General features: G+C 46.0%; 10 protein-coding genes across 20 annotated transcripts; 9 read left to right on the forward strand and 1 right to left on the reverse strand.

The window, feature by feature from the left end:
• On the forward strand, positions 877-5,597 carry LOC110430510. Of its 2 annotated transcripts, none has more exons than XM_021448238.1 (9): positions 877-1,825; positions 2,162-2,217; positions 2,305-2,387; positions 2,577-2,655; positions 3,273-3,383; positions 3,836-3,945; positions 4,061-4,144; positions 4,829-4,885; positions 4,994-5,597. In XM_021448238.1, the coding sequence occupies exons 1-9, from the start codon at positions 964-966 to the stop codon at positions 4,995-4,997; spliced, it is 1,446 nt and encodes a 481-aa protein (XP_021303913.1). In that variant the 5' UTR covers positions 877-963; the 3' UTR covers positions 4,998-5,597. The 2 variants fall into 2 exon arrangements, with proteins under 2 accessions (XP_021303913.1, XP_021303912.1); XM_021448237.1 differs by having other exon boundaries at positions 880-1,825; positions 4,848-4,885.
• Positions 36,723-43,363, reverse strand: LOC8067300 (transcription factor-like protein DPB). The gene is made up of 9 exons (XM_021447506.1): positions 43,200-43,363; positions 42,269-42,345; positions 41,989-42,032; positions 41,088-41,165; positions 40,855-41,006; positions 40,706-40,769; positions 39,628-39,726; positions 37,850-37,920; positions 36,723-37,035 (listed from the first exon to the last, which is right to left on the reverse strand). The coding sequence occupies exons 1-9, from the start codon at positions 43,361-43,363 to the stop codon at positions 36,888-36,890; spliced, it is 897 nt and encodes a 298-aa protein (XP_021303181.1). The 3' UTR covers positions 36,723-36,887.
• Positions 55,607-59,928, forward strand: LOC110430350. Of its 2 annotated transcripts, none has more exons than XM_021447949.1 (15): positions 55,607-56,025; positions 56,717-56,859; positions 56,956-57,064; positions 57,147-57,290; positions 57,477-57,581; positions 57,944-58,027; positions 58,167-58,282; positions 58,380-58,481; positions 58,565-58,678; positions 58,769-58,825; positions 58,953-59,019; positions 59,098-59,151; positions 59,240-59,314; positions 59,395-59,430; positions 59,562-59,928. In XM_021447949.1, the coding sequence occupies exons 2-15, from the start codon at positions 56,831-56,833 to the stop codon at positions 59,673-59,675; spliced, it is 1,206 nt and encodes a 401-aa protein (XP_021303624.1). In that variant the 5' UTR covers positions 55,607-56,025; positions 56,717-56,830; the 3' UTR covers positions 59,676-59,928. The 2 variants fall into 2 exon arrangements, with proteins under 2 accessions (XP_021303624.1, XP_021303625.1); XM_021447950.1 differs by having other exon boundaries at positions 57,210-57,290.
• LOC8067301 (probable serine/threonine-protein kinase WNK2) lies at positions 61,380-67,360 on the forward strand. Its single transcript, XM_002439079.2, has 9 exons — positions 61,380-61,741; positions 61,846-61,883; positions 63,263-63,490; positions 63,742-63,965; positions 64,037-64,194; positions 65,301-65,481; positions 65,598-65,675; positions 65,777-65,923; positions 66,018-67,360. The coding sequence occupies exons 1-9, from the start codon at positions 61,667-61,669 to the stop codon at positions 66,827-66,829; spliced, it is 1,941 nt and encodes a 646-aa protein (XP_002439124.1). The 5' UTR covers positions 61,380-61,666; the 3' UTR covers positions 66,830-67,360.
• Positions 68,996-69,952, forward strand: LOC8068655. Its single transcript, XM_002439080.2, has one exon. The coding sequence runs from the start codon at positions 68,996-68,998 to the stop codon at positions 69,950-69,952; it is 957 nt and encodes a 318-aa protein (XP_002439125.1).
• Positions 76,094-85,324, forward strand: LOC110430238 (uncharacterized mitochondrial protein AtMg00810-like). 9 transcript variants are annotated; one of them, XR_002447564.1, is made up of 3 exons: positions 76,094-76,942; positions 83,224-83,282; positions 83,806-85,294. XR_002447564.1 is itself a non-coding variant. In XM_021447523.1 (3 exons), exon 1 carries the CDS (start codon positions 81,873-81,875, stop codon positions 82,905-82,907), a length of 1,035 nt encoding a protein of 344 aa, XP_021303198.1. In that variant the 5' UTR covers positions 81,841-81,872; the 3' UTR covers positions 82,908-83,282; positions 84,550-84,600; positions 84,825-85,292. The 9 variants fall into 9 exon arrangements, 5 of the variants coding, with proteins under 5 accessions (XP_021303198.1, XP_021303196.1, XP_021303199.1 ...); XR_002447563.1 differs by having other exon boundaries at positions 76,095-76,666; positions 76,790-76,942; positions 83,224-85,294; XM_021447523.1 differs by lacking the exon at positions 76,094-76,942 and having other exon boundaries at positions 81,841-83,282; positions 84,550-84,600; positions 84,825-85,292.
• Positions 85,938-87,612, forward strand: LOC8068656 (RNA polymerase II transcription factor B subunit 5). The gene is made up of 3 exons (XM_002439081.2): positions 85,938-86,192; positions 86,932-86,995; positions 87,107-87,612. Exons 2-3 carry the CDS (start codon positions 86,961-86,963, stop codon positions 87,282-87,284), a joined length of 213 nt encoding a protein of 70 aa, XP_002439126.1. The 5' UTR covers positions 85,938-86,192; positions 86,932-86,960; the 3' UTR covers positions 87,285-87,612.
• On the forward strand, positions 88,523-90,217 carry LOC110430229. Its single transcript, XM_021447507.1, is given in 4 exon segments — positions 88,523-89,361; positions 89,363-89,390; positions 89,392-89,595; positions 90,008-90,217. Coding segments are annotated over 4 exon segments (804 nt in total). The 5' UTR covers positions 88,523-88,999.
• Positions 97,741-99,315, forward strand: LOC8068658 (cysteine protease XCP1). Its single transcript, XM_002439083.2, has 2 exons — positions 97,741-98,711; positions 98,801-99,315. The coding sequence occupies exons 1-2, from the start codon at positions 97,812-97,814 to the stop codon at positions 99,014-99,016; spliced, it is 1,116 nt and encodes a 371-aa protein (XP_002439128.1). The 5' UTR covers positions 97,741-97,811; the 3' UTR covers positions 99,017-99,315.
• Positions 113,989-116,799, forward strand: LOC8068659 (cytochrome b5). The gene is made up of 3 exons (XM_002439084.2): positions 113,989-114,399; positions 116,130-116,196; positions 116,300-116,799. The coding sequence occupies exons 1-3, from the start codon at positions 114,004-114,006 to the stop codon at positions 116,554-116,556; spliced, it is 720 nt and encodes a 239-aa protein (XP_002439129.2). The 5' UTR covers positions 113,989-114,003; the 3' UTR covers positions 116,557-116,799.

Here is a 118,646-nt window from a genome sequence, read left to right on the forward strand (position 1 = left end):
TTCCCTGCATTAGGGTAGATCTGGCTGGCGAGCTCGAGCACGTCACTAACCCTCCCCTACCCCGACCAACAGCGCCCTCTCTAGATTCTGCAGAGACTCCCATGACCCATGGCGGGCATGGTGGCAACATGGGCGCACACTATCCAACACCGCACCGATCCACCTCGCCCATCACCGAAGGGGAAGTAGAGGACGCATGCGGTGGCGCATGTGCCCCTATCCACCTCGCATTGTCAGCAGGAAGGGGAGAAGGGGAGGCCTGCGCCACCGTAGTTCCCCACAAGGTAGGTCATAGCCACACGATGATGCTGTGTTTCAAGTGTTTCTGGACGTTTTTCGGGCATATTGCAATAGCATGTTTCAAGTGTTTTAGAGGTTTCATCTAAATGTTGCAAGAGTAATAATGATATGGTAATTTAAGTATGAATGTGTTACATAAAAAGCAAAAATCGAACGTGACACTCGAAACATCAATATTTCAAACTTAATTTTGTGCATGGCTAGAACTAAGGGGGCTGTTCGTTTGTCTAAAAAACTATAACTAAATATAGTATTCGTTGATTTATTATGAAAAAAAATGGCTGACATAAAAAATATGACTTATAAGACAAGCGATACCTAAGATGTGCAATTATATATTCTAACTGTATCATCTAACACACCTAAATTGCACTTAATAGCATCCCACACCTAAATTGCGCTTAATAGCATCCAGGTTATTGACTCGTGAAGCACAACATATGAAATATAAATCTTGAAAAAACTACGGGCATGTACAACCCACAGGCCATCTGCTCCAAAGTGAATATGAAAAGCCTGAAATTGTCTAACTGCAAAGTTAGGAATATACATATGCTCTCCATCTGCACCGTCCGCTGCAGATCCAACGGCTGCGCTGCCTCATGACTCGGGCCTCCCTTCCCCAAACCGATAGCGAGCGGCCCGCGCACCGGAGGGACACGAATGCCTCCTCGAGCGGGAGCCATGGCGGCGGCGGCGAGGGCGGCGCTGCTGCCCTCGTCGTCCTCCTCCCCCTCGCCGCTGCTCCGCCTCCCGCGCCGCTTCCTGTCGCTCACCGCGACTCCCTACCCTCTCTACTACGACCTCATCGTGCACCGCCCCGCGGACCCCAATCCCCCCAAATCCTCCGCCTCCGACTCCGACCGCCAGCCGCAGCCACCCCTCGACGAGCAGCCTCTGGACCGCGCCAAGCGCCGGTACCTCCGCAAGCGCCGCAGCCGCCTCCTCCCTGACCCTGACGCCACCACCACCACCAAGCCTTCCTCCTCCTCGTCGGAGTTCGTCGAGCTCCGGCCGGAGGTCGTGGACTTCCCGCGCCTGCACGCGCGCGAGGAGGCGCTCTACTTCCACGACACCTTCGCCATGCCGTGGGAGAAGGACAAGCACTACCGTATGCTCTACCGCCTCGAGAAGAAGTACTTCCCCCACCAGTCGCTCGACAACGCATTCGTCTCTGCTGATGCTGCCCCGGCCTCCGACGCCGACAGGAGCCTCGTCTTCTTCGACGACGAGAAGAAGGAAGATGAGGGAGGGGAGCGGGTGGTCAGCAAGAAGGGCGGCGACAGCGATGACAAAGGGGAGGTGCTGGAGAGGAAGGTGGAGGATTTCTTCAGGTCTCTGAAGAAGGGCCCCGGCCAAGCCGACACCAAGGCCAAGAGACCGGGAGCGGAGCTGCGGCAGGTCAAGCGCGAGGTGCCGAGGGAGGAGGAGCGGCCGCAGCCGTACCTCGTCACCAGGACCAAGGAGCTGCCGCCTAGGTGGGACGGCCCGGCCGGGACCGTCGTGCTCGTCGACAAGCCCAAAGGTGATGCCTTTCCCGGTTTTCCCTCTCCTTTGGTGCATTGCAGGTTCTGGGATTGTCACCAAAATGTGTCATCGGCAGTACTAGGTTCCCGTCTGAGTGAGATTAAGACAGCAGTAGTATTTTATCTGATGCACCACTGGAAAATTCCTCTTGTGAAATGTGAGTGATTGGCACAACATTTACATGGCAATCAGTCAGTGTGGCACTACTGCAGCTTTGCCTCAAGACAGGGTTCTGTATTGTGTTTCCTATCAGGGCAGATAGTAATTAGTTAATTTGCTCTGTTGCCTTCCGTCCTGAACTATTTGTCTGAACTCGTCTTTCTTCTAATCTCAGGATGGACTTCTTTTACTGTTTGTGGCAAGTTGCGGCGCTTGGTTAAAGTACAAAAGGTGATATCAGGGCTTTTTCACTGTATCTTAATGTAGCATTAGCCCTTAGCATTAAGTATATGTTTTGCAATATTTGTGTGGTCTCAGGTTGGACATGCTGGAACTCTGGACCCCATGGCAACTGGATTGTTGATTGTTTGTGTAGGAAAAGCAACCAAAATAGTTGATAGGTAAAATCGTCTTAACTTTCAGGGAAAGCTTATTCTTGTGGTTGCTGGGACAATTGTCCTCTGGTTTACGCTTATCTTCAAATTGTTGTCCTCTGAAAGAATTGTTTTACATACTATCGCTACTTATCATCCCTCCATCTCTAGCACTTGCTGTACATTCTTTTTCTGAATGATCTCATGCTTCTGAAGCTACCAAGGAATGGTTAAAGGCTATAGCGGTGTTTTCCGACTTGGAGAAGCCACATCAACCTGGGATGCAGATTCACCAGTATGTATCCTAGCATCTCTACAATGTTTCTGCTGAACATTCTTTTATTCAGGGGTTGCAAATGGTTCTACATTATTGAAGGCATTTGGGGAAGCATCACCAAATAACAACCTATTAAGTTCACAGTTATGCTTCTTTTCAATGTTGCTGGGAAATCTTATTCAAAGATTCTGTCTTGAGAAGAGGTTCATCACCTTATCAGTATATATTGTCTAGATATCATTTAGTTGGTGACTGTGTTAACTCTATTTTCACAGTTAGGTATGCTCCTGTACAATGTTGCTGAGAAATCGTATTGAAAGATTCTATCCTGAAAAGAGGTTGATCACCTTATTAGCATATATAGTCTACATATAGTTTAGTAGGTGACTGTAAATTCTGCAAGCATTTGTTGATCCTATCTTTACAAATGTCAGAAATTACAAACTCTATTTTCAGATCTCAATAGTTGATTGTGTGCAATCTTAACCTTTTCTTGAAAAAATAATTGACGCACTTGTGTTTTCCCAAATCCGATCCTGTATAGTTATTTTTATATTAACTTTCATTTAAATTATCTGTATTTTTATACAATTCTGCTTAGATGACAATAATGCCTTCCATCCTTCTATGATCAGATTATCCAGAGGGAACCATGGGAACACATTAAAGATGAAGCTATTAGAAAGGCAGCGTCATCATTTAAGGGTGAGATATGGCAAGTCCCTCCAATGTTTTCTGCCATTAAGGTATACTATTCTTGTACCTAAAGCTATTTTTCTACATTTTTTATTTGAAAGAATGTTGCTAGAGTTGTTAGTGGGAGGTGCTGAGTATCTGCTATGCATGTATGACAATCTGCTCAGCAGTTTTACACTTTTGGATGATAAGCTACTAACCACTTGAAGTGTTCACCTATGAAGAGCAAAAAGGGAAATAGAAAGATAATGTGCATTTAGGTTACTTTTGTCATACTATCTCAAGACTTGTTTGTGTCTTGCTCTTTCTGTAAATCATGACATAAGGATATAGTTGGATTTGGTGATGATACAGTTTGACATTACTAATCTTCCATCTGCTGTCACACTGCCTATTACTCAAAGTTAATCAACCATGAACCACAAGTTCACAAGTTGTGTTATTTCCAAAAGATGTATGACAAATTTCACAAGCTGACAATGTTAATCAACCATGAAATCAGGTTGGTGGCGAAAAGATGTATGACAAAGCAAGGAGGGGTGAAACAGTAGAGCTTTCACCAAGACGTATATCAATATACCAATTTGATATTGAGCGCAGTTTGGAAGACAGGTATTCTTGCATTCCTCTTTTCCTATGAATTCATAGTGGGATAATAATATTTGGTCAGTGTTCGTAGACCTGTACTCCTCTTGATGATTGTTTTTTTTTGGGTTGCATTCTACAGACAGAATTTGATATTTCGAGTTACTTGCTCGAAAGGAACATATATTCGGTCCCTATGTGCAGACTTGGGCAAAGCACTTGGAAGGTTTGCACAATTATTCTTCTGTTAGTCTTATTTTCTGGTTTCTTTCTATGTGTGCAGTCTGCATAAACGATAAAATGACATCAGCATGTATAATGTGCTCTAAGTGATATAGTGTCAGGATTACATTTAGATTTCCTTTTCAGGTTTCTATAAATGTTTCAGTTGTTAGGATTGTGCAATATCCTTTCAATTACTGACATCATTTTATGGGCAAGTAACTTTTGGTGTCCATTGGAGTTCTAATTTCATTGAACACCATAAGCCTAAAAGTCTGCATAGAGCCTGACCTATGCTTATGCACCCTGCTTATACACTCTGTCAAAGATTTAACCGAGTGTACCATCTTGGCCAATTTGCATACATACTAAAAGTACTCACTTGTAACTTACCCTTACTAACAGGCCCAAGTTTGATATTTCATATTTCACAAGTATTATCATGTCTTTGGGTTGGAAGTTTCTTTTTTCTTAAAAAAGACTCATTTTACTAAAGTTGGCTAGTTTCATGTATTTGTTGCACTGAATACTTGATCCTCCTCTTTTTCTGGATGTAGTTTTAGATATTTCTCTTGTAGTTTAATTGTGGAATAACCACATGCTCGTTTTAACCCCATTTTCATTTCAGTTACTGTTCTTATCCATCGACATCTCTTTTATAGTAATATATTTCAGTGACCAAATTCAGTCTATACATTTTTCTGCAGCTGTGCTCATTTAACTGCCTTACGGAGAGACTCAATAGGTAATTTTCTGTGCTGTGCGTCTTGGCAACTGTCTACATGGTCCAGCTGGTAGTTCTAGTCAAGTGAAAATGTGTTGCTTGTGAAGGCTTCTAAGGCTTACTTTGCAGGTGAATACTCGGTCAATGATGCTTGGAACTTCGATGAACTTGAGCAACAAATCACCAAGGGATATATATGAATCATTTAATTAAATCTGCCTTCTGGACTTTGGGGGATGCGAGCTAGGTTACATGCGGCTTGCAAGTTGCAACCAGTGGCCTTGTGCCCATGTCATTTGTCACCAATTATATAGAAAATTAAGTCAACAGTAGAGTGGTACCTTGAGTAGACATCCAGAAATGGGCATTCATGCATATCAGTCCCAAAGCTGTCAATGCGTGTTGGTATGCAAATCCAATTCAGTTCATAACTTCATCCTCAATTTTGCAGAGGAACACGAAGCTTGTCTTATTGTCATGATCTTGACAATGATGAAGTGTTGTTGTGCTCTTTCAGTTGTGTGCTTACAGAAGTGGGTTGCTCAGGGCGTTAGTCGTTTGGCTTATCATGCATGGTTAAGTCATGGCAGAGAGTGCTGTTAGCTGATTTATTGTGAAAGAAAAACATTGTTGAATGGCTGACAGATTCAGCTGATAAGGTCAAGCGAATATGGTGTGCCTATAAGATTTTCTTGTCTTTTTTTCCTTATAAATTAGTTTTTTTTTCACCCTACATATAGTGAATTACATGAAGTACCTGCCTTTTCAGCTGTTGTGCACTCACACTGTCTCAAAAATAATGCAATTTTAGATTCAGAATGAGTTTATTAGTAGTAGTTGTATATCCTCCATTGTGCAGGCTGTCGGTCATCTCGTACCCCAACCCAACTGCACGTAGTCACGTACACTACACATAGAACGCACGGTCAGTGACTCCACTCGTGTCAAATTTTTTTACACCTCGTCTAGGTACATCTAGGTACAGCCGTAGCATCTGTTCATAAACAGACACACACCAACATCACACTCATGCTCCAAGTACACAAACAGATTTTACAACTACACGTAGATTCGAAGATCACGTCCTTAAGGAGATCATCGAAACCATGAGGTTCCGTAGACGACGGCATGTCATTATCCCTTTGTGACTCCATGCGAGGCTTCACCTCATAAATTAGGGAAAAAAAACCCCGGTAGAAATCATGATTTGAGGAGAGCTTGAACTCATGATCGGCCACTCCACCACCTGGAGCCTTACCGCTGGAGCTACCACTCAATCCCGTAGAACGCGTCCGACAAAGTATTATTGGACGCAGCCAGCGTCCGACACGCACACTACTCGAAACTCTCACTCGCTAAAAGGTCCTTGTCGACGTCTAGACTCGTGGTCTAGACACAAACGAGTATAAGTTTGTGTGACTACCCAAACCTGGATGGTGATGCAAGTGAGACAGAGGTTTTATACTGGTTCGGGCTTGGAATGCCCTACGTCCAGTGAGATCGGGGGTCTGTATAGCCTTGCACCCAAAGGCGCTTGTGGTAGGGGGTACAAGCAGGTTGCGAGAGAGGGCTAAGTCCCAGGTCTCGACTTTGTGGTGGACAGAGTGCTGGTTGCCGCTTTGTGAAAGAGTATGGTTGCTGCGTGTGTGAACCTTATGAACCCGAACTTAGTTGTGAGCCCTGGCTCCCCTTTTATAGCCTCAAGGGGAGACAGGTATTTACATGAGTAGATTTCCTCTGTTGAATGGTGAAGCCACAGTCCCGTCCCTATTGAAGCTGGTCCATCTCGTCCTTGAGGGATGGGTGACAGCATGGCTGCTCCTGTAGAGGGTTACCGAGCCCTGTAGGAGCCATGGGGGTCGGATCGGTGACACTGCCGATCGTCCTGTTAATAGTGGGAGAAGACAGCAAACAGTGACACTAGTTAACCTTCCCCATCCCTTTTTTACTGTGAGGCAGTACACCACAGTGAAAGGGGTAAGGTTGCATAGTGAAAGAGGTAAGGCTACAATGACCAGGGTGGTTGGAACAGTCGTCACCCTGCCTTGCTACGGTATGGGAGTCATCGCGCCTGTCACGTCGTGGGTACGGGCGCCGTGTGGTGGAAGTCTTGCTGACCTGGTGGAGCGGGGTCCGGCACCCGAGCCCAGAAGGATCGGGCGAGACGGAACTTGCGTCCGAGGCCCTGAGGGGTCGGGCGAGTCGGAACTTGCGTTCGAGGCCCTGGGGGGTCGGGCGAGTCGGAACTTGCGTCCGAGGCCCTGAGGGGTCGGGCGAGTTGGAACTTGCGTCCGAGGCCCTGAGGGTCAGATGAGCTGGGGCTCGTGCCCTGGTGATTATGGTTAACATGCTCTGTTTTTTGCGTTTTTTATTGCTCTGATTTGGATATCCCTTTTTATGGTACCCAACAGTAGCCCCCGAGCCTTTGAAGGGGTGAGGTCACCTCTTCAGAGGTTCTTTCCCAAGGGACTATTGTTGACTGAGAGCTTTTTTACTTTTCTCCGGAGGGTGCGCGCGAGCGCACCCGCCGGGTGTAGTCCCCGAGCCTTTTGGAGGAATGGTGTTATTCCTTCAAAGGCTTTTGCCCCTGGCAGCTATAGTCTGGAGTATTTTGAGGGATAGGTTGCGTGTCCTTTACACGTAGCGCCTATTCCCATGGTGCGAGGAAGCCCCCGAGCTCTTTTCCCGCAAGGGTCGATCAGGTTCTTTCTCGTCTTGTGGTTACGTTCCTCATTCTTCCTTTCGCTCGGAGGAGGGGTGGGTCGTGTCGTACTACCCTCGATGGGCGAGTAACGACGCTTCCCGGGAGCTGCAAGCGGGTAGATCCAAGTGGATGTCCGAGTCCCATTCGATAGGGGTCGGCTAGTGGCCCTATGGGCACATCTCAAAAAATACCCGAGGGTAGTCACGGTGGATGTCGGAACCGTTCGCTAGGTTCTGAGGGCTCGGTGCCTCCCTCGATGGGATCCCACTCGCGTGACACCCGCATGGGTCTCGGATATGACTTGTAAAGATGTGCCGACTCCCAATGGGGCTCGGACCTTGGCCTCTATTGTGCTCATCTTCAGTCATCCCTCGCTCAGTTATCCTGAGGCGACTGTTCGAACCTGTCTTGCAGGTCAGTCTCGCAACCTCTGGAACGTAGGTGGCCATGGCCTGGGGATTTTTTGGCCTCGAAAGGCTTTTTTCAGACTTGTCTATAGTGTTGGGGTCGGGCGAGACGGAATCTGCGCCCGACGTGAACCGTCTTGCGATTTTTGCTCGGGGTTAGCTGGGGGTCGGGTGAGACATGGACTGCGCCCGACGGAGACCGCTCTGCGACCTTGGTCAGCGGGGGGTCGAGCGCCGCTTGCCCTGAAAGGAACCGCCCTGACAGGACTTTTCAAGGCGCTCCTTTTGAGGCGTGGCGCGTGGGGACTCGAAACGACCGTGCCGTTTCGCCCTGGCTGGATGGGACGTTTCGCCTGCGGAATAAATGCGCGCGTGCGGCGGGCGCGGGAATCGGAGGGAGTTGGCGCTTCGAGTTTTTCACCTGGTGGGGAGTGGGCGACGGTTGCTCTCCTTCCCGCTTGGCCTTCTGTGCAGGCGGCGTGGTCGTGGCGCGCTCCTTCTATAAAAGCAGCCGCAGAGGACTTGGTTTCTTTCCTCTCGCTCCTGCGCCAAAAAGCTCTTGCCTCCTGCCTTTTCTTCTGCCGCCATCTTCTCCACTTCTGCCGCGTAGACGTCCTTCTCCACCCACAGCCATGGCCGGCGTTGAGGCGTGGCCTCCCTGCAATGTGACCAAGTCCGCGCTGGAGGCGCGTGTGAAGGCCGGGATTCTCCGTCCTCTCAAGGATGTCGAGTTCCCGGAGTGGATCGTTCCTTCGGCGAACGACAGGGAGCCAAACCCGCCAGCGGGCTATGTGGTTTGCTTCCTGTCGTTCTTAGACCGGGGGTTCGGGATTCCGGCCGGTCGTCTGATCAGGGCGATCCTCCACTACTACGAGGTGGAGCTGCACAACCTGAACCCCAATTCGGTGATGCAGGCCGCCGTCTTCGCCACGGTCTGTGAGGGGTTCCTGGGGGTTCCTGTTCATTGGAACCTCTGGCTGCACCTTTTCAAGGCGGAGATGTCGGCCCGTTACGTGGGGAAGGAGAAGTTCCCCCTGCGAGTCGGCGGCTGCACGCTGCAGCTCCGTCAGCAACGGGCCGGGCTGTACATCTGGAGCTCGATGCCCTCGTCAAACCGGGGGTGGCAGAATGGGTGGTTCTACCTCCGGAATGACGGCGGCCTGCTGCCGCCGTACACCAGGAAGATGGTGACGGAGGCCCCCCAGAAGCGGGCGTGGGGTGCTCCGTCAGAGGAGCAGAAGAAGCTCGCCCCGCTTCTTGCGGGGCTTCAGAAGCTGCGGGATGCCTGAGTCACTGCGGCCACGGTGGCAATAGCGTTCCACAAGCGGAGGCTGCTTCCGCTGGCGCAGCGTCGGGTGTTCATGTTCGAGATGACTCGGGACGTCCCCTGGGCTGGGACGAGGATGTTAGCTGAGCCGGTATCGGCGTCGGACATCACCGCCCGGGTCGAGAAGACCACGCACTCGGAGTTGAAGAACTCCCAGGTGGTGTCGATGCGCCCTGAAAAGGGCTACATTTCCCTGGTAAGAAAGTGTCTTTTGTTTCGATTTCTTGTACCTGTTTTTTCTTTTGCCTGACTCCCCTTTTAACTGTTTGCTTCTCAGGGGATGGGGCTCGTTAGGGATTCCCTACCCCCAGTCCCTGAGGACAAGGAGATCCGAGCCAAGAATAGGGCCCGGAACGAGGAACAGAAAAAAGCTAAGGAGGACAAGAAGGCCAAGGCGGCGCGAAGGGCGGAAAGGCGGGAGATCTCCTCCAAGAACCGCCGTGAAGCCGAGAAGACGGGGGTCGCCCCGCCTCCTTCTCCTGAGACTTCGGTCTCAGAGATAGAGGGCGGAGGAGATAACGCCGACTGGCTCGACGAGCTGGCGGAGGAGGATGATGTGATCCCTCCTGCCGGTGGGGGGATCGAGGTCCCGGAGGGGTCAAAGGCCCGTGGTGGGTCGGAGGCCCCCGAGTGGACCCAGGCGCTGGGGGGCGGGCAGGCCGTCCCCCACATCATCGTGGATGACGAGGACAGCGCGCCTCGAGAGGATTCAGCCCCCGTGGGTCCCCAGGAGGGGGAGAAGGCGTCGGGGGGGCGAACCCGAGGCGCCCCCTCAACCGGTTGTGCCAGAGGGTCTGGCCGAGCCCTCCCCAGCACCGGGGATGGGAACCGGCGCCTCGGTGGAGGCGACGCAGGCTGAGACCACCGTCGCGGCCCCTGCGCCGTCGGTAGGCGAGACGGGGGCCCGACCAACGGCCCCTGGCGCTTTGGGAGGCCCCCAAGGAGCTACGGGATCCCAGAAGAAGTCTGCTCCCCGAGCGAGGTACGCATAGGATTTCTGATCCCTCTGCTGTTTTTTTGTTTTTCTCTTTCTTCTGATTTGGTATTGCTCCTTCAGCCGTAAGCAAAAGGCGGCATCGGTGGCGCTGCCCCCCCTAAAGGCCGTAAAGAGGGGTGCACAGTCGACTCTCGGGTCGACTAGGCCCATGTCGCCACCCCCCCTGAGCTGCGAGGCGGAGGGGGGCCGTCGGGAAGGAGAGGGGCAGAAGGCGGGGGCGCCGAGGCCCCAAAGGCCGGAGGAGACGACCCTTGCCCCCGGGGCTACGCCTCCTCAGGAGGACGCCGATTTGGGAGGCGCAGCTCGATCTGCGCAGGTCGAGGAAGGGCGAGCCATCGTTGCGTCCAGCGCGACGCCCGAGGTCCCCACGGCAAGAGGGGAGGGCGATACCCGATGGGGCAAGAGCCCTGTATTCTGGCCCAACCTCGACGACGCAGAGGGAGGGACCAGATTCGTTCTGGATGAACCGTCGGAGGATTACCTCTGGCAGGGTCTGGACGCGTGTGGGCGTGCCAGCGTCGAGGCCATCAACCGAGCTTCTCAGCTCGTGAGCCGAGACATGTATAACTTAGCCCAGGTAAGGCTTCTTCTCGTGTTGTGAGGTATTCTTGCTCTGTTTTGCAGTACTAACTCCCTACGTGACTTCTGATTCTGCAGGCGCTCAAGGCCACCTCCCTGGAGAAGTCAGTTTTTCTCCGCCGAGAAAGGGATGCCTGGGCGACCTATGAGAACGAGAGGGCTGCTAGGGAGGCGGCTGAGGGGGAGCTCGTGAAGGAGTGCGAGATCTCTGCCGAGCTTCGGCAGAAGTGCTCGGCACTGGCAGCCGAGGCTCAGGAGACCTGGGACAAGGTAGCTCCCTTGGAGGAGAGGGTTGGGGTCCGTACCCAGGAATCCGAGGTGCAGAAGGCGGCGGCTGAGAGGTATAAGGGCGAGGCCGCTCGGCTTGAGGCTTTGCTCGCCGAAAAAGACCTTGCCCTGAACCAGACTCAGGCCGACCTTGCTGCCGCTCAGAGTCAGGTGGCCCGCTGGCACCGGAGCTCGGCGGAGCATGAGAAGCGAGCTGAGGGTAAGACTTGCGCCTTTTACCTTGGCCCCCTTTGTACTTCGAGTTAGTCTTCCTAACTTTTTGTTTCTTCTGTTTTTCAACAGAGTTAGAGATGAAGGTGGTCGAGGCGACCTCTACTGCCGAGGCCCTGCAGAAGTCCCTTGACGCCGAGGCTTCGGACCGCTCGGCTCTTGAAGCCGTGGTCACCTCGGCGTGTAAGGGGCTCGGGGTGTCTGCGTCGGGATCGTCACTGCGGAGTCGGGTCGAAGCCCTTTACTCCCAGGTCGGGGAAAGGATGAGGGAGGCGCTCCACGCCGGGGTGAAGAAAGCCCTGGCGGTGGTGAGCTCTCACTACGCCGGCATTGACTTGTCGGCGGTCTGTGAGGGCTACGTTCTCCCCGATGATGAGACGGAGGCCCAGGAGGAGGTGCAGAGGCTTGAAGACGCCGCGGCTGCCCCCGGAGATGCCTTGGCCGCCTTCTTCGACGACGAGGTGGAGCTTCCCTCCCTCGGGGTTCAAGGACCTGGGCAGACAGGGCAGCAGGACCCTTAGTTTTCTTTTTTCTTGGTGTGGGTATTAAGGCCAGTGGGCCTTGTATTATACATACAATGTTAATGTTGAATATGGATATTTGTATAACTGCTCTTTTTAGGCTTTTTTCCTAAAGTGTCTTATTTTCTTTTTCCTTATGCCGATCCGACCTCGGCAGCGCGAGGTCGAGTGAGCTACTTAGAGTTTTGCGCTAGCCAGAGTCCCTGAGCCTAAGTTCTTTTCCTTTTTCCTTAGTAGCTTCTAGAAGTCCGAATCCGTCCCCCGAATCTAAGGTGAGTAGAGGCGGTCTTTGCTCGTGAGCGCAGATCTTTCCTCGGGCTCATGCCTTAAGATTTAGGGGATGAGTTTTCGGTTTATTAAGTCTTTTTAGGAGAGAGGAGGAAGACCTTGGGTCGGGGTTCTTTTAACTTGCGCGAAAAAAGGAAAAAGATTTGGAGTCGACACAGGGGGTTCCCCCCATGTAGCCCCCGAGGGAGGCTCTGACTCTGCTGGGTAGGTCCGAGGCTCTCTGATAAGAAAAAGGGCCTCATAACTTAAACTTTCATTTATTCCTCCAAGGTGATGAACAAACAAAGAAATTTTTACAAAGTTCTAAGGGTAAAAGCGACGTAGCTGTTCTATGTTCCACGCGTTTTTAAAGACCTCCCCTGCTTCATTGGCGAGCTTGTAGGTGCCGGGTCGGAGGACTTCGGCGATGACGAAGGGTCCTTCCCAGGGGGCTGTGAACTTGTGACGACCCTTGTTGCTCTGTCTGAGCCTTAGCACCAAGTCACCGACTTGAAAGGCTCGGCCTCGGATTCGCCGCGCATGGTATCGGCGGAGGGCCTGCTGGTACTTGGCGGAGTGTAGGAGGGCTACGTCCCTGGCTTCATCCAGCTGGTCCAGCGCATCTTCTTAGAACATTTCGCCGCTATTTTCGTCGTAGGCTTGTACCCTTGCGGACCCGTACTCCAAGTCAGTGGGGAGGACGGCTTCCGACCCATAGACCATGAAGAACGGGGTGAAGCCTGTGGCTCGGCTTCGGGAGGTTCTCAGACTCCAGACCACGGCCGGTAGCTCTTTGAGCCACCTTTTTCCAAACTTGTTCAGACAGTTGAAGATCTTGGGCTTCAGACCCTGGAGGATCATGCCATTGGTACGATCCACTTGACCGTTGGTCTTGGGGTGAGCCACTGCTGCCCAGTCCACACGTATGTGTGCCGTTATCGGTGATTATGGAGTTCGGCACTCCAAATCGATGGATGATATCTGTGAAGAACAACACCGCTTGTTCGGCCTTGATCCTTGTGATGGGTCGGACTTCGATCCACTTTGAGAACTTGTCGATTGCGACAAGCAAGTGGGTGAAGCCCCCGGGCGCTTTCTGCAGAGGCCCGACTAGGTCGAGGCCCCAGACTGCAAAAGGCCAGGTGATGGGGATCGTCTGCAGAGCCTGGGCAAGGAGATGAATTTGCCAAGCGTAAAACTGGCACCCGTCACAAGTTCGCACGATCTCCGTGGCGTCGGCCACGGCGGTGGGCCAGTAGAAGCCTTGTCGGAAGGCATTTCCTACCAGCGTCCTAGGCGCGGCGTGGTGGCCGCAAGCCCTCGAGTGTATGTCCTGCAGGAGCTTGATTCCCTCCTATCGTGGGATGCAACGCATAAGGATGCCCGAGGGGCTGCGCTTATACATCTCTCCGTCAAGGAGGGCAAAGGTCTTGGCGCGACGAGCCACACGCCTTGCCACAGCCTGGTCTGGGGGCCAAGTGCCATCGACGAGGCGTTGGAGCAAGGGGTAGCGCCAATCGGGCGAGTCGTCAGACGCAGGTGGCTCTGGCTCGATGTCCATGGCCTCCAGTTCTTGATCTGTGGAGTCCTTGGAGTCGGGGCCTGGTTCGCTTGCGGGTTTTTCCGACCCCCCGTCGTCCTTGTAGTCGACGGAAGACTTGTAGAGGTCGCTGACGAAAACGTCCGGGGGGACCGTGGCCCGCTCGGATGCCATCTTGGCGAGTGCGTCGGCGGCCTCATTATATTTTCTTAACACGTGGTTAAGTTGGAGGCCGTCGAACTTTTCCTCCAGGTGTCGGACCGCTTTGCAGTACGCGTCCATCTTGGGATCGTGGCAGCTAGACTCTTTCATGACTTGGTCGATGATGAGTCTAGAATCGCCTCGGACATCGAGCCGTTTGATCCCAAGCTCGATCGTGATGTGGAGACCATTGACAAGGGCCTCGTACTCTGCTGCGTTATTTGAGGCGGGGAAATGGAGTCGGATTGCGTATCGCATCCTTACCCCGAGGGGTGAGATGAAGACGAGGCCCGCGCCGGCCCCGGTTTTCATCAGAGACCCGTCGAAGTACATGGTCCAGCATTCGTGCTGGATTTGCGGTAGGGGGAGCTGAGTCCCGGTCCACTCTGCCACAAAATCCGCCAGGACTTGGGACTTTATGGCTTTCTGAGGCTCATAGGTGATCCCATCACCCATGAGCTTTATAGCCCATTTAGCAATTCTACCATTCACCTCTCGATTCTGAATCACTTCTCCTAGAGGGAAAGATGAGACCACCGAGACTGGATGAGACTCAAAGTAATGGCGGAGCTTGCGTCGGGCCAAAACTACAGCGTAGAGTAGTTTTTGGATCTGGGGATATCGCGTCTTTGTGTCGGATAGTACTTCACTGATGAAGTACACCGGTCTTTGGACCGGAACGGCGTGCCCTTCTTCCTTCCTCTCGACCACGATAGCTGCGCTGGCCACCAGATTAGTGGCTGCGACGTAGAGAAGGAGTGGTTCCCCCTCGGCGGGGGGCACCAGAATGGGAGGTTTGGTGAGCAGAGCCTTGAGCTTGTCAAGGGCTTCCTGGGCCTCGGGGGTCCAGGAAAAATGCTCGGATTTCCTAAGTAACCTATACAGAGGTAGCCCTTTTTCCCCGAGACGAGAGATGAAACGGCTTAGGGAGGCTAGACATCCCATGACCCTCTGTACTCCCTTTAGGTTACGGATCGGGCCCAAGTTCGCGATGGCCGAGACCTTTTCTGGATTGGCCTCGATCCCTCGCTCAGACACAATAAACCCGAGGAGCATGCCTCGGGGGACCCCAAAAGTGCATTTTTCGGGGTTGAGTCTGATCCCCTTTGCCCTAAGGCATTGGAACGTTTCTTCCAGGTCGGCAACCAGGCCGCTTGCTTTCCTGGACTTGACGACAATGTCGTCTACGTAAGCCTCTACTGTTTTGCCTGTAAGGTTCCCAAAAACCTAGAGCATACATCGTTGATATGTAGCCCCCGCGTTCTTGAGGCCAAAAGGCATGGTTACGTAGCAATACATTCCAAAAGGGGTGATGAAAGAAGTCGCGAGCTGGTCGGACTCTTTCATCTTGATTTGGTGGTAACCGAAATAAGCATCAAGTAAAGATAAAATTTCACATTCCGCAGTGGAGTCAACTATCTGATCGATATGAGGTAATGGAAAGGGGTTCTTTGGACATGCTTTATTTAAACTAGTATAGTCTACACACATCCTCCACTTCCCATTTTTCTTTTTAACTAGCACGGGGTTGGCTAACCACTCGGGATGGAATACCTCCTTGATGAATCCGGCCGCCAGCAACTTGTGGATCTCCTCCCCGATGGCCCGACGCTTCTCCTCGTCGAATCGGCGCAGGCGTTGCTTCACGAGTTTGGAGCCGGCTCGGATGTCCAAGGAGTGCTCGGCGACTTCCCTCGGTATTCCAGGCATGTCCGAGGGACTCCACGCAAATATATCGGTGTTTGCGCGGAGAAAGTCGACGAGCACCACTTCCTATTTGGGGTCGAGGCTGGTGCTAATCCTCAACGCCCTGCCTTTAGAGGTCCTGGGGTCGAGAAAGACTAGCTTGGTCTCCTCCGCCGGCTCGAAGCTCCCGGCGTGACGCTTGGGGTCGGGGACATCCTCGTCACAGTCGCCGAGGCCGGTGAGGATGGCCAGAGACTCAGCCAGAGCTTTGGCCTGCTCAATGCACTCGACGTCGCACTGGTAGGCGTGCTGACTGGTCGTGCTGACGGTGATGATGCCCTTTGGCCCTGGCATCTTGAGCTTGAGGTAGGTATAGTTGGGGACGGCCATGAACTTGGCGTAGCATGGTCGTCCCAGGATCGCGTGGTAGGTCCCTGGGAACCCGACCACGTCGAAGGTGAGGACCTCCCGTCTAAAGTTGTCGGGGGTCCCGAAGCAGACGGGCAGATCGATCTGTCCGAGGGGGTGGGCACGATGTCCCGGCACCACTCTGTGGAATGGTGATGTGTCGTTCCTCAGCCGGGACTTGCTGATCCCCATGAGGGCCAGAGTCTCGATGTAAAGGATGTTGAGGCCGCTGCCTCCGTCCATCAGCACCTTGGTGAGACGGGTCTCGGCGATGATGGGGTCGACGATCAGAGGATAGCTCCCGGGATTGGGGATCCGATCCGGGTGATCCTGTCTGTCGAACGTAATCGCGCTCTCGGACCACTTAAGGTACGAGGGCGTGGCCGAGCTGACCGCGCAAACTTCTCGGAGTTCGTGCTTCCTCTGACTCACAGTGAGGCGAGCCGCACGTCCCCCAAAGATCAGGAGGCAGTTCTTGATCTTGGGGAAACCTTCCCCCTGGGGGTCGTCGTCCTTGGGGGGCTCTTCGGCGCTCTCCTTGGTGATGATGTCGGTATAGTACCGATGGAGTACGGTGCACTCCTCAAGGGTGTGCTTCGTTGGTCCCCTGTGATAGGGGCACGGCTTCTTCAACATCTCGTCGAAGAGACCGGGGTCAGCAGGAGCCCACTTGGGGTTCTTGCGATCAGCTGCGGCGACTAAGTTGTTGTCTGACTGTCCCTGCTTCCCCTTGCGACCCTTCTTCTTCTTCTTGGGGTCGCGTGAGCCCGAGGCTTCGGTGGCCTCGGCCTTCTGTTTCCCCTTGGCTGCGCCGTCGGAGAATATGGCGCCAACTGCCTCTTCGCCTGAGGCAAAGTTGGTGGCAATGTCGAGCAGCTGGCTAGTACTTGTGGGGGTCTTGCATCCGAGCTCGTGTACGAGCTCCTTGCAAGTGGTGCCGGAAAAGAAGGCTCCGATGACGTCGGAGTCCGTGATGTTGGGGAGCTCGGTGCACTGTTTGGAGAATCGCCTGATGAAGTCTCGGAGGGACTCATCTAGCTTCTGTCGGCAGCTCCTGAGGTCCCAGGCGTTCCCAAGGCGCACGTATGTCCCCTGGAAGTTCCCAACGAAGATCCTGACCAGGTCAGCCTAGTCGTGGATCATGCGCTCAGGGAGGTGCTCGAGCCATGCCCTGGCCGTATCGGCCAGATGTAGCGGGAGGTTACGGATGATGAGCAGGTCGTCGTCCACTCCACCTAGCTGGCATGCTAGGCGGTAATCCGCCAGCCAGAGCTCAGGGTTGGTTTCCCCTGAGTACTTGGTGAGGTTGGCGGGCTGTCGGAATCGCGCCGGGAACTTGGCCCTGCGTATGGCCTCGCTGAAGATGCGGGGACCCAGGGGCTCTGGAGACGTGCTACGGTCATGATCGGGGTCGTACCTTCCACCTCGGCGCGGTCGGTAGCGTCGAGACTCGGCGTCGTCCCTGTCACGCCGCCTGGCCTCGAGGGTGGCCCGAACGTCTGCGTCAGCCCCTACGCGTTCGTGGACTGATGGGGCCCTGTTGCCCCCTTGCGGATTAGGGGGCGGCGGACCTTGCACCGTTGGTGCCTTGTTAGGAGGGGGTCGGTCCTCTTGGCGTCTCGTGCCGTGGGATTGTGACGCAGAACTTTCCGCGTTCTGTACCACCGCCTGCTCCAGGAGGCCACGTAGCCCCTGGCGCACTCTCCTTCCCTCAGGGGTCGACGGCTCGGGCATCACCCTGAGGAGGAGTGCAATGGCCATCACGTTCTGGCTGGCCGTGCTGAAGACTGGGGCGTCACCCCCTTGGTCCTCGACAATACGGCGGTTGACGTCACGGGCTCGGCGTCTAGCCTCACCCCCGTTTCCGCGGCCGGATGGGTCTCGGACCAGGGCCTCGCGGAGTTGGCGGAGGCGTGCGCGTTCTTCTTCGAGCCTGGCCTCCAGCTCATTGAGCTGCTCGAGGTCAGGGCGGTGTCCTCCTGCGGGGGCCGATGCTACCCCACGGGCTCCAGGATCGGTCCCGGGAGTAGGGTTGGGAGGTGGGGTCGCATTCTCCTGCCTAGAGGGTCCTGCGCCCCCCTGGGCGTTATGCGGCGTCCCTCCTACTTCCAGGTTGAAACATTCTCGCGACGGGTCATAGCTCCCGTCGTTAGAGTCGGAGTAGCCGAGACAGTAGTTGCTGGCCTCCAAGAAGTGCATGAAGGTCCCCGGGTCGCCACACCCGGAAAAGTCAGCGCCGGCCCACTCGTCGTCGCTTGAGGTAGGTTCCTCCGGATATGACGAAACGGGTGGTGTGGAGATAAGATGCAAGGTAGATCTCAGGTGGTGCCCTAGAAGATCCGTGTACGCACTTAATGAAATGCTCACGGAAGAGGCGTAGGTGGCGGCCGCGTTTCTGAGCCCGAAAGGGAACTCGGGAGGTGCCGCTGTCTCTCCTCCATCCACAGGTGGAGGAGGACAGGATGTTGAGGCCCCTTTGTCCCCCTTGCGGGGGACGGGCGCGGGCCGTGTCTTCCCCTTCGACCGGGGCGGGACGGGAGGCCACGATGATCCTTTGTTGGTCCTGGGAGCGGAGCTTGATGCCCTGCGAGCCCTTCCTCTAGCGCCTGTCGGGCCGGAGGAACGGGCGACCTGGTGAGGAATATGCGGGGGGAGGGCCGTACGGACCCTGGCCTCAGTGGTAGGGTCAGAGACCCTGGATCTCTTACGCCCCCTCCGGGTGCCCCCCGCACTGCGTCCCGAACGACTCCCATGCACTGACTGTGGTGGGATCGGCTCGGGGCGAGGCTCGACATCACCGCGTGGCGGGAGTAGGACCATGTCGTAGCCGGAACCGAGGGACATGAAATCCAAACTCCCGAACATCATGATGGTGCCGCGGCGGAGTGGGTGAAATCCGTCTGCCATCCAAGCCTTCCCAGTAGGGACAGGTGAATGTCACGCAGAAGGCCCCTACCTGGCACGCCAACTGTCGACGTGTAGACTCGTGGTCTAGACACAAACGAGTATAAGTTTGCATGACTACCCAAACCTGGATGGTGATGCAAGTGAGACACAGAGGGTTTATACTGGTTCGGGCTTGGAATGCCCTACGTCCAGTGAGATCGGGGGTCTGTATAGCCTTGCACCCAAAGGCACTTGTGGTAGGGGGGTACAAGCAGGTTGCGAGAGAGGGCTAAGTCCCAGGTCTCGACTTTGTGGTGGACAGAGTGCTGGTTGCCGCTTTGTGAAAGAGTGTGGTTGCTGCGTGTGTGAACCTTATGAACCCGAACTTAGTTGTGAGCCCTGGCTCCCCTTTTATAGCCTCAAGGGGAGACAGGTATTTACATGAGTAGATTTCCTCTGTTGAATGGTGAAGCCACAGTCCCGTCCCTATTGAAGCTGGTCCATCTCGTCCTTGAGGGATGGGTGACAGCATGGCTGCTCCTGTAGAGGGTTACCGAGCCCTGTAGGAGCCATGGGGGTCGGATCGGTGACACTGCCGATCGTCCTGTTAATAGTGGGAGAAGACAGCAAACAGTGACACTAGTTAACCTTCCCCATCCCTTTTTTACTGTGAGGCAGTACACCACAGTGAAAGGGGTAAGGTTGCATAGTGAAAGAGGTAAGGCTACAGTGACCAGGGTGGTTGGAACAGTCATCACCCTGCCCTGCTGCGGTATGGGAGTCATCGCGCCTGTCACGTCGTGGGTACGGGCGCCGTGTGGTGGAAGTCTTGCTGACCTGGTGGAGCGGGGTCCGGCACCCGAGCCCAGAAGGATCGGGCGAGACGGAACTTTCGTCCGAGGCCCTGAGGGGTCGGGCGAGTCGGAACTTGCGTCCGAGGCCCTGGGGGGTCGGGCGAGTCGGAACTTGCGTCCGAGGCCCTGAGGGGTCGGGCGAGTCGGAACTTGCGTCCGAGGCCCTGAGGGTCAGATGAGCTGGGGCTCGTGCCCTGGTGATTATGGTTAACATGCTTGTTGGGTATTTTAAACGCAAACAGAAAAATCCGCAAGCGCACGGATACCGATGTAGCCTTCACCCGGGAGTATTCCAGAGTATCGATTTTCCACAGAGAACGTGAGTGTACTAATTAAGATCCAAGATCGCCCAAGGATAACTATATAAGTATTTTTGGTGGGAAGAGAGGAAGTTTCCTGAGAGTTCTCTAGTTGATCTAAGAATCAAGAATTACTTCAAGATTATCTATATCGGGACATCAGAGCACTAACCACAGAAAGAGATGAGAAGGGGGCTAGGAAGGTCTGACTACGGTCCTACAAACACCGATCCGAACGTGGTGGAATACGTCGACCGTTAGGACTGTCACTACCCTAAGGCTACCACAACAATCCGCAGGATTGGGTGCAATTCCAGGTAATTGCAAGACTAAACACCACGTCTAATCTATTAATTACTACTCTAATGTTTCAAAGATTAGAGCACTTGATGCAAGCGGGAATCCAATAAATAACTTGAATGTAAATAAAAGTAATTAGAGAACTCAGGAGTTATGAATTGAAGAACCTGGAGAACGATGAAGAACGAACCAGTTGCTGCAAAAGTACAATGTTGAGGAAGATCCGACAGCCCCGGCTCCTCCTCCGCTCTCCTCTTCTCTCTTCCTATTTTCTAGATTACAACTAGAACTAACTAGAACTAGAACTAGAGAAACTAGAACTAGAACTAGATGAACTAGAACTAGATCTAGATGAACTAGAGGTACAACTAGAAGAACTAGAGGGATCCTCTCTACTTGGATGAAGAATTGAAACCCTAACTTTGATTCTGTAGAAGAGGTATGATCTCCAGAGGCCAGGGGGCCTTGCTTATATAGTCTTTTCAGATGAATCTAGGCCGTCGGATCAAACCAACATTAATCGCACGGTTTTCCTTGATCCTTTAGGTCGGTGGAGCACGATCCGCGAAATGGGTCCGAATTGGACACTGTAGCTGGGCGGGCGCCCAGGAGAGTTGGGCGGGCGCCCTGCCTCCGAGCCCGATTGCCTTCCCGTTTGTTCCCGTGGCTTCTGGAGTCTTCTAGATTATAGAAAATTGCGCGACACGTTAATATCTCTATGTAAAACCGACGTGTGGGCCTTTCTTCCGTATTTCCTGATAACCCCCTGCAGAAATAGACAAACACCAAAACTCGTGGAATTCTGTCAGATAAAACCCTAAGTCTAGGTGTTGGTTGCATTTGGATCCTTTTCCATGATTAATTGATAGTTAAATATGAGCATTAAGGATTGTCAACAAGCTCCCCCAAGCTTAACCTTTGCTCGTCCCTGAGCAAAGATGAACTCAAGAGTTTCTGCAGTTGTTTCATGCCTTAAAGATACAAATGCGTTCAAACAAGATATCATCTCTGGGTTAGAGTAAACTGTTAAGACTTAAAACTTACTCATATTACCTTTCACCATGGGGTTTGTAACCGTCACTTGTGTCTTGAGCAGTTAAAAGATAGAACGGTCTAATCAAGCGCCATGTCTCATGTTCTTGATCAACTATAGCTCTGGAGTTTTTGCAGATTTTCAAATAAAACTCAGAGATTCCTTGTATGACTCTCTCTAGTCTCTCTTTTGTGGTATTTCTGGATCCTTACCAAGGCAGTAAAGGTGTATGCCTTCTCTCAAAGTATGTGGTATTTTTGGTATGAGGCATAGTGACACTGCCTTCTCTCTCACCCTACTCTAATAAGGTTTTGATATCTGGAGCTCATAGGTGGGAGACAGCTAATACATACTTACAAGACATTTATTGCATAGTCAAACCATGGATCCAGAAGAACAAGTCAATAAGTCAAATCAAGATGTGCATGTGTGGCAAATGAATAGTGTATGGTGATGATGGTGATAATGGCGAACATAATGGTGAAAGTCTAATTCTACTTGTGCTCTTTTGAGAGGATACATACCTTTCTTGCCCTTTTGAAATTTTTTGAGGAGAATGTGATGCTCTATATTTTCTTTTTCTTTCTTTTTTTTTCTTTTCTCTCAGGTGGGTATCTTGTACCTCTAATTCTACTGTCGGACACTTGTCCATTTTTACCTCTCGTCTCACTTTTTCTTTTCTTTCGAGGTTCCGGGCACTTGCCCCTTTTTATTTTCTCGTATCTCTCTTTTTTTAGAGCACTCATCTCTTGAAATAATATAGCAAGTGGTAGTAACCAAGATAACTTGAGCATTTATTTCACAGGGGAAAAACAAAAATGTTTTTGGCTATTCTCTCCCGGATTAGGAGTAGAATATTTTTGGGTGATTCTGGAGATGGAAATGGGTGGATATATGTGGATGCGTACATCCGGAGTAGAAGCAGCATGTGTGAGTGAACGTGCAAGTGAATCTTGATTTAACCACATGACAAGCTCCTAAGGGTCTACACAGCTTGACTACACTCAATGCTCATAAGTAGTAAATTTGTGGTTCATAGTCTAGCAAGCATGTATATATGGCTGTGGTAGGAATTTAAACTCTCATCATACAGGAACTCATCATGCAACATTTTAAAGATTTTCAAAGATAAAATTCTCCAGAATTCTAGCATATCTAGGAACAGATAAACAGCAGCTCAACCTTCCCATATCGTATCCGTTAACGACTTAGACTTTAGATCAAGTACTCTTCCCACAAGTTCAGGTTTAGAGCAAATCATAATTAATACCAGTCATGCCTAAACTTGAGAGAGATTTCAATTTTGAGAACTAGTCATGTCAAAGCAACTATTCATCATTTCTATGTGAGAGCTTATCATGAGGGTTCATAGCAAGCTTTATTTATTTATTTATTTATGATACTAAGCAAAGATATATATATATATATATATATATATATATATATATATATATATATATATATATAGAACTATTACTCTGTAGCTGGCTACAAAATAACTTATTTTGTAGCCACTTTGAGTTACGATAATTATTATATTAATTTATAAGATTATAGTAACTCCTTACTAAGTGGTTTATTATAACATTAGTGGTTTATTATAACATTACGGTAAATATCCTCATGTGTTATAGTAATCCAACTATCGTAAATATGTATACATATTATCGTAAATTAGTATATAAAATTATCGTAAATGGAGGTGGCTACAGAATAACATATTTTGTAGCTAGCTACAGAGTATACTCTCCCTATATATATATATATATATATATATATATATATATATATATATATAAGCACAAAATCTTTATTTGGGTTTTTATGATTATGCATCTTTTTATTAATTGAGTAAAGTATAAACGTGAGTAGAATACTTAGCTGGATAAATGGGGGTGCTCTCCCCCAAGCTGGATCTTGACGTAATTTCTTCTGATGTAGCTAGCAAGTGGTGGAGGTGTATTTGAATGTCGGCAGCAATCTGACAGCGAGTAGGATGTCCTCCGTCTGCTAGTCTTCTTTGATCCTTGAATTCTGTGGAGCTCAAATAGACAACAAAGCTTTGTGGAACTGGTTAAGTGTTAGCAAAAGTATCTAGCCTTTATCATGTTGAGCCTCCTCAATAAATGTTACTTTCTTTAGTAGGATCATAAATCTATTTTTATAATTTTATCAATTTTTTTTAGAGTAGAAGAATATTTATTTCATTTTTATGCCACCACAGTGAATGTACTTATGGGTTTTATGCCATGAGCATACTCACATGGGGCTTACTATTTTTAACATTTTTATTTTCTTTTCAAGATAGCATGAACCTGATTAACTAAGCAAACTATTTTAAATAATTGAAAGGGAAAGGATAAGTACCAAGTTTACCTCTTGGCAAGACGTTTGGTGTTTTTACGTCCTCCGGACGGGACTCTCCGTTTTCTCAATCGTCCTAGGATTCGCTGGATGGCGTAGTCGGTGGTTCCGGCGGCGCCTCCTCTTCGTGTATAACAATCTTCTCTCTACACCTGACTCGGTGCTAAGGTCTCCTTAGGACAGTTCTATTCAAGTTGTATGTCTTCAGACATTACCACTTCTCCTTCGTAGTCTGCCCATCCGTCCTTTATGATTTTCCTCCTCTGGTTACGGTTGCGTCGTCTTCTTCTTGTCCTGACCTGCTTAGAGTCTTCAACTATATAGTTAGTGTCAGTAAAATAGCGGCGTACCTTCTCAGAGGGGAAATGGATGTGGACTTCTCCAGTTCCAATGTAGATGATTGCTTTAACGGTGCTAAGGAACGGTCTCCTAAGGATGATGGAGGATCATACTCGTCTTCTCCCATGTCAATAACCTTAAAATCATCTGGAGCTGAATGTATGTTGATTGTAGGGACATGGTTCCATGCAGGAGCTGATATTGACTGCGGCCATTATGTTGACGTTAGATCCGGTGTCGTAGAGTGTCTTCTGAAAAGAATATCCGTTGATTGTGCACTCGATGCTTGGAACACCAGGGTCGTCCTTCTTGATCAAGAAAGGTGACTTGACTTGACGATCTCGACTTCCTAGAGCTGCAGTGACCATCTTAGCTGACTCGGTACACATTTGCTTGTTCTTGTTCCTCCTGTTAGTCCTCTTTCTTGGTTCATGTCTGGATTGCTCTGAGATTTGTGTAATCTTGTTCTCGAAGGAAAACGTCTCCTTCCTCCCCTTGATGTAGAAACTGATCTTGGCAGCACTAGCATGGATGACAGCTCCCGAGGTGTTCTGGAATGGCCTCCCTAGGATGATGGGTGCCCTCTCATCAGTACCAGTCTCTATCACCACGAAGTCTGCTGGGGCGTACAAGGTACCAACTCGGATGTAGAGGTTCTTCAATATTCCCCTGGGCATAATGTTGACGCTGGAGCCAAAGTCGCAGAGTGCTTTTGGGAAGTCCACCATGCCGATAGAGATCGGGATGACGGGGCGTCCTGGATTGCCTCTCTTGACTAAGTAGTTAGGCCTCTGTTGATTCCAACATTGATTTTGTTGAGGACGGTTGTAGTAGTAGTTGTTGTTATTGTTGATGTAGTTCACGTCCTCAAGCATCTCAGGGTAGTGTTTGCCTGAGTGTCCAGTATCTCCAGTGTGTTTGTGCTCGTAGATCTAGATTCTTCACTTGGTGGAGTCTGGGAGTTGTAAAACTCCTTCATATTTTGCTCGAAGTGTACCTGCTCATAGAGACAAGGCAGAGATCAAGTGCATGGGCCCTGTTGGTGGAAAACACCAACAGAACCAAAAGTGTATTTGCTCTTCTCTATCCTTAAGCATAGTGAGCAAGACACAGTTGATGGATAATAAGATCATGAGTGTAGCATTTAAAACATTTGTCAGATCAGATCACTCAACCTAATGGAAAGATAATCTATCTATACTTATGTTTATATATATATATATATATATATATATATATATATATATATATATATATATATATATATATATATATCTTCCAAAGATTGAGTGTGCAACATTTTAGTTCATATGATTAGGAGTGTGGGATCACAAAGGTGGAAGGACTAAACATGTTGAATCGATTGGGTTGGTTAATCTAGAGTTGCAAATCATACATGTTTGTCTCTTTTATTCATGTGAAAGCCAGAAATAAGGAGAAGCTTATAGAAGTGATAGTCAAGTACCTTAAGATGTTACCTTACTTGAAGAGTGATGGTACAATATCACCTTGTGGAAGCTTTCCTTTCTTAGCGGTTGTGCATCGTGTTTGTGACACCCTCCATGGATCATCTCTTATGAGCTATGCCTTCCTTGTGTAAATTGTTAAACTTCATGTGCCTCTCTCTTTGTCATCAATGTGAGTTTATCTCAGGACTTCCCAAGTTGATGTTTAAAGTTTTTTTTCTGCAGGGGTTAGTCTGACAAAATATACCAATGTCTACACAAGCAGTTTTTAGTTCAATAACCAAACTAGACTCCATGTCTAATTAGATTAAGGAAGGTTGTTTAACCTAAGCACCATGCTTAATTTAAAAACCAATAGAAGTATGTACAGTACTTCCAAACTAACACTTACTAGGATAAACAAAGGTAGCGTGATGGCTTTTATAGAGATCTAATCAAGTGGAGATGAAGTAGTGTGATTACTATTTAACAAATTGAGCATGTCTCAAAGGTAGGGACGACCAACATAGCAACATGGCAAATGATGTTTTTATATAAAGTACTCCCCCAAGCTTGAATTTTGCAAAATTCAAGTTTGGATGAATTTAATTCAATGTTGTATGATGATTGGTTGTACATACCTTGTGCTTGTCATTCATCCGATCTTCTTGCTCCAATCCTAGAAAGGTTAGTGACAAGAATACCCGAAGGAATTTTTTTTACAATTATCCTTATATGCTCAATACACAAGGTAATGTTGCAAATAGTTAAAAGCTCATGTTACAATCTGATCAGTGCTTGTTTTAGGACACTAAGCTTGTCCTTGGGAAACCATCAATTTATGCCAGTGAAGTGGTTTCCCCTCCAACGCTGACCTATATCAAGATCAACTCAACGAGATCTACAATATTTCTTATAGACATATGCATCGACAACCACCCTTTTAATGTTTTTATAAATAGAAAGGAAGTGGGGGTTGGAGATCTCGAATGTGGTGATGTTGGAGAGACCAATGGATTGTGAAGATGTTGCATATGAGCATGGAGTAAATGAAGTGGCTACGAAATAAATTCCATGCTCATTAATGCTTAGAGTGAAATCCATGTGGTGTGGTGAAAATGGTAAGGTGAGTGTGGTATAAAAGGAAAAGAAAAAGGATACACGGACGACTTGGTTCGAAACTAGCACAGCTACCGTTCCCCGGCAACGGCGCCAGAAAGCTTGTTGGGTATTTTAAACGCAAACAGAAAAATCTGCAAGCGCACGGATACCGATGTAGCCTTCACCCGGGAGTATTCCAGAGTATCGATTTTCCACAGAGAATGTGAGTGTACTAATTAAGATCCAAGATCGCCCAAGGATAACTATATAAGTATTTTTGGTGGGAAGAGAGGAAGTTTCTGAGAGTTCTCTAGTTGATCTAAGAATCAAGAATTACTTCAAGATTATCTATATCGGGACATCAGAGCACTAACCACAGAAAGAGATGAGAAGGGGGCTAGGAAGGTCTGACTACGGTCCTACAAACACCGATCCGAACGTGGTGGAATACGTCGACCGTTAGGGCTGTCACTATCCTAAGGCTACCACAACAATCCACAGGATTGGGTGCAATTCCAGGTAATTGCAAGACTAAACACCACGTCTAATCTATTAATTACTACTCTAATGTTTCAAAGATTAGAGCACTTGATGCAAGCGGAAATCCAATAAATAACTTGAATGTAAATAAAAGTAATTAGAGAACTCAGGAGTTATGAATTGAAGAACCTGGAGAACGATGAAGAACGAACCAGTTGCTGCAAAAGTACAATGTTGAGGAAGATCCGACAGCCCCGGCTCCTCCTCCGCTCTCCTCTTCTCTCTCCCTATTTTCTAGATTACAACTAGAACTAACTAGAACTAGAACTAGAGGAACTAGAACTAGAACTAGATGAACTAGAACTAGATCTAGATGAACTAGAGGTAGAACTAGAAGAACTAGAGGGATCCTCTCTACTTGGATAAAGAATTGAAACCCTAACTTTGATTCTGTAGAAGAGGTATGATCTCCAGGGGCCAGGGGGCCTTGCTTATATAGTCTTTTCAGATGAATCTGGGCCGTCGGATCAAACCGACATTAATCGCACGGTTTTCCTTGATCCTTTAGGTCGGTGGAGCACGATCCGCAAAACGGGTCCGAATTAGACACTGTAGCTGGGCGGGCGCCCAGGAGAGTTGGGCGGGCGCCCTGCCTCCGAGCCCGATTGCCTTCCCGTTTGTTCCCGTGGCTTCTGGAGTCTTCTAGATTATAGAAAATTGCGCGACACGTTAATATCTCTATGTAAAACCCGACGTGTGGGCCTTTCTTCCGTATTTCCTGATAACCCCCTGCAGAAATAGACAAACAACAAAACTCGTGGAATTCTGTCAGATAAAACCCTAAGTCTAGGTGTTGGTTGTATTTGGATCCTTTTCCATGATTAATTGATAGTTAAATATGAGCATTAAGGACCGTCAACAATGCTCTGTTTTTTGCGTTTTTTATTGCTCTGATTTGGATATCCCTTTTTACGGTACCCAACAGTCCTAATATGGCTAGAAGCGGGGGAGAGAGGGTGGAGTAGCTTATTTAAAAATCTACAAGGCACTAGAGCAAAGGATTAATATAACAAAAGGCGTAAAACAATTTTGCTCTAGCTCTACAAAGGTTGCAAGCTACCTATCCAACAATTCTAGTTGCTATGATCTCTAGGCACAAGCAATGGCTATGTCACTACTCTCTACAACTAGCTACAACTAGCTACAAACTACTAGTTACAACTAGTTTGCAAGAAAGTAAAGAGGTGAGTGATAGTTATACCGACGTGTAGAGGATGAACCAATTATAATATGATTGTCAATAAAATCACCGGGAGAATACCAATCACAATTGACACAAGATTTTTCTTCCGAGGTTCATGTGCTTGCCGGCACGCTAGTCCCCGTTGTGTCGACCAACACTTGGTGGTTCGACGACTAACAGGTGTTTCACAAACCTAACCCAACAAATGGGCACCGCAAGAACCTATCCGCAAGTGAGATAACACTTTATTGAAGAAGTGAGAGGCCGGATACGTTTGATGCAGGAGTGCAGCATCTCCCAATTGAAGAGAGATGGTAACAGTGTGGCGAATGCGTTAGCTTTATATGCTAGAAAATGTAAACACTCTGCGGCTTGGTTGGGTCAAGCTCCTGCGTGTGCCTTGAACTCAATCAAGGCTGATTGTAATTCCTCTATTTCTAGTTATTAAAGCTCTCTCTTCACTCACAAAAAAAAGTAGAGTTCATGAGCCTGTGATACCGTGCTCTCCGTGATTGTGTTTGATTTCAAAAACTTTGCTTTATTAAGATAATGTCACTTTAAAGTTGATATTTATATTTTACAATATTATTATCTTATCATGCGATCCACGTATTTTAAATATAAATTGTTAGATATCCCGTAGCAACGCATGGGTATACTACCTAGTAGAGATGCAAGCGGATTTGTCCTACCCAAGTGATGAATGACCGGCATATAGGGAACTTTGTAATTAGTCAATCACATCGTATACAATTACACTTTGTCCTATTCTAGTCTATGTACAAATGCACAGAATCATTTATCTAATAAAAATGTTCAATGCCCGCAAAAAAAAAAGAAACGTTCAATATGATCTGGTTTTGTCGTCTAGAGAGATCTATATATAGCTGTGGATGATTGTTGTATGGAGTATTATATTTTAACTGGTCAAGTCATTTGATGGAAAAGAATTATTATTTTGCTGCATCAATTGTAAATAATGCTGAAAGCTAGCGTCTTGTCCAATTTTTGCACATGTCACCTTATTAGTTTATATTATATAATCTCAACAAATGAATATTAATTGTTGATATATTAATTAATCAAGTTAATTACACCAACTATTTTGCCTTTCCACAACAGAGAAAACAAGCACAATTGATGGTGATGATGGTTCCGTTGCCCCCCTGCTTCCCCTTGGTGATGTGGACGATCCTCCTCCTCTTGTGGGCAACGACAGGTAATTTCCCGGAGATAGCTGATGATGCTTGGAACGAGTTGGGCTCCTCGTCGTTGATATCGTGCGGCGGCAAGGCAAGGATCCTCCTCTTGTGGACCGCAGGTTTAGCTGAGGCTTGGAACGAGGAGTTGGATTCCTCCCCGTTCTTGTGCTTCATCTTGTGTGGCGGTTTCGCCTTGTTCATGTCATTTATGTCATCTAGGGGTGACCTCACCGTATGGCTCGATAAACTCGAAAGGGTGGATCACATATGTTCTCGGCTCCTTTCTTGTGACAATATTTTTGCCAGCTGTGTGGTTTTAGTTCAATTGACAGGATACATTACATAGCCAATATTAATTATATTATATACGTACTGTTCTTTTATCAAAAAAAAAGAAAGAAAAAGAGAACAAGCTAGTATTTACCTCCTATATCACAGAAGTGATATTCGAAGTCTGCACATTGTTTGACAGGCGGTGTTTGTACATCAAGCATGCTCCAATCATCACCCACGTTGATATTGTTGCTTGCTTCAGTCCACAAGCTGGTACGTGAATCTGCCAAACCAGAAATACACAAGAGGCTCGATCAACATCGTCTTTAATTTTCATGGCTACATATTTAATTAGGGCAGAATGAGTATATGCAATGGCGCGGTGCAAACCAGGTAACAAATCATCTTTGTGCAGACCATATATAGTATGTAGTCCTGGCTTTGCCATTCCTTTACCGATCAATGGGCTGTCGAGGGTCCTTTGCCGAGAGCAACTCTCGGCGAAAGCTTTGCTGATGATAGACCCTTCATTGCCGACGGTATACCGTCCTCAGCAAAGAGGCTAGATCCAGTAGTGTAGGTAACAATACATTCCTATAAAAAAAAGCTATAATTAAATGGATTTTCTAAGTAGCATACCTTATCCCTATGCACGATAGTATGTTTTCACCTCAATCCATAAAAAAACCAACATATATTGTCGTCTATACGCATTTTTTGACCCAAAACAATATCATGTATTTTGCTAAGGAAATCTGAATTTTACTCGAGCATGTATGCTAAAATTACATGACAAAATACCACTTCCGGAACCATGAATTTGAAAAACATTTTTGAGGCCAATCAAGTTAAGAAAAAAAAGAGAAATAGTTATAGAATGAATTATACAAAAATCTTATTTTTTTCATTTGATACGATACAATTGCATTACAATTGTACGTCTTTACTATGATTTTTGAAAGTCGTTCAATCATGAAAAGACATTGTACATTTTGTTTATTCGAAACATACAAGGTATTCTTTTATAATACAAATTAAAAGTGCATTGAAATCCAATAAGATACATGTTGATATAAACAATCAGGACGCGACCTTACATCTTAATAGTAGATCCAATAATTATGTAGATTTATCGTTGTCTATCACATTAGTAGGTATAATATAATAATTCCAGCTACAAGATATTTTGCCTAATATATACTTTGTCTACTTTCAAAAATAAAAAAAACTTATATATATATATATAGTTATTCTATTAACTTCTAGAGGTAATATATAGTTAACAGTTATTTGAAAGTACCATAGCAAGCCCCTACTTAAAAGCTTCCTTTATGAGAAAGAGAGAGAAGAAGACTTTATTAATTACCTACTATATCACAGAACTGATATTCCAAGTCCCACAAGCTGCTACTTGGATCTGTCAAACCAGAAATACACAAGAGGCTCGATCGATCAGCATCGTCTTGAATTTGCATGGCTACATATTATGAGTAGTGATGCAATGTGGCGTGGTGCAAACCAGGTAATTAATAAGAAACCATCTTTCTGCAGACCACAGTAGTAGTCCTGGCTTTGCCATTCCCATATCGCTGCTGCACTACTGTAAGAAATTCCACAATCAACGAGCTCAATTAGGAAGTGCATGATTGATGATATATTACTTTTTCAGGATATATATATATATATATATATATATATATATATATATATATATATATATATATATATATATAGCGACGACGAGACGACAGGCCGGTGCCGGACCTGGACTAGTCTGGACTGGAGGGCCGGCCGGGGCAACGTACAGGTCACTCACACACACTCGATCACAGGTGAGGACTGCTCTGGACTGGTGGTGGTGGTTCGTTCGTTGAAGCAGCTTGCGCGCAGCGCAACGATCGAGGATCCAGCGGACGTACACAACACACGGTGGTTTTGGGCCGTAGACTGAGGCCTTGTTTAGTTCGCAAAATTTTTCAAGATTCCCCGTCACATCGAATTTTGCGGCACATGCATAGAGCATTAAATATATATAAAAACAAAAACTATTTGCACAGTTCATCTGTAAACCGCGAGATGAATCTTTTGAGCCTAGTTACTCTATAATTGGACAATGTTTGTCAAATAAAAACGAAAGTGCTACAGTGCCGTTTTTCATAACTTTTTGCGAACTGAACAAGGCCTGAGTCGTGTGTAGTTGTATTAACTGTCCGGATCGAGCGCGCGGCCGGACTGTGCGGATGACGGCGCTCGGGGCGGAAGGCACGCAGGGGGCCTCCTCGTGTCCGCCCAATGGGACGGAAATCTCCGTCCGCCACTTTTCCGCCTAAATTTTTGGTATTGTCTTATTTTAGTCTCATTACATATTATATATTTTCTACATGCACACAGGAGATGTTGATCCCCAAACGTAACACACGGCCTACCTCACTCTGGTGGTCAGCCACATCACACGCCATGCAACTAACTTTTAACATATTGTTAAAGAAAGTCATAACTACTAAATAATATATCTAAATTATTTTTTGATTGCATCATTATATTTCTTATAATAAATCCTTCAAAACAATATCTCACATGGATATATTTACATATATTTTTTATTAATAAATATTTATCTCATTAAGATAATATATCAGAGAATAACAGTAAATACATTATAGAACATCGCATATATATATATATATATATATATATATATATTAAGTGAACAGTTAGGATCATCAAATTTTTAGGGACCAGTAGTGGACGGTGCGGCTAGGTCGAGGCGGTCGACGTGTAGGGACGCATCATGGCCATGGATCTCCTTTGTGCCATAGCTTATGAATGTGGGAACTCCGTGCTGATTCATAGCTCTGAGATTGTTGACGGTCCTTAAGTACTAAATTTAATCATCAAATAAATAAAGAAAATGATCCAAATGCAACCAACACCCAAACTTAGGGTTTTATCTTACAGAATTCCACGAGTTTTGGTGTTTGTCTATTTCTGCATCGGATTATCAGGAAATATGGAGGAAAAGCCCACACGTCGGGTTTACATAGAGATATTAACGTGTGCGGCAATTTTCTATCATCTAGAAGACTCCAGAAGCCACGGGAACAAACGGGAGGCCGAGCGGGCCCGGGAGCAGGGCGCCCGCCCTCCCCCTAGGGCGCCCGCCCTGCCCTGGCGGCCAATCAGCGCCCGCCTCGCGGATTATGCTCCACCGACCTAAAGGATTAAGGAAAACCGTGCGATTAAGGTCGGTTTGATTCGACAGCCCACGTTCATTTGAAAGGGCTATATAAGCAGGCCCCCTGGCCCCTGGAGGAGGCATTCTCATTCTCAAACCCTAATTTATTCATTCATCCAAGGAGAAGAGTCTCTGTTCAAGCCCTAGATCCACCACATCAACTAGATCTCTAGTTTAGCATAGCTACATAGGATTAGAACTAGAAGGAGTTAATCTTGGATTGGTTTCCGGATCTGTCAAGAGGATTCTTGGTAATTCCTCTACTGTTCTTCATTTGCTCATCATTGTTCTTCAATATTATGAATATGACTTTGTTCTATTTCAATATATTGATTATGACTTTGCTCTACTTGTTTATATTTGCAATTATATCGTTCTTAGTTTATCATGGTTATATACTTGGCTTAGTTAGATTAGAATTATATACATGTTTAGGATCGTATAGCGTTTATCCATCGGGGTCCATGGTAAATGATAAGTATTGTGTAGGCGTGGTGCCTATACCGTATTTATCTGGGATTGTACCCTATATGCCGAATCGCGGGGTAGTTCGCGGTGGTGACAGCTCCGTTGACTCTTATATAGTCCCCCTCCCGTGTATACGGCAGGCAGAGCAATATTATTACAGAGGAGTGATTGCTATGTTTCTCATCTTCCTTGATGATATCACCATGCATGGGCGTAATCCTGTCTTGCAATGATTGCCAAGTATAATTGCACTAATTATGATATGCTAGACTTTATAGTTAAGAATAACTTAGGAAATATTCTTGTAGTTCATCCTAAGTCCATGCTAATGACTTGCTAGAATATCTGTTGAGGTACTTATCATTATCATTTGTGGCTAGTTATGCTGATCAGATTAGTTATCTTTGTCACCATTTATACTTTATCTATATTTTATGTGACATTTATCCATATATTGATGAGATAGATGAATGCTCTCTATTACACATGCGATGATACTCAGTTCCATATTTCATTCCATAATCAACATTGGTGTTAGTAATCCCTTCCCAGTGGTAAAAATATAAATAACGATACCTGGAATACTTCCTGGTTAAAATGCTACATCGGTATTAATCTGTGCGCTTGCAGATCCCATTCATTATTTATTCAGAAGAGCAATTGCATATTTTGATACCGCGTCTCTCATGTCATGTTGGGGATGACAATTTGGCTTAAGTGGCATGAGGGATAGGTTCGGCATTTTTGGCGCCGTTATCAGAAATAGAACTAAGTCTACTTTTGGTAATGACGTTAAGAATGCCCAATAGAGATCCAGTAGTTGAGCCGTTGCTTGTGTTGCGGCCCATGGGCAGAGCTTCGCAGTGGGCTGGTCGGTGCCACACTCGTGGTCCCTACCATGGAAGTGGTCTCCCCTTCGCTAGAGCCCCTCACCTCCATTGGTGCTCTTGGAGTGGTCCGTGATGCCACTGTGTTTGCCTGGTGTGCTCGACTGAGTAGCGAGAGTATCACGCCCGGTGCGTGGGGAGGTGTCGCTGTGCTGCACCTCTACTTGGTCCTTCAGTGCCTAGTGCTCGTCCATGGGCTAATGTGCAACGAAAGTGTCATGCGAGGTGCATAGTGAGGTGCTCCACTTCTGCACAAGCTCCCGCTCCCACAAAATCTCACCCATGTTGCCTGTGTTGGATATCTCTAGCTCCCCCTTCATTCTTTCAACCCTTGAGTCTGCATGGCTATAGACATATGGCTGGCATTACAAATTCGACTCCTGCCATGACCTTGTGAGTGCCGACTTTCGGCACCTCTGCTCTGTTGATAGTCTCTTGTTGGTGGTGTCATCAAATCTTATGTTGCGTGATCCACATCTTTGGTCGTTCCCTTCAAGGATTCCTCCTCTTGTTCTAGCGATGGATTACGGAACATGGATCTTGGATGTGCTACAAAAGGTGTTGCCCTTCGCTAAAATGGAGGTCGTCGTCTCAAGCGTGCCCTAGTTCTGAGTGTTACCCACCACCTTTAGTTCTCTTTTCATTGTGCTCCATCATAAAGAATGGCTCTGGATTGGTGTAGCTAGAAGGGGTGGTGTGGCTGCACAATAATCGCGATATGTTCGTGAGTATGTTCTTGGGCAGTGGTGTTCTTCAATGATTGGTGGCTGTCTTATGGGTGGTGCCATGGTGTGCCTGTAGCCTGTGTTGTGCTACTCTAGTTCCCCTACATTCCTTCATCTCCTATGCCTCACTAGCAATGGACATGGCTGACATTGCAAGTTCATCTCCTATCATGGCCTGGCGAGTGTTTGCCTTTGGCGCCCCTGCTCTATTGGCGGTCTCTGTTGGTGGTGTCATCAAATGTTATGTCGGGCGATCGACCTTTTTCATTGTCCCCCTTCAAGGATTTCCCTTGTTTTGGCGCTAGACTATGGTACATGGAGCCTCGCTCTTCGGTGATTGGTGGTTGTCTTATGGATGGTGCCATGACATGTTTGTGGCTTATGCTAAGTTGTTGTACTAACTCTTTTTTTGCATGCTCTATCTGCTCTTTTTTCCACACCTCCTCTACTATAATGTGTACACCTTCTGGTATGCCGAAAGTATGTTGTATTTGTTCAAGCTTTCAGCTCGTTCGATTTAATGAAAGTAGGTGGGGACCCCCCTCCCACCCCACCCTCGAACTAATCGAAAAAATACTAAATTTGCATATGTCTTTGAACATTCAAGAAACTATGCAGGTGTTTAGAACGAGCACCGACAATGAATGAAGCTGCAATGCTAGCCACGCATCATCAAGACCTATTAATAAGCCAATCATCAAAGATTTAAGAAGAGCAGGCAATTGTAAATACAGAATTGATGACCTAGGTGAAGCCATTCTTTGGTGCACATGAAGCTAAAATAATGGCCGCACATGAAGCTAAAATAGAGCAAGCATGAGCAAGACAGTGAGAGAGATGCGAGCACATGATTCTTCCATGCCTTGGGTGGGCATTATTTCTCCCCGTTGTTTAAAGTGGATCGAGCTGCAGTACACACGGCGATACTAATACATGGACTGCCAAATTCATCACATTTGCACCGGACTAGGGAGCTGTCCCCGGCATGGGCTGTGTTCCACGGGAGGGCAGGTTTAAGGTTCATTCCACGCCAGTGTGCCTGAGTAGCAGCCAAATGCATAACACTGTGAAAATATCCTGACATACGCTTCACCGGCCTCCGTCTGTGACTCATCAAGTCACAATTCACAAACTTAGGATCCCTGCCCTGCCTCGCGACTTGCAAGATGTGTAAAGTAGGAGAGGCGGAGCTGAATGTATGCCGTGAGCGGAGAAGACAAGACGGAGGGCTGTGGAGTCATATTCCTGGCCATTATCAGTCTGAAGAGCTAGAATAGGCAGCTGGAATTGTGTATGAACATAGGCAATAAACGCTCGAGTGGTGGGAAGAACATCAGATTTTTATCTCAAGGGGAATGTCCATAGATAGTGAGTGTAATAATCAGAACACAACATAATATTTACAGCCTGAGTAACTGAGTACATGTGATGTCCAGACGTCTGAGCGAACTAACTGAAAGGGGACAAAATTTGAGACGCAGAATTGCCGAATGGCAACTGGACATGCTTTCCACCGACAAGAAGAACAGTTAGGATCATCAAATTTGTAACATTGAAAAGAAAATAATTGTAAAACTTGAGAAAGAGCTGGATGTCCTGGATGCCCACCTACCAGGCATAATTTACAAGCATTTTCTACAGTTAAAACTAGCTGGAGAACAATAAAGTAAATAGCTCATTTGACACCACCTATTAATTGTTCATGCTTGACATGACCCTTTTAGTATCCCAGGAATAGGGGGCGAGTTTGTACCCTAACTCCTCTTGTCCCTGTTCGGTGTACTTGTTGAGCACTCACCTCCATTCACAACAGGAGCTTGGGTACAATCAGCTTTTCTAATTTTGCCAGATAATCCCATTGCTTTCAGTACATCAGAATCATCATGCAACTCAAATGGTGTGCTGCATTTTTGAGAAATACACAAGTCAGCAAGGGTTTAGCACTAAGGAGCTCTTCTGACTAAACGCCTTCAGAATGGGCATAAGACCTTGAAGGAAAAAAATGAAAACATCTATTTCAAAAATGAGGCAATGTTCACAAGTTCATGTGAGAGTAAAAAGGCTAGTTATTATATGTCCTCAAGTGAATAATAATTCAATGAACTAGCTAGCATTCCATCTGCTCGTAGAGTAGGATATTAAGATCACAGAAGGGAGAAAAGTCATCAGAGCAACCCCCCCCCCCCCCCCAACCACCTGATTAGAAATAGACAGGCTGTACTGACTTAACACTTTCAGAATGTACATAAGACCTTGAAGGCAAAGAAAAAAATGAAAACATCTATTGCAGAAATGAGAAAATGCTCATCAGTTCATGTGAGTAAAAGGGCTAGTTAGATGTTCTCAAATGAATAATAATTCAACAAACTTTGCTTGTAGATTAGGATATTAAGATCACAAAAGAGAGAAAAGTCATCAAAGCTGCCCCCCCCCCCCCCCCCGATTAGAAATAGACACGCTGTACTTTCAAAAAAAATCAGCCAACCTAGCATTGACAAATCAACCATTAAAGAGAGTTTCATGTACTAATTGTAGAAGAATCATGGAATAAAATTGTTGAATCATCCAAAAGATGTTATAATCTAACATATTCTTATGAATGGACATATTTTCATGAGGAGTCCAAAATCAGGAGATACGTGTGTTAATAAACATTGTTAATCTGGCTCACAAGATATATAATGCAAAGGGGAACAAAATGTAATTCTTGTCATACCTATTGAAGTCAAAATGCAGGAGCTGCATATCTTCTGACATCTCCACTTCTACAGTTGCATGAGGACGTGTCTGGTTACACAACAATTAGAGGTAACTATCATTTAGCACATCACGGCCAAAAAAATTTTATAGAAGTTACATAATGAAGTTGAGAAGGGAAAATGCAGAATATAAGTGATGAACAGAGGTAATGGTACCAAAGAACAAGAATATACTAGGAATGCTTCTAGATGGCCTTAATGCTAACATTTCATACATTATGGTTCACCAAAAATAGACCAATTCAAAAGTCATAACAAAAGACGTGTTCCTGGTTGTTAAGAAACTAGGTCTCAGTAGCGAGACAGGTACTGTGTGCTGTGAGACATGATGTATCAATACTGTCCCAACCAACACATTGTAGATCATGCCGAGTATTGAGTTGACCTCATAGTCCATGTGCCTCGAGGACATGAGCCTCGAGGGAGTACTTCCCGAGAGGAGAGCAAAAGTTCCACCTAGAGTAGTGGCCAAAGGTGAGGTCAAGGATGAGAGGCACCAGGGTGCGGACGATCTGTACAGTGACCGTTTGGGCATTGACATAGAGGTTGGCCAAGGCAGCGGTCTCATGGAGGAGTGGATCATGAAGAAGAGGGGGTCATGTCCATGGACTCCAGTCAAACTCACCACGATCATCATTGGCCTAGATGGTGGTGTGATCCCTGGCTACACGCTCCAAAGTGACATGCCCATGGACATGGTCAATGGCGTCCTAGTGATCCTTGGCAGTGGTGGCGGCTTCATGCTCAGTAGCCTCTAGTGGCAGTGATGTGCTAGGCGCATGCAACTTCCTCAGCTTTGGTGGCTGTCACACACAAGCTATCAGCAACTGCAGCAACCTTGGCGCACTCAGCATCAGTGGTGGCGCCAAGGGAAGCAAAGGTGGGAGGTGGCAGCTCAATAGGCGTGATAGCTGGAGGGTGGAGTTAGGGCTTGAGCAGAAGCAGAAGGTCGAAGATCGACCAGCCTAATACCATGTAAGAATATAGCATGAATTGATGGATTGATTGCAGAGGATAAAAGGTTATACATATATATCGGCAAGGATGGCCTAGGTTTGGCTTATAGAAATGGAACCAATCTATAGTAATCCGCCTATAATGACTGAATTAATAACTGCCCTAATAACCTAATTATGTGTGGATGCATGGCCTATAGTGACATCAACTGAGCAGCCCATTGGGCCAGCTACTATGTGTAGAGCCACATAAAGATACCCTCAATTTCAAAAAAAATGTCGTGGTACCCACCACCGACTAAACAAAAGATGAACAAGCTAGTTCAGTGTTTTCAAGAACTTGCTCGATTCCAACTACTGAGGTGCAACTCCTCTTATCAAAATCTATGTCCCAAACTCAATAATAGCAACCTTTATGGAAATTAGTCATATATTCAACCCTTGTTATTTTATGAAATTTAAGACTTCAAAGTTAAATAGCAGTTAGCCTAAAAAAATTCTTGATCAATAGCATGTGACCAAATGATGAGGCATTTCTATCAAAATAAAAGAAAGTGGACGCTAAAAGGTCTTCACAGTTAAATAAAGCATTGGATGGTGGAACATTTCTATTCAAATGATCAAATCCACAATCAAATCCATTTGCTTCCAATGATATCTCGCTTGCTATGATATCGCAATGGCTCAAAATGTTGTCTTTTGAAAGTGGCGTTGAAACATAATGATACAATGAAGTATCTCTAGATCCATGTTTGAAGAAGATGAAGCATTATTTTTACCTGAACTAGTAAAAATGGCAAGTCCAGTTGACCAGAAGGTGCATCTCCTGACCCATGTAGCTGCTTATTTTGTCGAACCAAGTTTTGGAGACATGCATACTTAAAAAAAAACTTGTAAGATTCACAAAGCATGAGGTAACATAACAAATAAATGAGTTTCAAAACATTTCAAATTCAACATTGAAAAATGAAAGAACAAATATAATTACTAACTAACTCTGCAATGGAGAAATACACTTAACAATGCGTGGCTCATCTACTAAAAATGGCTTCATACTAATGTTTTGGAAGATGACTTACAATGATTAATTCTGATCGCGAGACGCTTGTAGCCCAAAAGTCTACTGAACAGCTAACTAGATAAAAAAAAGATCATTCAGCCATACAGGACCCTCCAAAATATATGTTCATTCCGTCCCTAAATAAGTGTACATCTCATATTTTGAGACAATTATTTTAAGTTTCAATATCTGTGTATCCAAATAGGTTTACTACAAAAATATCTAGCGTGGTTAATCTAATGATGCTTAATTAGTATCCATGGATATTAGTTTTTTAGTATATTTGATCAAACTTGGGATTGGTTGACTCCTCGAAATGTGAGACGTGCACTTATATTTTGGAACAGAGGGAGTATTTCTGAAATCCATGTAGCAACTGAATAACTTTTGCTTTAATTATACAATCCAACATAAACTCAATTGTATCCCTGCCTTTTGCTCTAACAATGTAAGAAATGAGCAGAGAAGGCTAGACATTCTGTATGCACCTGGTTGTTGTGGCGCATAATTAAGCATGCAGAAGCGCTTCCAAATTTAAGATCTAGAAGAATTAAATTTTTGTAATGCAATTCTCGAGATAGTCTCATGGACAAATATAGTACAATTATTTTTTAGTTCAATAGAAAAAATCTACGATGCTAGGTATTTCATGTTTAAAAGTGTATGAATCAAAAGTACTGCATAATAGATCACTAGTCATAGTTTTATATAAGATTCGGGGACACAGAGATTATTCATATTATCATTTGGCTTATATCATGAGGATATTAAGATAGAAGGGAAGAGTCAATTCTTACTTGTTCTTGTAAATCCTGCAGATATGCATTTTTCTTATTAATCCGAGCTTTCAGTCCATGACCTCTGTCTGCAACATATGCATAAACTTAATGCAATGAGCAGAAAGGGTCAAACTTTCAGCAAATCTACATTATTAGAGATAAGAAGCAGAACCTTCAATTCTTCCATATCATTCATACTTGTCCTGGGCAAGCCTCTCCACTGTATTTCCTTTTTATCTTTAGATATAATTTCCGTAGCTATTAGGACATTCAGCGCATCATAAACTCTTCTTCGAATATTTTTCTCATCATGTTGTTGCTGCATGCTTAATATAATCAGAATGGGCATTTAACTACTTGATAAATCACTAACCAAGAGTCATATAGTGTTTTTTTTTACCGGGCAGGGATTATCAGGATCTGGAGAGTCAATATTAATATTGAGATTTGAAAAGTCAGCAACCAATTCATCTGCCACCTGAAAAATGCAGTCAATATGCATAAATTTTCTGATGCTACTATAGATCGATAGAAGGAGATGCAGGAGAACAGGAATGCATTGGTTTCATTTAACTAAATAATGATGTCAAGGAGGAACCAAAGCAGAATCTCTATTCCACACTGTTAAACCAAGATATATTCCTGGTATAGATCGATATCCAATATTGCGAAGTTGTGACAACCCCACAAAAGTCTCTTCCCAGAATATTGTTCATTAGTTAAGAGTTATTCATTTTCTGAAAAATAAGAAACTATAAACAATAGTTTGATGCTGTTTGTGTTTTTCATGCACCAGAAAGGCACTGATATTGACAAGAGGTGGCAAATCCAGTAGCAGTTTACTTAGGCTTAGGCATACCAACATATGATGTACTCCTTCACTGGAAATCGTAATTCCTTTTGGCCTTTTTGATACATAAATTTTACTATACACCTAGACATAGCATATATCTAGGTGCAGAGCAAAACTATGCACTAAGAAAAGCTAGAGTGATCTAGAATTTGGAATGGAGGGAGTAAATATATAACAGTATATTTGCCACCGCCTCTTATCAATATCAGCGGTCTTCTGGAGATACCAGGAATTCTGCTGAAAATCCACACATGTGAAAAGTATTATGGGGTGAATGGTTAAACACATGTGGTTTACATGTAAACTTTGGATATCTTTGTGCTACTCCTATAGCCATACCTTAATGTTCACTGGCTGCTTATACTAATTTCTGCTTTACAAAAAGGGATGTTATACAATGTAACTGTACCAAATAAGGTATAGCTAACATAGAAATGAGAGTGGATACCTCATTGCAGGTTGTTCTTCCTTTGCTTTCGACTATCTCACGGACTGAAAAAGAATAAATAAAAATTTCATGGAACTTGTAACACTAGCATGCAATGAACTCCAGCTCAATAAATTGGCCTCAAGCATAGTACAACACAGTACAGCACATGTATGATACAAACAAATCAAAGAAACATTTTTAAAAAAATGTGGCAGGCGCAGTTGTAAAAAAAAGAGAGATTTTTTATGTCAATCTCATTTCACTTATGTATAAGTGGTAAAGGAATTCTATAAACCACCTCTCATGCTCAATTGGCGCAATCCACGGCCATTTTTGTCAGGACCAACTGCCTGTGCCCCTCTCTTTTTCTTGTTGCTGCATCATAAAGAGAGAACCAGTCGTCTTTTAGAAACGTGTTACGTAAATGGCTAGATAAATAAGTGAAAATAAGATATAATAGCAAATATGAAACAGTAGCAAGCTGAAGTTACAACATGGTAAAGCAAAAACAAAATGTAAGTTATTTAAACATTACTAGTTCTAGAATCTAGATCAATCAATAAGCTAGAATATGCAACCTCGTTATAAATATACACCTAAAGAAATCGACAAGGGATACCAAATTAATTAAAGGTGGCAAAAAAAACAGTTAAGATGCCACAAGAGCTATAAAAAGGACAGATTCCAGAGTTTCCATTTCACGATAGAATGAACAAATATATACAAAACCAAATACAGTTAAGATGCCACAAGCACTAGCTACAATTCCCAATATTAATAACAATGAATCGAGAAACAAACCTATCTATGAATTAATTTATCAAGGATGCAATTACACTAACAACAATGTTGTGTGGCTTGTTTTAACATGCTTGTGTAGAGGAGCCACGACAATTTAGTCAGGTTCAAAAGGATCGATCCTCTAAACACAATAGCTAGCCACCACTTCCACCAATTCGGCAATTCCCACAACCCTGAAATCTGAACAAGCTAAAGACCAGACATAAGGCAAATCTAGAGCAGGAACAAGTCCAGATCGGCAATGGTTATACCATCTACACGATAAAAACCCCTTCGCTCAAATCAAACCAGCAAAAACACCACTACTCACGCGGCACATCACACAGCAGTTCCTCTCAGCAAGTAGGTAATTAAGGAGGGAAAGCCAATAAAACCCCAAATCAAGCAACGATGGAATCAAGCCGGCCGACGACGAGGGGGTCACGTACCTCGCGGCTGCTGGTTGCGACGATGGCGTGTCGTCGCCCTGGATGTCAAGTCCGTTGAGGCAGCGGGCGACGGTTCTCTCGTTGCCTGGCGTGGAGGGCGCGGTGCAGCCCCTGTCGGAGGGGGAGCCGCCGCCACCACCACGGGTGGGCGCGGAGAACATCATGGCGAGCTAGGACTAGGATGATCGACCGGACTTGGGGGCGGAGGCCGGAACCGGAAGAGGGGAGAAGGAGAAACCCTAGCACGACGCGACGACAAGTGCGACGGAATTGTATTGATCTGCTGTGTTGTTTGTGTCATGTAGTACGTAGATTACAGCAGTGGATGGGCTGCGGCCACACTGCACGGACAGGAGTGATAGATGCGCGGAGAGATGGAGCGATCGATCGAGGCGCCTGGGAGCTAGTATAGCTAGCGTGTGCCTGGCCTCATGGCCGGTCTTCAGTCTTGTGAGTTGGCTTCAGGTGCGGACGTATGACCGTCGATCGGCAGGCCCTTGGTAAAAATTAATGTCGGCGAGTTGTTGCGTACGCACTGGGAACAAACATGTAGACAAGGGAAACTTGTTGGGCATGGCGTTTGGCTTCGCTATGAGAGATATTACGTGCATGTGGTTAATCTAATCTAATCTGTGTTACTTGGCGAAGAGAGGCCAATTGCCTCTTTGATTTCCCTCTATTATATATATATAACGGCAATCTGCTGCCCATCTCGCCGATCGAAAAGTCACCACATGTGTGCTCCTGCCTGGCTCTGCAGCCTCCAGATGCCGATTCTCTTAAGCTGCGACTATGTCATCCAGTTCAGCCAGCAGTCCCTGTTTTCTGGTGAGCGACCAATTTAGATGTATGCATATAAGTGGTAAAACATGGCAAGGTCCCAAGAGCAATCGGCTCCTTCAATCTACAACTGTGCTGAGTCTACCAACAAGACATCATAACCCTCATCGCGCGAGGACACTAACGTTGTCAAGTTACTCGTGACAAAAAAAAAATCAAGATGCGCGAGACAGGAAAACCCCACTTGTCACAACACGTGAGATGGGAAACCCTCGCTCATCAGTCACAAAAAAGAGGCGCAAGATGGGAAACCCCGCTCATTGCAATGTGCAAGATGGGAACCCCCTACTCATTGCGATGATGAAAACCAAGACGCGCGAGACAGGTAAAATCCCACTCATCGCATACTCGCAATGTGGAAGATGGGAAAACCCCGCTCGTCGTGATGCGCGAAAGGGAACCCCCTGCTCATTGTGATGATGAAAATCAAGACGCGCGAGACAGGTAAAATCCCACTCATCGCAAACTCGCAATGTGGAAGATGGGAAAACCCCGCTCATCGTGATGATGAAGAACATCAAGATGCACGAGATGGAAAGCCCCGCACGACGTAACACGTGAGACGAGAAACCCTCGCTTGTCATGATGATGAAAAATCAAGACGCATGAGATGGGAAAACCACGCTCTCACAGTGCGTGAGACGGGAAACCCCCGCTTGTTGCGATAACAATAATGAATGAGTCAGGATTGCCCTGTTCGTTGCTATGAAAAATATCGACACTTGGAGGCTGTCGATTCAATCTCATGAGCAGGCGTTGTCTAGTACCGACTAGGCTAGACGAAACTACGGCCAAGTGCCGATGACGCAATGTCACTACTCCATCGACACGTCCCAATTAATAGGATCTGACACATTGCTCTTGGACATCGACGAGGCAAAAGCAATTCACACAAGTCCGTGTTAATGAAGACAGGCATATATGACTAGGCACCGAAGATATAAAAGTCATCCCCTTTGTCAACATAAATTTCGTTTACTCGAAACATGGCGATGGTGATGTCGCATATAGCCGATGATGATCAAATATTTGACGATCATAAAGCGCAGCATAATCGGAGCTTTTCCGCAAGCTCGCCTTGCATATGTAATTAATCTGACGTGCCCAACAAGCCTTAGAAATTGGTGAACTACATGGTTTTCTACAAGTCAGACTCCTTAAACATGACACTAAAGACGGAAGACATTGTTCATTGATCATGTATTTTGTATATTCAAGAAAGAATTAATGAAATATATGGTTCTAAAATGTGTGCATGGGACCATGGGTCTCTCTTGCAATATAATTATTTTATTTATGTCTTCATGTGGTTTTCAATCAAACACGCTAGGGCTTTGTTTTTTTTTTTTTTTGAACCAGGCTCAGTTGGTGGCATCAATGAAAACGAATAAGGCGCCGATATTCTAGTAATTTCGAAATGATAGTAGTCGATCGGAAAATATATTAAGAACCATCGGAATCCATGAGAACGATATCCTGAAAACGATAAACACGCCAAATCGTCGAACATGAAAAGATCTATATAACTCGACCTATCTCACATGACAATGATAAATAAAGCCATAATTGACAAGATCACAAGTTGAAACGATACAATTCACACCATCTTAGGTCTCAAACGGTAGCAAACCACGCAACAGTACGATAATTCTAAAACCACAATATAAATGATCATGTTCCAAGTTGACTCGACATAGCATAGTGATCAAAACACGAATTATTAGAGTTTCTCTTGGAGGTTGTAGCCTGTAGGCTTCCTAAAGATGAATGTCAGGCATGTCATTAATTAAAGACCTTTGAATCGATAATTATCAACAGTATACCAGTTAAATACAGGAATCTTCGAAAACGGTTGGAAGAAGGCAAAATCATTTTCGCTTTCATTTTTGATTATTTTTATCGTTATCATTTTTGTTTTTTCGGTTACCGTTATCATTTTTGTTTAAGCCTAAAAATCAGAAAAAACTCAAAAACAATTTCCAAAAGTCGAAGATTATCATTTTCGTTTTTATCCCTATGGATGTATGCCTACGCCTGTGTCACCATGCGGTGTCTCAGAGGTCCTGGTGCAGCCGATGGCGAGACAGTCTGATTCTACTACCTCGACCAAGCTCTTCAATGTACCCCGAAGATGCTGTCGAGGATGTCCATAATGGTTCAGCTACACCGTCTCCTTACATGATCAACTACTACCACTACCATTACTTGTCATTCGACACCGATAAGACGAACGACACAGGCGAGTAAAGTTGATGTTCCAGCTATGCTACACCGGCCCATGGACTGATCAGATCATAGAGATCACGCCAATGCCACCACCAACACCACACGCATGGACACATGAAGCAAAGACTGAAGATGATGACCACAAAAGCTTAATCGAAGGTACTTTGTGAGCCTGACTCGTATAGGTAATTAAATGGGAGTTTTTCGAGGCCCCATGAACTATAAAGACCATATCACAAGTGAGGCTAGGGAGCGTGCATTCATATCAGTGACCTCTATTTGTATTTTGATTAAATATGAGTAAAGTGTGTTCTCTTTTGTCTTTTGTTTGTGTACTTTAGTACAGTGGCACACCCGTGTTTTATTATGCGCAAGAGATCCTCCTTGAGTGTTTTTTTTCTGTCCAAACAGTGTAATTTAAATTCTGAATTCTTATATCCGTAATTGATTTCCTAATGCTGTCGTCCTTGCAGGAGTTTCTTAGCGACAAGGGCATGCATGGAATTGAGTGCCATCCACAACGCCACCATGATTTCCTGATCTTGCTTAGAACATATATAAATAAAAAGGTACTGTAGTCCAGCAAAATCTCATGATTGTTTTCAGTACATAGTCTATGGTTCTAAGACATTGTTTGATATATTGAAATATACTTCCAGGTCTGCCTGTCCATAATATCCTACTAAATATTCATGCTTTTTTGTCATACGCATTGCAATCTTGAAATAGTTATTGAGTGTAACCACACTAGAATGCTCTCTTGCAACCAGTTTCAGCACTGAAGTAATAAATATTTCAAGAATACAGCTATATTTCTTCTATTCTGAACTTGTAAAATATTACAATGATGTGAGTGTATCTGCTGATTTGAGTGCATCTACACGAAAGCAGGTACCCTGTAAGTTAAGAAACCAAACATGTATTCTCATTTGCTCCGTGAGTAACTAATTAATAAGATAGCTACCCCATATATGGATAAAAAATAACATCATGGTTTTTATCTCAACTCTATTTTACTCTTGTCATCATTTCACCTGTATTTGTTTTATGGAGCAAAGCCTACCTTCTATAAAATTCTGTAGTTGCACTTTATTGTACTATGCTCAAGTTAAAGTAAATTTATTATATTGTGCTCAAGTTTTTACTTTAACATTAATTATGATTTTATAATTATTATGGTTGAAGAGACATATGGTTATAGTTGATGAAGGATTTACTTCATATATGTGATGATGAATATTATTTATAATCTTGTTATGTTCATTTGCAACAATAATTTAATATATAAATATTGAATGAGATAACAACAAAAATCTCCTCGTCGCAATAAACCAAAATGCATCAATTGTTGTTTGTCGCGATATTGCCATGTAGGTTGTGCCATGTAGCAAGACTTAGTCACCACAACCAATGTTCCATTGCAATAGCACTTGTTGCAACAAAACAATTTACGTGGAAACAAAAGTTATTGCAGTGAAGTATTGTGTGTGGCAACTGTAGATATAGCCACAAAATGATTTTCGTTGCATGAGATCTTATTGCAATGGAACATAGGTACGTGGCAATTAGTTCTATTATTGCAATATTTGCATTTTCTTGCAACAAAATGTTTCATAGCAATATTATCTACTGCAACAACATAATAGTGTTGCAGTATTTGCATTTTATTGCAACAAAATGTTTCATAGCAATATTAGCTACTGCAATAACATGTGTCATGGCAATAATTATTGATGCAACAATGATATTGGTTGCAATATCTGTTATTGCGACCATATCATGTGTGGCATTTGAGGATGCATTGCATCCGACGACGGCTATAGGTTCCTCGTCGCTTGACATCCGCATCTTGCCACTCACCCTCACAGTCATTGACTCATAGTCATAGGTCATAGCCTGTAGAGTCTACGCTAGAATGAAGGTAAAATTGGCGGTTGGACATTATAAAAACGTGGCTTTTGCTCAAAGCCACTAATAAAAGATGTCTTTGCTAGAAACCATTGTCTGGGCTAGGCTGCCCTCGGCCCCGTTCTGGCTCTCGGTACATGGAGATGGCGGTGGCGGTAGCAGAGGCTCCACCACCAGCCCCACCGCCATGTGCCAAGAAGATCAAGTAGTAGACGCAGAGAAGAACATGCTTGCAGTAGTTGTCGCTGGCCATTGGAGAGTTGAGAGCGTATGTTCCACTTCACATCGACTTAATTGGTTCCTTCCATTCCAGATGGCTACGTCGAGGTGGCTAATTTCATCAGTGTCTTGTGTTGTCGTCGGTCAAGAAGGAGAAATGGTAATATTATATATATGTATATGCCGGTAGTTTGTGCCACCCCCGGCCGGCAATTCTTTTGATTTGATGGAGGAGTTGCGATTGCGACCAATTCGAGTGGATTTCTTCCACAAATCTTGACCAGCCATGAGTGGTTTCATCAGCGAAAGCGATGAAGATTCTGAATTTTAGATCGATGAAGCTATATATAGCTGCTACAGAAAAAAAAATGTCTCCTTCTTTTACTTTCTCTTCATCTTTCGGCTGCACCTAATGATTGTCCATTTCTATCCTACCTACCAGCAACATTCAGCTGATCTTTCATGCTGCCCTCCCTCTGAAAATAACACGTCGTCTCGTTGACTAGCCTAACTGTCAGCATTATGAGAGTTTTTTTCGAGTTTGTTTTTTTTCAAATTACAAATGGATGGCAGCCTAGCTTCCTATACAATGAGTAACTATATCCTACTCGTACTTCTGTTTTACATTGGCCAATTGTATCATTGCAATGGCAAATGACAGCCTAGCTTCCTATACAATGAACATTTAGGGCGTGTTTGCTTGTCCTGGTAATCAACCCCATGCGTCTGATTTCAGATGCCTGGGCCCGGGGTCACGATCGATGTTTGACGCATCTCCTGCCAAAGCAAACAGGTCCCTAATAACAATGTGTACCCTCGGCAAGTATAGTTGCCCATTGCAGAAATTAGTCGATATTGATTTCTTGGTTGCCCTCTCTATGGAGGTAAAAATGGACGCTTGCTTGCATGGTTTTCCTATGGAGGAATGAGGAGAACTATTGAACAAAAGGAAGCTGCGCTGGAAGTGAAGAAATCTAAACTCGTGGGAAAATAAAGAATGTTGCAGTCTATGATTGGATTGGATTGGATTGGATTGGATTGGATTGGATTGGATTGGAGTGGAGTGGAGTGGAGTGGAGGGCACATCAGTAGCTGCATATCATCTTTTAATCTACAACACGATTGTTTTTTTTAAAGAAACTGTAGGGGTTTGCACCCCTCCTGCCCTCCAGCGTTTATTGAAATAGCGAAAAAAACAGTTACAACCAAAACTAAGGAAACAAAAGCAAAAAGGAAGTGAGCAGAGGACGCTCCTGAAGATGTTGAAAATAATAGGTTGATCTGGTTTCCTAGAAAAAATGATCAGTATATATGTCTAGTCTATCCCTTGGTAGTGTTTTAGTTAACTTGAATTAATATCCCATACATAACTGTGTTCCTTTGATGTGATTTCAGTACCTTTTTTTAATTATTAGTACTCATTTCATTTCAAACTATAAGTATTATATTTCTGTCTTTTTTAGTACATAACTTTTACAGTATATCTAGATACATAACAAAATTCATATATGTCACGCAAAGCAAAAGAACGATTTACAAGTCACAATAGAGGGAGTAATAATATATCTTTCCTCTCTAATAAGTTCCTATATATGTTGACAATGACCCAGGCATAACCGGTTCAAAGTGAGGAAGAAAAAAAACTGCAATATGTGATACAATAATTCTGTACATAGGCTGGGTTGGCTCTTCGTGCTAGTTTCTGGTCGCACACGGATCGGGCCCTGCACAATTGGGCCCTAGGGGCTTTGGGGTGTGGTCTCTCTGAGACGTAGTAGGCTAGCTTGTTTTCTAGTTAAGCTAAAAACCCCTCTAATGCTACATATAGCTTTCCAACACAAAAATTATTATGTGACCAGTCGCACACAACGTGGACGGTGTGTACTCTGCGTCCCAAGAGCCCTTACTTGCCACTGGCGTCGGAGACGTGGGAGCTCACCCGCATTAGGGTTTGGGGATCCAATCTCTGATGGCTTTAGAAGAGAGTTTAGGAGCAGCAATCGTGACATAGCGGTGGTTTCAGGCAAGACGACGGTGGGGCGGGGCAGCGAGGGTGGTGGGCGACGGTGGTTGGGAGCGGTTGGCGGGGGGCATCACGACGGAGTCGTCGACAAGCTGCCCTGCTAAAGATTGCAGCCTCAATGTTCGGCTCGTAGTTGCACATGGTAGCTTACCTATCGCATTCCCTGAAACTAGGTTAGGGCATTCAACCTCTGAGCGACCTAGCACCCCACAAGCGAAGCAGCAGAAGGGTAGTTTTTCATATTATGCTTCAAAACCATTTTCGATCTTCCTCTCTGCTCATGCGAAGAAGGACCGCCTTACACAAGGATTTGTTAATTTCAATAGCTACCTAGGCACGTTGGAATGCTCCTCTTGCTTTCCATCTATATCCACGTCAATCTTCACTACCAGGCCAATCAAACTCATCGCCTGGTTGTCCCTCTATTGGTTCATCTAGTCGAGCGGTAAGTTGAAGATCCGCACCTAGATTTCCAGACATTCGCCAATTTCCCTTCTAAAGTCTTTCATCATATGGCTTCAGGATATAACTACATATCGACCCAACATCCAAGGAGTGCCTGCCAGCACCCTCTCCATGTCCAATTTGCTCCCAAACTCAGCCACGAACAAGTTATCTCCTTTCTCCAAGATAGCCCAGATCTTCAAGCCGTAGGGTTTGCCCCAGGCCAGCTTAATGGCCGCTTCACATGGGCAACCAGCAAGGAGAGAACCTTCCCTACTACTGCCAATTTATTGAGAGCTCCACGTCTCCTTCATCATCACTAAATTCCGTCAAGGCCCCTTCATCCTCAGTAAGGTTAAGCCACTGCATGAGGTCTAACAAATTTGGCTAGGGTAATCAACCTTCATCGAAGCTTTGGCGTCCCCCTTTTGTTCACCTCCCATTGCCACCATAGATGTGATCTAGTAGGGAGAAAACACATGTGATCCGCACTGCAATAAGCATAGACAAACAAACACGATCCCAAAACTAACCTAAGTGGCGCTTGGACCCTAGTGGGGAAATAGGGTTTCAAAACAATCTATGGTCGCAGGCACCAGAAGGGACTAACCTACGATTTGCGGTGGCTACCATCGAATGGGTGTTAGTGCGTAGGGCATGGATGCTATGACCGGAGTGGTTGTCAGCACAGCAAGCCTAGGATTCACGCGGTGTGGTAACCTAGAACGGTGGTGGGATCACAATCGCCTTTGGAATCGCCTTTGGGGCGCTCCAGGAATTATGGATGGGCTGCATGGCGCAGACCTTGCTTGTTTGATCGGGTTCCACGATGAATCTTGATTTGGAGCTATAGCTCCTTTTACATTAAAATCGATTCAATAATTTATGATTTTATTTTGACTACAGTAGTTTATATAAATATAATGATGGATTTAAAAAAAAAGTTTTTTTATGACGTTGCAACATGAGAACGTTTGCTAGTTTATATATAAATAATAAAATAGATGGTTTTGCGGAGCAATGGGTTTGCTTAATTAAGACTTTGCATGCGCCCTGTGTGGGATTTCGTTGAGCGTTGACTGAAGTCGTCTAGTACATACTATTTTTCCCGTTGTCCTTATCATACAATAAATAGCTCTGGCTTTTTCAAGCGTCCGTGTGTAAAAAAAAATGCAGAAACAACCCTGTTGACGCCGAATCGATTTTTGCTTCTGAGAAGAAACAGTCAAGAGAAAGGATATACCTTTTGCCATTGCAACTTGCAAGCACTGCGCCATGCTTGCTCAGTTCCTTTTATGAATAATAATAATAATAATAATAATAATAATAATAATAATAATAATAATAATAATAATAATAATAATAATAATAATAATAATAATAATAATAATAATAATAATAATAATAATAATAATAATAATAAATAATCCACGGATCATTTCTCCGCGGCTCCACTCGTACGCGATGGAGACGTCATAGAGTTTGTGTCGCCGCAGCGTTAGCTTTGCTTCAAATTGTGAAAACAAGTAGGTTGTGTTTTTTCTGAGTGGAATAAAAACAAGTAGGTGGGCTGGCTAAATGGCTAAACATTTAGCCCAAATAATAGTTCGCTAAGCCCAATATGGGCCTGTTGGGCCATTACTATCTAGGAGTGAAGAAAAAGAAATGGGAAGAAGAAGAAAGGAAATAGGGTGTTTGGCTGACAAGTGGGACCCAAAGGTACAGTATCTAACGGATCTGTTATCTCATATGTCCATGTCCCTACACCAAAACGGGTCGGTGATCTCATCTGTCCCTTTTCCTTTTGCGATTAGATAGACACTCATAGCGTAGCTACAGTCACCCTCTATAAACATGCAAACAAATCTTACCCTATTTTCGAGAACTGGCTCGTCAAATCTTTGAGATTGATGAAGTCACCGTATGCATCTAGCTATCGACAGCAACATTGGCTACCACTGAAAGCACAACGTCATTAAAATCCTTTAAAATTTGCTTGCATGAAGAACCAAACCTAGGATTTGAATTTGAAGTGCTAACGAGGCTCTTATAACCAATAATCTATAATAGCCAAACAAAAAATGGGTCCACTCATTCTAGAAGCCAGAAACAAGACCATCTCATTCCACCTTACCTCTCACACAAACGCTACTAAAGAATTTTTTTCGTTTAATTAAGGGCTATGCCGTTGAGATATATAGTTTTGAATATTATCGTTCAGAATTAATTATATTGATTTGTAGCCATTTCAAAATCTGTGAAAGCTGCGTTTAAGTTTGATCTGAACAATACGAGTAGAGTGACATTGTTCATAGACAAGTAGCATGTTCTTGATGTTTCATCATTGTCTTTGTAATTCCTGAGTCCACAAAAAATATAACTATAGGATTCATACCGGTCAAAGTAGCTTAACTTTAGCCAAGCTTTTAGTAAATAGTATTAGTCTTTATGTCTCAAATAAATTTATTATGAAAATATATTCTATAACTAATCTAATAGTCTTAATTTTGTATCATGAATGTTAGTATTTTTTCATATAATAACTTTAGTCAAAATTTAAATTATTTGACTTTATGAAAAATAAGAATTGTATTGTTTTGTGAACGACGGAGTGAGTACTTGGCTATGACTTTCTTTAATTTTTCTCCCTTTTCTTTTAGCCTAATGCTAGGTGGCAATAATTGTCTCACTCCTAAATGCATAAACATACTTTTTTTTGCGAATAATACGTGATTGAATTGAAATAGTGTAAATATGCCTAATATTCTTTAGTGATAGTGATAGTGATAATGATACAAACTATGCCTAATATTAAATTAAAGAGAATAATATTTCTACTATGATAGTTTTTTTATTTTTCCACCCTTATCACTTGGCCCTACCTTGACTGAGTCCACTACATATGTCTCTCGACCGAACCTGCTCTAGTATGATGTGACGTGTTTTTAATGGGAGAGAATTCCTTGGTTCTCCAAACCGTGTGGCAAGGCTTATACCAAAAGAAAAATCTTCACCAAAAGAACTCTGGTCAAGATCCCAAATTTCCACCATGTCCGTAGAAATCCAATCTGCGATCCAATTGGTGCCAAGTTATCCTAGCTGCCAAACCTTTGGCCTCCTGCGGTTCTATCATATGGGATCCAACTTTCTGAAGTAAAATAAGAGCAATAGATCGATCCTAGTCCCTACAGATGTTGGACTGTTGGCCCCTATTTTTGTTGGTGCTGGAGCTCCCATTCACGACGGATGTGTACATCTTTGTCGAGAATAAAGATATAGCCGCCTGGATATGATGGATTCCCTCTAGCCCGCACCCTAATGGCCTAACCTCCATGTGCACTATTGGCCCCGTGACATCACCTTCGTGCCCATCGGTGCCTAGCCTTGCTTCCGTGTGCCCTGGCACCAGCGACCACATGCCCAAACCATGCCACTTATTACAAGCGCCCTGTGGTAGCTATGGCACTTTGCTTGTGGCATTCCACGCTCATGAAGATGACTTAAGAGGGAGTAGTAGAAATAAGAGACTCATGAAGAGCGAGCATAAAAAAGGGAGATCACGGGGAAAGAGAGGCAGGGAGCTCATGGAGAGGGAGAGAAGGAGACCAATGAGCTAGTAGAGAGAAGGGAACAACTTGGGCTAGGCGTGTGCATGAGAAGGATGTGTGAGATGAAGCCTGCTCCTAAATGAGGTGTGAGACCTAGAGAGATAAAGGCAATCAAACAAAATAATACTGAGGTTCATAATTTCTTTTAGTGGTCGTTGCCTAAACAATGCATTAAGTGAATAATAATATTATATTAATGCTTTGATTTTAGTTAATACCAACCTATAAAACTCTGCATCATCGATCCACGATTAATCTTGATTACGAACTATATAGCCCCTTTATATTAAAATCAATTCAACAATTTATGATTATATTTTTACCGAAGTGGTTTATATAATACTAAATTTGTAAAAAGTTTTGTTTTACAGCATTGGAATATATTTGCTAGTTTTTATGTATAAATAGAATAGATGGCTTATTCCTCGTCAACGTGGACTTTTTCTTTTTGAGAGCAATGGGTTGGCCTAAGACTTTGCATGCGCCCTGAATGGGATTTCGTTGAGCGTTGACTGAAGTCGTCGAGTACATACACTATTTCATGTTTTGTCCTTATTATACAATAAATAGCTCTGGCTTTTTCAAGCATCCGTGTGGAAAAAAAAGCACAAACAACTTGTTGACGTCCAATCGATTTTTTCTGTCACTAACTTTGGTTTTTGAGAAGAAACATTCAAAAGAAAAGGATACCTTTGTCATTCCAACTTTGCAAGCACGGCAGCTTGACAGCTCCCCTGCAATGGAATTTAATAATAATAATAATAATAATAATAATAATAATAATAATAATAATAATAATAATTGAAAAAGGAGTGTTTGTTTAGATTATACGTATAATAAAATAAATTGAAAAAAAACGTTTGTTTAGGTTTATCAGTCGAATCTACCAACCATTCAACAGTATTTTTCTTTCAAAAAAAAATAAATCAGCCACCACAAATATTTTTTTTAAGGAGAAGCAACACAAACACAAGGATCATCAGGCTCTTTTCTTCCCTTGCCCAAGTGAGTCCAGTCCAGGCGCTGTGTAAGGATCCGACGGCGGAACGGAAGGCCGGCATCGGCATCGGCATCGGACGGCCGCCCCAGCCCAGGTGGTTGGTTGGTTAGTTGGTTGGGTGGCGTCCCTCTTCCATTCCACCTCTTCTCCTCCCCTCTCTCTCGCTGTCGTCTCCAACTTTCCCTTGGCTTGGCTTGGGTGGTGCCGCCCCTCCTGGCTTGGCCTGGCCACCTCCAGCTTGATCGATCTCACCCATCCCTTCCAAGTTTGCAACTGACATTGCCGCGCCGCGCACGACTTCCGCCCTCCCCACCCTCCGCCCGCCTCACGCATATATACGCGCGCGCCTGCCTCCCCTGCCTGCCCACGCGCTCCGCTCCTCGCGCCCCCTCTCCACCTACGCCGCCGCCGCCGTACCCGCGGGCAGGGGCACGGCTGGTGGCTCATCGCCCGCCCCCGCGCGCTTCCCCTCCGTCCGAATCCCAACATTCATTCAAGCGCCGGCGCCGGCGCCCCGGGATTCAGCTCCGTCCGCCGGCCCGCGCGGACGGAGGCCAGGTTCGCTTCCCTCTTCCGATTTCGTCCGATTCGCCGTACTAGATACTCCACTTGTAGTATAATATAAGAATAATAATCGTGCCGCCGGCCCAAGTCCAAACAAGACAAGATCTTTTCTTGCCGAGTATTTTTTTTTAATCTACTACTTCGCATACAAGGGAAAAAATATATAATTTGTTTTTTAAGCGCCGGTTAGGTGATTTGGCTGGTCACGGAATTGGGATTTCAGATGCAGGCGTCGCTACTCGCTACGGCCGCCAAAAAGGATTCTTGGATTTGGGAAATTGGGATATGAGATACATGTGGAGCTTTCGGTGCTATTTGCTATTTTCCTTCCTGTAAACGGAGCTAGTTAATTCCTCAGCTGCTCCTACCTGTGCCTACTCTGTACTGTAATCCTGGGGAGGAAATTAATTACCTTACCTATTGTCTGCATTTTCCCGCAAGGGAAACTGAAATTGGCCTGCACCAGTTCATTCTGCGCGCACAAAATCTTGTAACACACTCCAACTATTCTGGTTACTTGGGCAAACCGAGGAGAAAGTGCATACTTGGGCATTGCTCATACTTTTAGATGCAGTCCAACTATTCTGGTTACTTGTTAGTAGCTTGCTATGCTATGCAAATGCACGCAACATATTTGGATTGGAGTCTTCTGACTATGGATTCCTACTGTCTGTGTCTCCTGCAGGCTTCCTTTTTGTTTCCGTATTAAAGCTGTTGCCACTATGATCTCCCCATATGATGCGTAGCATTTGTCGCTTGCAACTGTATCGCTCCTCTAGCTGCACCCTTGTTCTAGAGCATGGCGAAGCTCGCAGCTCTTGGTCGCAGGTTTGTGTACCTACATGCTTGTCTCCACTCGAGCCATTGACTTCTGGATGGCTAACGTTGCCTGCTAATACATTCTGCCCTTGTTGATGCTCGCAGTGTGCTTAGATTCCCAAATGGAAGCATGAGGCTTGTTATGGTAACAGTTATTGGAGCAGTCCTTGGCTTTTTCATTGGAATTTCATTCCCTTCGGTCAGCATAACAAAGGTATTAACGATAATAATGTCCACCATAACTGCAACACCTCAACTAATTGAGGAATTACTTATGTCTGTTTCGACTACGCCAGCTTCACTTTCCAGCTAGCTTTGTTTCATACATTGAAGACAAAAACTCTGGACTCACAACCCAGGCTATACTCAATCATGCTTGGACTTCTGCCAGAAATGCAAGGGGAAATAGTACCGAACCAACTTCAAACAGTACCTTAAAGGTTAGTTGTATTATTCTGTTACATGACTTAGCTTAGTTGTGGAGTACTTTGGCTATTTGAATGATATATCCATTTAATGTGATCTTCTCCTTGAATACCACATACTTATAAATAATGAATAAACCATTTGCTATTTCCTGATATATTTTAGTTTGTCTGATGAGTTTTATCTTTGATGATCTGTAGATTTATGTCCCAACGAACCCCAAGGGTGCAGAGGGGCTAGCACCAGGTATCGTTGTATCAGAGTCTGACTTCCATTTGCGCAGGTTATGGGGAGACCCAAGTGAGGTATATTATCTTGTGCACCATCATCTCATCAATCTTCGCCAAGTGCATTTGATATATTTATAGCTGGACATGTTGAGAACTATAATGGAAACCTAATTTCTAACTCTTTGATACTTCTCTTGACATATGCTTTAAGCATATGCTCCCTTCTCATGCTTGTTCTTTCTTTGTTTTCTTCACATTTCGGAATTTTGTGTCTTGTGCTTCTTTTTGACATATGCTACAAGCATATACTGAGCTGAAGTTCTCTATGTCTTGGTTGGATTCACAAATAGTTGAAACTGAAAAATCAAAGTTTTTCACTGTTTCTGCATTTTGTTGCTTGCAATGTTCTATGCTGATATTTGATCTTGAATATACAGGACCTGCCTTTCAAACCAAAGTACCTTGTTACCTTTACTGTTGGAGTTGCGCAGAAAGAAAATATAAACAGAGCTGTGAAGAAGGTATTTTTGACAACAGCATCAATGGGCTGAAAAATGGAAATAATGCCTTCCCCTAGTTTTGATGATAATGAACTTTCAGATCCATTTATGGCACTTTGTTTAACTCAGCTTCCTGATTGTTTTCTTGTGGGTGCTGCAGTTTTCTGACAATTTTGCTATTCTGTTATTCCACTATGATGGTCGGGTGAGTGAGTGGGATGAATTCGAGTGGTCCCAGCGAGCTATCCATATTAGTGTCAGGAAACAAACTAAATGGTGAGTTTCATTTGTGCTCTAGTGTACTGCTCATAGTTCAATTGCTTAATTTGAAATGATTTTGTGCTAAAAGTTTTGTTTGTGCACACAACTCTAGGTGGTATGCCAAAAGATTCCTGCATCCTGATATTGTGGCAGCTTATGAGTACATATTCATCTGGGATGAAGACCTTGGGGTTGACCATTTTAATGCAGAGGAGTATGCTTTCATTGTCCCCGCTTCCTTTCAGTGCTATTCAACATTGACTCTCTTACATATTATTAATGATGATGTGTTTACAGGTACATCAAACTTGTTAAGAAGCATAATTTGGCTATCTCTCAACCTGGATTAGAGCCTGATCGGGGTTTAACATGGCAGATGACCAAAAGAAGAGGCGACAGTGAGGTTCACAAGTAAGTGTAATTCTTATCTGAAAAAGAATACTTTTTTTTTATTTTTCTGCTGAGCTCTTGTGTTCTAATTTTGCATCATTTTTGTTATAGGGACACAGAGGAGAGGCCAGGATGGTGCTCTGACCCTCATCTTCCACCTTGTGCTGCGTATGTGGTTATTCCCCTCTTGCTGTGTTTCTTCTCCTCCCAGAAAACTTACCAGTTCGCGTAATATTATCATCAGTCTCCCATGATTTACATATAGATTTAACTTATCTATGTTTTATTATTACAGTTTTGTTGAAATAATGGCTCCAGTCTTCTCAAGAGATGCATGGAGATGTGTGTGGCATATGATTCAGGTTTGTCTGTCATACCCCCCGTTGTGTCTACATCCGATCCTTCCTTTACATAATTGTTCAATATTGCTTTGGTTGCAGAATGACTTGGTTCATGGTTGGGGCTTGGATTTTGCTCTCAGGAAATGCGTGGAGGTATGTATTTTTTGAGATAGTTTTATACTATTCTAGTGAACTGCTATTTCTGAATGTGTGCACTGAATGCTGGTAACGTTGCTCACAGCCTGCTCATGAAAAGATTGGAGTTGTTGATTCACAGTGGATCGTTCACCAAGTGGTTCCTTCTCTGGGGAACCAGGTAAGGAGAAATATTTTTCTTTCTTCAAGGTTTTTGACCAATTTTCCTACCATCATAATTGGTATATAAAAACCTTGCAGGGGCAGTCAGAAAACGGAAGAGCGCCATGGGAAGGGGTATGTTTATTGCCTGAAAACTTGCCGTAGAGTGGTTTTCAGGAAGGAAGTTGCTTATGCTTCTGAGCAGTTGTCATCTTGTTGTCTATGGGAGCTTATGACTAACAGTTGATTTATGATCTGTCATTTAGGTGAGAGCGCGGTGCAGAAAGGAGTGGGGCATGTTCCAGACGAGGATGGCGGAGGCAGAGAAGGCGTATTACAAGATGATGGGCATCACCCCTCCAAACTCCACGCTTGCCTAGCCGCCTCTTTTCTTGGTTTTCCATCCCCGCCCCCTGCTGACCTTTTGCGGTGGTGGGTGAGCTGATGATACTGTAGCACTATACTTGATTATAGGGAGTTAGAGACGGTGGGTGCGTGTAGCTGCTTATGATGAGTGAGAGGTCCTTCTGTAAGTAAATGCGACGTGAAACTGTGATGAAAAAACATGTACACGAGGATGTTACCTGATGATCTATCTATACATCTATAATGTTGCCTCGTTTGGTGTTTTAAGACTGTCTCCAACAAATGACCCATAAGGCCCTCCACAATATGGAATGGTGCTTTAAGACTGTCTCCAACAAATGACCCATAGGCCTCACATTTAGTATTTGGCATCGCTATGCAAATCCTACAATGTGCAAACATCAGTAGAAGTACAGCAGGCCATGCGTAACAGTCAAATCAAGAGTCCTTAAGCTCATCTAACATGGGTTGTGGTAATTGGGATCAACAGTAAAAAAAATACTTCTTTTAAGAGATGGCACCACTGCAAGTACTTGCGCGGCTCCACATTTTGTTAGCATTGGCATCGGTGGTCGCAGTGTGTGGAGTGATTCCATGATAATCTCTCTTTTCTTTTAGCACCACTTAAGCAATACATTGTAGAGGGCCTAAGGGCGCCTAAACGCAGTACTGTATCAGTCTTCAACACTCCTAGAGATTATGAAAAAAAAAAGTTTTTTTTTGAGTTTTGTTGTTGGAGAAGACTAAAAATAGGTATTGAAATATTTGCCTGTAGCACCACCTAGAACATGAAATGTCGGAGATAGTCTAACCTACTCATGTGCTGGAATTAATTCGCTGGCATTATATGTAGCGGACAGTTCATATTACTGAATAGTATTGTCAGGGCCTTTCTGACTTCTTATTGGGCCTAGCCCGGGGCAGGGATAGGCGCAGCCCAAGTAGTCCCCTCATATATCTATGGCCCAATCTTAGCAATTCGTATAGCAGGCCGAAGCGGCGAGGATACGTGCAGAGGCCCAGCACATACTGTAGCGAGGAACCAGAGCCTAAAGGGGTCCTAAGATTCCCAAATGCAGACATGGCGACAAGGAGACAAAGCTACTCTTGAGATGAAGGCCTGGAAGCAAGGTTGGCTGCCACCGCCGCCACAATGGCAACAACGATGAGGCAAGTCGAGGAGATATGTTGATGTGTGTTGTCAGCTTGTGTTTGCACCACCAAGGAGTCTGACTCTAATCAGCAACAACGTACAGGAGGAGGTGTTGCAGGGAGGTGGATGCCTTGCGGAGGGAGGTGATGTGCCTACTCCGTTCAATACCTTCAGCACTAGCGGCGGGCTGAGCGCCGCCGATGTGCACGCCCCACCACCTATTTCTTTTTCTTCCCAAGTTCCTGTATTCTAAACTACAAGTTATGTTTTTTTAGTTACATAGTTTTTGTTACATATCTAGATATATATTTTTCTCTAGATACATCTCTCTCTCTTACTTCCTAAGTTTCAAGTACAGGTCATTTTAATTTTTTTATATAGATTTTTTATATCTATAATAAATATATAGTACGCTGTAATTTGGAACGGACAGAACAAACTTGGAATTTGGAATGAGGGATGAGCTTTTTTACCTTCCCCGTTTCCCAACGATGGAATGCATGGGACGTGGCAGAACAACTGACAGACCATTGAGAGGAGCGGAGCCGGTGTGGCTGTGAGGCTCTGACCTTCGTCTCCTTCACACGACGACGATCGCAGTCGACTGGGGTGGCACTGGTACTGGTGCCGTGCCGTGCCGTGGTGGTGGGTCGAGGACTCGAGGTGGAGTCGTCGCCTCGTCGGGTCTCACAGTCTCAACTCTCTCAGGTCTCAAGACTCATCAGGAGAGGTTGCTTTCCGGGCGGAAAGGGAGGCGAGCGCGAGCCCCCTGTGATCCCAATTAAGCGCCCACCCGCGACGGCCCCAAAACGGCAAACCTCCCCACCCCGCCCGCCGCCTTGCCCGCCCGCGATGCCACCCACGCCGCCGGAGACGGACACGGAGCCGGAGTTCGCCGAGGTCGACCCCACCGGCCGCTACGGGCGGGTAATGCCTCCCTTCCCGACCATCCTCCCCGCCTCCGCTCGATTCGGGCCTCTGATCCCTCGACCCTCCCCGCTCCCGTGCTCACGCATTCCGCACTCTTGCAGTACACGGAGGTTCTTGGCAAGGGCGCCTTCAAGACGGTGTATCCTTTCATTCCCCCCACCCCCGGGGGGCGTTTCACGCCTGGGTCCGATTCGGGGCCGTTTGACTTGGCGCGATCGATTAAAGATCCCGTTTTTACGCGGTCCATGCCACGGGAGGGGGATCGTTCCTTAGGTTCTCGCCGATTTGGATCGGTTCCATGGTTTCTGATGCGCTCATTGCCCAAAAGTTCCAGCCCCATGATGCCACTCTCTCTTTATGAATATATGATAGGATGCCTCACATATTATTGCCTTTTTGTTGGGAATTCTAATCTCCTTTCATTTAAAATATACGTGACTGCATTGCTCTGCTGTGACTGCTTGATGCATTGTCTACATTTCAGTTCCCAATTCCATTTTGTACCTGCTGTCCTAGGCTCATCAAGTTGACATTTCGGTATGTCGATTCCAGCCGGGGTCATTTGACTTGGTGCTCGAATGAAGACCCCCATGTTTACCCATGGGGGGATCTTTTCTTAGGCTGTCGGTGCTTTGCCCAGTGGTTGCATCGCGTCATTTGTATTGGTTCGATGCCTTCTGATGCGCTTATCGCCCAAATTTCCTGCCCTGATGCCTCAGAGCTCTTGGGACCTAGGATACACTGTCTGAGTGTCCGGAGCGTCTGGCATATATTGATGTTTTGTGCAAATTCTGTCATTCTTTCATTTAAATACACTACCGCATTGCTGTGCTGTGATTGCTCAATGCATTGCCCTCTTTTCAGTTTCCAAGCCGTTTCATTTGTACCTGATGTCCTAGGGTCATTAAGTTTGACATTTCGGCATATTGATTCCAGCCTGTGGATTGAGACGTGCATGTCTAACATGATTATTTAGCTTCCTTTTTCTGGTGTGGAAAGTGATAAGTGCCATCTTCTTTTGGATAACTATCATTTATGTCATAATTTAGTATGTTCATAAGCATAAACGTGTCGTTTTCCCCTTCTCTGTGTACAGTACATTTATCTTCAGTATGTAAGTTTTTGTGGTAGCCATTCAAATTGCTTGGATACTTGAAATAACTCTGCCTGTGCCAAATTAGTCTTATGCATGTCGATGCATTTGTCACCTGGAGCACTAGTTTCTAGCTGCTGGTAATTGCATGGTTTTCCATCCATTGTAAAAAGATCAATTCTAGAAATTGTTTATTTCTGGTAAGATCAAGGTCATGTGTGTATGCATTTCATTTGAGAGATTCTTAGTCAATCTTGATAAAAAGGCAAATCCAACATTTTCTTTAGATGCCTAGACTTTTGTGTTATGTCCACAACTGTTTTTAGTCCATGGAACGGTGATCATCTATATTTGCTAATTAACAATTATATATCTGCTCCAATTCTATTCGCTTGGGATCCTTGATTTAGATTCTATTGGCATAGATACAAGGCTTTTGATCAACTTGAAGGGCTAGAAGTTGCTTGGAACCAGATCAAAGTGGGAGATTTACTTCGGAACAATGATGATTTGGAGAGGCTGAGATCAGAAGTGCGGTTGCTTAAAACCCTCAAGCATAAAAACATAATAAAGTTCTACAATTCATGGCTTGACAGAAGAAACAACAATATAAATTTCATCACAGAGGTCTTCACATCAGGGACGTTGCGCCAGTAAGTGCCTCTGATTATAATTGTTTTTCTTCAGATATTTCGTGCAAGCTGAATTAAGTAACTGAAACCATTCGGGTTAATGTTGTTGTTATCACCCAGTCATAATGCTAAGAGGACACAGCATTGATATGAACCTTTTTTTTTTGAGGTCAATATGAACAAAATTTACAAGCTACGTACATTTTAGATCTTTGAAAATACATGACCTTTCTCTTCTGAACCTTGAACCGACCTCTTCCGTTTTTGTTTAGGTACCGGATTAAGCACAAGAAGGTAGACATTAGAGCTTTGAAGAAATGGTCAAGGCAAATCTTGAGTGGTCTTGTCTACTTGCACAGCCACGATCCACCAGTAATCCATAGAGACTTAAAATGTGACAATATATTTGTGAATGGAAACCAGGGTGAGGTAAAGATTGGAGACCTTGGTTTAGCAACTATCCTGGATAATGCACGTTCAGCTCATAGCATCATTGGTAAGCAATTCAATTGATTATTGTCACATTAGAAATTTATAATTTCTCGTGTAACCTCTGCTTCTTCTTAGGTACACCGGAATTCATGGCACCGGAGCTCTATGACGAGGAATATAATGAGCTTGTAGACATCTATGCTTTTGGGATGTGTTTACTGGAGCTTGTTACATTTGAGTACCCATATTGTGAATGTTCGAATGCAGCACAGATATACAAAAAAGTATCTGATGTTAGTTTTCTTATCCTTCCAATTACTTTTAGCTATTTCTTTCAGAATGAAAATGACATATGAATCTTGGCTAAACATGAAGCCAGAGTTATGCATTTTAGTTAGGGCGATCTTTGAACATTATTTTCCAACATAATCTGTGACTTTTTATCTTTAGGGTTAGTTAAGAGCCATATGTTTTAAACAAGTAGTCACCTTTTTCTACTGAAATCTGTGAGACTACTGATCCTGCCAATGGTTTCGACAGAAATAATTTAAAGTATAGGATCCGAATAAAAATTTTAAAAAGCGTGCATGCTATCTGACTCTTCTAATGTAGTTCTAGTTGAGTCAACACATCTATATGAAGATCAGTTTTAATGTTCTTCACATGGAAAGATCTTTGTAGGCTTCAGTGGAAGGTATCTTTTTATGGTTATAAACGAGCAAACAGGGTTATTCATCAGTGAGTATTGTACTGGAAGCATGTCTGTGCCTAGAAATTACATAAGTAACCGCTTGCATGATTTATTTGAAGTGTCATAATGTATTGATGGATAAGGCCTAAGCCGTAGGCTGTCATATCCCTATGGTTGTCTTGTCTTATACTATATGCCTGTGCTTTAGTATTTTTGTTCATAGAAATTACATAAGTAACCACTGTCATTTGCACCAACATGATGGATCGAGGGGTAGTGGGCTAGTGGCTAGCTACAGCAACAGCAAGTGCGACATAGCTCTGTGGTTGTCTTTTATTCTACTAGTATGTTGCATTATTTGCTCAACCTGGTATCAAACTGTCTATACTCTATAGTGTCATACTGGTGGATTTATCATTCTAAAAGAGTTCATGACTTCTCTTTAATGCAAATCACATACTAGCCTGTTCATTGGTATTTTGAGGAATATATTTTCTTTGCCAGCCTTCTTTTTCTTGATTGAATTGAACACACCTGCAGAGGATGCACATACTAGATTTGCAACACAGTCACTCCAAAAATGGATTTTATATTATTCATGCTCTGCGTGTCCTAGGAAATGTATTCTTCCTTGAATCGATGTTCATAGTACATTGAAGTGACATTTTTTCAGTTTCATAATCTCTTTATTTGTGGTATATATGACAGGGTGAAAAGCCAGGTTCACTGGCTAAGATTGATGATCCTGAAGTGAAGTTATTTATAGAGAAATGCATTGCTAAAGCCACTGAAAGACTTTCAGCAAAAGAACTCTTAATGGATCCTTTTCTCCTAGATGTTAGTGATGAAAAAATATTCTATCCACTGCATCCAAATATTAATACATCAGGTACGTGACTTGGAGATATCTCATGTTACAGATGCAGGTTGCAGTAAACTTTTTCGTTCCCACATAACTTTTTTTTTTGAGAGGCACATAACTGTACTTTAGAATAAACATGGCAGATACTGGTAGTCCAAAACCAAGCTCTAGTTTCAGATATGACAGAGTAGCATCATCTGTGGGCCGCCATGATCGCTCAGGTATAGTCATGAAAAGGTGTAATGAATGTGGCACCAATTTAATGATTCACCGGGACGAGGCTTCTCTCCTTTTGATATGTCAACCTTATTGTGAAATGCAGGTAGCATGTCAGATTCACATCCTTCTGATAACTATGTACATGATACCATGGATCCACATGCTGCAATTGGTCGAAGTATCACAGTCGAGAGTCAACGGAAGGATTTGAATACAATATTTTTGAAGCTGCGGATTGCTGATTCAACAGGTTTTTATGATCAAATATTCAAATCTCATTGAATTACCATTGTATTGTTAATCTGACACTTATCCTGTATTCATTTTTTTATCCCAATGCACAGGTCATGCCCAGAACATCCACTTCCCCTTTGATATTGAAGCGGACACTTCAATCAGTGTTGCAACTGAGATGGTTGTGCAGCTCGATCTCACAGATCAAGATGTAACGGCAATTGCAGAAATGATAGATGCTGAAATACGTTCACATATTCCTGATTGGGCAGCAGAGGAATCAATTGACAATCAAGGGGATGAAGCTGCTCATTCTGAGACCCATAGTTCAGAAGGTGACGAGGGAACTTCGGAATTGCGTGATGATGTTGATGCCTCACATAATGGTTTTGTTCAAGAACAGCTTCCTTCTGGACGAAAGTACTGGTCGGATTCACCCAGGAGAGACGGTGAAATATCTCAATTGGTGGTGGAACCTGAAATTGGTCATAGTATTGCCAATGGAATACCAAAGAGGAACAAAATAGATGGCACTGTGAGCTGTGCAAGAGATAAGGAAGATCAGTCCTTCGGCCCTTCCATCCATCCTGTTCGAGGCATGTTTGGACGAATATCGTCATCTGTGGACTTGTCAAACTCATCTGTGGTCGACAGCATGTCTAGGGAAGCTTCTGTTGGTAGCAGCCCTCGCTCTTTAGATGATGAGCGGGAGCACAATTCTGATTGCCATCTGGTAGCAGATGTCACTGAGAGGTTAATAAACCTGTTGGCTCAGCAGCAAGAGGAGCTTAGTGCGCTGCAAAGGAAGCACAAGGCAGACATAGAGGACATGTTGAAAACTGTACCTGCACAGGCTCGGGAAGAGACCTTAACTCGATGCCGCTTGAAGATGGAACAGAAAAACAGAGCCAACAAACCTTAGCTAAACTGTTTCCTGTGCATCTTCTCTGTGTGTTGTTAGATTTATACATACTCACACCAAGGAGTTGTTTACAGCCCTTGTTGTGCAAAAGGGGATCTCTGTTGTGCAAAAGTTAGTCTGAAGCCTTTTTCATTGTTCTTTTTGATATAATGGAGAAGCTGGAAGTGCTTGTCTGGAGGTCTTTGAATTCACTGACCAAGCACTATAGTAATCAAATAGTGTGGAGGTTTTTGACGGCAAGATGAAGTTTCTGCTCACCAAATGAAATCTGCAGATACTACTATGCCGCTGTGTGCCTGAATACATAAGGAGTGCCTCCCTTTCTTTTTCTTTTTCTTTTTCTTTTTCTTTTTTCCTTTTGTACTTTGACTTGCCAAGGATATACATGAGTGTTTGAGCTGTTCCAAACTTGCAATGACAAGTGCAATTATTTTCTGGATCACATGGTTCCACATAGTTCTTAGAGCTGTACCATATGTGCGCACATACTTGATATATATTATTAAAAATACAGAGGGAAAGATAGATGTATATATTTGTTAATTGCAAGTGTGCCGTGGAGGCTGCTGAAGCTGTGGAGGAAGTCTCCATGCACTCCCAGTGATGAGGTAGCAGATCTGGATTCTGGGAGTGGGCAGTGGATGATAAACAAGCATTTGTGCAACACATGCATGCTCCAGATCTCCCACATGCATATGCCTGGCTGGCTGTCCCAGTTTTAATTATGCCTTTGTGCACTTCTTTTCAGTGGTGCATCTGAATCTGTGTACTTGAAACCTGAGGCTCTGCAACCCAGCTGGTTGGGTTAGGAATCGTGCACATAGAAATTGGATCTGTGTTACTACAGTGGCAGGGCCACCCTCCAATGCTCTGTCACCACATCCTGGGATCAATCCCCTCCATATATGGAGGAAGGAGAGGATGTGGAGACTTGTTGACCACTAGAGCCGGTTTGGGGGGACTTAAATAAACAAGCAGCATCAGGAGAGGTGAGTCCAGGAAAGATTACAGAGCTGTTTGGTTGGAGGCCTCTGATCTCCTAGTCCAGTCAGCAATCTCAGTCCCAGGCCTCCAAATTTGGATGCCTCGGATTCATGGCAGTTTTGCCTGTGCTCAAACCAATCAGGCCCTAACTAACCCAACCAGCTATTTTCAAGCTCCAAACTGTTACTACAAGGTAAACTCCTGTTGTCCTACTGAGTGTTTTCCCTCTGTGAGATTATGGCATAGTACTTGCACAAGTAGAGTGTTGAGACATGAGAAATTGCACATCTCTCTATATATCTAAAGATGCATGTTAAATGATGATTGTATGTTTATATGCGCCCCACAAACAAAGCCTCTTTATGGACATGGTGCATGCATTAAACCAATAAGGAAAGAGGATACACATGAACCATGCATGCCCAGATGGCCATAAAAACAACAAAGCACACCTCTTGCACTGCATTACTACTATTGAAGTGCATGCTGTTGCTGTCCTCTCATTTTCACACGCCAGCTAGTACTAGCCACAAAGACTGCACCGACATCGATCAGCGCAAATCAAGGATGAGCTAGCAATGAACTGAAATATGGATACAAACAAACAAACAAACAAGAGAAACTAACACAACTGAAAATTCAATACCAAAATCACCAATCTCTGACTGGTTGCTATTATATATTATATATACATATATATTGATATATATAATCAAAGATGATGACGACGATGATAATGATCCATACACACATATATGTATATATACATCATGCATGTATCCAACAAACAGCCCATCATCTATCCAACACATGAATCCAATGCAATTATGTAGCGTTTTGCCTGTATCCAGCAGAGAGCCGATCGATCTCATCGAATACAATAGTTTACTGATGGCGATAGGTATCGTAGCTCCATGATGATGATGATGATGATGATGATGAGTTCGTCACCCACCACCGTACCTGGCCTATATCATCCATCCATGCATGCATGCATGCATGTTCTTCCCCCGGCCCTCTCGATCTCTGCTCAGTCGTCGTCTCTCCAACCAACCGGCTACACGGTCTTCTTCTTCACTATATAAGCATCTCTTGTTCCTCCCCTGCGCCTTCCTCTCTCTCTCTCTCCTCTCTCTCTCTCTTCTACATGAAGCTGTCGATGCTGTAGCAGTGCATATAGCCATGCTGGACCACCACGTGTCGTCCTACACGCACCGGAGCGGCGGCGGCGGCGACCAGCCCACGGCGGCGCCCTCACCCTGCGACCTCGCGGCCGTCGACGACGTCGCGGGCAACGGCAGCCACAAGCCAGGCAAGGCCGTGACGGCGTCCGTGTACCGCGCCAAGATCGCCGGCCACTCGCGCGTCGTGACGGTGTCCTGGTCCCGGGACCTCCTGTCGCACGCCTTCTCCGTCGCCATCTCCGGGGCCGACGGCGCGTCCGCGGAGTGCAGAGTAGAGCTCCGGCCGTGGCAGTTCTGGCGCCGGGCGGGTTCGCGGCGCGTGGAGCTCTGCGGCGGCGCGTCGACGGCCCCGGCGCCCGTGCGCGTGCTCTGGGACCTCCGGCGCGCGCGGTTCGGCGCCGGTGTCCCCGAGCCACGGTGCGGCTACTTCGTGGCGCTGGAGGCGGCGGGCGAGGTGGTGCTGGTGCAGGGCGACATGCGGCGCGACGCGCTGCGGCGCGCGGCGCCGTGCCCCGCCGCCGAGGCCGAGGCCGTCCCCGTGGCGCGGCGGGAGCACGTGTTCGGCCGGCGAAGGTTCGTGGCCAAGGCGCGGTTCCATGACCAGGGCGACGTGCACGACATCGCCATCGAGTGCGGTGGTGGCGGTGAGGGTGGCGACGCCGACGTCGAGATGACCATCGCCATTGACGGCGAGGAGGCCGTGCAGGTGAAGCACCTGCAGTGGAAGTTCAGAGGCAACCAGTCGCTGACCTTCAGCCGGGCAAAGGTGGAGGTGTTCTGGGACGTCCACGACTGGCTCTTCAGCGCCGGCACCAGGCCGGCGCTCTTCATCTTCAGACCGATCGTGCTGTCCAGCGCGTCGGCGCCGGCGGGGATGGCCGCCGGGATGCTCGACGGCACGGTGGCTGCCACCACCGGCTTCTGCTTGTACCTCTACGCGTGGAAGCTCGACTAAGCTACGGCGACATTGCTGCCTGCTCTGTGCTGCTGCTGCTGCCGCCGCCATGCATGTTGTTGATCGATCGATGAGGCAGTACTGCTCTGTGACTGTCAGCCAATGCAAAATGCATTCCTGTGAACTCAAGTTGATGATGAGTAAGAAATTTTTTCCTTTTCCTTTTGTAATTTTGGAAAGATATATATATATAACTATTAATTGGATATATAATTCTTCAATCAAAATAAAGCGGCCATTGCCACAAACCCTGTTGCATTGCAAATGTGTTCATCAATGAGAGAGAGAGAGAGAGAGAGAGAGAGAGATGGTGCTCCTCTGTTTTTTCACACCAGGAATAACACCAAGAGAAGAGCAGTTACCGACTTATCCCTTGTAAATAAACTGGATATTGACTTTACTTATATGTTACATCTGTGTATAAATGTATAGAATAATATATTGTCATGCATGCATGCTGCATGTGAAACAAGAAGGATATATACACATGCACTGTAACTTGTAAACTTGTAAGTAATTAACTTTTGGAGAACAATTTCCATCTGATTTCCTGTACTACTGTATGATTAGGGAAATGATATGAGAGAGAGAGAGATAGGGGAGGGAGACAGGTGGTCTGCAAGACTGCAGTGCAATGTGTTGGGTGGGAGGCACATGGGAGGATGAGACGACAGGGAGTGGGTTCCAGTGCTGTGGTGTGCAGCAGCAGCAGTTGTGGACAACTGACTCAGCCTAGCTAGCTCACTGATCCAAGAAAATATATATTGCCACCGCAAAAGATGACAGATTGGATCCACCACCACCCTAATCTCTTCTTGCCCCCACATACACACTTGATTAGTTTTAGGTTTATCATGTACCAGTTCACATTATTAACCTAGCAATCCGGGGGGCATCCTATGTGATGATGCATGATGTGAGAAGAACTCACATTGTGACCCCTCACCCACTGGGACATAAGTGAAGAGTTTTCATTAGATTTGGAATGTTTGACATGCTTCGTTCCATTCCGACTCACCAAAAAATTGGCTTATTACTTTGAGGACAGAAAAAGAAAAGATAAAATCGACTGCTTGGTACAGTGTAAGCTACCGTGCACGAAGGGGTCACAACTGTATTGAGCTCTATCAAACGAGTCTAACATAATTTTTTGTCTTGCGCACCTACTTACCCTATTTTTTTAAACGAGAATGGACAATGTATCTGCATATATTCTGTGTGAAAGAGAGAAAAAAAATCGCAATCTTTTTAAATGATGCCAGCAGCGTGCCTGTCATGAGAAATTTGCAAGGCTGTATTTCCATTATTTGTTTATCTGTGTGTATCGTATCGTCTAAATAATCGCGTGTGTTGGTGAGATGCCAAAAGGCTGTAAGATTCCATCATGGAAAATCAATGAAGGAAGAAAGATGTGGAAAAATAAACTATGTGCATCCATTTTGTTCCCTTGCTCGTACCAGCTTTGCTAGCATCTGTTTGATAGCTGGGTGCCAATCATTGTTACATCTTTTTATTCATCATTGAGCAAAAGGATTAACTATGTACACTTCTTTTGATTGGTACGAATTGGAGTGCAATGGTATCGATATATCATTATCTGACAATAGAAAGGGTTTTGTTTAATGAGAGGATGATCCTAATTGACATAATTCAAATCAAAACCTAACCAAATTTGGATTGTATTCAAGAAAGTGTCCTCTAGCATGCATGCTTCACTTTGTATATATAGTAAAAAAATACAGCCACTAAAACAAGCAAACAAATTAAAGAAAACAGAATGGCTGCATGGACGGAAACGAAATGAAATTTTGTTTAGTTCACCCGAAAAACCAAAAACTTTTCAAGTTTTTTAATCACATCGAATCTTGCGGCACATGCATGGAGAATTAAATATAGATAAAAAACTAATTACACAAATTTGCGAGATGAATCTTTGAAGCCTAGTTAGTCCATGGTTAGACAATAGTTACCAAATACAAACGAAAGTGATACAGTGTCAAAATCCAAAAACTTTTTAGACCTAAACAAGGCCTAACAAGAACTTAAAGAAACCTATTCATGTTTTCCTCGGATGGTACACAAGCAAATAAAACAATTGTATTCAAACTAAAAATCTATGTTTGTGAGCAGTGTGTCACACACCTGCACTGCAGCTGAAAGGTTGTAGCTAGCATGCATGGAACAAGTTAAATATAATGAGAATAAAATGACAACAACGTTCCCTCAACAATAGTAATTCATAAAACAAGCTTTCTTTTGTTTATTGTTGGGCCCTGAATTTCTAACTAAAGTTAAGAAAACAACATATATAGAGAGGTCAAGTCGCATGCATCCCCAATGCATTGCCCGGTCAAAGATGATACCTCTCTGTCGTTATGACAAATCTTCCTAAACAAAGCACCGCGTTTGTTCTAACCTATGCAGTTTTGTGACAGAGGTTATTGAATATCTTTAATTTGACCCTTCTTTCTGCTGGAAGCTCGATCTATCGGTTTCAGTTTTTAGAGTTCAGACTCGACAGTTGCTCGGTCAAAACTGGCGTTAGTTGTGTACACAGACTACACAGCAGTATTGTTTAAACCCTGCAAATATCTACAGTGATATGTTTGACTTGACTTCCACAAATAAGGATAAATATATTACTATACTCCGACGACGATCCCTTTACGAAGAAACATATTTTGTCTAGAATATACTGAAAGAAGCTGTTAACCTGTCCAGCAACAGAAAGCTAGCTAATTAAGGGATCAATGAAAGCTAGCACATTAACATCATCAACAATTTATATACTAAGTACAGCAGCAGCAGGAGGAGGAGGTGGAGGATTAATAAAAACTAATAAGCTAGCTAGCATCGAAGAAATACACTGCATGCATATATTTTAGGTTTGCTAGGCTTGTGATCCAAGAAACGGGTTCCTGCAAGTCTAATTTGATGCCGCTCACTCAAGATGAAATAGTAGCTTATTAGCTAGCATGGGGATGTGTGAATGAAGCTGCTGTCTATATATGTTTAGTTTATACTCCTCCATACTATATGCATGGTTTGTGCCCGGGATCAGCGGACAGGGGTCCCTTGCTTCTCCCTGCACCCTGCTTGCATGGTGGATTGGATTCCAACAACCACTACCATTTGGCCATGTGCATGCACCGCCAACCTGGTTGTTGCGTAGCTTTCTCTGGCTCCATAATTAATCATCAGCAAATCGAATCAAATTAATGGACGGATGGATAACCTTGTCCTCTTATGCCGCTGATCGAAACTATACTAGCAAGCTAGTAGTATTTCTTAGTTTGACTATAGCTAGGGATGCAAAGGAAATAAAATCCTAGCAGTATTTCTTAGTTCTTACTACTACGTACTCTACATTGCAATAATGGCATGCAGTATTAATAATGTAAACAATGGCATGCATATATATTGCGTATATATAGGCAATGACAATTTATTAATTTACACGCATGCTGCATGCATGTTGCTCTCCAGCTCATCACTGCACTTCTGTCTACGCAAATGTATATCTGATCAGCAAACTCAGCATACAGCTAGGTGCACATGTCATATCTACATTACATATATCTACGAGTATTTAGTTTTGCATTTATTGTAGCTTGTATATAGTTGTATATACTATTATTCAAAATTATATGTATGTAGTTTGTGTTGGACCGTGCATCATCATGCTTCCATATTTGATTGAAAACAACTACAGGCTCCATATATATAACAATGAAACAACCCATATGTATAAAGAAGTAATAATTTGTTAACGAAAAGAAAGTATTGTTTTACTGCCTTTGTTCTTTAAGTATCACATTTAGTTTGTCCTAAATTAAAGTGTGTATCTTAATTTGACCATTGATTTCAAAAAATTTATATAGTTTATGTCATAAGATTTATATTTTTAGATTTATTACAAGAAATACTATCATAATATATAATTCATATATTGTTAAATTATATGAATTTTTAAAAATGATTGGTCAAAGATTACAATGTTTGACTTAGAAAAAACTAAATATAACACTTAAAAAATGGAGGGAGTATATATGACGAGTATAGGTTTGGTAATAATATAATGGAAAGTTAAAATACTGTTGATGCTTTTCCTTTGCACAATGGATGCCTTTGGCCCAGCCGCCGCCTTACAGAACAAGATGGGCCATCTGCTACACGTCGCCCTGCCGGACCTTTTACCAAAGCTTTCAACGCTAATAAAGTGCTCGATTTCGTGGGTCTTTTTGCTCATTAATTAAGTGTCTTTCCAATCAAAATTAAAGCTTGCACACTACTGCCTACTCTCTCTTCATACAAAAAAATTATATCGTTTTGGACATTGACATGATCTTCAAAGTATAACTTTAATTTTCTATTTTATAAAAAAAATTATGAAAAAGTGATATATGTATATTTTTATAAAAGTATATTTTAAGATAAATCTATTTATATGGTTTTCATATTTCCAAACTCAATAACTTAAAAGTTATTCATAATTTATATTTTTAATATTTGACCAAGCATTGTCTAAAACGACTTTAGTTTTGAGTATAGAGGGAGTACATTCTAGAAATAATTACATTCTAGATTTATATAGTCGAACTACTTTATGTTTGACTAATTTCATGGAGAAGATTATTAACATTTACTATGATATTAGTATGTACTTATGCTAGCTCTCTGGTTGTTTTCAGGGCTACTCATTGGATATTGTTTCTGGTCCATCTTACAAAAGGATCACGATGGACCAATGTTAAAGTGGGCAACTCGTGTCCTAGAGACACTAGCAATGGAGATCTTCACAAAATATACGTGTTGCTGTTTTCAAATAGGCTTACTATATAGATTGGTGTTAATTCTTGCGAGCTTTTGAAAGCTTGTTTTTATTTGTTAGGGATCTTTAAACTTTGATTGAATGCATAACTTATGTAGGGATCAGAATAAAACTTCCTTTTTCTATCTGACAATTAATTTAGTGCTATTTATTTAGTAATATACTAATATATTACTATTATTTTACATAAGTTTGATCAAATCTAGGATAGTTTGATTTAGAACAAAGTAGAATGACATTCCCATTGGACAAAGGTAGCTTACTCCAAATGCAGCAGCACAAGTCATTTTTGCAGTTCAGGGATGAACAACCAAAAGGTTAATATTCTTCCTCAAATTTTTTTAGAAATGATCACCATTTCCTAAAATTTAAGATGAGATTACCTTTTTGCCCCTGCGAAGAAGATTCCACTTCAACCAGCGCAGTTCGCTGTGACCTGGGAGCAGTGGGGAAACACAGAAATGCGATTATTACCTTTTTAGGGAGCCAGCTATATAACCTTTTTAAAATATTAGTCAAATTCAAAAGTTTCAAACCATCACTAATTAAAAATAAGGGGAGGGAATTGATCTCTTCTTAGCATGTTCTTTTACAAACATCGTTTGAGTAACATTTATTTTCCCTTAATTATTTTTTTTCATTTTTAGTAACAAAAAATTGCGGTGTCAAATTGCAAAAAAATGGTCCGGCCCGTGGGTTGTGAATATGGGTTTCGTGGTCGGACGAGGAAGCCCACATGCCCAACATCTCTCTACTTTCCCGGGCTGGAGGAAGGAAGGAACGAGGGAAAGCGAGCCCGATAGATAGAGGAGCGGCGACCATCAGCCTCCAGCGGTCAATCCTCGGTGCAGGATCCGATCCAGAGCGAGAGACCTGAAACCTGTGGCTGTGAGGGACGTGGGACCACGACGAGCGTCATCGATGCGCAAGAAATTGTGAGGCCGTCCCCGATCTGATTTTTTTTGTTTCTCCCACTCTCGTTCTCAATCGACATGGTGATAGCAAGAGAGTCGGGAATTTGGATGGATCATGGAAATCCCCCTCGGTTGATGATTGGGCTACTTGCTGCTACAGAGAGAGATTATGTTTCTTGTTTGGTAGTGGCAGAGCCAAAAGTTTTATCAAGCCTAGGTGTAATGTTATAGTAATACTAACAAGAAAAACATGATGAAAGAAAGTGCTAAGAGAGTGGTGACTCGCTGACTAAGTTTAAGCATGCTCAAGCGTTCCTAATCCCTTAAGAGTTCAGTAGACATTACAATTTTGATCTTAAATCTCTACAACTAAAAAAGCGGAATGTTATCGTCGCCACACAGATTTCGCTCCCCCCCGGTAAAACGCCCCTCCCGGCCTCCCCCGACCCCCACGCCACACGCAACCTCGCAGCTCGCTCAAGGAACCGCCGTCCGCGACCTACCCAAAACCGCTGCCGCCGTCGACCTCCTGACCTCGATTTCCTCCAACGAACCAGCACCGTCGCCGTGCTAGCATTCTCACTGGGCGAGGTCTTCGCCACTGCTGCCTGCTCCCTCACCGGTCCCGCCCTCGCATGCCGATTCGCAGTCGATCTCCAGGTCCGTTGACCACGGCGACGCCGCCCCCGCGTGCGGCGCACCGGCGGCCCTCTTCCCCTCCGTTCCCCTCCAATGACTTCAGCAGTGATGCGCGCCCGCCGCCCGAGAGAAGCCCGGCCACTGCCCTCCGCGCTGCCCATGGAGCACCGTTCGACGACCGCAGTCCGCAGTTCGTGGCGATGCCCCCATCCACTCCGGCTTCCACGAGTCTGCCTCGCTATCCGCATCTTGGCCGTCCCGTCCCCGATCCAGAACACCCTGCCCCGACTGCCGCAGTCTTCCCAACTTCCTGCATCTCACCCAGCCGCTGTGAGTCTGCCTTGTCATCTGCATCGTCTCCCCCAATCAGCAGTTGCGGGCTCGATCTGCACACATCTTGGTGTATGCCATAGCCCAGCACCTACCTCAGCATCTACCACCTCACCTCTGCAGTGCAAGCCCCCCTACGTGCCTGGAGGAGAGGGATGTGGTCCGAGACATTGCTAGGACGCTGTAGAGGAGAGCAAACATGGACTGCCACCGTACACCATTGAGGAGGTTGGTGCCCGACAGCACTGCCAACCTAGGATCAGAGCCCTTTTTGAGGTATAGCGGCTTGCCAATTCCTTGTGTTTTGATTTATAGTGGACAACAGTAGAAGAAGCATAGCAGTTCTTGAGTTGTTTTTTTTGGGTCCATTAGTTGTGTATATATGTTGTTGCAGTAGTAAAATCGTGTGCTTCTCCTAATTTAGGATGCTTAGCATTGAGTACACTTCTTAGCGAATGTGATGCCATAGTAAACATATGCTAATCATAGATTAATTAGACTTAATTAATAAATTCTTCTTGTGAATTAGCCATGGCTTATGCAATTAGTTCAATTACCTTCTGCTTCTAGATATGCCAAGCAGTAGTACATAATGGTCCTGTTAGACTATTGACAGAGATAAATTAATTAATTGTTTTTTAGGTGCCATATGGATCTGTTCAATATAATATTCTCTTCTGCAGTTATTAGTTCATTGTTTATCTCTGAAAAACTTCTAAAAATAAACGCAAGGTCAAACTGCTGGTTGTCCAACCTGGTGAAGTTCAAACTTAAGTAAATTCAGTTTTACAGTTTCTTAATTGAAGGTATTCCTTTCGGTCATCCGTGCAATGCATATAGTGTGGTGGGTTTTTCCTCCAAGCTGTGCAAGTGTCTATGAGTGATTAACTTTGAGGATAGGGTACTTGGCTACAGCAAAGTAACATGGACCACCGTATTACTTCTACCGTGGGCTTATGATGGTGGGTCAGAGGAATAGCTGATCTTGCAAAATGCTTAATGGAATGTAGTTAAGATTGTTTTGCACACATAAATTGATTTTAGGTTTACCATGCATTTAGGAACCATCTTACTGATTCAATGGGGACTACATCTTAGAGAAATCCAACGATTACAAAATAGTGGTTTCTTGCTTTGCAACAGAGTTAGTATCCAATTTTCACTTCACATGAGTTAGTATCACCTCTTTAAATTATAGTGATGTCAACTTTCCATGTAAAGCTAAGAACTACAGCTTATAGATTGTTTGTTTTCTGTTAGTTAAGCCTAATTGCTATGTATCTTAATTTCTGCATTAGTAGTAGCAGTGCCTTGGCATCCAAGTTTGGAGCAGGCATCTTTACTTTTGCTATAGCATATTCTGGAGTAGGTGGCTGACCACATTGCTATATAAGTGGCAGACCCCCCTCCCTCTATTGTATCCTGTTATCACAAGTTTGATTCAATCCAAGCGGTCAAGGGCCAAGCTGCCCTCTGGGCATTCCCAGATCCAAATCTCTATGAGTTGGGCAACAATTGGTATCTAGAGCTTTAGGGTTTACCCAGAGAGAGCCATGTCCACCGAGAGTGCTCGCGTCCGGGCCGCCGCCGCCGCCGCAGCAGCAGCAGCAGCTGTAGCATCCACGGTGGAGCAGCGGGGCGCTGGAGCCTTCGGCGCGGGGGGAGATGACCGCAGGACGCGCCTTGCTGCCGCAGAGGCAGCGGCGGCGGCCGCGGCCGCCACGGCCCAGCAGGCAGCAGCAGCGGCGCAGGCCGCAGTTGACGCCGCGGCCGCCCTGCGCCGGGAGCTGGAGCAGGAGGATGCGGTCTCCGCGGGATCGCGATCGCGCACCCCCGAGCGCCGCCGCCAGTCGCCGTCTCCTGAGCGGCGCCGTGGTCGTCGCGGGCGTTCGCCGGTGCCGCAGATGGTCTACCGCGACTCCGGGGCCGGGACGCCGTGGCGGATGCTCACGAAGAGCAACTACCACGAGTGGAGCCTCCTGATGAAGGTAAAGCTCCAAGCTCGACATCTTTGGGATGCAGTTCACGTCGGTGGCGTCACGTATGAGGAGGATCGCCGGGCCTTGGAGGCTCTGTGCGCCGCTGTCCCGCTCGACATCGCGGCCTCCATCGCCAACAAGAGGACGGCGAAGCTGGCGTGGGACGCCATCGCGCTGCGCAGAGTCGGCGGTGACCGGGTACGCCGCGCGACACTGCAGCGCCTTCGCGGGGAGTGGGAAGGCCTCGCCTTTCAGCCCGGCGAACATGTCGAGGACTTCGCCGTGCGCCTCAGCAGTCTGATGGAGCAGATTAAGCTGAACGGCGACACCGACCTCACCGAAGAACGCGCCGTCGAGAAGCTCCTCCGGTGCATGCCGAAGAGGTACAGGCAGATCGTGAACTCGATCGAGACTCTGCTCGACTTCGACGCGCTCACCATCGAGGACGTCACCGGCCGGCTCAAGTCGGTCCAGGACCGAGAGCTGGCGGACGACCTCGAATCCGCCAACGCCGGCGGCAAGCTTCTGTACACCGCCGAACAGTGGCGGACCTTCGACAAGAAGAAGAAGGAGGAAGCAGCCGGGCCGTCCAAGGACAAGCGACGGCGTCCTCGCGGTGGCAAGAAGAACAAGCCGCGCGGCGATCGCGACGGAGGCGGAGCCGGTGGCGGAGGGGCGCAGGCGGACAAGGCAGGAGGTGCGGACGGCGAGCGCAAGGCGAATCGCGACGACCTCTGCCTCAACTGCCATCAAGCAGGCCACTGGGCCCGAGACTGTCCTCATCCCCGACGTAACCGAGAGCGCGGTGGCGCCGCCAACGTCACCCAAGTGGATGAGGACGCTGCCGCCTTCCTCGCGCATGGCTTCCTGGAGCTCGACGCACAAGGGAGCTGCAGCAAGGCCCAAGCTTCAATCTTCTGCGCCAAGAACGGCTGCCTCGAGCTTGAGGAACCCCGTGCGCGCGCCTACCTCGACACCGGCAATGAAGAGAAGATGGACGGATGGTACCTGGACAGCGGTGCAACCCACCACATGACCGGCCGACACGAGCTCTTCACCGACCTGGACACTTCTGCCAGAGGATCGGTGAGGTTCGGCGACGAGTCGAAGGTGGAGATCCATGGCGTCGGGTCCATCATCTTCGAAGCGAAGAACGGGGAGCACCGGGTGCTCCACGGCGTCTACTTCATCCCAGCGCTCAGGAATTCGATCATGAGCCTCGGCCAACTGGACGAAGGGGGGTCAAAGGTGGAGATCGAGCACGGCGTCCTGAGGATTTGGGATCGACACCGGCGGCTACTCGTCAAGGTGCGCCGCGGTGCTAACCGCCTCTATGTCATGCATCTGAACCAGGCCAAGCCACTCTGCCTCGCCGCACGCAAGGATGATGCGGCATGGCGCTGGCACGAGCGCTACGGTCATCTCCACTTCGACGCTCTCCGGCAGCTGTCCAAGAACGACATGGTGCGCGGATTGCCGGCGATCACCCACGTCGGGCAGTTCTGCGACACGTGCGTCCTCGCCAAGCATCGTCGAGCCCCGTTCCCGGCGGAGGCTGAGTACCGCGCGCAGGAGCCGCTCAAGGTCGTCCACGGCGATCTCTGCGGCCCAATCACGCCGGCGACTCCGGGCGGCAGACGCTACTTCCTGCTGCTCGTCGACGACGCCACGCGGTACATGTGGGTGGCACTGCTGACCACCAAGGACGCCGCCGCGGACGCCATCAAACATCTCCAGGCTGTAGTTGAGAAGGGGAGCGGACGCAAGCTCTAGGTGCTGCGCACCGACAACGGTCGCGAATTCACCGCCATGGAGTTTGCGGCCTACTGCGCCGATGAAGGAATCGAGCGCCACTACACCGCCCCCTACTCGCCGCAGCAGAACGGAGTCGTGGAGCGCCGGAACCAGACGGTGGTGGCCATGGCTCGTGCGCTGCTGAAGCAGAGGTGTCTTCCGGCTCGGTATTGGGGGGAGGCAGTGGTGACTGCTGTCCATCTTCTGAACCGAGCGCCTACCAGGAGCTTGCAGGGCAAGACGCCTTACGAGGCATGGCACGGCAAGACGCCGGCGGTGGGTCACCTGCGCACGTTCGGGTGTGTGGCATACACCAAGGACCTCACCCAGCTGAAGAAGTTGGATGATCGGAGTCGCCCCGGCATCTTCATCGGGTACGCCGACGGTGCCAAGGCGTACCGCGTGCTCGACCCGGCGACGCAGCGAGTGCGCGTGTCACGGGATGTCATCTTCGACGAGAGCCGCGGCTGGGACTGGGTGAAAGCTGGAGAGGACGCACCTCCAGTGAACACGGAGTTCGTCATCGAGTACGCGGTGTTCAGCGGGAAGGAAGGAGCACGAGGCGAATCCTCAACAACCTCCTCTGCTTCGACCACTCCGACCACCGCAGTTGCTCCAGCCGCGCCTACACCATCTCCGACCACTCCGACCACTTCAGCATCTCCGACCACGCCATCAAGCTCACCAGCTCCGGGGGAGAACGGGAGCAGTCCTGGAGCTGCTGCGACACCATCTCCGACCACTACTCCGACCACCGATCAGCCCCAAGTCGAGCTCGCGACGCCACTGGAGGATGACGAGGATCGCTTGGACGCCTTCTACGACGACGAGCCCCTCCGGTACCGCAAGATGACCAACATCCTGGGAGATGTGTCTCTTCCAGACCTGGCGCCGCGCCTCTTCGCCCAGCTCCACCTCACGCACGCTGGCGAGCCCATCAACCACGCGGAGGCACGAGGTGATCCGGCGTGGGAGGCCGCCATGAAGCAGGAGATCGAGTCGGTGGAGAGGAACAAGACCTGGGAGCTTGTCGAATTGCCTGCCGGTCATCGCCCGATCACCCTGAAATGGGTCTTCAAGCTCAAGAAGGACGAGAAGGGCTCGGTGATCAAGCACAAGGCTCGACTGGTGGCGCGGGGCTTCGTCCAGCAGGAGGGCGTCGACTACGACGACGCGTTCGCCCCCGTGGCGCGCATGGAGTCAGTGCGCGTCCTCCTCGCGCTGGCGGCTGAGGAAGGGTGGTCGGTGCATCACATGGACGTGAAGTCCGCCTTCCTGAACGGCGACCTCAAGGAGGAGGTATACGTGCGCCAGCCACCGGGCTTCGCCGTCGCCGGAGAAGAAGGCAAGGTGTACCGCCTGCGCAAGGCCCTGTACGGCTTGCGGCAGGCACCGCGCGCCTGGAATGCGAAGCTGGACGCCACCTGAAGGCGATGGGCTTCACCCAGAGCGCGCACGAGGCGACTGTGTATCGGCGGGGCAGCGGACGCTCTGTCCTGCTCGTCGGGGTATACGTCGACGACCTCATCATCACCGGCGCTGAGGAGGAGGAGGTCAACAGCTTCAAGGCGCAGATGAAGGAAAGGTTCGACATGAGCGACCTTGGCTTACTCTGCTTCTATCTCGGCGTCGAGGTGCGTCAGGATGCCAGGGGCATCACTCTCCGCCAGACTCACTATGCCAAGCGGATCCTCGAGCTCGGCGAGATGGTTGGCTGCAATCCGGCGCACACGCCCATGGAAGAGAAGCTTCGCCTGAGCAGGGAGAGCAAGGCTGAGGAGGTGGACTCCACGCACTACCGGCGGCTTGTCGGTAGCCTCCGGTACCTCGTGCATACCCGGCCGGACTTGGCGTTTGCCGTCGGGTACGTGAGCCGGTTCATGGAGCGGCCCACGGTGGAGCATCTGCAGGCGGTGAAGCGCATCCTCCGCTACGTTGCTGGGACTCTGGAGTATGGTCTTCACTACAAGAGGGCTCCTGGAACAGCGCGCTTCATCGGCTACTGTGACAGCGACCTTGCCGGTGACATCGATACAAGCAAGAGCACCAGTGGGACTATGTTCTTCTTGGGCGATTGTCTGGTCACCTGGCAGTCAATCAAGCAGAGAGTGGTGGCCTTGTCAAGCTGCGAGGCAGAATACATTGCTACTGCCTCTGCTGCAACTCAAGCATTATGGTTGTCCAGACTGCTCGGGGAGCTGCTGGGCAAAGAAGTTGATGTGGTGGAGTTGAAGGTGGACAGCAAGTCTGCTTTAGCTCTGGCCAAGAACCCAATCTTCCATGACAGGAGCAAGCACATAAGAATCAAGTACTACTTCATCAGAGACTGCCTGGAAGATGGAAGTATCAAGGCCAGCCACATCCCTACTACTGATCAGCTTGCAGACATACTCACCAAGTCTCTGGGAAAGGCCAAGTTTCAGGAGATGAGGAGGAGGATTGGACTGGAGCAGATCAACCAGCATTAGGCTTAGGGGGAGAATGTTAGTTAAGCCTAATTGCTATGTATCTTAATTTCTGCATTAGTAGTAGCAGTGCCTTGGCATCCAAGTTTGGAGCAGGCATCTTTACTTTTGCTATAGCATATTCTGGAGTAGGTGGCTGACCACATTGCTATATAAGTGGCAGACCCCCCTCCCTCTATTGTATCCTGTTATCACAAGTTTGATTCAATCCAAGCGGCCAAGGGCCAAGCTGCCCTCTGGGCATTCCCAGATCCAAATCTCTATGAGTTGGGCAACATTTTCTAATATGGTCTCTAATAACTTTGATTGGACTACTTAGGAGGAGTTTTCAAGCTCGACTTATTTTTGACTAAACAATGTCCAATTGCTCAACCAAAGGTATTCCATTTCAATATTATACTTCTATGGTTCTACAAATTCCTAATAAGTACTAAATCCTTCTTCGGGTAGATGTTTCTTTTTTTTTTTGTTGCTTCATACCTCTGTAACAAACTAATAGCCACCAATTTTAATGGCCAGGTGCATTTGACACCAATTTTTAATGAACTATCATTGTTTAAGGTTCTTACCCTGCACATATGTATGATGCCCACAAGTGATGTTGAGGAATCTGCAATATGGGTAGTCACAAATCAAAGATTCTTTCTGAATAAACCACTGCAGAAATTGCAAGGTCACAGTATTGCGGTCAAAGCCTTATCATTTTTCACTACAGCATCATCATGTGAAACCCGCAATTTATTGTCTGCTTAGTAACATACTCAATAGTTTAGTTCAAACTGTGTGCTTTAATGTGTCCTTTTTCCAAAAATCTATTGCTAGCACTTGAATTATCAGCCTTCCAAAAATATAAATATTGTTCTGTTTTTCTTTTTTCTGCTCCTTTGATCTCTGTTCCAAGCCAACTGGAACTACAGTAGCAGGCCTGACGCATCGACAATACCTGTGCAGTAGCAAGCCCAACACATCTCTCAAGCTCCCTGTACCTTGATCTTCAGGCAGGTTCATTTACTTTCTATACAAACAAAGTAATGTTCTTGTTCCTGGAGGTCATGCAAAAATGTACACGTTGTAGGCTTAATCAGTTCATTCTAACTCTAAATAATTCTATGTTTGTGAGATAGAGAGGGTGATTTACTCAACCTGACAAAGTGACAATAGTGACACCTTGCCATACCACTGAAAAGAGTGGTCTTGAATAAATAATTTTTAAACAATCAAACAATACAAATGGTAGCCATGTATATTTTCAGAATGCTTGTTGACAATGTGTGTTGGCGGCTGGCATCGGTGTCAAATAGTTTGCACACCAGAACTAATATTCCATGATTATTTTGATAATGCTCAAATAATCAAATCACATACCATTCAGCTGAAAAGAAGCCCTACTTCATGTAACATGCGACAGGAGAGAAGAAGAGAAACGATGGCCTGCAGGCCACTAAGGCTGTGCCATTCCCCTAACCAACCAACCACCCTCACCTTTCCTTTTTACAATATTTTAACTAATGGAAATAAGCAGTATAAGCCAATGGTCTTACCAAGTGTGAAATTGCTAGGCTAAGAAAGGAATACTTGCCATGCCAGATTGTTTTACGAGCTAATTATGACTTACCATTTTGTTTGTTCATTATCTGAATTGTAGTTCAAATGGTATTCCAAAATGCTCTAAGACCAGTGGTACTTGAATGAACTGGTATGCATGTCTTTTTTACTACCAAAACTCTCTATTTTCATACACAGTAATGGTTTCCTTTTAGTTGTATGTTTGAGAAGCACTGTCTCATACACTTCTAAAAATGTTTCTCCTCTTGATCAATCCAGAGAAGGTCCCTGGATTGGTGATAAATAACAAAGTCTTGATCAGTAATGTGCAGGTTCATTTTGAGGTGTTAATTTAAATTCCTATTTTGTTTATAGGAAAATAACATGGCCACAGGGTACAGCTCACATGCAAGGAATATCAAGGTATGTTGGTGCCCTCCATCTTGGCGTCAGTCACAACAGGTGTTTGATCCAGTGGTCCATGCCATTCATCGAAAAAACAGTTTTCGAGTCGCATGAGGTATTGAGTTTGGTGGCCATGAGCTCCAAAATGCATCTTTAGAGCTCCGCTACTATAGTGATGGCATTGGTACTTCACTGAAAACATTGTTGTGTGTGGATTTTTGGCAATACAAAGTCTGGGCCTGCAAATATGTTGACTTTTGATCGATCAAGTTGTTTCAATAAATGTATCCATCTTATTGGTGGCCTGTACAACTTTATTTTTTAGTCATTATTTATTTTGTGTACTTGAGAATTGTTTCTTCATTAATTACTTGGATAGATTTTTTTTCATATCATGTAAGGCTTAGCCATCCCTTTGCAATACACGCTACTTATGTTCAGGCAGGGTCAGGTCGCGCATGGGTTTTGTATTTTGTGTTAGCACTTAATCAGGTATGCCTCTATTAGATCAATCCAACAGTTCTATGTTTTCCATCTGGTGTTGGTTTTCTACGAAAAAGGATTCTTTGATTCAACACAAAATTATGTTACCTTTTTAATTCACAGGAACATCAATTATGATTCTAGAATTGTTGGGCAGTGATCATTTTCCAAACGATTAGACTATTATTATGCCGTGGCAACGCACGGGCATTTCACCTAGTTGAATAAATAAAGAAGAGAGTGGAGAGCAATTGAGAAAGAGCAAATGAATACATAAGTTTTTGTCTATCTTCCCTCTTTCCTTTTTATATAAAATGTGTGAGGGAAAATTTTCATAATTTCCCTAATAGAGTTTGTATTTTTAAAAATATTTTTAGAGAAATCATTATATCACAATGTTATGTGATATGTTATGTGATTGGGCTCTGGGAACATTAATATGATTTCTAACATATATTATTTTAAATATATATATATTAATTATATAGGTGCTAATTTGTTAAAAGATGTTAGAAAAAAAAAGAAGTTGCTCAAAAAAATGAAAAAAAAGAGAAAAAAATTTGTATGGGCTTTTATTTAGTGGCCCGTCAAACCCACGCACCGCCGGCTCGCTCATCTCCGGTCGCAGCGCCGCTCAGGCTCGGTCCCTCTCCCTCAGCGCAGATCTTCTGCTCCTTCCCCCACTCGCGCTCAGGCTCGGTCTCTTCCGCGCGTCGGCGGCTCCCCCTCGGCGGCGTCCAGCGACGGAGGGGCAGTCCCAGGCTCGGCGGCGGCGTCGGCGGCTCCCCCCACCTTCTCTCGCCAGTCGCCTCGCGCCCTCGCCTGCGTCCTCCGCGCACCGGCCGACGACCCTGCGTACGCACCTCCCTCTCCCCTCCCGCCGCTGCTGTTCCCGTGGGAGCCCGGCCGCCCAGGGTGGCCGGGCCTTGGCTCCGCCGGTGTTGTTTGGCAATTGCGTGCTACTGGAACCCATGTGTCCTGCAGATGTTCGGTGTAATTCGTCTTCAGACTTACAAGATACTTGCTGAAATTATTTGCCCAACAAAACGTGCCTAACTTTTTTGCTTACCCAGGCAGTGCTTAGACCAATCAGACAAAAAAAAAACAGATTTTTCTACTACTGCTCATGCTATCAGGATGGTTTTCTGGGTTTATCCTCATGGAGAAAATAAGACGATTAGAAAAGGCACATACTGTGCTGATTCTGTGGTCAGCAAGGCATAGCAGGACAGAATTTTTGCTAGTCATATGTAATTACATGTGATTTCAGTATTCTGGAAATACTGAATTAACATCCTCGCAGCTTGTATCATGGTAGTTGCAGGAATCATGGGCTCATGGCTGGGTAGTTTAGTTTGGCCCTCCTGTGATCATGAATTCATGATGCCTCATAATCCTCTATGGGGAGTATTTTGCTGACCCTTTATTTGGTCCTTCAATCAATCTTCATTCCTAAGTACTATGTTTATAGCTGGATCCACAATCACTGCATTACCAGTTTATCACCTTTATATAGTCTTCTCTGTGTGAAAGTTTATAGTCCTTGTGCTGCTTGCTACTCCAACTGACATTGCTGTCGTTTGCCAATAATCAGGTAGTTTTCTTGTCCAGAGCACAGACAAGATGGTTAACGCAATCAAGGGGCTGTTCATCTCCTGGTAAGCTCCTGCTCCAGCTGAAAATCTGTTGTTTTTATTTCTTCCTTCATTCCTTCCCCCCTTTACAGTTGTTGATACATGATTGCAATTCCTCTGTTTTCTGTCCCCCAGTGATATACCTATGGCACAGTTCATTGTTAACCTGAACGCCTCGATGCCACCATCGGAGAGGTTCATTGTGCACATGCTTGATCCTACCAACATGTTTGTGCAGCCTCATGTGGCGCACATGATCAGGAGTAAGATAGGGGAGTTCAGGGATCAAAACAGCTACGAGAAGCCACAGTGAAGGATCTCATTCTATTCTACCTCGCAATTGGCTTCGTTGCCTCCTCTTCCTCCAAAGATGGATGCCATACCATTTTCTGTGGAGCTGCAATAGAATTGGTGGCTGGATGGTGTTGTCATGTCTCACTTATGGTGGTCTAGAATAATGTCTAGTCGTGTGTGTTGGGTACTATCGGAAAATGCAGCATTGCAGTGGATTGCTCTGTATCTGGATCGAACCTTTTTTTTTACTTTATGGTTTGGGATGGTGCTGATAAACTGAAGCTACAATTTGTTGCCCTGTCTCCTTTCAGTGACGATATACAGCATCAGATTGTCCTTGAGATGCACCCTAGCATCGTGTTGTGGTATACAGTAAGATAGGTATTATTTTCTAAGTACAAACTGATGCATCCATGATTGATTTTCTTATAAGAGAGACTGCATTCAGAATTTGGGCCAGAGGACACTGCGTACTCCTGATTCAAGAAGAAACTGCATTCACAGTTGGGCCGAATAGTGGCAACCAAGCGTGTTTCCTATGCTCATGGGCTCATTCCAGTACTCCCTCTATTTCAAATTACATAACATTGTAGCTTGTCTTAGATACATAGTTTTTTTTTACGCATTTGATGTACAACATGTCTAGATGTATAGTAAAAACAATATATAAAAAAAATCAAAATGTATTTTTTCACCGTTCAAAAAAAGGAAAAAGAGAGAGGGGGGGGGGGGGGGATTCTTTTGGAGCTGGGTGAGAGACAATTTGATAGGGAATGGGATCTCTTGTTTGGTAGTCAGTGTTTTGTTGTGTGGGGTAGAGGAGCTGGTTTCTGTTGGTCTGGTCTGCTGGTCTGTTGGCGTGTGGTGTGACCTGGTGTACTACTATTATGTTTAAGCTTTTATATATAGGGTTGATTTGGCACAACTCACAATAGCTTCATGAGCTGTTTTGAGTTTTTTTTTTTTGCCAAACACTTTTTCTAAAATAGCTTTATAGATGAAGCTATTTTTCTTCACCTCTCACAAATACATAAATTGGGATAAAGCTGAGAAAAGTAGCTTATCCTAGCGCGCGCGCGCTCTCTCTCTCTCTTTCTTTCATGCATATATGAATCTGTTGGTGTTTGCCAAATACTTGTTTTAAAACAACTTAGTTTTACTTACAAAGTTGCTCATGAAACTCCTTTCAGCTATGACAAATAGGATCATAGTAGTATGATATAATTAAAAGCTAGTAGTGGGTCAAGGTGACAACTGAACTCGCAAGGTGTTTGGTCCAAAGAAATTAAGCTTTGTTTCAGTGTCAGCTACGTACTCAGAGCTCCGCGTAACGTAAATGGAGCCACGGCCCCCACAGTCGCCGTGGGCACAGTTGGTGGTGTCTGGCCAATGCCCATGGCACCGGCAGCTTTGGCTCCCGTACGTTGACTCTACCTGAATGATGAACCAATTACCAATCGATCCGAGGAAGAAGCTTCAGAGAAGCCTCCCTCCCATCTCTTACAGCTATAGCTAGCTCCCTGCTGAGCTCAAAACTGAGACTTTTTTTTTTGAAGACGTCACTGGAGGGGTAAGACCGTAAGAGCCCCACCTGAAAGAATTCCATTGATGCCGGCGAGTCAGTGCACGGAATGGTGCCACAGAGACACAAGTCTCAGAAGTTTTACAGCGATTTAAGCTGAGAGCTAATAAATAACTTATTACATAGTGAATAATTATCACCAAACATCAGTGATGTTTCTATCCTGTGGTCGAAGTCGGCATCTCCAAAGGCGAGCAGCCTGTTTGCACGAGGAGGAGGAGCAGGAGGAGGAGGAGGAGGAGGAGGAGAAGGAGGAGGAGGAGGAGGAGGAGGAGAAGAAGGAGAAGGAGAAGGAGAAGAAGAAGGAGAAGGAGAAGATAATCGCGATGGAGATGGCGCAACCGACGACACCTCCACCCAGCGGTGACGGCCACGCGCCGGCGACGACGTCAGCGGCAGCAGCTTCCATGGAGGCGATGTCGTCGTCCCTGTTCTGGGGCGACCACGCGGTGGTGCTGTACGGGGGCTGGCCGGGCGCGCGTGGCCTCGGGTCCTACCTGCTCTTCGTGCTCGCGCGCCCTCGCCGCGCTCGCCGAGGCGCTCCACGCGCGCGGTGTCCACCTACGTCACCCACCGCTGGCGCCACCGCCGCGGAGGCGACGTCGCCCCGGCGCTGGTGCTGACGGCGGTCCACGCGGTGCGGAAGGGCACCGCGTACCTCCTGATGCTCGCCGTCGTGTCGTTCAACGGCGGCGTGCTCCTCGCCGCCGCGCTCGGATTCCTCTTCACCCGGAGCTGGGCCAGCACGGCGCGGGGGGGGGGGGGGGGGGGGGGGGGGGGGGTGGAGCCTGGGCATGGGGCCGGCAGTGGCCGCGACCGAGTCCCTGTCCCTCGCTCGGATGACGCTGCCGCCCACTTTCATCCCAAAATTATGAAGATATCAAACTTTATATTTTGGGCTCAATTTTGTCAAAAAACATTAGAGTGTATTTCGATTCTAAAATTTTATTTTCAACTCAAAACTTTGTCATCCCGAAAAGAGAACTTTATATTTTAGACACAATTAATGGGCCTTTCTAAGAAAAAAATCCTAGTGAATTATTGTGATCCTTTGAGTAGTCCCCACTAATCAGTCTTCGATTTACTTATTTGTTACTACTCTCTCACGATCTATTCAAAAATCTAATACGTTTTAGTTTTACACATTTCCTAGCCTCTAGTCACCTCATGTGAGGACTTTCTTCTTCCTCTTCCTCCTATGGTTTGGGGTTCTAGGAATGAGGGGATTTGTTGTTTCTGGGATTAGAAGGAGGGGCCTAGGGGAGGCTGATTGGACTAGCGATGGCAGCGGGTTCATCGATGGCGAGCTCGGGTGGTGCAATACATTCAATTGGCAAGAGCCGACGGTAGGGGCACTACCGAGCAGGTAGTGTAAGACATTCGGTTGGCAAGAGCCGGGGGGGACCGCAGAGTAGGTGGTGCAAGACATTCGGTTGGCAAGAGCCGGTGGCGGGGGGCACCGTCGAGCTGGTGGTGCAAGACATTCGGTTGGCAAGAGCCGGTGGCGGGGCGACGACCATAGAAGAAGAATAGAAGACATACTTATTAGTGCAATGGCGGAGGCGTTGATGTCAAATCTGAAGGAGAAGCTCTATTTAGTGGGCGGCCGTGGTCGATGGCGGCGAGGGAGGCGGTGTGGACACCGCCAGAGCCCAAGAGGTGGTGGAGCACGGGGACGCTCACGCTGGATTTGAAGCATCGGGTTCAGGTGGTCGTGGTCGAGAGCGGTGGTTGGGAGCGTGAGGGAGAAAGAAGATGGTTGCCCGAGAAGTTTGAAAAATCAGATGCCAAGTTATAGCAAAGCCCTTAGTTCTATGATAAGTTAAATTTTTGTAACTTTAAATAACTAACTTTATAGAAAAATACATCAACGTTTATAATATCAAATTAATTCTATTTAAGTTTTTTATAAAAAAATACGTCTTGCCTGTGCTTTCATTGAATATATGCTGATGTGTTAATATGTTTTTCTAAACAAAATTTAAAAAATTTAATTAAAAACAAAACTAATTTGAGCTGTAATTTGGAACAGAGCAAGTACCTAGCTAGTGATACGGTGACCCCTGATGACAACTGGAACAGGCCGATGCACCTGGACATGACATCGACCCTCTTGTTGCTGCAACATGCCGACCGATAAAGAAAAGCACTGCGAGTACGGCCTTCCAGCGCTAGGGGGCTCATTTTGTTGCTTTGGACCTAGGATAGAATACTTAATAATAGATCTATTAGGGACCTAGTAGATCAGTGATTATGGCCATGTTTAGTTCACCCAAAAACTAAAATCTTTTCAAGATTTGTCGTCACATCGAATCTTACGGCACATAAAGCATTAAATATAGTTGAAAACAAAAACTAATTGTACAGAATGTAAATCACGAGATAAATCTTTTAAGCCTAGTTACTCCATGATTGGATAATGTTTGTCAAATAAAAACGAAAATGCTACCGTGTCAAAATCCAAAAACTTTTTGAATCTAAACAAGGCCTATATAGTTTGAGGACCTGAACAGAAATCCCATAGTAGTTTAATTAGTGACGGTTTATGATGTAATCATGAGCGTGTTAGCCATATGTGTGTTTGACACTACTATATCACCACTTATAATAAGCTAAAGGTTGTCACTACGTTTTACTAGTAGTACAATTAGGCTACTTATTATAAACAAAATAATTCTATTAGGAACTTAGGTCTATAATATTTGTTTTCGAGCAGAAATTGCGTCCATTTATTATTTTTGAATGAATCTTGTAACAAGAAAGAAAGAAAGAAAGAAAGAATGCATTCGGAATTGGGCACGGAGACTGGACCGAATCGCTGCAATGGCGGTAAAGCAGCAACAAGATCGTTTCCTCCTCGGGTTGGAAATCCCCAGTCCGGGGTAAATAAATACTGTAGCAGTAGTAGACCTAGATTAGATAGATTGGACGACACCCTAGCCAACACACGCGCCGAAACAAAAACAAAGCGAGAGAGGTCCGATCAATCCAACACCTACGCTACGTCCTCCATTCAGAAAACAAAAACAAACATGGCTAACGCAATCAGGGGCGTGTTCATATCCTGGTAAGTAATTAATTAATTAACTAACTAACCTCAATTATTCTCCTTTATCTATTTCCTTTCTCTTCGACGACGCTCTTTTCCATCAGTGTCATCATCATATCATATCATATAGGAATACTTCTACTAATATGCACACTCTTGCCATTGCACTGTCTCATCCAATTCATCCTCTGTTCTTGTTTGTTTTTTTTTTTTTCCGTCCAGTGATGCGCCCATGGCGGAGTTCGTCGCCATGCTGAACGAATCCATGCCTGAATCCGAGAGGTTCATCCTTTACAGGCTCGACGACACACACATGTACGTGCTGCCTCAAGCGGCGGCCATGATCAGACGGGAGATCACAGAGTTCAGCAAGCGTAACTTCAATAATAACTTGAGGACACGGCAGCAGAGAAAGATCACTGTCAAATCCAATCTCAAGGAAGCATGATGATACTCTGCTACTATATATCTATCTTAATTATTCGATTCGATCGCCTCTTCTTATACCCACACATGTCGTAGGAGACTTTATTAGGAGTTAGGACGACTGATGTATATTGTAAAATGCATTATCAGTTGAGTGGATGATTTCGTACTTGGATCTTACATATGTAGTTGTGAATCATGCATGGGTTATTTCCTACTTTCTATGAACTTGCATTCATCACTCTGCAAATAAATCTAACCGTCTCAACTCGCTTAGCTTGTCTTACCCCTGGCATTACTCGCTCAAACAACTAATGTGCGTAGCCAATACACCTGCCACTCTTTCAACTCGCTGCCTTCGAATGTTGGAGCTCCTATACCATTCATGTTCAAAAGGCCAACTGCAAGAACAAGACATGCAAATACATTGTCGCGAGAGTGTGTTACTCTTACTCGCTTGAATGTACTGCACGTGCTCCACTATACACTAGCAAGCGACAATTTATTTGCATGTCATTGCTGACTTTATTAGTGTGGCCTGCAACTGCAACTCTGCAAGAGCACATATGAGCATGCGAAACATAGCCTGGTCTGTGCACATGAAGCAGCAAACAAGCAAGCGTGGTCCAAGAGATAGACCGACCGATCCATCGATCGTGTGTTCCTTTCGGAAACATAAACATAATTGATAATCCTCTATTGACCACAACCTCAGATGTCACTATACCACAACACCAACATAGGCGCCGAACCGTCTGACGCGAAAAGTCGTTATAGCCTCACACGATCTGACGCAAAAAAGATATAGCGTCAATCCTGAGCTAACGCAGTAAGTCCTGACGCTAAAGACTTATTGCGTCAGACCCGAGTTTTTGCGTCAGACAGCATGCCACCAAGATTTGTTATTGCGTCAGACAGTCCATTGCTAGGATATAGCGTCAGATACTCTTTTGCCATACATATAGCGTCAGTCCATCCAATAGAATTCATATTTATAGCGTCAGATTGTTCAACAGGATAATTTAAATGTAATAAAAAATAAATTCAATTGAAAAAACATTTAGGACATATATATATATATATATATATATATATATATATATCAAATCCACATTAAAGCTTAATGTCCATCACATAAACATATATAAGCACATACATCACATAGAGGTCAATACATACATATATTAATCTTGTCTCTTGCATGTTTACATCACATCCAGCAAATTAAGTGAAGCATACAATCTTGTCTTCACATTACATCATCCAATAAAGTCAACTCTACCAAAAGCACATGAATGTACACCAGCAAGCAATCATAATAGTTTGTGTTTGCTACACTAAGGTTTGTGCACAATCATATTGAAAAACCAAAATAACATCCACTAGGTCATCTGGAGAAGCATTTTCCATAAACTCAAGCCAAAGACTTGTTGCCAGCACTTCCTGAAAAATGAAACATGTTTAACCAATTCAGTCAAAGACATAAGTAAATTGAGAATATATTGTAAGTGAAATTGCTAGCAATATTCAGCTGAAGCTTGACCACTTGCTCTACTGGAAGCAGATGCTCTGAAACGGGGGTTATCTAAAATAAAATCTCTACTATATGAAGGAAAACAACAACATGCACAACAATCTTGGATAGGATCACATATTCATGACCAAAGAGCAACAATGGCACAGAAAAATTTATCTAATAGCCAACCATTGAGAACAAACATCCACAGGCTATCTAACATAGTTTCTGATGAATGCAAATTTAGGAATATACCTGCAATGCCCTTGACAGGTGTACTGGATGCCTTGTTGCATTCCTTCTTCCTGCATTCTTTTACCTATCACATATAGGTTTAAAATTAGGAACATTATTGATCATGTATCACAGATCAAACCAAAATGAGAATTATTTCAAGTCTAGTTTATTACTGCTTTGTTTTAGGACAAAAACCATATACTTGCAGATACTAGCACATAAGAAAGAAATACATACACAAACTGGATGGAAGCTAAATTCGTTCTTTTCAATGTAGACAGGAAATTCGTTTATGTATTTTGAAAGGTGGAGAAAACTTAGGAATAGTCCATACCAGTGGGTACAGATGATTTGCTTCGTACTGTTGAAAAGGTCCTTGGTCTTTCTTGATAGGACCTTCCATTTTCCATGTCCGCTTCCATCATGATGGAATATGAGTTTGCCCTCCTTGTCACTGGAAAAGGAACGAACTCCCCAACTTGGGGTAGGTCACCCCCTGAGCCCTGGCGCTGAATTTTGGATAGTCTATGTCTGACCACCTCTCAAAAATAGTAAGCCCTAAAAGTTAAACACATCCAGATTTTCTTCAGCCTCAGTGACAAACTTCTCTTTGATTGAAAGGGTCCTTTTCCTGTCAAGTCTACAAGATGATATTAACATGAAACTAGGTATAGTGAATGTGCTATAGAAGCGATAAAGGTATAGTGAACGTTCTATAGAAGCACGGTGAACAAGCAAAAGGTACAATTGTTGCCTAAATCATGAAATCCGTTTAGAATAAAATAAAGTACAGGACCAAAGTACCGAGGCACCTTCTATACTAAGGACAATTCAAAAGTATATAATCTTCATTCGACACACCTACAATCTATGTGGCAGATATGGCATTTCCCAAATATAGCCAATACAGGGATATGTTTCGGTAATTTAGATAATATAATAAACAATAAGACACGTCAAAATTGTAATAATGGCAGAATAGCCTAGCTGGAAGGCTTAGCTGGGTGGAGATCTAACAAATAACCAATCTCTTCGCTGAAAGTTTACACAGTTAAACATCTAGCAGAAATATTACTCTTACTTCATTTATTCCATCAGGACTGGGTCCAAGTAAGGAATAATTTTAATTTTCGGGCAAGTAGCAGTTCTAAGTTCAGAACCAAGTGCAGTAAAAAAAGAGAGTATAAATCCTCTGTTTGTAATCACTGGGCAGAGAAACAACTGCAGACGGAGCAGGGGTAGGTTCTCACCGCTGATTCACGCTGGCCGGCAGATGGCGGAGAGCTCGTAGCGCGCCCGCGCGCGTGCAGGCGTCGTTGGCAAACGGAACCCCTGGGACGTCCACGGCGAGCGGATGCCGCCTGCCGAAGCTCGTGGCGCGGTGGTGGATCTGGTCCCTGCCGCGGGGCACGGGGATGAATCTGGAAGGAGGAGTGAGAGGAGGCGGCGGCACCCACGGGAGCAGTCGCTAGCACCGGAGTGGGTCACGGGAGAAGGCAGCAGCGAAGCAGGCCGCCACGGATCTGAGCTCCATGGTGAGGGCGTGGGTCGAGGCAGGAGGGAGCAGAGGCGGGTGGGAGGGGGCAACGGGATTTGGCGCCGCAGGATTTGGGGGCGGTGCTGGCAGGATTTGGGGCACGGTTAGGGTTTCAATGTATACATGGGCCAGGCTCAAATTTCGCGGGCCAACTAAGCGGCAAGCTGGCGGGCTTTCACTAGTAAAATCGACTTTTAAAAATACAAAAAAAAATTAATTACAAGGAAGGCCCACTGGATAATCGCCCGCCCGTCTCCGTCGAAGTCGCAAGTCGTGCTTTTTTTTGCGTAAAAATCACGTGCCCCGCGGCCAGTGGGATTCGAACCTGAGACCCTACCTTGCGCGTAACCTCCTCTACCAATCCACCTATCACTCACTTATGTCTATATTAGAGTTTAGTTCCTCACATATTATCCAAAACCGAGCATATATTGATTATTTGAGGTCCTAAACGGATTCCAATGGAAAAGTTGTCAACTACAAAGTTTCATAACTTTTCAAGATCTACAACTTTTATATTGGTAGTTTCTTCATCTGAGGTCATTTACAAAATTTGAATTTCAAATTTGAGAAATTCGAACATAGTTTTCGATGACAAAAGATGATTTCAAATGAAAAAATTATCAACTATAAAGTTTCATAACTTTTTGAGATCAACAACTTTTATTTTGATGGTTTTTTCAAACGAGGTCACTTGAAAAACTCAAAAAATTCAAATTTTGTTTCTAAAAGAGAAAACTGAGCACGGGCAGGCGAGCGAGGGTGGGGCCCATTATTTCTGGACGGTGTACCTTGTTTTAGGGTCAGATAGTTAGACTCTGAATATAAGTACCTACAGCGTCAGACAATAGCACGCTAAATTCAGATTTAGCGTCAGATGGTCTCTGGGCAATGTTTAGCCTCAGATCATCTAACTGCAAAAAAAGGATTTTGCGTCAGATGTCTGACGCTATAAAAGTGTTGTGGTGTAGTGTCTGTGCCATGTTGAGCTAGCAGAGTCAGGAACCAGTAGCCTGCAAAGGACTCGAGACCACTGACAAAGATAGCTCATGTCATCCATGCATTATTTCGCGGCCTTGCGGTTGTTGGTTCCACGTACAGTGTTCCTTCAGCTCAGTTCAGTTCAGTTCAAGCTTCAGAGTTCAGACCTGAGCGAGATGCGTTTCTTGCTCTGAATATGTTGGGAATGTTGGCGGGTTCAGACTTTCAGAGTCACCGAGGGCATGTTTAGTTCCCTATTTGGGTAAAAAAAAGTTCAGGTTTTGAGCCACCATTCTGTAGAATGGAAGTAAACACCATTCAAATTTTTTGACAAAGTAGTTGAGATGGTTATGTATGCCAGTGTTGACTTTAGCATGGCCTGGAACTGCACGAGCAGATATATATGATATGAGCGTGCTAAACACAGTATGATCTGCGCACACACATGAGGCAATATGATGAAGCAGATGCCCCTGTTTTACTCCATGTAGCAAACTAAGCGTAAGCGTGGTCCAAAGAGAAGAGATGGATCGATAACGTGTCCTTTTTTCTGGAACACAAAGATATTCTTGTATTCTACAGTAGTGACCTGCAAACAGACATACTAGAAGAAGGCTGGCAACCTCTGCTGTGTGCCATGTTGAGCAGAGATACCTAGCCTAGCCTGCAAAGGACTCGAGCAGAGTCCAGACCATTGAAAAAGATAGCTCATCCATCAGGTTGCAGCGGTTGTTTTCCTTCTGTTCAGTAAAGGCTACCTTCGGACGAAATTCAGACATGAACGAGATGCATTTCTTTCTCTGAATACGTTTGGTTGTTCAGAGTTGAGACAGAGTCACTGAGATTCATTCCACTCTCTCAACTTTGCAGGCAAACAAGCATCTGCAGGTGCAGCATGCTCTATCTGCAGGTGCAGCATTCAGTGCATGCTTGCAAGCAAAGTCTCAGATCGATTCAGAGACCAAAGCTTCAAGCCTTGGCATGATTCAGGAAGCACTCATTCGCTGTGACCGGCCGCCCACATTTCCCAATTCCCCTTTTGCGCATTGCACCACGCCTTCGCTTTGCTTCCAAGCGAGCGATCGACTGACTAGTGACTACGCATGCACCACCAGAAATGATGAGTATATATATATATACATGCATTGTTTCGTCGTTCCATCTCATCACAATCTGCAACTGCAAACAGCAGCCTCTCTTTTCTCTGCTTCCTACGCCATGGCTTCGTCCTCTGCTCGTCCGGTCGTTGCTGCCGTGCTCCTGCTGTGCCTGCTGTGCGGCGGCAGCGCGTGGCTGCAGGCGGCGGCGGAGGCTCGCCCGCCGCACCACATGGACAGCGACAGCGACGACTTCTTCTCCATCGTTGGGTACTCGCCGGAGGACCTGGTTCACCACGACCGCCTCATCAAGCTGTTCGAGGAGTGGGTGGCCAAGTACCGCAAGGCGTACGCGAGCTTCGAGGAGAAGCTCCACCGCTTCGAGGTGTTCAAGGACAACCTGCACCACATCGACGAGGCCAACAAGAAGGTCACCACCTACTGGCTCGGCCTCAACGCCTTCGCCGACCTCACCCACGACGAGTTCAAGGCCACCTACCTCGGCCTCCGACAGCCGGAGACGAAGAAGACGACAGACAGTCGTTTCAGGTACGGTGGCGTGGCCGACGACGATGTGCCGGCGTCGGTGGACTGGCGGAAGAAAGGCGCGGTGACGGACGTGAAGAACCAGGGGCAGTGCGGCAGCTGCTGGGCCTTCTCAACGGTGGCCGCCGTGGAGGGGATCAACCAGATCGTGACGGGCAACCTCACGTCGCTGTCGGAGCAGGAGCTGGTGGACTGCAGCACCGACGGGAACAACGGATGCAACGGCGGCGTCATGGACAATGCCTTCTCCTACATCGCCTCCAGCGGCGGGCTCCGCACCGAGGAGGCCTACCCGTACCTCATGGAGGAAGGCGACTGCGACGACAAGGCACGCGACGGCGAGCAGGTCGTCACCATCTCCGGGTACGAGGACGTGCCGGCGAACGATGAGCAGGCGTTGGTTAAGGCCCTCGCTCACCAGCCCCTCAGCGTCGCCATCGAGGCGTCCGGCAGGCACTTCCAGTTCTACAGCGGGGTACGTACAGTTATATCCATCCGCCATTGTTGCAATCCTGCAGCTCGACGACCATATATTGACGCATCCATGGCATGGCGCCATTGCAGGGCGTGTTCAATGGGCCGTGCGGGTCGGAGCTGGACCATGGAGTGGCGGCGGTGGGGTATGGCAGCAGCAAGGGGCAGGACTACATCATCGTGAAGAACTCGTGGGGAAGCCATTGGGGGGAGAAGGGCTACATCCGCATGAAGAGGGGCACCGGCAAGCCGGAGGGTCTCTGCGGCATCAACAAGATGGCGTCCTACCCAACCAAGGATCAGTAGTAGTCATCTCTACAGATCGATGGCACGCATGCCTGCCAATGGCCATGGATGGTGGATGGATCATTCATATATATCTCATCAGACTGTTTCGATTTCGATCGTTTCCTCTCTTTTTTTCTGAATGTTTTTTACAGTATATGATTATTAAGTATTTCTCAATCGGCATGGACCGATATATCGAGGAAGAACGACAAACATGCATGCACTCAAGCAGAGCTTTGTTTGTTTGTGTTTCAGCTTCATTTGGTGCGTTGAATTGATGGATGGAATAAAGTGGTTTTTGTCTTGCAGCGTAAATACATATGAGTTTCTAGTGAAGTCAACATCTTATTTTTCTAGTGAAGTCAACGTCTTATTTTTTGTATGTTTGCGTCTAAGATGTACTCGTTTACACTACTTTCTTAGCCGACCTGAGAGATCAAGAGAACCCCATGCTGAACAGACTAGTAATCCATCCCAATGTATTTTTATTAAAAAAAAAACTCAATTCACACGGTGGCTAGACGGCCCACCCACACACACGTGACGCCGAGGCCATGAAAAATAGAGCTGCTATATGGCGTATACTTCACATGTGAACTACTATGAGCCGCTTCCATGCGAGAGGCCCATCTTGCGTGGGCTCTCAGGGCATCCCCAATAGCATGCACGCTATGTTGATAGGTGACTAGGAGCGCGGCTGATGTGGCAAAGAGAACATAGAAAAACCAAATCATTAACGTTGTTTTGTCACTAGCTCTTACCACAGGAATCAAGAAAAGTGAGCGTGTTAGTGGCACCATGTTGCTCTTCACCTTCTAGATGACCATTGAACAAGGTTGAGAAGAGATGAAAAAGTAACAATTGGGGCCACTTCCTTTGGAAAAAGTGTACCGTTGGACGGATGAACTTTTTTCTACTAGCTCTTGTGATGCAAAATCGCTAGTATGATAGCCATATTATTGAGGATGCCCTCATGAGAGCCTCATCCTTAGTCGGGCCCTGAAGGGCAGTGCCGACATCTTGACATAATGATGATCCACCCCAAGGTTGAAATGATGAGTGGTTGGAGGGAGTATAACTTTTACCAGATACAGTATACTCCCTCCATCCCAAAATAAGTGTCTCTATAGTATTTATGATGGTCAAACTTTCTTAATTAGATTAGATTTGTTGAAAATATTATCAATACTTCTATCTTTTTAAAAGTGTAGGATGAAAATATATTCAACGATCTATCCAACGAGACTAATTATGTACCAACGTAAAGAAATGCAATAGTAACTACGAATCATTATCATCTTGATGTATAATAATTACTCAGAAACCAATTATGCACATTAGATATGGGATCAGCAAAGTGCGTTGAACATCCTAAAAACTAGTCGCCCTCTTGAAGAACAACTCTACTCCATAAGAAATAACCTCAACTCCCTCAGGACGATTCGTCAAGCTTGAGGCTAACCCGGAGGAGGATTACCCATGCGGTCTGAACAACTCGGCCTCCCTCTACTCACGGCACGTCCAATCCCTTTTCAACAAGGCGGGTTGGCTGCCAAAACGGAACGGTCGACCAGCTCGTCATTACGTCAACATGGTGACGATCCGAGAGCTACGGGACGGCCAGGCCTCCAGCACAAACTCGAGCACTGGTTCCGTCCCCACCGAGGTCATAAACTCCGAAGACGAGGACTACGACCTGGATTGAGGACTACGACCTGGATTTTCCTTCACATCCTCCGGGCTTCTCTCGTTTCCCGGTCTTCCCACCATGGCGAGGAGACATCGTTTTCAATGTCAGTGCCGACGAGCCGGTCGTCGATGGAGAAACAGACGAGCAGAGGCAGCTCCGCAAGCAACGTAACGCCGATCGCGCCCGACGACGCGCGGACGAGGAACGTCAAATCCCCCGCATAATCTCAGCGACGCTTTCGACATGGTCAGGGATCAGCCAGTTTACAAAACGCCAAGCGCCAACGTGGCTGTGGCCATGGCCAATTTAGATCGGCTCCCTGACACTCCCGATTGCCAGGGCATCCGAACCAGCGTTCGAGCACATCTGATCGCCGCAATGGGACAGACAGTCACTCTGCTCAAAAGAGTCCAAGCCGTCTCCTATACGGAGGCCACCTCCGACCAGACTCACCGCAGCCGGACCTCACCGCACCGTTCCACCGACGATCATCGAAAAAATTCACGGCGTGACGACGGCGGTCGGGATGTTGGCGGTCGCCGCGAGCAGAACCATGGGCGTGGTCAGGAAGTAAACCAGCACCGGGATCTTCGATACAACATCCCTCCCAAAGACGCCCGAGACCGCATCAACAGGCGCGCCACGGAGAGAGCAGTCCACGAAAACCTACGTCGTATCGAATATGATGCAACACACGGCCCCCCGGGCCTGAGGCAGTTCTCCTCACATCTCCGCCAGGTCGTGTGGCCCCGCAATTTCAAGCTCGAGAAACTCAAAAAATACGACGGCAAGGAAAATCCGGAAAACTGGATCACTCTTTACGAGATCGCCGTCCGATCAGCAGCAGGAGACGAGCACGTCATGGCCAACTACTTCCCAGTAGTCCTCGACCAGGCTGGTCACCAGTGGCTTCTTGGCCTGCCCGAGGACTCCTTCGACTCTTGGGAAGAGCTGCGCCAGGCCTTCATCGACAATTTTATCGCCACATGCGAGCAGCCTGGAAATAAATATGACCTCGAAAGGATAAGGGACAGGAAAAACGAGCCTCTGCGCGATTACATCCGGCGATTCTCAGATATGCGCCTTAAGATCCCGAAGATTTCCCACGACGAGGCCATATCTGCTTTCATCAAGGGGCTGCGCTTCCATGAAGCACTGAGGAACAAGCTGTTGCATAAAAGGCCAACAACGATGGCCGAGCTCCTCGCCACGGCTAAAAATTACGCCGACGCCGACGACGCAGAAAAACTCATCCGGGACGATGCGAGAGGTCCCGACCAGCCTCCCCGGCGAGATGATAGTCGCGGTCGTTTCGACAACAGGAACCACCGACGTCCCGACAACCGCGACCACAGGGAAGGTTGGGATAGGCGGCGCGACAACCGCGATGATTTCAGAGGAAAGCGCCCCCGCGACCATGACCACGAAGTAAATACGGTCAAACGCCCCAACGCACGGCGGGACTACCTAGAAGACTACAACAAAACGTTGAAGGGACCGTGCCAACTACATCCAAAGTCCAACCATACCATGGAAGAGTGCCGCGTCCTCAAAAACATTTACACACGACGGGCCGCCCAAGACGACTCTGCCAAGAAGAATGGGAAGCAAGACGGATGCGACCACGAAGACGAGGACGAGGACCAAGATAGGGACCCACGACACCAGTATGTCAGTCCCACCGACGTGGTCCACTCCATCTTCGGGGGCAAGGTCTCCATCGAATCTAAGCGAGAAAGAAAGCTCCTAAAAAGAGCCTGCCTCAACATAGACCGCTCGGATGACCTGATCGCAGACCCGAAATTCCCCCCGTGGTCACACAGAGAGATCTCCTTCAGCAGGAAGGATCAGTGGGCCGCTATCCCAGAGCCAGGTCGTTTCCCTCTAATCTTGGACCCTTGCATCAACAGCATCAGATTCGAGCGGGTACTCGTGGACGGAGGAAGCTCCATTGACATCCTTTTCCGTAATAGCCTGCCCGCTCTCAAGCTATCTCCGGCACAGCTAAAACCCTATGACGCTCAGTTCTGGGGAGTCCTGCCCGGCCAGAGTTCAGTGCCCCTCGGATAGATAACGTTGCCTGTCCAATTCGGCACATCCGACCACTTCCGAACAGAGTTCGTCAACTTTGTGGTCGCTGACTTTGATGGGACTTACCATGCTATACTGGGCCGACCATCGCTAACAAAGTTCATGGCAGTCCCACATTACTCATACCTGGTCCTTAAAATGCCCACGGAGAAAGGCGTCCTAATCGTCAGGGGCAATGTCTACACTGCATACACTTGCGAGGAGGAGAGCTTCAAGATCACCGAAGCAATCGATCTCTCAATCCGCATGGCAGAGACAGTAACCCAGGCTGCACAGCTACCTCCCGACCAGCTTCGACTACCCGAGCAGGAGACCGCCAGGAAGAACTCAAAATCCAAGGAGCATAAGGAAGTACAGCTGGTCGAAGGCAGTCCCGAGAAGACGGCCCTCATCGGGGCCAACCTAGACCCTAAATAGGAAGACGCGCTCATCAGGTTTCTAAGGGACAACGTAAGCATTTTCGCATGGAAACCTGCCGACATGCCCGGCGTCCCACGAAACCTGATCGAGCACTCCTTAAATGTCTCGAAGACCGCAAGACCCATCAAGCAAAAGCTGCGACGGTTCGCTCATGACAAAAAGGAGGCTATTAGGACAGAAATAACACGGCTTCTAGCAGCCGAATTCATAAAAGAAGTGTACCATCCCGATTGGCTTGCCAATCCGATTCTTGTACGCAAAAAGAATAATGAATGGAGAATGTGCGTTGATTACACTGATCTCAATAAACACTGTCCTAAAGATCCTTTTGGTCTCCCTCGCATCGACGAGGTGGTCGACTCAACGGCCGGATGCGAACTCCTTTCTTTTCTAGATTGCTACTCTGGTTATCACCAGATCTCGCTAAAGGAAGACGATCAGATCAAAACATCTTTTATTACTCCTTTCGGCGCATACTGCTACACGACCATGTCGTTCGGACTCAAAAACGCCGGAGCCACCTATCAAAGGGCCATCCAGCAATGCCTCCACGACGAGATTCGCGATGACCTCGTCGAAGCCTATGTAGACGACGTCGTCGTCAAAACAAGGGATGCAAGCACCCTAATTGACAACTTAGACCGAACCTTTAAAGCGCTAAACAAGTATAAGTGGAAACTCAATCCCAAAAAGTGCATCTTTGGGGTCCCCTCCGGTCTACTACTCGGCAACGTCGTCAGTCGTGACGGCATACGGCCGAACCCTTCCAAAGTAAAAGCAGTACTTGACATGCGACCACCTAAGAATGTCAAGGATATTCAGAAGCTCACCGGATGTATGGCCGCTCTCAGCCGCTTCATCTCAAGACTAGGAGAAAAAGGCCTCCCATTCTTCAAACTCCTGAAGGCGTCAGAAAAATTCTCCTGGACAGAAGAGGCTGACGCTGCGTTCACCCAGCTTAAGACCTTTCTCACTTCACCGCCTGTCCTTACAGCGCCTCAGCCCAATGAAGACCTACTACTTTACATTGCTGCAACTGACAGGGTTGTTTCGACGGCAATAGTGGTCGAGCGAGACGAGCCAGGCCACGTCTACAAAGTCCAGAGACCCGTTTACTTCATAAGCGAAGTCCTAAACGAGTCTAAGGCCAGATATCCGCAAATACAGAAGCTCATATACGCCATCCTAATAACATCGAGAAAGCTAAAGCACTATTTCGACGGCCATCGAGTCTTGGTAACCACCAGTTTCCCTCTTGGGGATATCCTGCGCAATAAAGACGCCAACGGCAGAATTGTAAAATGGGCAATGGAATTATGCCCATTCTCCTTGGAGTTCCAGAGCCGCACCACAGTCAAGTCTCAGGCCCTGGTCGATTTCATCGCAGAATGGACGGATCTCAACGAGCCTCCTGTTCCCGACGACTCCGACCACTGGTCGATTTTCTTCGACGGGTCCTTAAACATCAACGGCGCCGGCGCTGGGGTACTTTTCGTGTCGCCTAACAAGGACAAACTGCAATACGTCCTTAGGATCCTTTTTCCGGCATCAAACAACGTCGCCGAGTACGAAGCATGCCTTCACGGCATACGATTAGCCGTTGAGTTGGGAGTCAAACGTCTTTATGTCTATGGCGACTCCGCTTTAGTTATCAACCAGCTCAACAAGGAATGGGACGCAACCCACGAGAAGATGGATCTCTACTGCAAAGAAATTCGCAAATGGGAAACCAACTTCTATGGCATAGAGTACATCCACGTGGTCCGAGATAAGAACCAGGCGGCAGATGCGTTGTCAAAATTTGGGTCATCTCGGGCCCAGATCCCGCGAGGTGTTTTCGTCCAGGACATCCATGAGCCAAGTGTGGGCAAAGAGCCGCCCGAAAAGCAACCTATTGAGGCAATGCTCATAGACGACGTTACTCTGACAACCAGTAACCGTGATTGGCGCACCCCATTCATCCGGTATATATCGGACGGGACAGGCTTTCAGGATAAAACAGAGAACGAGCGCCTCATTCGACGATCAAAGAATTACATACTGGTGGACGGCAAACTTATGCGAAAAAATGCAAGTTCTGAAGTGCTGCTCAAATGCATATCCCAAGATGATGGCATCAAGCTCCTAGACGACATACATGCCGGATCCTGCGGCAATCATGCTGCCTCCAGAACGCTGGTCGGGAAAGCTTTCCGAGCAGGTTTTTATTGTCCAACCGCGGTCAACGACGCAGAAAAACTGGTCCGGCACTGTGAGGGATGTCAGTTCTTCGCTAAACGGACCCACGTACCTGCTCATGAGATTCAAACTATACCGTCGTCCTGGCCTTTCGCTTGCTGGGGGCTCGACATGATCGGGCCATTTAAACCGGCCCCTGGTAACTTCAAGTTCATCTTCGTATTAATCGACAAGTTTTCAAAGTGCATTGAATACATGCCACTGGTCAAAGCAACCTCTGAAAAGGCTGTGGAGTTCCTCAATCAAATCATACACAGATTCGAGATCCCAAATAGTATAATCACCGACCTAGGTACTCAGTTCACTGGCACCACATTTTGGGACTTCTGCGATGACAGAGGCATAGTCATAAAATACGTGTCAGTAGCTCACCCACGGGCAAATGGCCAAGTTGAACGTGCAAACGGAAGGATCATCGACGCCCTAAAGAAAAGGTTGTACACTGAGAATGACAGAGCACCTGGTCGATGGATGAAAGAGTTACCGGCCGTGGTCTGGGGCCTCCGAACACAGGCTAGTCGGAACACCGGGGTATCACCCTACTTCATGGTTTACGGCACCGAGGCAGTACTGCCATCTGACATAACCTTCGGATCTCCAAGGATTGAAAACTTCGACCAGTCAACAGCCGACAACACCAGGGAACTCGAAATCAACTGCATGGAAGAAAAGCGTCTAAACTCGTGCCTTCGAACAGCAAAGTATCTTGTGGCAATCAGACGATACCACAACAGGAACGTTAAGGACCGTTCTTTCGTGGTCGGCGATCTGGTACTCAGGTGGAAAACAAGCCAGGAAGGAATGCACAAGCTATCCACTCCCTGGGAAGGACCCTTTGTGGTCGCCGAAGTCACACGACCCACATCCTACAGATTGGCATATCCAGATGGAACACGCGTGCCTAACTCTTGGCACATAGACAAATTGCGCCGATTTTATCCATAAGTTCTAGTAACTTTTGCTTGTAAGTCTCTTATAGTTGGCAATAATAAAAGTTTTTTCTTTTTGGCTATACTTTGTTTACACGCAGAGCTTTCGGCAAAGAGCAACAATGTCCTCTGAGACGGAAACTCTTAACGGCTATGAATCAAACACAGTGACACGTCACTCAGATAACTTCACAGTGCTCAAAATAACAGTCATGACAAAAGCAAACTTTATTACAAACTTTACATACAAAGTTTACAATAAATACCCTGACGGGCAGTCACTAGTCTACTCCTACAGACTACTCTACTCGCCTACTGCTCGGGCTGATCACCCGCTTGGCCTTGCTGCCCGGACGAAGGGGTTGGGGCCACCGGCGCCTGGCTGGTCGAGACCGCAGGCGTCGACCGCCCATCTCCGGCAATGGACGCCCCCGACAACTCCCTGGCCGACCTGTCTGAACCCGGCTGGTCGGGGGGAGTGGCCGTCCCGCATAGATTGATGTCGCCGATCACCGTCGACGACAAGTCTAGCAGTCCAGCCCTAAGCTCGTCCGCCTCCTGCGGGCCGACTTCTTTGGGGTACCCCTTCTCCAGCCTGGACAAGTCGACCAGGGGGTAGTGGGCGCGCACCATGCTGAGGATATGCGCGCCAGCAAACTCCCCGGCATCCTTCACGAACTGCTGGAGCCAGTCCCACGCCCGTTGCGCCTTTTCCACTGGTGTCAGTCTTGGCGCGCGGGGCTGGCTCTCCGGAAGCTGGGGGCTGATCAAGTCCAGGACCGGAGATACTCCTTTCCAGATCCTACAACAATTAACCTTCCTGGAGTCCCGATCCTTGACCAGCTCGTCCAGGTGCTTCTTGGTGTTCACTTTGAGCACTGCAAATCAAGCAAGATGTTAGCTTCAACATATCGAAAAGAGCGATAAGCGGCAAACAACGGGAGCGGCGCGTATTACCAGACAGCTCCCGGTCCCTCCGGTCCAGCTCCTCTCCTGCTCGGCGCTCGACCTCCAGCGTCTCGGCAAGCTCTTGGCTGAGCTCTTCTTTCTCTTGTCGGAGGCGAACAACCTCTTCCTCCAAGTCTACAATAACACATTCCTGGTGAGCAGATCTAATCACACAGCTATATGCAGCTGTTCGGAGAATGCAACTGACCTGTCCTTTGCCGATACTGATCGGCTAGGCGCCGAGTAAGCTCGAGACGGCGCTCCTCCTGAGCACTCATCTCGGCCACCTTCTCACCAACTTCGGACCGCAGCCGGTCCACCTCCGTGGATAAGGCCTTATTCTCGGCCATTATGCCCTCGATTTGGTCGAAGCACCGTTTCCAGTACTTCGCCGTTTTCATCGCGCCCTGCAAGGAAACACATATGTTGAGCACAGGAGCGCTACATATACCTGCTGAACAATGCACAGACCACCTACCTTGACTTCATCCACGAGACGCTTGGCCGCGCGCTCTACCCTGTCGGCCTCCTCCGTCTCCGCGAGCTCCTCGTGCTCGATGAAATGGTCCTCGCGTTGGCGCCACACGTACACATGCTGGCGGCCATCACGGGGGCGACCTTCTATCTCCTCCACCTCATCGTCGGAGGCCGCCTGGGTTTCCTCGTTCGCCGCACCGCCACCAGTCGTGGTCGCAGGCATCACCGGCCCCTGGACCAGGCCCGGGGAGCCTGCGGACGAAGAGGCCCCCGCCCGGGGTGGCGTTGGGACTCCCCTCTCTTCGGCAGGGGGAGGGGTCGGGGCTCTGTCTTCCCCTTCCGCGACGCTACTCGGGGGAGCGGTCCTTGCTGCCTCCCCACCCCTCAGCGGAGTGCTCGCCGTGACACTCGCCGGGGCAGACTCTCCCTCGGCGCCTGTAGCAGCAGCCGTCGCCGCACGCTGATCTGTGGTCTGTGGCGTGGCGTCCTCAGCGGCACAAGCAGGCTCGGCCACCCTCTGGTCGGCGGCGTGGTCGGGGTTGACGTCCGACGCCGCGCTAAAGAACAAAGCAGCATTTTCAAAAAAAAACCAAAACAAAAACAATCGCCAAAGTACGTAAGTTGAACACTCACAGGTCTGATCGACGATGGGCCGCGGTGAACCTCCTCCTAGCCCTGCCGGTCGGCACCTGCGCCCCCGTTTCCATAACGTGCGGCGCAGGAGGGTCGCTGGCCACCCGATCAGTAGTGGTCGTTGCACTATCCGGGCGGCTACGAGGCCTTTGGACCAGCGACGGTGCGGCCTCCTCCTCCTTCTCGTCGTCATCGGTGATCCGGACGAGCCGACGACGCTTTGGCGCTTGGCTGCTCTCTGCCGATAGCGTCGGCGCAGGCAAAGGATCTGCTGCTAACGGCCTTTTCCCCGCCACTCTCTCCTCGGTGGTCGGGGCCGGATGGGCTTGCTCCTCTTCACTGCTGGTGTACAGATCACACCGAGCAGCGTCCTCCACCGGCGGATCCTCCCCTGCGGGATTCTCCATCCCAGGCGCCAGTGACACATACACTGTGCACCGGTCAATATCTCCGATCTGCAAAGGTAACAAAGAAAAGTCAGCATCTGACAATAATAAATGCTAAGGAGAAATAACTGGTAAGATACCTTAGGTGCTGGTCGCCCCAACTTGAAGGCTTGCACCCGATCACTGCCATGGACGAAGCCCCCGTCCGCGAAGTTGAATAGCTCGTTCAACAGCTGCTGCACCTCTGCCTTCTCCAAGACCTCAGGCCGCATCCTGGTCGGGTCCATGCTTTCGGCATACTCGTACGCCGAGTGCACCCTCTTCTGGCAGGGCATCACCCGACGACACACAAAGTTGCCGACCACGCCTAACCCGTCCAAGCGCGACCAGTCGATCAGCTTCATCAGGTCCTCCACTTGCCCGTCAAAATCTGGGCGCTCGGTCCAGCTTACCCTCTTCTCGGGGATGTACCCCACGTCGTAGAACGTGGAGCTGCCTAGTTCTTCCCTGATGTAGAACCACTTCCTGTACCATTCGGTTAGGGAAGTGTTCCATGGACAGTGCAGGTAACGGTTCTTCATCCCGTCGCGAAGGTTGAGGTATACTCCACCTGCAACCTTGGAGCCTCCAACCGCTCCCTTCTTTCTTAAACAAAAAAGATAGCGAAAGAGATCGAAGTGCGGTTCTATGCCGACATAGGCCTCGCACAAATGGATAAAAGTGGAAATAAGAAGGATTGAGTTCGGGTGCAGATTGCAAATTCCGATCTCATAATACAAAAGAAGACCCTGAAGAAAAGGATGAACAGGCACCCCAAAACCCCTCTTAAGGAAATCCTCGAAAACTACGATCTCACCGGCGCGGGGGTCGGGGTAGCTCTCCCCCTCCGGCGCCCTCCAGCCGCCGAGCTCCGGGCTGTGCAGTAGCCCCATATCGACGAGGTCACCCAGAGACTTTGCGGTGCTGCGGGATTTCTTCCATTCTTTGGCCATCAGCTCGACCCTCTTCTTGGAGTCGCTCTTCGCCATTGGAGATGCGGGAGTGGCTTTGAACTAGGAGGGCGCAGGTGGTTGAAAGAAGGCGAGAGCGACAAGCTTGAAGGCAATGGCAGGGTAAGCAATGAAGGATTAATGTCAGGATTTTATAAACCGCAACTCCACCGCTCCCACTTCCCGCATTCTCGGGAAGTGGGCGGGCTATACGGCGGGTGCGACGCTTCGGTTTTCAATGATTATCGACAATTAATGCGGCGGAGTTTTCGTACAAATTGATGGTTTACTTTTCTCAAACCACGCAAAGGGCGGCTGTACAGTTGCTAGGCGCAACTTTTCATGCAGCCATCTGACATCTCGTCAGGAGGTCTCGTCACGTCAACTTTTATGTGGTAAATTTTTTTCCAAACAAACAGACAAAAATGGTCAAGAGTCAACAATCCGGGGACTGCACCGACCACCGAGCACTCGATGCTCGGGGACTGGTCGTCCAGTCCATCAACTCGGAACTTCAAGGACTACACCGACCACCGAGCACTCGATGCTTGGGGCCTGGTCGCCCAGTTTATCAACTCGGAAATTCAAGAAATGTACCGACCACCGAGCACTTGATGCTCGGGGACTGGTCGTCAAATTTGTTGGGACTGCACCGAGCACCGAGCGCTTGATGCTCGGGGACTGGTCGCCTAGTCTATTAGTTCGGGAATCAGCGGGCTGTATCGATCTCCGAGCATGGTACACCCGAGGACTGGTTGACCAGCTCGTCAAACTGATAAGTCTATTCGATGGCCAATGAGCATGGGATGCTCGGGGACTGGATAATTTTAATTTTTTAGACCTTGCTACAAGGCTCATACTTCGCCTTCCAGCAAGCTCGGGGACTACATCGGTACGATGCATCTGGCGATGCATCTCAGTTTCAAAACTACTTTGGGAAATTTTCTTTTAATCCTGGCACCACGTGCCTACGTCACCTACTACCAGGCTCGGGGACTAAGTGGGCACACTTCACCTTGCGGTGAATATGTTTGCTCTTTTGAGAATCCATACTTTTCAGAAAAGAAAAGTGGGCACACTTCACCGGAAAAGAAATATTTTTTCTCAAGAGCACCATGCATTCTTCGAGCAATTGGCTTCTTCGATGTCAATGTTGATCAAAATATGTTTAGATTTGGTCAAAATACCGTCGCAATTGTCTAGGCAATTTTCATACTGATTGAAGATGACAAAATTTCATTGGTCGAAGAAGCTCAAGATGGTGTGTTACTTCACAATACATGGTGCTCCGGGACTAGCTGTGGGGGTATAAACCCCTATATCCTTACGGCTAGACTTGGGCCAGGAGGCTTGGCCCATTACGAGACAAGCTCAAGGCTTGATCCAACAGCTTGGAGTTCCGCGCAAGGAAACGAGACGTGGAGATCAAGCAGGATTCTAGTCGGTTAGAATAGGAATTGATATCGAACTATCTATGGCAATTGTAACCGACTAGGATTAGTTTCCAGATCTGTAACTCTGCCCTCCGGACTATATAAGGAGGGGCAAGGGACCCCCCTAGGACATATCATATTCTCTCAACACAAATCAATACAACCAGACGCAGGACGTAGGTATTACGCCAACTCGGCGGCCGAACCTGGATAAAAAGCTTGTCTGTGTCTTGCGTCACCATCGAGTTCGTAGTTTGCGCACCGTCTACCGATAAACTACTACCGTGGGTATACCCCAAGGTAGACTGCCGACCAGCTTTCGTCGACATATGGAGAGACTAATTCTAGAAAAATAAAAACTAGAGCCTTCATGAACAACAATTGTAGTTAAAAAATAAGGGGGTCGCTAGGTGTCACAAGTTGGTGGGCTTATTAAAAAAATTGATGCAAGAACTAAAGCATCACATACTAATAATCATCAAAGCCACCATATCATTTGCTAGAAATTAAATAGGTTAATAAACACCGACCTTTTGGAAGATGGATTCACCACAGTTTGAATGTCTTTCTCAAGATCTAACTGAAAAGTGTTGTCCAAAATGGAGAAATAACTAGCATAAAAATAAGTAATCTAGCCATCAACAAGCTACAAACTCAAAGAAGTAAATGCTTGTTACTGTCCTTAAAGCAAGAAGATCATGCCCACCCTTCAAAATTCAAGACCTTCCATGAGAATTTTGGTAAAAGAAATGGCCACAGCAATGAAGGAAGAGGTGGGAAAAGACGTCTCCTTGGCTGAGTGTGCTCGGGATGGGAGGTAGGAGAGTTTTGTACTGTGTATACAACTATACATATCACCGCCAGCTCAAACCAACAGCCGACAATGATGGGCTCTATACCATTGTTGGCTAAAGCTATAAGCTAGCAGTGATAGGAATGTCCACACTGACATGTCATAAGACCCAATTAGTTTTCAAATTCTTAGCTAATGACTTGACAGCAAAGGGTCATATCACCGCGGACTCATTATAAACCGATAGAAATTAGAGGTTAACTATGAAATTATATTCCATTATTAATCTAGTGGTATTTATTCATTACCATAAATAAATAAATACATATTAGTATTTGTTTATCTATGTTTAGACAAACTCGAGTAGAGTGAGTTAAGGAAAAGCTAGTAGATTTGTATTTCTTTTTGGGACAAAAGGAGTAGGCTTCGGTTTGTTATAATTCTGCGCTGTAGAAATAAAGTGAGGGGAATAAAACTCAATCATTTTTTAAATAAACATGTACTCTATCCACTCCAAATTATAAGATGTTTGATTTTTTAAATAAACATGTAAAGATAGCTGAAGTTGTCAACTCTAACTAGCGATGTGAATGGAGGTCAATTGTGGCAGCCGCGCAGTCACGAAAAGTTGGTTGGACCGTAAGCAAGGAAGAAGAAAGTGCACACAAATCCGGGGGCGCATGGCCGCCACCAGCCAACTGATAGCGCTTCTTCTGTTTCGCCGGCAAGTCAATCGCCGCTAAAATACACTGCTCCTACGTACATGCATGTTGCCCAACTACCGTGCATCTACTACGGGTCCTCTCTCTAGAAGCTTCTTCTACTAATATATTCAGCAGCATTTTGCACGACAAAAAAGACTGCGAAAGCACATTAATTAGAGAGATGCATGCATATGGAACACCACTGTATCTCTTTTGGAGATGTTTCTGTTTTTACTATATTCCACGAGCAACGCACGTCTTTATTATTAATAAATGGTAGTGTGGCCACATTATCTTCTGACGTATATTCATTCATTCGTGTCGACTCAAGCAAGATCTGGATCTGACAAAAGACGAAGATCCAGATTTGGAAAATATAGTTTTTTAATCCCGATTTTCAAGTAATAATAAAAATAATAAAATGGCAAGTATGGCCTTGTTTAGTTCACCCGAAAACCAATTTTCTTTTTCAAAATTCTCCGTCACATCGAATCTTTACGGCACATACATAAAGCATAAAGCTTTAAATATAGATAAAAATAAAAACTAATTACACAGTTACCTGTAAATTATGAGATGCATCTTTTAAGCCTAGTTACTTCATAATTGAATAATGTTTGTTAAATAAAAACAAAAGTGTTACAATGTCAAAATCCAAATTTTTTTTTATCTAAACGGGGCCACCTTTAATGTTCGTACATTCATCCCATGGCGAATGTCAATGCAGCTACTTCCAATCAAGCATTATCAAACTTTAATGTTCGCTATAGTACATTGTACATTACATGTAGAGTACCAATGAGATTGAAACTAGACGTAATCATGGACTTTGCTTACAACACTCTCGCTTAGGGTGTGTTTCCCATGCAGTTCAGATCGGATTCTCTTAGGGCGGAACACCAAAAACGGTTCCAAATCGATAAATAGCAGAACATTTCAGAGGAGACATGTTTCATGCTTTTGTACCGAGGCAGAGAAACAGTGAGAGACGTGTTTCGTGGGGGCTCTGATTATTCTCTTTCATCTCATGTTTATTTTTCCAATTAATTATTTTCAACTGGGTCAACTTAAAATGAGTTGTATTTAAGTTATTCTTTTTATCCCAAAAAAAAACAAACTTCAGAATCTTTTAAAGCATACTTTTATTTATATGATTTTTTATAAAAAAATATTTTTTTCGAATCAGATCTAGCCAAACAATTTTCTAAAGTGATTCAATTTCTTCTCAGAGAATAGTAGTAGAAGAAACAGGAAAAAGAAATCCAAGGCCAGGCATGCTGCACTCGGCCGCTGACAGGTGGGTCCGACGAGGGAGGGGGTTTGGTGTGTTGCGCGGGGTAGGTGGCGAGAGTCGGAGCAGACGAAATTCGGTAGTCGGATCGCATCGGAGTGAAGAAGGCATCGGCGAATTTGTGGCTGGCGGAGGTGGACTCGATTGCGTTCCTGCTCCTGCCGCCGCGGTTTTAAAAGGGAAAATCCCCCCCTCCGTCTCCTCCACCTCGCGCAACCAACTAACCAACCACCTCGCTCGATTCGCCATCGACCTCGATCCAGCCCAGCCAGCCGCCGCCGCCGCAGCAGCAGCAGCAGCCATGTCCAAGGTCTTCACCCTCGAGGACGTCGCCAAGCACAACACCAAGGAGGATTGCTGGCTCATCATCGGCGGCAAGGTATAATACATCTCCTTCTCCCCTTCCCCCCTTCCCCTTCTCTCTACGGTGGGTGGATGGATGGTCGATGTCTCCTGTTCTCTTCCTCGCCCAGCCAGCCATGGCTTAATCTTGGTTGGTTGGTTGATCGGATCTCCCCAGTTCCGATCCAAAGATTAGATTTTTGCGTCTCCTGTTCATCCGACTGGCGGCCTGCGGGCTCTGCTCAATTTTTCCGGTGCTAGGCAGGCTTGTTTTGTGCAAGATGGATTCTTGATTTGTGTATGCTGGCGACGACCCCGCAGATCCGGCGGAGCCCATCGCGATTGGTTGGTCTGGTGCTTGTTTCCCGCGTAGACTCTCGCGCTAGCGCTAGTCTCTGCTCTCGGGGCGGCCGATTCAGAGTCAGACAGCTCCCCCAGTTGTGTCAGCTGATGAATCGCGCTGCTCTGTCTCTGTGGGTGTTTACAGTTCAGTTCCTGAGCACCCATAAACCGAACCGAATCGAATCTGCGTGTTTGCTTCGTATCTGCAAGCAGACCCCCACGTTTAGTTGGTATACTTGGCAATTGCCTGCGCCTTTGTACTTGTGATGTCATCTTCTATGAGTATCCTCATGTCTCGTTGTGACGTGGAAATTCCTTTGTGAAAAGTGCCTTAGTGCGGTCAGCAGTGTATAACTAATCGTTTTACGTCACGGCATCACTGGGAGGGAGTCTGTCTGGGACATTTAAAGCTTGTTTCTTTGCGATAGATATATCACCATGCCCTGTGTCGCTCCATCTTGCTTGCTAGAGGCCATTGAAACATCAGTAACAGCTCCTTGATACAAAATGCATATTACCAGATGTTTTGCCTGCGCCCCTGACAATTCAGTAGCCAGTAATGTTATCGACATCAAATTAAATGTCCACGATTCTGCTTAGTGGGTTTGTAGACTTGCAGTAGGATTAATTTCGAAAGACATTATCTTTCCTCTTGAATGTATTAACTATATCAGTATATCTTGTGTCGCTTCATCTTGTTCGCTAGAGGCAATTGAAACATCAGTAGCAATTCCTTGATAGAAATGTGTATTAAACCTTTAAACCTTTCCAGATGTTTTGCCCCAAAACAATTCAGTAGCTGATAATGTTATCAACTTCGGATTGTCCATTAGTGAGTTCGTAGACTTGTAGTACGTTACTTTCTAAAGTCATTCTCTTTGCTCTAGATATATTCTGCCCTCTTCCAGAAGCTCGTTCTAAATTGTGAATTTTGTTCATCAAGTGCCACAACTGTGTACTGCTAGGGAAAGCAAGCTCCTTACACATCATCTTGAATTTTATCTTCGCTTTGATATAAGCATGTAAATCGATGGAGTAGAATTTTAATCCATGCGGTAGAATTTTCTTAAAGACTGATAAAGTCCAAGTTTAGTACCTGTGTTTCTGACCAATCATATATAACATATAGATGGTTCCTATTGCCTTTTTTCCAAATTGATAGTTTTCTTATCTTCAGATAAGACATGCTACTTAACCTTTATGAAACTTGTTATGTCTGCTTAGCCTTCCTTGGAAACCTGAGGTTTTTCATTTGCATAACATTATTTCACAATGAATGTTGATTATCTCTTATCACTTATTTTTATGGTCCTGCCCCTTTTGCTGATGGGCATTGCACCACCTATGTCATTAATGTTTGTAGAATCTGATTTAATCCTTTTCTCTGAAAGAACCTCACCAGCTCTGTGTTTTGCTGTGGAATAGGTATATGATGTGACGAAGTTTTTGGAAGACCACCCAGGGGGTGATGATGTTCTGTTGTCTTCAACTGGTATGCCTTCTTGTCTTTACATACCAGTAGTACCACTAACCAGTGCCTGACCAAGGTTGTGAAAGATATGCGGTAACATACAATCCATTTGAACCTGATACAGGTAAGGATGCAACTGATGATTTCGAGGATGTCGGGCACAGCAACACTGCCCGTGCAATGATGGATGAGTACTTGGTCGGTGAAATTGACGCATCGACGATCCCTTCTAGGACAAAGTATGTTCCCCCCAAGCAACCGCACTACAACCAGGACAAGACCCCCGAGTTTGTTATCAAGATCCTCCAGTTTTTGGTTCCCCTGGCAATCCTGGGCCTGGCTGTTGCCGTTAGGATGTACACCAAGTCGGAGTCTGCTTAGCTTTGTTGCCCTTGCCCCCCTCGGGATTGTAAGAGTCGAACTTGTCGAATAAGCTAGCAAGAGTTTTGTGAGGTTTTATTACATGTGTAACTTATCATGAAATTCATCGAATGTTCTGAGCTGTTGTGGGTTCTGTGGTCCTTATATGCCCATTTTGTGCGTTAGTGTGATCGGGATGCATCGTACTTAACTAGATTTATTATTTGTCATCTCAGTTGAGCAGGTAACTCTGATTGTTTGAAACTAGCAGCTAGCTGCTGTTCTCTCTTACTTTTGTTGAAGTTGGCTGCTGTCAGTTACAAACCAAAATTGTACTTTGTACAGTCAGTTTTGATTGTCTGAGTTTATTTATCTTGTCTGATGACAAAAATATGACGGTGTCAAGGTCGTCTTGGATCTGGTTAACGGACAAGGGCGGCACCGCATCCGGTTTCTGCGGCACTGGATCACAGATCTGGTTGCTGTTGCGGGCGTTGAAGAGCGGCAGTGGCGAGCACGGAGGGGAACCTTTCAAGTACAAGTACAATTGTAGTATCTAAAGTTAAGCACAACTCAGGCCTTGTTTAGTTTATGAGGTGTACTTGGTACTTTCGTTTGTATTTAATAATTATTGACTAATTATGCTAAAAAATTTTATCTCATAAATTACAGAAGTTAATTACTGATGTTAGTTCGCATGGCATTTTTAGACTTAACTCAGGCTGTGATATGGTGACTAGATGCAGATGCCACGTTGATATGGTGACTAGATGCAGATGCCTGAGTTAAGTTCAGGCTGTGATATGGCTATGCCACGTTGATATTACAGAGCAACAAATTTGGTGACTACCTCTTACGAAAAAGGCATCCTAAAACAGAAGTTAATTACTGATGTTAGTTCGCATAGATGAATACTAGCAGCTAGGATTTGTTCCTCGTCAAGTTACACACTTTGTACACCTGCATATCTTAGGGACGATGAGTTGACAATGATCTCTGTCACGCTGGAACAGATAAACACACTTGAGTCAAGATTGTCTCTCGCAATGACAGTGCAATATACGTTGGTCGGGAAGCCAACATCTGAGGAGGCTATCTTTACAGTTACACTGAGGACATTTGCTGAGATACAGGGAATGAAACGTTTTTCAATGTCTGTAGATTCAACATTTTCATGCACAGAGTAGAACGATTTGATCCAAACAACATCATTTAAGCAAACACTAATTCCTCATGGGTGGCAAAGCATTAAGATACAAAATGCAGTCTGGAACAAACCAAGTTATTGATGGGTAAAGCTATCTGCACTTAATTGGGCAAGAGATGGGTGGACTTACATTCCTCGTCAAGGTTGAATTTGCTGAGGTTCACGAAATGTATGCGGGTAGAGTAGGTGGATCCCAGCTTGGGATCATATTCTCGAATCTTTATCCATCGTGGCCGGCATTGTGGACTTTGAGGTCACGATCACGCTGCTCGTTCCTGCGCTCCTCCTCCTGCAGTCTCTGCATCTTCCTCTCGTGGTCGCGCACTGCCTCTGCCTCGTCGAAGAAGAAAGGTTCCAGGTTTGCAGTGTCTCTGTAGCTGCTTCTCGATCGTCAATGTCAGGCGTCAAGTTCAGAGTCTACTCTGATCCCGGGGATGATGAAGCAGCAGGTGCAGGTCGCAGAGAAGCAGGACGCCATGCAGCGCGTGTCCTTGACCCTGAAGACACTCGAGCGGTTGGGAGGCAGAGCAGAGCGCAGGGCGCGCGAGGAGGCGAGGCATTGTTGGAATGTTCAGGGCTTTAAATTGTTCCGGCACAATTTTGCAAAAGGGCAGTCAAGAAAAAAAAATGGTTGAGGGTTTCTTACTTTCTTCAGCTGCCAACTGGCACAGCTCAGTTGTCGGATTCTAACTGCATATTCTTTCTTTCCAGGATGCTTTTTTGTGCTCAAGCTATCTTTTAGGAGAAACCAAAAAAAATACCTCTTGTTGTGTTTTGATTGACAAAAGGATTTCCAGAGCTATGTGAAAGCAATTTGAACTTGATGGTGTCCTATCAGTTTTTTGTAAGCTTTAGTTGCTACAAAGGTGATTGATCCCCAGTTGTACCCACAAATCTCCTTGTT

The sequence above is a fragment of the Sorghum bicolor genome, chromosome 9, assembly GCF_000003195.3.
Source record: "Sorghum bicolor cultivar BTx623 chromosome 9, Sorghum_bicolor_NCBIv3, whole genome shotgun sequence".
In the NCBI taxonomy this organism is placed as follows: Eukaryota; Viridiplantae; Streptophyta; class Magnoliopsida; order Poales; family Poaceae; genus Sorghum; species Sorghum bicolor.

Excerpts from the sequence above, each read along its gene's own strand:
- LOC110430510 (XM_021448237.1), top strand. The coding sequence starts at position 964 with ATGCCTCCTCGAGCGGGAGCCATGGCGGCGGCGGCGAGGGCGGCGCTG. Across the intron at positions 3,384-3,835 it reads CAATGTTTTCTGCCATTAAG|GTTGGTGGCGAAAAGATGTA; the intron begins GTATACTATTCT and ends CCATGAAATCAG. Across the intron at positions 3,946-4,060 it reads GAGCGCAGTTTGGAAGACAG|ACAGAATTTGATATTTCGAG; the intron begins GTATTCTTGCAT and ends TGCATTCTACAG.
- LOC8067300 (XM_021447506.1), bottom strand. The coding sequence starts at position 43,363 with ATGATGTTCTCCGCGCCCACCCGTGGTGGTGGCGGCGGCTCCCCCTCC. Across the intron at positions 42,346-43,199 it reads TCGCAACCAGCAGCCGCGAG|CAACAAGAAAAAGAGAGGGG; the intron begins GTACGTGACCCC and ends TTTATGATGCAG. Across the intron at positions 37,921-39,627 it reads TGCCATTTTTACTAGTTCAG|ACACGTCCTCATGCAACTGT; the intron begins GTAAAAATAATG and ends TTGTGTAACCAG.
- LOC110430350 (XM_021447949.1), top strand. The coding sequence starts at position 56,831 with ATGGCGAAGCTCGCAGCTCTTGGTCGCAG. Across the intron at positions 59,315-59,394 it reads TTCCTTCTCTGGGGAACCAG|GGGCAGTCAGAAAACGGAAG; the intron begins GTAAGGAGAAAT and ends AAAACCTTGCAG. Across the intron at positions 59,431-59,561 it reads GAAGAGCGCCATGGGAAGGG|GTGAGAGCGCGGTGCAGAAA; the intron begins GTATGTTTATTG and ends TCTGTCATTTAG.
- LOC8067301 (XM_002439079.2), top strand. The coding sequence starts at position 61,667 with ATGCCACCCACGCCGCCGGAGACGGACACGGAGCCGGAGTTCGCCGAG. Across the intron at positions 63,966-64,036 it reads TTCAGCTCATAGCATCATTG|GTACACCGGAATTCATGGCA; the intron begins GTAAGCAATTCA and ends GCTTCTTCTTAG. Across the intron at positions 64,195-65,300 it reads TATACAAAAAAGTATCTGAT|GGTGAAAAGCCAGGTTCACT; the intron begins GTTAGTTTTCTT and ends TATATATGACAG.
- LOC8068655 (XM_002439080.2), top strand. The coding sequence starts at position 68,996 with ATGCTGGACCACCACGTGTCGTCCTACACGCACCGGAGCGGCGGCGGC.
- LOC110430238 (XM_021447521.1), top strand. The coding sequence starts at position 81,873 with ATGGGCTTCACCCAGAGCGCGCACGAGGCGACTGTGTATCGGCGGGGC.
- LOC8068656 (XM_002439081.2), top strand. The coding sequence starts at position 86,961 with ATGGTTAACGCAATCAAGGGGCTGTTCATCTCCTG. Across the intron at positions 86,996-87,106 it reads AAGGGGCTGTTCATCTCCTG|TGATATACCTATGGCACAGT; the intron begins GTAAGCTCCTGC and ends TCTGTCCCCCAG.
- LOC8068658 (XM_002439083.2), top strand. The coding sequence starts at position 97,812 with ATGGCTTCGTCCTCTGCTCGTCCGGTCGTTGCTGCCGTGCTCCTGCTG. Across the intron at positions 98,712-98,800 it reads ACTTCCAGTTCTACAGCGGG|GGCGTGTTCAATGGGCCGTG; the intron begins GTACGTACAGTT and ends GCGCCATTGCAG.
- LOC8068659 (XM_002439084.2), top strand. The coding sequence starts at position 114,004 with ATGCTGCACTCGGCCGCTGACAGGTGGGTCCGACGAGGGAGGGGGTTT. Across the intron at positions 114,400-116,129 it reads GGCTCATCATCGGCGGCAAG|GTATATGATGTGACGAAGTT; the intron begins GTATAATACATC and ends GCTGTGGAATAG. Across the intron at positions 116,197-116,299 it reads TGTTCTGTTGTCTTCAACTG|GTAAGGATGCAACTGATGAT; the intron begins GTATGCCTTCTT and ends AACCTGATACAG.